This window comes from Arachis ipaensis, chromosome B7, assembly GCF_059453495.1.
Source record: "Arachis ipaensis isolate K30076 ecotype BB chromosome B7, ASM5945349v1, whole genome shotgun sequence".
In the NCBI taxonomy this organism is placed as follows: Eukaryota; Viridiplantae; Streptophyta; class Magnoliopsida; order Fabales; family Fabaceae; genus Arachis; species Arachis ipaensis.
The window spans coordinates 10,580,273-10,697,818 of NC_142442.1; the positions used below are offsets into that span (position 1 = coordinate 10,580,273).

General features: G+C 34.9%; 6 protein-coding genes, 1 non-coding gene and 2 pseudogenes across 14 annotated transcripts; 6 read left to right on the forward strand and 3 right to left on the reverse strand.

Moving 5' to 3' along the window:
• Positions 1–26,443: 26,443 nt before the first annotated feature.
• On the forward strand, positions 26,444–27,102 carry LOC148550327 (uncharacterized). Its single transcript, XM_088494432.1, has 2 exons — positions 26,444–26,464; positions 26,539–27,102. The coding sequence occupies exons 1-2, from the start codon at positions 26,444–26,446 to the stop codon at positions 27,100–27,102; spliced, it is 585 nt and encodes a 194-aa protein (XP_088350558.1).
• A 9-nt stretch (positions 27,103–27,111) lies between these two features.
• LOC148550328 (protein FAR-RED IMPAIRED RESPONSE 1 pseudogene) lies at positions 27,112–27,704 on the forward strand (annotated as a pseudogene).
• Positions 27,705–52,635: 24,931 nt separating this feature from the next.
• On the forward strand, positions 52,636–58,858 carry LOC110262492 (uncharacterized). 6 transcript variants are annotated; one of them, XR_015892395.1, is made up of 9 exons: positions 52,636–53,048; positions 53,118–53,293; positions 53,866–54,011; positions 54,126–54,248; positions 55,392–55,495; positions 56,024–56,116; positions 56,627–56,946; positions 57,062–57,137; positions 58,607–58,858. XR_015892395.1 is itself a non-coding variant. In XM_088494308.1 (8 exons), exons 3-7 carry the CDS (start codon positions 54,229–54,231, stop codon positions 57,134–57,136), a joined length of 612 nt encoding a protein of 203 aa, XP_088350434.1. In that variant the 5' UTR covers positions 53,685–53,772; positions 53,866–54,011; positions 54,126–54,228; the 3' UTR covers position 57,137; positions 58,607–58,858. The 6 variants fall into 6 exon arrangements, 5 of the variants coding, with proteins under 5 accessions (XP_088350434.1, XP_088350436.1, XP_088350435.1 ...); XM_088494308.1 differs by lacking the exons at positions 52,636–53,048; positions 53,118–53,293 and adding an exon at positions 53,685–53,772; XM_088494310.1 differs by lacking the exons at positions 52,636–53,048; positions 53,118–53,293; positions 53,866–54,011 and adding an exon at positions 55,189–55,325 and having other exon boundaries at positions 55,395–55,495.
• A 7,268-nt stretch (positions 58,859–66,126) lies between these two features.
• On the forward strand, positions 66,127–67,945 carry LOC107606637 (uncharacterized). Its single transcript, XM_088493056.1, has 4 exons — positions 66,127–67,156; positions 67,247–67,451; positions 67,534–67,700; positions 67,794–67,945. The coding sequence occupies exons 1-4, from the start codon at positions 66,127–66,129 to the stop codon at positions 67,943–67,945; spliced, it is 1,554 nt and encodes a 517-aa protein (XP_088349182.1).
• An 8,139-nt stretch (positions 67,946–76,084) lies between these two features.
• Positions 76,085–76,188, forward strand: LOC148550329 (small nucleolar RNA R71). The gene has a single exon (XR_015893713.1). It is a non-coding gene; the product is annotated as a small nucleolar RNA R71 (small nucleolar RNA).
• A 13,277-nt stretch (positions 76,189–89,465) lies between these two features.
• Positions 89,466–90,051, forward strand: LOC107606635 (pleckstrin homology domain-containing protein 1 pseudogene; annotated as a pseudogene). The gene has a single exon (XR_015891992.1). The product of XR_015891992.1 is annotated as a pleckstrin homology domain-containing protein 1 pseudogene (transcript).
• Positions 90,052–90,118: 67 nt separating this feature from the next.
• Positions 90,119–96,408, reverse strand: LOC107606634 (uncharacterized). Of its 2 annotated transcripts, none has more exons than XM_021107290.2 (2): positions 93,681–96,408; positions 90,119–90,620 (listed from the first exon to the last, which is right to left on the reverse strand). In XM_021107290.2, exons 1-2 carry the CDS (start codon positions 96,370–96,372, stop codon positions 90,262–90,264), a joined length of 3,051 nt encoding a protein of 1,016 aa, XP_020962949.1. In that variant the 5' UTR covers positions 96,373–96,408; the 3' UTR covers positions 90,119–90,261. The 2 variants fall into 2 exon arrangements, with proteins under 2 accessions (XP_020962949.1, XP_088348665.1); XM_088492539.1 differs by lacking the exon at positions 90,119–90,620 and adding an exon at positions 92,829–93,371.
• A 2,001-nt stretch (positions 96,409–98,409) lies between these two features.
• Positions 98,410–99,825, reverse strand: LOC107606633 (protein FAR1-RELATED SEQUENCE 5-like). The gene has a single exon (XM_016308673.3). The coding sequence runs from the start codon at positions 99,823–99,825 to the stop codon at positions 98,410–98,412; it is 1,416 nt and encodes a 471-aa protein (XP_016164159.1).
• A 12,224-nt stretch (positions 99,826–112,049) lies between these two features.
• On the reverse strand, positions 112,050–115,548 carry LOC107606632 (uncharacterized). Its single transcript, XM_016308672.3, has 2 exons — positions 112,829–115,548; positions 112,050–112,494 (listed from the first exon to the last, which is right to left on the reverse strand). Exons 1-2 carry the CDS (start codon positions 115,533–115,535, stop codon positions 112,121–112,123), a joined length of 3,081 nt encoding a protein of 1,026 aa, XP_016164158.2. The 5' UTR covers positions 115,536–115,548; the 3' UTR covers positions 112,050–112,120.
• Positions 115,549–117,546: the final 1,998 nt, after the last annotated feature.

Consider the following 117,546-nt stretch of genomic DNA (forward strand, 5'->3'; position numbering starts at 1 on the left):
CAGTTTTATCATTAAGTACAGAAATTTAATTTTTATATAATAGAATAGATATTTACAGATTATTATATTAAACATAGACTAAAAAAATACACTAAACAAAATAAAAGCATAAATGGTAAAATATAACCTAAAAATTCACTTAAATTCAAAAAGAACCTGTGATGAATTATAATTAATCTTTATATGAGAAGTAAAAGTAAAATAAATAATTAAAAATAAAGTAAAAAAAGCAATTAAAAAAAATAAAAGAAGATAGAAAAGATAATATATGGAGTAGATAAAAAATGTATTACAATAGAAGATTAATATAATTAATTAATACAAAGGATGAAAGAGAAAAATTAAAATACGATCTTATTAAAAAAATTTCAAAAAAATTATTTTAAAGAAGAACATATTAATCAACTTTTATAAAAATATTACAAAAAAATTAAATTATCTTTAAATAAAATAATAATACCTTTAAGAATTATTAATCAAAATAAATAACAAAATAATTAATATAAAATAAAATCATAGAAAAATATTAACAAAATTAAGATAAAAAAATAAAAAAAAATTACAAATATTTTACCTGAAATACAAAAAAGGGAAGAAGAAAAGGGATATATAAAATAATAAGATAATAAATTGAATTAATTGAGTTTATTTATTTCATTGCTTTATATATTATTTATTAAATAATTTAATATTTATCTCGATCAAATTAAATAATAAATTAGTTATAATTAATTTGATTTAATGAATCAAACAAAATTTAAAATAATATGATATTTACTCTAATTAAATTAAATATTTGAAGTTATGATTAATGTAATTTAATGAATCAAATAAAATATTAAATTATGAAATATTTATCCTAATCAAATCAAATTACATAATTGATTAGTTATAATTAATACAATTTAGCAATGATGAAATATGTTTAATCTTTACTATTCTTTAAGTTTTCTTTTAATTTGTTTAACTATAATATAGACATATAGTATCAGATTCTATTTTATATTTGTTAAGTCACATGTATATCGCATATTTTAATTTTAAATATTCAATTCTAGATGTTTTAGAAAATATGATATATTTGCTAAATATAATTTTAATATTCTTTATTAAGCTAATTTTTAAAATTGAATTAGATCCGATTAATTTTAGTTCAACTACATATCAAGAAATATACAAATGAATAAGTTGATGGAATATATTATTCAGAACTCAAAGTTTTCCTCTTTCCTTTTTTTTTTAGGTTTGTTGACTGTGTTGACTGGGAGAGGTGTTAATACGGTCACAGTAAGGAAGCAAGCAATGAAACATGAAGAGCTGAATTGAATTTGAATAGCACAATAGTAATTAAATCTGACAATTCTTTATAGTTAGTGTTACGGCCTGGCTCAAACAGCTTGTGGACCAACCTGACCCATAGACCATCCGACCCGAACGGTTGGGTGCGAGACGCTCAGCCTCCGATCTGGATAGGTGTCCTTGACAGCTCTCCACTACAGCTGTATGAGGAAGCTTCGAGGAAGGTAGGTCTGCTCTTACGGGACCCACTTCTAACAAAGTATATATGGGAGGGTCCTACCCCTCCCCCAAGATACGACACACATCACTTTATCCCTTTTTCGCATGCACACTTAACTGACTAGAGCGTCGGAGTGTCTTTGCAGGTGACACCCCCTCCACACGAAGAGCTCGGGACGTCAGCTACTTCAGCTTCACCCCTTGCGACTCGGAACCAGGCCGCACCCCACCTATTAACCCGAGGATTCTTTCCGAACCGTCCGGTACCCGACTTACTGAACGATGGCGCCGTCTGTGGGGACTTGGCTAAATGGACATCGTACAGGGTCCAGGGGACCATGGCCGTGGAGCGGACCCTGGGGGGCAGCCTCTGTCGCTTCTCCCCGGGAGCGGACGAGGTCCCCACCGCGACGTACCGAGCCGGTTACATGATCCCAGGAGAGACGCCCCTTCGGGGGAACAGGCAACAATAGCGCCAGGATGATACAGGAATTGCGTCATAGAATGCAAAACCTGGAACGCCAGCTGGCAGATCAAGAACGCCGTCAACGAACTCCCGAGCCAAGTGATTCTCATTCTCCGATGACACGGGGAAGAACTCCTCAGAGAAGTCATTCCCGACGTACACGTAGCCCACGATCTGAATCTGAGAGTGTCTTGGAGGAAGAGGAGTGCCCAAGAAGACGTCGGGACCCCGTGATATACACCCGACCTGAAAGGAGCACTACAAAGCGAGACCGGGAAGACGGAAGAGAAAGGCCAAGGAGAACACGCCGTCCCGTGATAATAGGTGCAACCCCCTTTCATCGTTCCATCCTCGAGGTCCGACTACCAAAGCACTTTGATAAGCCGACGGACATGAGGTATGACGGAACCCAAGACCCACAGGAACACCTCACGGCCTTCGAGGCCAGGATAAACCTGAAGGGAGTTGGAGACGAGGTGAGGTGTCGCGCTTTCCCGGTCACCTTGGCGGGACCTACGATACGGTGGTTCAACAGCCTCCCGCAGGGCTCGGTGGCCAGGTTTTCGGACATCAGCCGTGCTTTCCTGGCCCAATTTACAACTAGAATTGCAAAGGCAAAACACCCGATCAATTTGCTCGGGGTGACTCAGAGGTCCGGCGAGCCGACCAGGAAATATCTAGACCGGTTTAACGATGAGTGCTTTGAGATCGACGGGCTAACTGACTCGGTAGTTAGACTGTGTTTGACGAACGGACTCCAGAATGAGGACTTCAGAAAGTACCTCACCATGAAGTCGGTGTGGACAATGCAGGAGATCCAAAGTGTAGCCAGGGAATCCATTAATGATGAAGAAGTCAGTCAAGTCGTGGCTACCAACAAGCGGCAGCCCTCCTACAATCAACCCCGGCAGCATAGTAGCAGAGAAAGGCAGAAGGAACACGCCAGAGATGGCGGTCCGAGCAAAACACCTAAGCCGTTTCCTTGAGTCAGGAAGTTCACCAATTACACTCCCCTCACCGTCCCCATCATAGAAGTTTATCAACAGATAGTCGAGAAGGAAATCTTGTCGAAGCCCCAACCTTTAAAGGACCGAACCGGGGGGAACAAGAGCCTCTATTGTGATTATCATAAGGGCTATGGACATAAGACACAGGACTGCTTTGACTTGAAGGACGAGCTGGAACAAGCAATCCAGGATGGAAAACTAGCCGAATTCTCCCACCTCATCAGGGAGCCGAGGAGACGAGATCGTGACCGTGAGGGAGAGGACAAGACCCGCTCAGTAAAGTGACTTCAAGAGCCAGAGGACAACGACTACGGTCTTACCATAGTGAACGTGGTAACAGCAAGGAACGCGGCTCCGAGGTCGAAGTCGGCACACAAGAAAGACGCCAAAGTCCTGGCAGTTTCCTCGTCTTCCGTGCAAAGCTCCAAAAGGCTTCCGTCCATTTCGTTCGGACCAGAAGACCAATGGTTCGATGAGGTTGCAGAAAACCCTCCCATGGTCATCACGGCCAGAGTGGGAACCGTCCTCATCAAGCGGATCCTTGTAGATACTGGGGCGGACTCGAATATTATGTTCCGCAACGTGTTCGATGCCTTGGGTCTACGGGATGCCGACTTAAAGACTCACCAGCACGGTGTTGTAGGACTAGGCGACCACTTCATCAAGCCAGACGGGATAATCTCCCTGCCGGTGTCCATAAGACCAGGGAGGAAAACCATTAATGATTAACGATCTCGGGGCAGTGATCAATACAAAGATATTGGTAATGAAGTTCATTGCTGATGACGGATCCATGGGATCCATAAAAGGAGACTTGGAAACGGCAGTCGATTGCGACAATGCCAGTCTCTCCTTAAGAAAGAAATCTAAAGAAGCATCAGGAGTGTTCCTCGCCGACCTAGACGCTAGAGTCAGCGACAAGCCCAGACCCGAATCGGAGGGGAACCTGGAAAAGTTCAAGGTCGGCGACACGGAGGAGAAGTTCACCTTCGTGAACAGAAACCTCCCACGTGAATTGAAAGAACCTCTAGTGGAAATGATCAGGGCTAATGGCGATTTGTTTGCTTGGACACCAGCCGACATGCCAGGGATAGACCCCCAACTCATGTCACATCATTTGGCCGTCAAGCCGGAGGCCAGACCGGTGGGTCAAAGGAGAAGGAAGATGTCACGAGAAAGAGCGGCGGAGGTGGCCAAGCAGACGGCTGGCCTCCTCGAAGCGGGGTTTATTCGAGAACTCGATTACTCGACCTGGCTGTCGAATGTAGTTCTAGTAAGAAAGCACAATGGAAAATGGAGGATGTGTGTGGACTACTTCGATCTCAACAAAGTATGCCCCAAGGACTGCTATCCCCTACCCAACATTGATGCGCTTGTCGACGTGGCGGCGGGATATCGGTATCTGAGCTTTATGGATGCTTCAGATACCGATGCACCGGCCAGACGAAGAGAAAACAATGTTCATAACGCCGGGAGGAATATATTGCTACAAGCTAATGTCGTTTGGCCTGAAGAACGCTGGGGCCACATACCAAAGGTTAATGAACAAGATATTCAGCGACCTCATAGGTAAGACGGTGGAAGTGTACGTGGATTATATCCTTGCGAAGACCACCCGGCCTGAGGACCTCCTAAGCGACCTAGGAAATGTGTTCGCTTCCCTCCGACAACACGGCATGAGGCTCAACCCACTCAAGTGTGCCTTTGCCATGGAGGCTGGAAAGTTCCTAGGATTTATGATAACCCAAAGAGGGGTGGAGGCCAACCCTAAAAAGTGTCAAGCGATACTCTAAATGAAGAGCCCAGGCTGTGTCAAAGACATTCAGAGGCTGGCAGGAAGGCTCACCGCACTATCCCGCTTCCTCAGGGCGTCGGCAGCGAAAGCTCTGCCTTTCTTCAACTTGATGAGAAAGGGGATAGCGTTTGAATGGACCCCAGCGTGCGAGGAAGCATTCAATCATTTCAAAGAGATCCTTGCAACACCACCTGTACTCGGGAAGCCCAAGGTCAGAGAACTGCTCTACCTGTACCTGGCCATAACAGAGGAAGCGTTGGCAGCGGTTTTGGTGCGGGAAGAAGGGAAGGTTCAACAACCAATTTACTTTGTGAGTAAAGCACTGCAAGGGGCAGAACTGAGATACAACAAATTAGAGAAGCTGGCACTGGAACTCCTAACCTCTTCCCACAGACTACGGCAATACTTCCAAGGTCACCAAGTGGTCGTGAGAACGGACCATTCGCCAGGTGCTCCAAAAACCCGACTTAGCGGGAAGAAAGATGACTTGGGCCATCGATCTATCTCAGTATGATTTGCGATATGAGCCCCGACATGCAATTAAGGCACAAGCAATGGCAGACTTCTTGGTAGAAGTAACGGGGGACCCAACCAAGAAAACGGGCATACGGTGGAGGCTCCATGTGGATGGGGCCTCCAACCAAACGTCCGGAGGGGCTGGGATCATCTTGGAAAGCCCTGCCGGGGTTATATACAAACAATCAATCAAGTTTGAGTTTCCCGTATCGAACAACCAAGCGGAGTACGAGGCCCTCTTGGGCGGCTTAATCCTAGCTCGAGAAGTCGAGCTACGAGGCTGGAAGTGTGCAGTGGCTCACAGGTCGTTACCTCGCAAGTGAATGGAAGCTACCAAACCAGAGACTCACTGTTGCAGAAGTACTTGGAGAAGGTCAAAGAGTTGAGCAAACAATTCGAGGAGGTCACGATCCAGCACGTTCCGAGGGAAAGGAACACACGGTCTCTCATTCAAGGCATGATAAAAGAACCAGCAGTTGCCCTTCACCTGACATAGATTGGCCCCTCCTGGATGGACCTCATCACTGATTTCCTAGAAAACGGAAAACTCCCTGACGACGAGAAGGCAGCTAAAGCGTTGAGAAGGGAGGCGACCAAATATACGGTCATACAAGATCAACTGTTTAAAAAGGGACTTAGCCAACCCTTATTGAAGTGCCTGCATCCCGACCAAACGGACTACGTACTCAGAGAGGTCCACGAGGGGTGCTGTGGTCACCACATCGGGGGCAGAGCCCTAGCAAGAAAGCTCATCCGAGCTGGATATTACTGGCCATCGATGACGATGGACTCCAAAAAATTCGTGAGGAAATGCGTCAAGTGCCAAGAGAACGCCAACTTCCACAAAGCGCCGGCAACTGAACTAAGCCTATTGATGTCCTCCCGGCCTTTCGCACAATGGGGAGTCGACGTCTTGGGACCTTTCCCGGTTGGTCCGGGGCAAGTCAAATATCTCATAGTTGCTATCGACTACTACACCAAATGGATAGAGGCTGAACCACTGGCCAGTATATACTCATCTAATTATCGAAAGTTTATGTGGAGGCAGGTGACAAACCTTAATTTGACGGTTTGTTTTGCATTGAATTCAGAGTATTTTGATAACCTTTTGTCACATTTAGCCCAGGAATTAGCATGATTTTGTTATCTCTCCCATATTCGTGCTTAAGTGTAAAAACATGCTTTCTAAGCCTTATTTTGATGAATTCTAGTTCTTCTTTGATTCCATAAGATGCCTTGAGGTGTTTGCTAGTGATTCCAGGATTGAAGTAGGCTAGGCATGGATCAAAGGAAGCAAGGAAGGAAGCATACAAGTGGAGAGAAGCATAAAAAGTCAAAGAAGCAAAGTCAGCCATGCACGCGCACGCGCACAAGGCGCTCACCCGCACATTGCAGAATCGACCAGGGACGCGCACGCGTACCATGCGCGCACGCGCCGATGATGGCACATGACCTCATTAATGCAACACGTGCCTGGCGATTTGAGAGGGTTTCTGAACCCATTTTTGGCGCCAAATTTCTAAGGGAAAGGAATAAAAGGATGAAGGATTAAGGGGAAGGCATAAGAACATCACAAGGGATGATCATCATCATTCCCAACCAACTAATCATTTTTTTAGTTTAGTTTAGTTTTGAGAGTTAGTTTCTAGAGAGAGAAGCTCTCACTTCTCTCTAGGATTAGGATTAGGGTTAGTTTAATAATCTTAGATCTAGACTTTAATTTATGCTTTCACCTCCTTCTACCTCTCAATTCTTTGTTGCTACATTCATTCTCCTTCTATTCCTTTGTTGTAATTTCCTTTATGTTGTTCTTATATTTTGTTGTAGATCTAGTATTGTTCCTTATACTTTCTTCCAATTCAATAAGAGATAATTCATAATAATTGTTCTTCTTTGCTTTTCTATTGTTGATCTCTTGTTTTTGTAGTTGTAGATTCCTTTAATTCTTGCATTTAATAATGTTTACTCCTCTTGCACTTTATGTGTTTGTTGAAATGTCTCTTTTAGTTTTAGTATAGATTTTGTTCCTCTTGGCCTAGGTAGAGTAATTAGTGACACTTGAGTTATCTAATTCCTTTGTTGATTGATAATTGGAGAGATTGCTAATTGGTTTGGAGTGCACTAAAGCTAGTCTTTCCTTGGGAGTTGGCTAGGATTTGTGGCTCAAGTCCATTCATCCACTTGACTTTCCTTTAATTAGTAAGGGTTAACTAAGTGGTAGCAATGAACAATTCTTATCACAATTGAGAAGGATAACTAGGATAGGACTTCTAGTTCTCACATCTTGCCAAGAGCCTTTTATAGTTTTTAGTTTATTTTCATTGCCATTTACTTTTCATGCTCCTTATCCAAAACCCCAAAATAACTCATAACCAATAACAAGATACTTTATTGTAATTCCTAGGGAGAACGACCCGAGGTCCAATACTTCGGTTTATAAATTTTAGGGGTTTGTACTAGTGACAAACAATCTTTTTGTATGAAAGGATTATTGTTTGGTTTAGGAACTATACTTGCAACGAGAATTCATTTTTGTATGATTTCAGGGGTTTTATCAATGATTCCACACACTTTCTATATGAAAACACAAGATTTTGCATTCCTCTCCTAGTTTCGCCTCATGAATGAAAACATGCTTATTTCGCACTAAAATGGATACATTTCTAATCTTCTCTTGATGCCATTCGATGCCGTGACTTGTGTGTTAAGTGGTTTCAGGATATAGAGTAGGAATGGACCGAAAGAGAGAAGGAAGACGGGTACAAAGGAAGAAAGCATGAGGATTAAGCCTTGGAAATCTACGCATGGGCGCGTGCGCGCACCTTGCGCGCCCGCGCGGATAGGGCAATGTAGAGCCAAAGCCAAGAGCCGGCTTGAGAAGCGGCTAAGCCAGGAGCTTCATGGGCGCGCACGCGTACATCACGCCTCCGCGCACATTACAAGACGTCTCAACGGCGCGTGCGCGCCGATTTGCGAACATGATTTTTAAGAAGCCACGTGACTTAGGCGTGGAGGCAGTTAAGGATCCCACTCTTGGAGAAACACCTTGGCGGGAAAAGCTTAAGAAGACTAAAGGAACAAGGGTTAAGGACACTTAGTTAGTTCATTTTTTTTAGATCTAGATATTTTGGAGAGAGAGGAGAGTTAGTTACACTTTTTGGGAGAAGAAGAGGGAGATTCCAAGCTTCACTAGGGTTCATCCTCATCTAATCTCTGAATTTTCAATGACTCTTGGGTGAGATCCATTACAATTCTCACTCCACTTTGTTCATGTCATAGATTTTCTTCTCCAATTTCAAGTAGTAGATACAATTGATCAATTCTCATAGATCTAGAATTCAACTTTGTAATTTTGGATTTCATCTCTATTTTGGATTTTCATTGCTACTCTTTGAGACTTGTTGTTAGATCTTTGTGTTGCAATACTTTCAATTTGACTTTTCTTCTCATTTTACTATGACTTTCCTTCTTGCTCATCACATGTTTGATAAAATGACAACACTAGTTATGGAGTAGAATTTTCACACTTGGCATAGGGTTTGGTCCTTGGAAGAAGTTGAGTAGTTGTATCAATAGTTGATTTGGAATTAGGGATTGCTAGTTGGCTTGGAGTGCACTAAAGCTAGATTCCCATAAGGTGAAGCTAGGACTTGTGACTCAAGTTGATTGCTTTCATTTGACTTCCCTCTATACCTAGGGGATAACTAAATGAAGCAAGGCCTAATTGTCGTCAACATTGAATAGACTATAAGGATAGAATTCCTAATGCCAACCCTAAGCCAAGTCCTTTGATAATTGATTGCTTGTCTCTCATTACTTGCTAAAACCTTCAAAGAATTCCAACAAGGCTTACTAAATCAATAAGATGCACACTTTGGCAATTCCAAGGGAGAACGACTCGGGAGACTAGTACTCTCGGATATAGATTGTAGATTTGTTTGATAAAGGATTTTGCGTCGGTTTAGACTATACTACGATTGATCATTTGATAATTTCTATACCGGCTAAAATTCATTTGTCAAAATGGCGCCGTTGCCGGGGAGTTTGCTTAGTGTGCCATGTTATTGTTTTGGATTAAGTGTGTATATATGTACATAGTTGCACTTCATTGTAAATTGCTCAATTGACTAACTCCTCATCGTTACAATGAATTCCATTTCTCCTTCATTGCATGACGCGTTCACAACCGAATCCGAGCTTAGCCCCTTTTGATCCGGAAATAGAACGAACTTTGTTTCATATTAGACAAGCTCGGAGGCGGCTAAGATTTGGAAAAGGTGAAGAGGTTTTCACCACCTCAACCACCTTACTACAAGTGAACATTGAACCGTCACTCAAAGAAGGCATTAATCATACTCCCATCAATCTCACTAACAATTCTTCTTTTGTCTTAGGTACTAATACCATGGACGCTCCAAGGAGAGTTACCATCAAGGAAGCGGGTGCACCGGATTATGTCCTTCAACCCCTTCATGTAACTCACCCCAATTTGAATGCGAATTTTGAATTGAAGACCGCTTTGATCAATCTCCTACCCAAGTTTCACGGGCTTCCCGCACAAGACCCTATTCGACATCTCAAGGACTTCCATCGCATATGCTCAACTACTAGACGGGAAGGGTCCGATGAAGTTGCTATATAGTTGTTTGCTTTCCCTTTCTCTCTTGAGGACAAGGCCAAAGAATGGTTCTACACTCTCTCTAGTGAAGTCACCTCCGATTGGGACCTACTTAGAAGGGGGTTCTTGGATAAATTCTTAACCCCGGAAAAGATGGATAGGCTACGGAAAGAAATGTCTTGTATTATGCAAGGTGAGACGGAACCACTCTATGAGTATTGGGAACGGTTTCGCAAACTACTAGATGCGTGCCCTAATCACATGCTCGACACTCAAGTATTGCTTGGATACATATGTCAAGGGATGCGAGAGCAAGATAGAACCCTCTTGGACACTTCTAGCAATGGTTCTTTGTCCAAATATAAAACCGCGGAGGAGGCATGGCAACTTATTATTGACTTAGCCGAATCCAATCAACACATGAGGCGAAGAGTCAACCGTCCAAGGACCGTGAACGAGGTATCAACTAGTAGTGAAGCTACCGCTCTAACTCAATCCTTGAATGAGATGACATCCGTCTTGAGGCAACTCCAATTGAACCAACAACAACCACAACAACCTCAATCATATCAACAACACCCTCCACCATCTCAACAACACAACCAACAACAATTGGTCCCTCAAAGAGTATGTGGCATTTGCTCTTGCTACTCTCACTACACGGATGAGTGCCCAACCCTTCAAGAAGACAACACTTTGGCGGCCACCCATAATTTCTATGACCGCCCTAATCAAGGGTACTACCAAGGAGGTAATCCTAACCAAGGGCACCCTTATCAAGGAGGAGGCTACAACCAAGGAAGTGGACACAATAATCAAAATTGGAAAGACAATCATCAACAAGGGAATAGGGATAACAACAACAATGGAGGAGGTCAAAGATGGAATAACAACTCGCAAAATTTCTCACAAAACCGACCATACAACTTACAAAATCAACCATACAATCAACAAAACCCACAAAGAAACTACCAAACATATCAACCAGCACATCAAAGACCACCACCCAATCAATCACAAGCTCCTCAACTCACATATGCAACCACCCCCTCTAACCAAGATGAAACACTCCGGACCATCATCCAAGGCCAAAAGGAATTACAAAACACACTTGCTTCTGGCCTCACCGGCCTCACCTCTACATTACAAGCTCTTCTTGCACGCATGGACACACCATCGACCCCAACTCCTCAACCCCCAATCCAAAGTGTCATTCCCTCTCAACCTCAACCAAACCCAAAAGGGGGCATCAATGCCATCACCCTTAGATCCGGTACACAACTAAAAGAAAAGGAAGCAAAGGATCCAAGTCCTATCACAACCGCCCAAAGGGAAGAGAGAATAGATATAGAAGAGGTAGTGGAAGAGGAAACACCACAAGCCATAGTTGAGGAGGAAGCCCAACCAACAAGGGAGACAACCAAGGCCAAAAGAACCTTGGAAGAAGAAATTGCTCAACCACTTCCATTTCCAACACTTGCAAAGAAAGCAAAAAAGCGCATAGAACTCGACCCCAAAATGGTAGAAATGTTCAAGAAAGTTGAGGTAACCATCCCCCTCTTTGATGCCATCCATCAAGTTCCTAGATATGCCAAATTCCTCAAAGATTTATGCATAAACAAGGATAGAATTCTTGAATTGGAAACCATCCCATTGGGGAGTTCTATTTCCGCTTTGATGGGAACATTACCGGAGAAGTGTGATGACCCGGGCCCCTGTATGGTCACTTGCACCGTCAATGGAGTTCAATTTAGAGATTGTATGTGTGACCTCGGAGCATGTGTTAGCATCATGCCGCTCTCCGTTTACCGGGTATTGAAGTTGCCACCACTAAAAAGGTCGACGGCAAGATTTGTCCTAGCGGATAAAAGCATAATAACCGTAGCGGGTGTTGCGGAAGATGTATTGGTGGATATAAAGGGGTTGGTGTTTCCGATTGACTTCTATGTCCTTGAAATGCCGTCAAGCGAAACCGAGAGAGCATCATCTATCCTACTTGGAAGGCCCTTCTTGAGAACTTCTAGATTTAAGCTTGATGCTTACTCGGGGAACTACTCATTTGAAATAGATGGAAGAATTGTAAGCTTTAGCCTAGAGGAAGCAATGAAGCATCCACCGGAGAACCATTCTCTATTTCGGTGTGACCCAATCGATAACATAGTAGCCGAAGTGCATCTTGCAAGATTAGATGAGAAGTGCATGGTCAAAGAAGCAAATGAAGAGTCGAGCAAACTAAACACCACACACCATACAAACCATCCGGAAACTCAAACTTCAAAGAATGACAAGAAGATGGAATTGAAGCCACTACCACCTCACTTAAGGTATTCATACCTTGATGAAGCCCGAAAGCTACCCGTGATAATTGCTCAAGAGTTAACTCCTCAACAAGAAGAAAAATTGCTGAATGTATTGAGGAAAAACAAAAGGGCAATTGGGTGGAGTTTGACGGATCTAGTGGGAATAAGCCCCCAAGTATGCGAGCACCGCATATTCCTTGAAGAAGGAGCAAGATCGGTCTGACAACCTCAAAGGAGACTTAACCCAACCATTCTTGAGGTGGTGAAGAAAGAAGTCACTAAGCTACTTGAAGCGGACATCATCTATCCTATCTCGGATAGTGAATGGGTAAGCCCGGTCCAAGTAGTGCCAAAGAAGTCCAGAGTGACAACAATCAAAAACGAAAATGGTGAACTTATAGCAACAAGAGTGCAGAATTCTTGGAGAGTATGCATAGACTACCGAAGATTAAATGCGGCCACAAGAAAAGACCATTTTCCACTACCATTTATCGATCAAATGCTTGATCGGTTAGCCGGTAAATCATACTATTGTTTTCTTGATGGCTACTCCGGATACTTCCAAATTCATATTGCTCTAGAAGACCAAGAAAAAACCACATTTACTTGCCCCTTTGGAACGTATGCTTACAAGCGTATGCCATTTGGCCTATGCAATGCACCGGCAACGTTTCAAAGATGCATGATGAGCCTATTTGCGGACTTTCTAGAGCAATCGATGGAAGTTTTCATGGACGATTTTAGTGTGTATGGTGAGTCATTTGAGCATTTCTTAGGTAACCTTGAAAAAGTCTTAGAAAGATGCACCAAAACAAACCTTGTCTTAAATTTTGAAAAATGTCATTTCATGGTCAAACAAGGCATTGTTTTGGGACACATAGTATCAAAGGAAGGCATCTCCGTAGATCCGGCAAAAATAAATGTCATATCCAGTTTACCTTACCCCTCCTCCGAGAGGGAAGTCCGTTCTTTTCTTGGACATGCAGGATTCTACCGGAGATTCATCAAGGACTTTAGCAAGGTGGCCTTACCTCTCTCTCGATTACTACAAAAAGACACCGAATTTGAGATGAGCAAGGAATGTATGGAAGCATATGACAAACTCAAGGTAGCATTGACACAAGCCCCTATTGTACGAGGACCCAATTGGACTCAACCCTTTGAAATCATGTGTGACGCTTCGAATTATGCGATAGGAGCCGCGTTAGCACAACGCGAGGGTAAGATCCCCTATGTCATAGCTTATGCTTCCAAAACATTGGACGGAGCCCAATCCAACTACACTACTACCGAAAAGGAACTTCTAGCTATTGTTTTTGCTTTGGACAAGTTCCGAGCCTATCTTCTTGGTTCCAAGGTAGTAGTGTACTCGGATCACGCGGCACTAAAGTACTTGTTGGCAAAAAAGGAATCAAAACCGAGATTAATTCGTTGGGTGCTCTTATTACAAGAATTTGACTTGGAAATCAAAGATAGGAGCGGTTCCCAAAACCTAGTGGCGGACCATTTAAGTCGCCTCGAACACACAAAAGGCGACACCACTCCTATCAATGATTCCTTTCCTTTAGATGCTTTGCATGCAATCTCGGAAGTGGTTCCTTGGTATGCCCCAATAGCAAACTATTTGGTTTCACGCACTTTTCCTCCCAATCTCAACAAACACAAAAAGGATAAGCTGAAAAGCGAATCCAAATACTATATTTGGGATGATCCCTATTTGTGGAGGTGTGGAGCGGACCAAATAGTGCGACGGTGCATACCTCAAACCGAATTCCAAGCAATCTTGGACGCTTGCCATGCTTCCGAAGGAGGTGGTCACTACGGGCCCCAAAGAACGGCAAGAAAAATCCTTGATTGCGGATTTTGGTGGCCAACTCTTCTCAAAGATGCTTCCCTCTATTGCAAATCTTGTCCCCAATGTATTAGGTTTGGAGATATTTCCAAGAAGGACGAAATTCCCCAACAAAATATGCTTTTTTGCGAAATCTTTGACGTATGGGGAATCGACTTCATGGGACCATTTCCAAATTCCAATGGCTTTCTTTACATCTTGTTAGCCGTCAATTATGTGTCAAAATGGGTGGAGGCAATCCCCACCCGAACGGATGACGCTAATGTTGTGTATTCTTTTTTGAGGAACAATATCATTTGTCGCTTTGGCGCTCCAAGAGCAATCATAAGTGACCAAGAATCCCATTTTTGCAACAAAAGAATAGACGGCCTCATGAGAAAATATGGCATCATCCACAAAGTCGCCACGGCTTACCACCCTCAGACAAACGGCCAAGCCGAAGTCTCTAATCGGGAAATCAAGCATGTGTTAGAAAGGATTGTGAAGCCGAATAGGAAAGATTGGAGCATTAAACTCTCCGATGCACTTTGGGCCTATCGAACGGCTTACAAGACACCCATTGGCATGAGCCCCTTCCGGCTTGTATATGGTAAAGCATGTCACTTACCGGTGGAGATTGAACACAAAGCTTATTGGCCCGTAAAGGAGTGTAATATGAGCTTGGGTGGAGCCGGAGTAGAGAGAAAGCTTCAACTGGCGGAATTAGAATGTTTGAGATTGGAAGCTTACGACAACTCTAGACTCTATAAGGAAAAGTTGAAAGCCATCCATGACAAGAACATTAGGAGAAGAGAATTCCAACCCGGTGACCTAGTCCTTCTCTACAATTCAAGGTTGAGATTACTACCCGGAAAGCTTAGATCAAGGTGGGATGGGCCCTACCAAGTGGAGAAAGTAGAACCTTATGGAGTCTACCACTTGCGCCACCCATCAAGCCCGGACATCTTCAAGGTAAACGGGCACCGTCTCAAATTGTATCATGGTGAGCAAAGAAAGAACGCCAAGGAATTTGAAGTGTTCCTCTTGAGGGATGCAACTCTTGAATAAACACTCTAAGCTGCTGAAAGTCCAACTTAAGGACGTTAAACAAAAGTGCTAGGTGGGAGACACCCCACCATGGTAAGATCTTCCTTTGAGACTTGTACATAGACACTTGACTTCATGTTTGTTAGCTAGATTTTAATGATAACTCCCCTTCATTGTTGACTTCATTTGCTATAGTGCTTAAGTGGCTGTATGGAGGGGGGGTTTGAAATGTTGAAAATGGTGTAACCATTTGCAAATTTAGAAAAACCCACCCCTCGGCGCGTGCGCGCACATGGCGCGTCCGCGCACATGAGCGAAATCCGCCAATCGACGCGCAAGCGCATGGTGCGCGTCCGCGCCGATTGCCTTGTTTCCCCCTCTAGTACATTTTACAGAGAGTTAAGCCATTCTCAAGCCTACACTAAGCCACCAGCCCCGCACCTTTGCCGCGTGCGCGCACCTGGCGCGCACGCGTCCATACAAAGCGAGCACAGAATGCGCGCGCGCGCCACAGCCGCGCACGCGCCCTTTCATTCTGCACTCCTCTCTGGGCCATTTCACAGAGAGTTGAGCCCCCTCCAGGCCCCTTTCATGCCTGGGGCACAACCACGTGGACGCGTACGCGCACTGTGCGCGCGCGCGCCAACACACGCTAACGCAATCTCTGGTACTTCGTCCAGAGAGTTATGCCACCCCTGTGCCTCTCCTGTGCCCCCAGCCCAAGCGCATGGACGCGCACGCGACATGTGCGCGCGCGCGCCCCTAGTCACCTTACTCCCTGCGCGAGCGCGCACCGCGCGCGCACGCGCCGGTACTCGACGCCACCTTTAAGAAGGGCACACTTACCCCTTCATTCTCATTCCACTTCTCTTCTTCTTCCACATCCTTCTCCATCTCACAAGGTATTATACTAGGCCCCCTCTTAGTCCAATAATCTCTTGTGGTTCTTATTCATTTAGTTGCACCATCTTTTTGGTTCTTCTTCTCTCTTGTGGTCTTTGCTCTCCCCTCTCTTTCAATCCCATTCTTCATGGGCATCTAGGCCCCAAACTCACTTACATGAGTAGATGAATGGTGTTGCTTACTTTTCTTGCACTCAATATGCATTATAATCATTAATAATGGACTGTGGAAAGTTACATTGCTCTCATTTTCACATAATCACATACTACTTGAGGGATGCACACCAAGTGTTCGATGAAAGGCACACTTGAATTTTGGACTTATTGTGACTACCTTGCCTCTCAACCAATCACTTTTGAGTGCATCCCCACTTTCCACAAACCATTCATCCCCATTTATGGTCCCCAAGGGTGTGTGCTTCTCATGCTTCTTCCTTGCATGCTTAAACTACCCTTGCACCACATGAAAATTATTTGCCTTGCTCTTCACACATTATCCTAGTTACATGTTGCAGCTGTCATGTAACAAAGATACCCATATTTGATGGCATAACTTTCATTACATAGAGCTCATGTACCTCCACTTCTTTGGGTTTGATATTTTCCTTTCTTGCTTCCACAGGATGGTCATCAAAAAGGACAACGGGAAAGGCCCCAAGAAGTCAGCTTCCAATAAAGCACGCCAAGAACTAACGGCCAGGCCCCTCCTGAAGAAGACCAAGGGCCCCGTTGACGTTCTAGAGAAGGACAACCCTCCAAAGGATTCAAACAAGTTTCCCAACCGCTACTGCGAACTTGTTTACTCCAGAATTATTGAAAGAAATTACCATCCGGAACCCCTCCTAGTCTTACCGACGCACCTCAATCCGATTGTGATGCCGCAAATTGACCGGAGGCAATGGAGGTTCCTCTTGAGGCAACCAACGGAGGCCAATCTTGACACATTCCGCATGACCAGTGTGCCCATCATCAGGCTGAGATAGCCATCCATACCATGACTTTTGATTATGAGGCGCTTCGGCGCGTGATTGGGGTACCGGATGCTTCATGGGTTATGGATGCGGGCAACACCAAGCCAAAGGGGATGTTATTCACTCATTTGACTAGGGAGGCCAAGACTTGGCAGATGATCTTCGCCCACTACGTCCTGCCTACCACCCACTTTTCTGAGGTCCCCATGGAGATGCTTCTGCTGATCGGGTGTGTTATGGAGGGGAAGGATGTCTCCTTCCCTAGACTTATCCGACAGTGCATGTGGCGGGCGCATATTCGTGGCCTACTTCCATTTCCTACATTGGTCACGAGTATGGCAGCCTTAGCTGATGTCCCGTGGTCAGATGATGATGTGCGACCACCACCAGCTGATGCAGATGACAGGAAGGTTACTATCCCCTGGGGTGTTTGGGTGCACGAGAAGCCACCTGCTAGACGCCGCTCTCGGGCGAGAGCTGTCACCGGGACACCTTCACCACCAGCCCCTGCAGCTGGCCCATCATCTTCTACACCCACAGCTCCTTCACCATCTACAGGCCCTCCAGCAGCACCTGAGCCTACCTATCTTTTGGTCCAGCGTCTCTTCCGGTTCTTAGAGCGAGAGCGACACCATGTCAGACGCCGTTTGGATCGGATGGACCAGGCACTTATCTCCCTTGGCGCTGAGCTACCTCCGCTTCCCGATTCTCCGGCCTCCGATGAGCCGGATCATTAGGAGGAGGACGCGGAGGCGCCGGTTCAGCAGGATGCCCCTGACACTACAGAGCCACCTCAGACACAGGAGACTCAGCCGGTCCCACAGCCACAGTCAGAGCCAGAGCCTATCGTTGTACCTCCCACTGATCCTCCGGTTTAGCATCGAGGACGATGCTTGGTTTTAAGTGTGGGGAGGGCACCGGTAGCATTATTTGGGAACCGGTGAACTTTTCAGCCTAGTTATCCTATTTTGCACATCTTTGTATATATTTTGATGCATTCCTAGTTTGCTTTGGATACTTTTATTGCTTATTTTGGGATTTTAGATATTTTGATGCTTTTGGATTTTTAGATGTTTTGGACGATAGATTCCATACTTTTTAGTTGGATTCTTCTTTATACATTTTGTTTATCTTGTTTTTAGTTTGTGGTTGTGATTAGAAATCATGTTTTAAGTGAAACTTAGCCACCCTTTTTGCATAAGAAATTGGTTCTAAGTGAAAAAGAAAAGGGTGAACTAAGAAAATTTCTGAACTTTTCAATCACAACAATGCTTAGTCAAACATTGAGGTTTTTCAAGGAGTTTAAATATAGGGCATTAACCCAATTGATTGAAAAAGAATTTTTGAAACTTGCTTGAATTTCATACCTTGTGAAGCATGTATTGAATTGAGAACACAAGCTTGTGAGACTTGAGCCTATCGATGTAGTTACATTTTATAACCACTTACTTTCCATTCTTGTGTGAAATTGTTCTCTTTCCATGATTGTGATCCTTGATTTGCTTGATTCTATATATCCATTTATCTCTTGTGTTTGTGCATTTATATGATTGAGGCCATTCTTTCATTAGCCACTTACCCAAATAGCCAACCTTTTACTCTCCATTGTTAGCCAATTTTGAGCCTATGCTTAACCAACTCATTCTTATTTTAGCTCATTACAAGCCCAAGGCGGAAAACCAATGAAAAGTCCTTGCTTGGATCTTTGATTAGCCTAGACTAGTGAGAGTGTGTATTATTCAAGTTGGTGAGGCTTGGGAACATTAGATGGGATAAAAAGGGGCAATACACTTTTATGTTTAGGAATTGGGCACATATTCATGTATTGATCAAATGTAGAGACCTTATGCATTGATATTCCTGTATTTAGTTTGAAAGAATAAAAAAAAGAAAAAAAAATTATATATAAAAAAAAATAAATATGATGAAAAGAAAAGAAAAAAAATGTATATAGAAAAAAAGAAAAAAAAAAAAGAGAAAAGCAATAAAGGGGACAAAATGCCCAAAGTGAAGCTCAATAAGAATCAATGCATAGGTGTTGTGAATCAAATAAAGAAAATGCATGAGTATGTAAGAAAAAGTGAAGAATGGGTAGTTAGAATAGCTTGCATTTGTATAGGTCATTAAATAGGTTAGGTGGGAAAGCCTATGCTAATCAAAGATTCAAATCCTAGTCCACTTGACCATAAATGATCCTACCTTGACCCTAACCCCATTACAACCTAAATGAAAGACCTCATGATGAATGTATGCATGCATTGAATGAATGTTGATTGTTAGAAGAAAATCAAATTTTAGAAAACATGATTAGAAAGGAATTGAGTGAATTGACCCTTAAACACTCGAGTGAATAGAGCGGATACACATCCGGTGAGGGTTCAAAAGTTCAATCACATGTGCTCACCCATATTATCCATAATTTTGCAAGTTTGAACTCTTTTGACAATTCAATACAATTGTGGTTTGGACTTAGTCCTTATTACCTAGCTCTTGTGCTTACACAGGCTCTCTTCGGAATTGATTTGTTTGAACTAAGCATTTCCAATTGCTTTAGATAGTTGCATTTAGATAGGACTCATATAGTTTAGTTGCATTCAATAAATGTCATAACCCTTAGTTCCTTCTTATTTTAGCATGAGGACATGCTAAGGCTTAAGTGTGGGGAGGTTGACAAACCCCAATTTGACGGTTTGTTTTGCATTGAATTCAGAGTATTTTGATAACCTTTTATCACATTTAGCCCAGGAATTAGCATGATTTTGTTATCTCTCCCATATTCGTGCTTAAGTGTAAAAACATGCTTTCTAAGCCTTATTTTGATGAATTCTAGTTCTTCTTTGATTCCATAAGATGCCTTGAGGTGTTTGCTAGTGATTCCAGGATTGAAGTAGGCTAGGCATGGATCAAAGGAAGCATACAAGTGGAGAGAAGCATAAAAAGTCAAAGAAGCAAAGTCAGCCATGCACGCGCACGCGCACAAGGCGCTCACGCGCACATTGCAGAATCGACCAGGGACGCGCACGCGTACCATGCGCGCACGCGCCGATGATGGCACATGACCTCATTAATGCAACACGTGCCTGGCGATTTGAGAGGGTTTCTGAACCCATTTTTGGCGCCAAATTGCTAAGGGAAAGGAATAAAAGGATGAAGGATTAAGGGGAAGGTATAAGAACATCACAAGGGATGATCATCATCATTCCCAACCAACTAATCATTTTTTTAGTTTAGTTTAGTTTTGAGAGTTAGTTTCTAGAGAGAGAAGCTCTCACTTCTCTCTAGGATTAGGATTAGGGTTAGTTTAATAATCTTAGATCTAGACTTTAATTCATGCTTTCACCTCCTTCTACCTCTCAATTCTTTGTTGCTACATTCATTCTCCTTCTATTCCTTTGTTGTAATTTCCTTTATGTTGTTCTTATATTTTGTTGTAGATCTAGTATTGTTCCTTATACTTTCTTCCAATTCAATAAGAGGTAATTCATAATAATTGTTCTTCTTTGCTTTTCTATTGTTGATCTCTTGTTTTTGTAGTTGTAGATTCCTTTAATTCTTGCATTTAATAATGTTTACTCCTCTTGCACTTTATGTGTTTGTTGAAATGTCTCTTTTAGTTTTAGTATAGATTTTGTTCCTCTTGGCCTAGGTAGAGTAATTAGTGACACTTGAGTTATCTAATTCCTTTGTTGATTGATAATTGGAGAGATTGCTAATTGGTTTGGAGTGCACTAAAGCTAGTCTTTCCTTGGGAGTTGGCTAGGATTTGTGGCTCAAGTCCATTCATCCACTTGACTTTCCTTTAATTAGTAAGGGTTAACTAAGTGGTAGCAATGAACAATTCTCATCACAATTGAGAAGGATAACTAGGATAGGACTTCTAGTTCTCACATCTTGCCAAGAGCCTTTTATAGTTTTTAGTTTATTTTCATTGCCATTTACTTTTCATGCTCCTTATCCAAAACCCCAAAATAACTCATAACCAATAACAAGACACTTTATTGTAATTCCTAGGGAGAACGACCCGAGGTCCAATACTTCGGTTTATAAATTTTAGGGGTTTGTACTAGTGACAAACAATCTTTTTGTATGAAAGGATTATTGTTTGGTTTAGGAACTATACTTGCAACGAGAATTCATTTGTGAAATTCTAAACCATCAAAAATCCGTTCATCAGCTGGTGATAACTCGATTCGGCATCCCAGAAGCCGTTGTCTCTGATAACGGGACGCAGTTCACTGATAAGAAGTTCGTGGAGTTCCTCACCGGTCTGGGCATAAAGCAGAAATTCTCCTCCGTAGAGCATCCCCAGACGAACGGCCAAGTTGAGGCCGCAAACAAGGTCGTATTGCTGGGCCTCAAGAAGCGGCTGGATAATAAAAAAGGTGCATGGGCCGACGAACTCACCTCAGTTCTCTAGTCTTACCGAACAACCGAGCAGTCACAGGAGAAACCCCTTTCTGCCTGACATACGGGGTGGACGCAATGATACCCGTAGAGATCGGCGAGTCGAGCCCACGATTACTTCTGAAGGGAGTAGAGGAAGCTGTAGAAAAGGACCTAGTAGACGAGGCTAGGGAGATGGCCCATTTGTCAGAAGTAGCACTAAAGCAAAGAATGGCCTTACGCTACAACACCAAAGTGCTCAGGAGAGAATTTGAACAAAATGACCTCGTCCTGCAACGCAACGACATCGGGCTGCCGACTCAAGGGGAAGCTAAACTGGCGGCAAACTGGGAAGGCTCTACAAGGTCAAAGAGGTGATTGGCAAGGGCGCCTACAAATTGGAGAAGCTCGATGGCAAGGAAGTGCCGAGAACTTGGAATGCAGGTAACTTGAGAAGATTTTATTCTTAGCTCAAACACGCTGATTAGACTATCTGATGAGCTCAGTGATTTACTTTTGTTAAGTACTTATCATGGCAATAGACTTGTTTAACTTTCGATTAATGTTTACTTGTCAAAATTACTTTCCCATTTACTTTTCCCCATTTATGCTTCCCACGACAACAAGTTCTTTATAATACATGTTAAACGGGACAACGATACGGTGCCTCGGGACTGATCACCCCGGGAGCCAACTAAGTTAATGCCATAACAAACAGCTACAGTAATAGTAAAGCCACGACTTGGCTTCGCCAAATTACTAACACAACGGTAAACAAATACGGGCGACAAGCCAATACCAATAAAACGGTAATAAAAAAGAACGAAAATGCTCTACCAGATAAGCAGAGAAAGATGATAATCACAAGCCGACCAAGCGACTACTAAAATATATCAAAAAGTTAGTTCCACAAGTTCTACAACAAAATCACAAACTCCATATAAAGGTACAAGAGATCATTTCTTGGGCATGTCGACAATCTTGCCATCCTTGATTGTTTTAAAGACCCCAATAGCCGATGTGTCGAAGTCAGGGGCCACGATCTTCACCTGGGCTTTAAGAGCCTCTTCAGTCATCATTATGGTGCTTTTTCCCTGCTTCACGGTCTCTTTGTACTTCTTCTTAAACTCCTCAACTTCGGCCTGAGCAGTCTTAGAAGACGAGGCGGCCGCATCGCGTTCTTTCTCCAAAGCAGCCACCCGACCCTGTGCCGCGTTGAGCTGACTCTCCAAGGTCATCTCCCGCTCGGTTAGTCGGGAAACAGTCGCATCAGAGGTCTTCAACTTTTCCTCGGCAGATTTGGCCTTCTTCTCGACAGCTTTAAGTTTTTTCTCTGCTTCGGACAACTGCTCCCGAAGTGTTTCCACTTCAACCTTGAATTTGTTATTGGCTTGAACAGAAGCCTCGAGTTTCCTCTGCACAGACTGCATCCCCGACAACTCAAACTCGGCCATCTGGGCTATGGCGGCGCCTCGAAGAAGAGTGCGATACATCCACCTCGCCTAACCAGGAAGGTCGGAACCATGGAAATATTCCTCCGTTCCGGGAAGCAACTGGGAGTCTATAAAGTTCCCGATATCGAAATTCCTCTCCATCACGGTGAGGGCTCCTTCAGGGCTAGAGGACGACTTAAGCCTTTTGGGGTTGTGAATAACCTTCATGTCATCCTCCTCGGCTTGTGGATTGGAGGTCGCACCCCCAGTATCGACCACCTCCTCGCGAACAGGAGAGACATGCGCCTCGTCCACGTTGCGGTCCGGCATCTCGACGTCATGGGGTGGAGACTCCACCTTGCTCTTGTCCTCAAGTGGGGCATCCGACTTCCCGGCCGTTTCTCCATCGCTCTCCTCCAAAAAAGTCTTGTACAAACTCTCAAGTCCTGTCACTTCGGCAGACATTCCCACTACAACAAAATAAGCAAACAGGTTAGTCGTGAAATCGGCGTAACAAATCAAAGCAACAGTAACGCAAGAAATACAAGTTAGGGCTACTCACAAATATAATTTTTGGCGACCTCCCGGTCATCCATAAGAAGGTGGGGATTTACATGGTTTCTCCCAAAAATGGCTAACAACACGTCGGCAATCTTTTTGTCCACAGCGGACATTCCCTTGTAAGTCACCTTAATAAAGGTGTTGGACCCCGCCCCGAAACTCCAATACGTCGGGATGAGGCGTTCCCCTTCTAACGACAGCCAGAAGGGATGGTGGCCTTTGACTGGACGCACCTTAAAATACTTGTCTTTATACCCATGGTAAGAGTCCTCGAACAAGCCAAAAATCCTCCGACCCTGGACAGATCGGAAGGACATGAACCCTTTCCTCGCTTTCCCTTCTTTGGAAGGATTCGTGAGGTTGAAGAAATAAAGGAAAACGTCGACAGACACCGGCAACTCTAAGTATTCACACACCATCTCGAAACAGCGGATGGAAGCCCAACTGTTCGGATGCAGCTGCGATGGCGCCACGGAGATCCGGTTAAGGAGCTCCATTTGAAAAGAAGAAAAAGGAATACGAACCCCCACTTGGGTGAACATTGACTTGTAAAACCAAATCTAATCGGCAACTCGGGGAGAGTTGAAGTTGAGTTCGTATAGCCGTTCGTTGGGGGCGGGAACGAAAACTTCGTAGTTGGCCTCCTCGTCAGACCCGCCGCACAAGTACTCGGCTTGGCTGAACTCGGTAAGCTCCTCCTCGCCCATCTGGTTCGGGGAGTCTTTTACGTCGGAGGTCACCCAAGCGTACGGGTCGTAACCCGTGTTGGAGGTGGAAGCTCGTGAGACGATGCGAGGCATACCTACAGTGGGGGCACCACTCGGTTAGTCTACGAGGTCGGGAGTTTGGAAAAGGCTCAGAAACTACATTTATCCTATTCAATAACTAAAATTAAGCATGGCCGAAGCAGATTCCAAGTAAAGGCCTAAAAAGCTAATGCCTTGGAATGGTAACCCCCCTAACGCACCTACTTAACGCTAAGGTCATCCAGCACACAAATTAAACCAGAAAAGCAACATGCATACAGAAGAATTGATAATGAAGATAAAATGAACATGAAACAGACGGCAGGGATGAATGCTTACCAGAATTGATGGTGATGATTCGAAAAGGAGTGAAAAGGGGCAAATGCACAAGGACGCAGGAATGACAGCAGGAAATTTGGAGAGGAGAAGACACAGATGGGAAGAACAAGAGAATGAAATGGAAGCAAAGTGGAAAACTAATTAGGGATTAAGAAACTGACTCAAAAGGCGCGAAAGGCGAAGGGCAAAATAGACTTTGCACGTAGGGTATTGAAATAACCCATTATGAGCATTTAATGCCTAGCGCGAAGAACAAGGCGACGAACGGTTATCCCCAGCAACAAACAGACACGCGCACAAGAGGCATGTCCCCTCCACGAGTGGCCGACCTAACAACAACGCTCAAAGAATGACATAACACGCCAAGCAACAACCCTCACGGCCATTGCTGGCGCGTTGGGGTACTGTTACGGCCTGGCCAGAACAGCTTGTGGACCGACCCGACCCATAGACCACCTGACCCAAATGGTCGGGTGCGAGACGCTCAGCCTCCGACCCGGACAGGTGTCCTTGACAACTCTCCACTACAGCTGTATGAGAAAGGTTCGAGGAAGGTAGGTCTGCTCTTGCGGGACCCACTTCTGACAAAGTATATATGGGGAGGGTCCTACCCCTCCCCCAAGGTACGACACACATCACTTTATCCCTTTTTTGCCTGCACACTCAACTGACTAGAGCGTCGGAGTGTCTTTGCAGGTGACACCCCCTCCACACGAAGAGCTCGGGACGTCGGCTACTTCAGCTTCACCCCTTATGACTCGGAACCAGGCCGCACCCCACCTATCAACCCGAGGATTCTTTCCGAACTGTCCAGTATCCGACTTACCGAACAGTTAGTAATTTCAAGTTGATGATTTTTACTTTTCTGTTATAAGATCAATGTGAAATCTGTTGAGAACTGACTAGTAATATGGGTTGGATCTTTTAACACTTATTAGTGTCGAGAGGAAAATCTTTAACCAAAGTATAGATTTACTTTGTTTTTCATTTATGCTCTATGGCAATTTAATATTAATTTTAATGAGCAATAATGTTTAGAATATATAAAAATCAGTTAAAATAGTCTAAATTTACTTTATTTAATATTTATTAATTGTAAATGTTAAGTAAAATAAATTTAAACCTTTTTTTCTAATTTGGACTGTAATTTAACGTAATTTTATTAAATATGAATACTTAATCATTTAAAACTTAGATTTGATTTTTACTTGGATTTCTCTTTTACTATGTTTTGGGGTTTGCACTTTGCAGATCTAACTTTTCTATCATGGTATTCTATCTTTAATTTTTATTTTTAACTTTCATTTTAGAAATATTAAAAGAACTTTAAGAAAGGCAAAGATATTAGCTTATTAGGGAAAGCCAACACATAAATTTACTCTTGTCGCATTCTTCATTGCTTACAATTTATATCAATGTATAATCCAACTTAGAAAACTATTGGAAAAGCTTTACATCCATGTAAAAAATACATGAATGTTATTCAAGTAACTTCTTTCATTCGCGCGTTCCCTTACCCCACAGTCGTTTGTTATACACGCACCTCGTATAACGTATATAACATAAACCTTTCCTTCGTAATAAACTTTTTTGAACGTAAACCTTTCTCAACGTAAACCTTGTTCTCTTCTCGCGTTTTCCTTCTTCTTCTTCTTCTTCTTCTTCTTCTTCAACCTATCTCTGCGTTATGGATCTGGATTGACTTTGACGTAATTAGCTTCGTCGTTCTTCTTCTTCTTCTTTGTTTTTTTCTTCGATCTGGAATTTTGAATTGAAATAATGAATGAATCAACTTCAAATCAGTTGAATGAGTGCGATTTGGATTATTCTTTGGAAACGCATCAATTTGATGAGGTTTGGATTATTGAATTTTGAATCGAATTCAATGGAATGCAATTGCTAGTTTTATTTGAATTGAATTGAATAGACGGAGGTGATCTAAATCTGAATTGAATTGAATTGATACTATGTAAATTGTAGACAGAGTTGTTTCGAATTTGGTTTTGTATGATGGATTATCTTTCGTTTACTGTTAGTAACCTTTCGGTTCGGTGAGTATCAAAGAATTGTTTCACTGTTAATGACTTTTTTGGTTTACCGTGCAGACCAGCTGTGTTGTGGATGAAAGATTTGTCCCAAAGGTGGAGATGATTTTTGAGACACTAGAAGAAGCTGCAAAGTTTTATAAACATTATTCCAAACTTGCCAGTTTTTCTACCAAAATAAGGAACACGACTCGGGATGGCGACAAAATTAAGAATCAACTAATTGTATGCACCAGAGAGGGGAGGTGGAAATCCAAGATATCTCCAACTTTGAAGACAAACCCCTCAGCTGTGTTAAACTGTCCAGCCAGGATTTATGTACACATAATGAAGGACGTCGGTGTTTGGACAATTTTAAAAGTTGTTCTAAATGACTCACGTCCTTGCTGTTCAGAATGGGCAGAGATGCTCAAACAACACAGAGAGCTTAGCATGTTTATGCACCGCACCATTGAAACCCATGAGGAAGCCGAAATCAGACTGAGCAAAACTTACCAATCATTTGTGGTAGCAGCTGGCAGCCACCGTGAACTAGGTTTTATAGAAAAAGACGTGAGAAATTACATCACAAGGGAAGTACGGAATATTTTCAAAGAAGACGATGCCAAAGAATTTGGGAAGTAACTAGTAAGAATGAAAGAGAAGAACCAAAATTTCTTCTCCGAGCTCAACCTTAAAGGCGATCAGTGCATTAAACATGCATTCTGGGCTGATGCAAGAAGCAAGGCTGCATTTGAGTATTTCGGAGACGTGGTTTCATTTGACACCACCTATAATACAAACATGTATTTCGCTCAGTGATATATATTTTCATATTCTGTGAATGTATATATTTTGGTTCACCACGGTTTAAGTGTGCTTATTTATGCAGGTACAATTTGGTTTTAGGTTCTTTTATTGGCGTGAATCACCATGGCCAGTCTACACTTCTTGGATGTGCGCTGATAAAAAATGAGGACATTCAATCATTCAAATGGCTATTTGAGTGTTGGTTACATTGCATGGGAGGGAAGGCACCAAAAGGCATTCTTACTGATCAATGCGCATCGATTCATAGGGCAATTGAGCTATGCATGCCAACAACAATTCATCGCTGGTGTATCTGGCACATCATGAAGAAGATCCCAAGCAAACTAAACGGCTACAAGGGACACATTGATATTGAACAAAAGATGAGCCATGTTGTTTGGAACTCGTACACAAAAGATGCATTTGACAGAAACTAGAACGATTTCCTCACAAAATATGGCCTTGGAGGCAACAAATGGCTTTCGGGTAATTGAGGTTTCAATTCGAATTATTTTCATGCACAAATCTTTTTTTTCTCAAAGCATGCATTGTTTTCGGTTCACCACACCTTATGGGTTCGGTTTGTTTTGCAGAGCTGTACAAGGATCGGCATATCTAGATTCCAGTTTACTTGGATCACCACTTCTAGGCCAGGATGAGAAACACACAAAGGAGCGAGAGCATGCATTCATTTTTCAACAAGTTCATCACACGGAATAGCTCCTTGAGATAATTTATGAAGCAATACGATAATTGCCTAGCAAGCAGAGAGAGAATTCGATGCTGCAGATTTTCACACCGTGATACCGTGCGCAACAAAATCAGCAATAGAGGCACAGTTTCAGCATGTATATACCCATGAGATATTCAGGGAAGTTCAAGCTCAATTCAGAGGTAAAGTGAACTGTATCACAAGATCAATGCATTCCACCCTAGGTTTCACAACATATGAAGTCATAGAGTAGGTTTCCAACTCCACATTCAACAAGTTTATTATCACCTACGATTTAGTATCACGAGATTTAAAGTGCCATTGCTTTCTGTTTGAGTCTAGGGGCATATTGTGCCGCCATTCCCTAAGCATCCTAAGCTTTGAGCGGGTGGATAACATGGCACCGAAATACATATTGGAACGCTGGAGCAAGAACATAAAGAGGAGGCATACACACATCAAGAGCAGCCAAGATGAACCTCTACTGGAGCTGAGAAGTAAGAGATTTGATGAATTGGTATTTCGGTCGCACAATATATGTGAATTTGTATCCGAGTCTGAAGAGTTGACCAGAATTCTGCACTGAGCATTTGACAAGGTCATGGCGGAGATGGAAGAATATCAAGAGAGAAGCAAAGGAAAAAATTTGTTAACCTACGAAAAAGTGACATTAAGCAATGTGAATGACCTTCAAAGCCCACCACGTGTCAAAACAAGAGGTTGGCCCAAGAACATACTTGGATCAAACCTAGAAAAAAGACAGCTCCAAGCGAGGTAAACTTGACTTGCTTTTGATTAGTTAAAAATTCAATTGTTCATTTTGCTAATATAGAATTAATTATGTCTTTTGTAGTTGAACCTTTTAGACTCCGCATCATCTATTCAGTCAAGCTCCACTCTTTACAATGCACCAGATATGAATTATCCAAGAGAGGATTGTACAAGTTTTTATTAATGTAAATTTTTGTTCACCCATGAGCAAATTTCGGTTCACCATGGTTATAGCAGGGTTAATTTCTGACTGTTGTTAGTGTTTAATGAATAGTCACTTTTTTTGTGAAATTCTATATCGATATATGCAATTTTTCGATTCGTTTAGTGTATTAATTTCTAATTTGAATAATTAGAATTTGTCTTAAGAAACGGGAATCAAGTGTAGCGCTAGTTACATTTTTCGTGTGATTAATTAAACAAAAATTATTAAAAACATCTAAAAGAGTAACATAAATATTTTTAACTTAGGGTTCAGGCTTAGGATTCAGGGTTCAGGGTTTAGGGTTTAGAGTTTAAGGTTTAGGGTTTTAGGGGTTTAAGATTCAGGGTTCAGGGTTTGATGATTAGGGTTTAGGGATTAGGGTTTAGGGTTTAAGGTTTAGGGTTCAAGCTTCAGGGTTCAGGGTTTAGGGTTTAGGTTTTGGGTTTAGGGTTTAGGGTTTAAGATTTAGGGTTTTAGGGGTTAGGGTTCAGGGTTTAGGGGTTTAGAGTTTAGGGTTCAGGTGTTTAGGAAACTGAATTCTGATAGAAACATTTTTTAGTAATTAGCTCTCAGAATTTCTGTACAGTGTGTTTGCATCTTTCGGTTCAGCTACTGTATAAGTTTCGGTTCACTATATTTTTTGGTGTTACTAATGTATTGGTAAATACACTGATTGCAATCATTGAGAACCTGGAATAAAACAGCAGCCAGACAATTCTAAGAGATTTATAAATTAACATCTCAGATGAGTACATTGAATACATTGAAAAAAGTATTGAGATATACATCAATATTCACATTACTACATTAATATTCACATATAAATATTGTCAAATACAACCAGTGAATTACACTATATCCTATTTACTATCTAAATCCCTAGTTGTGAATTCACAATAAGGGCTAGAGAGGGCAGCAGATGGCTTTGGCAGTCTTATTGCTTCAGATTCCCAAATCACTTGCTCTCTGAGTTTATTCATTTCATGCAACAGAAGATTTGGACCATATTGGTATTTGAAGTCATCAATCTCTTTCTACATTTCAATTGAAAGGAGATTAGTTACATAAGAAATGAACCCAACTGAAATAAAAAAAGAAAGAAGTTTATTAATTTTAGAAAGTACTTACTTGTGTCCAAGCTCTATATTTATATCTCTTCCCACTTTTGATCTTTTGTGGATCAATTGTTTCGAGCCATTTCATGACATATATTCCACAATCATAGCTATGCAAGAATTGAGTATAATATGATTAATATTATACAAAATAAAATACATTAAATATAGCACTATAGAAGAGAAAGATTCTTACTTTGTACGTTGACCATTCAGTTGGATATACTCTGCTTCTTTTCTCAGTCCATCTTCTATTAAGGGTTCGCCCTAGCATAAACCCTCATCTGAGAAATTATTAATCCCTGAAAGGGACACAAAAATTAAAAAAAAAAGCATCAATAGTGAATTGAACTCATTTCATGTACTAAATTATTTGAATAATTTACAAGAAAAATAACTTACAACAAATTTATTTAGCATCACTCTTGATTCAGGTATATATTTTTTCGGCTTATTGATAGGGTTAAGCACGTAGAATTTCTTTTTCTTGACATCAACAATCCACAACCACCAATGAGCTCCGTTGCAAATTGGTACAAATAGCTGAATTGTGGGTAAATGATAGAATATTTCAGTAGAAACAAATAACAAAATGAGAGAATTATTGAAGACTTTTTAGAAATTACAACTTACAAATGGATGTGAAGCAAGTTTTCTTTTGTCAAGAAACTGGCGGTAGTGGACATAATGCTCAATATCAAACCGGTATGTCTTGTTTGTCGTTTTATCAATGTACTCCATGCCATGTGTTCTCAACATAAAATTCTGCAAAATGAAGATTAGTTAAATTAAATTCCCACCGAATCGAACACAATTCATATGCTGACTATGACGTGAAAAATATTCAATCATGAAGAAAAAGGTTTTCTTCATGCAAAAGAACTCAATAGACCACATAAGAATCAGGTGAATCAATATTAACATTTTGATTGAACTGAACAGGAATCAGTAGTGAATAAGAAATTTATCTTACCACAATATCTAGCGGCACAATGTATATTTGTTCCTGATACCGCCGAACTTTGATTTGGTTGAGAATCATGCTATGTATATTGACAACCTACACGAAAAAAAGTTATGAGATATACTGTATAAGAGTGTTTAGAAAAATTATTATTGTTAAATCAATTGGGAAAGAATTTACCGAGGCATGCACTTATTCTCCGGACATTAGAGACATGAAATATTCTCTTAACCCCTCATAAAGCGCCTCATGTTTCAAGACAAATATTGCATCATATTTGTTGCTACTATCTTCTGTCTTTTTTACATGTGTCATCCAATGATAACACTTTTCGATCAACTCCTCTGAGATTTTTATTTTTTTCTGGAGTTTTTAAAACTGTAGCAGCTGGCAAGGGTGTCTCAGAAGTTGTTGCCGTCACTCCAGCATCTACCACCGCCTCTGCTAGGACTTCAAGCTGTGAAACAGGCGGCTCAGAGGGATCAGTTGATTGAGATGCTGGTGGACTTATCCCAAGGTTAAAGGAAGGCATATCATCTTTCCTTTGGCGAGGTTGCTGTTCTTCTTCGATAGAACTACTGCATTAAACAGATAACACTTCAAAAATAACTCATTTAAATTAATAAAAAGAACTTTTTTTTTTCAACTTACTCATCATCAGAAATTTCATAGAAATGGTCATCTTTCAATAATTCTTTAATAACAGAACTCGTAAGAGAGAACGCAGGTTTTGGCTCTGTTTTCTTCGATGAAGATATCTTGACAGCCTGCTTTTTAGGTTCCGAAGGACAGCTATAAGAAACAGAAGAGATAAAACTTACAATTAAAACATGTAATGAAGCGAAATTATTGGGATTTGTATAAGCAGTGAAACTTACACATTAACATCTACTTCTTCTTCCGATTGTTGCACTGTTGCTTTTTTGCTGGGCTGGTGTTGTGGTTCCAAAGGGCTACTGCATTAATAGATGTTGAAGTGATTTAAAATACCCCTAAATCCTAAACACACTATCTATCAAGTGATTTAAAATAACTAAATCCACTGAACCTAAAATAAGCAATGTGGTGAATAATGGTAAAGTTTACAATTCAGGTTGTTGTTGTTGTTGATGTTGTTGTTGTAGGGATGCTGTATTAAACGGCAAATATTTCAGTAATGATTTAAAATTAGCAAGCCACAGAACCGAACAAGATTCATGTGGTGAATAAATATTTATAAACTTACTCTTTATCAGAGGTTTGTTGTGTTTGACTTTCGGGAGGGATATAGATAAATTCATCATTGATCTACTCTTCCTGAAGTGAAGTTGGAAGAGACAATGTAAGAGGATTTCTAATGAATGTAAACAAAGAAGAAGTTAATGTTGAATAATTATAATTTGTTCTAAGAAATGGGAATGCACACATTGAAAAGCTCACATGTTCAAAGGTTCAAAATGAGTTTCTTGTTGAACCAGAATAATTTGTAGCTCAGAATTGGGTGTAGCACTAGTGACATTTAAACACATTTTCTGTGAGATTAATTAAACAAAATTTAATTACCTAAATCTGATAGAGTAACATAAATACTTTTAACTTACACTAGTGGACTTTTTAAAGTCTTTCTTGGATGAATTTTTTTTTTCTAAAATATTTTACCGTGGATTATGGGGTATTTTTCCTAAAAAAAAGATACAAATTAAAATTAGAAACTAAGATTAAAAGCAGAGGTCTAGAAACACATCAAATTCATTTTTGAAAACCACTAAACCGAAAGTAAAGAGTGCAACGAATCTGGTATTGTCTTGGGCATTTACAGACGGTGCGCAGCTTCCCTGAGTCTGCAAGACTGGTTCACTTTCCAGATTTATAGTTGGTAGTCTAACCAAGATAAATAAGTATTATTAATTGAATCTAGAGGAATTACAAAAGGTTCTAGCAAAAGTAAGCAAAGAAACGAAAAAAACTTGGCATAAGAAATTGAATCTTACGTCTGAGAGGATTCATTTCGTTCCTCTGTTGAGGCAAACTGATCCGGAGTAATGTGTGTTGACTGAGCTCCATCATTTCTTTTTTTTTATCTTTTTTCTCTTATCGTCTCCAAGGCTTGCCTTCTTCTTTCTGCAGCATTATCTTTTTTTTGTTCAGTTCTGAAAGTTCATAAAATAAGTATCAACACACCTAAAATGAAAGTATCAATAAAAGAAAATCTGATTCGAGAAACTTACTCCCTGTTAGATTGGGTTTGTTTTTCTGCCAACCTTTGTGGTTGTTTTCTTTTTATTATGGGTGTTTTCTCAAGTTTTTTTTCTCTGTAAGACAAACAAATGCATCAAATTTATAACCGAGAAAAATATAAGCAAGAACAAGAAAATAACAATCAATTCAACCAAACTGACAAACACCACCGAACCGAAAATAGTTAAAAGGCAGAATCGAAAATTCGAAGAACACCTAATCGAAAGAAATTCATTTGCTGAACAATACTTACTGGCTTTCAGATTTGCTTGTGCTCTATGAATTTGTCGGCACATGCTTCTTCTTTTTTAACCACCTTCGATGGTTGTTTTCTTTTCTTTGTTCTGGTTTTTTCGATTTCTTCTTCTCTACAATACATAAGAACAAGTGTATAAGAATGAATTTAAGCAAATACAAGTTAAATGAAATCAATATGAACATTAAACTTACTGGTTTTCGAATTCACTTTTGCTTGTTGAATCCGTGGAAATGCTTTCAGTTTCAGTTGTTGATTGTGAATCATTCTCATCAACCACATTCATTTGTCTTGCTCTCTTTGCCAGTGGTGTTTTGTCGGATTCAGATTGAGATTCAGATTCAGAAAATCTTTCTTCTTGCGAGGAAGAATCGAGATTGACAATTTTCTTTTTAATTTTCTTTCCCTTTTCTTTTTTATCCAACTTTTTTGTTTCTGTTTTTTCATTCTTTTTTTCTTTTTTTTTGTACAGAAGTCCCTAAAATAGAAATAAGGAGTCAATTATTTAATGAGAAATATAGTAACAACCATTTAATCAACATGAGCAAACAACTTTATCGAATGATACTAATGTGCTGAATAAAAAACCATAGAACATGATGATTATTTAATGATCAAAGAAACATTTTTACATGCACAAGGACTCAATTGAACACAGTAAGAATCAGGTGAAGCAAAGGGAGCGAGCCCACCGAACCGAATAAGGTTTATATGGTGAACAATTGCCAGTAGGACAAATAAATTAATTATAACCTAAAACAGAAGTTTTTTTAGTTAGTAGAGATTTTAAAAGCATTTGAAACCAAATTTTAGGGGAAATTTTAGTAGAGTATTTACTAATGGTTCTGTTGCTTCTCTAGAAATCCGTTCAACCATCATTTGCTTTGTCCAATGTGCCACTCAAGGTGTTGGGGGAGCCTCAGGTGCAAATGGGCGAGAGAACTTGGTTTCGTAAAAGTATATCAGCATCAACACGAAAACACAGCCATCAACAGACTGTTTCTTCCCCTTTCTTTTGTTTTCAACTTTTTTCATCAAGAAGTTGAGCACATGTTTTACCCAATGCCATTTTCAAATGTTGTCCACATGAAAGATTGATGGCTTGTGGATTGGAGAGGCCACACTTACTGTTGTGAGCAGCAAGAAGCACTTTTGTATGAAGACAACAAAAGTCTTCTTGAACTTTTTCTGGTTCTCCTCCCCTTCTATGCTCATATCCAGTACATTCCTTGTCAAAGTGGCCAAGAAAATATTTTTGACGCTGTCAAATATTTTCTTATCTTCTGGATTCAGGTTGTTGTAATCAACCTTATAATCAAAACGATTACCTACAATATTTTAGTAGCACAAATCAGTCAAAAAGGCTCAGTTTAATTTTCTGTAAACCAATGAATTGAAAATAAGCAGTAAGTGGAAAGTGTATTACCTCCATTGGTTATGCCTAGAGCAGCGGCTACTTTTCGAAGAGTTATGTATATTCTGCCCTGGAGAGTTTTCAAGCATGCTTTTTCTTCATCAAAGTGATCAATCAATTCTCTCAATAGCGCATGAGAGAAATTCATTTCTGGGACATGTGCCAGGCCACCAAATCCCATTTCTTCCACTATATCTTTCTTTTCTTGAGTCATATCCCTGTACATTGTTGCCATTACCTTTGTTTGGCATCTACAATAATGAGTTTTCTGCAAGTTTTAAAACAGAATGTGAGGATATATTTATAATACAAAATAGATATTATTCGAATGAAAGAGGATAAATATATTTAATTTGCTTACGTTATAATGTGCCTTCTCCTTCATTTTTGCCATTGTCTTGTTCTGTTTTGCTGTAATGAAAAGGTTTGGTCAATACTTCACTCAATACACCAATAAGCACAAGCATGTATATCTTAATCAAGTCAATTAAAATGCCACAAGCTACCGAACCAAAACTCATTCATGCACAGAACCAAAATCACAAAGGTCACCATACCAAAAAACGTTCATGTAGTTAATAAATGATGATCAACTTTCAATCAACAAGAATAGTATTCCTCTATGCAAAAGAAGTACTGAAGATAGTAACAATCATTTTCAAAACTCTAGTTAAACTATCCACACAAATAAGAACAAGCACATATATCTTAATCAAATCAACATCTTCCAGAAGAAAAGTTTTTCAAATTTCATCAATTAGGTGTTCTTTCAAAATGACATTTGTAGATTGGTTTCTTTAAAAACTCTTACTGAAACTTGATATCTTTCTTTAAGTATCAAGGTCAACTACCATTCATGCTGAAATCTATCTAATATAATGAGACAATTTTACAGTAGTATGCCTTATTAAAATGAAAGAGTTGTCTCTAATGTCAATTGTCCTAAACAAAACTTATTGAATACATCAACAAGCACAAGCATGTATATCTTAATCAAGCTAATTAAAATGCCAGAACCTACCAAACCGAAACTCATTCATGCACAGAATCAAAATAAAAAAGGCCACCGAACTGAAAAACTTTTATGTGGTTAATAAATAATGATCAACTTTCAATCAACAAGAATAGTATTCTTCCATTCATAAGAAGTACTGAAGATAGTAACAAAGCTCTAGTTAAATATCCACACCAATAAGAACAAGCATGTATATCTTAAAGCCCTAGTTACACTAAATTGAAAGAAAATAACAACAAATTTCATTCCAAGGCCTAGTTATACCGTAAAAATCATTCACAATAATTTAATCTACTAAACGAAGCAAATCAAACCAGTAAAACGAAAATGAAGTATTTCTTCATGCAAAAGAAGTACTGAACTGAATGAAAAAAATAATAAATTTCATTCCAAAACCTAGTTATACTGTAGAAATGCATGCACAATAGTTTGATCTACTAAATGAAGAAAATAAATTCAGTAAACCTAAAATGCAACTAGGAGAAATGCGACATTGCAAGATTTCATATGAACAGTAGTTTTTTTCATACCTTTTGTAGTCTGTGATGCTGTTTTCGTTCTTTTTTTGTTCTTCCTTGCCAAATTTTCTCTCGATTCTGCTGGAGTAGTGGTTTTCGTAAAAAACTTGACTGAAATTTGAGTGATTTTTAGAGATATTTGAAGAGACAAAACGGTTTCGTGTGTGTTGTAGAAGAAGGAATGTTTCTTCATAACGAAGAGCGAATGAAGAGTCGTTTCGTTTGTATGGGACGCATAGAAATCACGTTTATTTAATGAGATTAGAAGCACATTATTTATTTTTAGTTTTGACCAACTTGGTTACATGGTTATATAGAAAAAAAAACTAAAAAAAAAGAAAAGAAAGTAGACTTCAATACATAATAGTTTGAATGGTTGACAATAACGAAATCCAATAATAATATCAGATTACAAAAGATTTTGGGATTAATGCATGTTGATAATATTTACTCTCTGTTCATTATACAAGTCATATTTATAGTATCAACCCCGCTACGTTATTAACAGTATTTCTGCCAATTTCTGTCAACTCTTATTTATAACTGTGTTTAATGGAAATATTTTTGTGGATATGTTTAATAAAAATGTCTTTTTTATGACTGTGTTTAATGGAAGTGTCTTTATAAAAAAAAATTTAGATGTGCCTCTTTATATATGTGTTTAAAATATAATAATTAATTATTGTTGACAATAAATTAGCAGATAATATGTTGGTACCTATATTTTTTCTTATAGTATATACCTTCCATGATTCTATCATGCTTTTGATTATATTTTGTATTTCTCCTTTCTTAAATTAAGCATGCCTCAATATCTAAGTTCATTAAAATAGATAAATTTTTAATAAGATTAAGCGTTGACAGATGATATTTTAGGAATGATTTTATTATTCTAATTGTCTCTATAATTTTATTAAATTTTCAATTTAATATATATATATTAATTAAATTTTTATACTATTTTTAATTTTATAATTAAATTATTTTTAATATTAAAAATATTAAAATTAACAAAATATTTATCTGCAAATTAAAGATATTCACAATTAAAAATATATAACTAGATCTATAAACATATAAAAATATTCTACTAATTTAAGAAAAATATAACTAGATCTTTAAATTTTAAATTAGATCTTTAAACATATATTCACAACCAGCTTCCTTAGCTTGCCCGGGTTAAGTTCATCTAGTGGCGTAACTAGGAGGCCCCTCATCATCAATGACTTCTCCTACTGGGCGCCCTACATTGACCACAGCTTCAAAACCCAGATCTTCAACACCTACTTCTCGGGCTACCTTATCTTCAGCTAGGACGGCGGTTGCTACAAACAAGACCACATCTTCTACAACCAAGCCTGTGGTTTCTCTTACAAAGAGTATGATTTCTGCCTCCAAGACTACGGTCGCTGCAACTAAACCCACAGTTCCAGCTAGATCCTCTACACCTTTGTCAAGATCTACTGTAAGATCTTCAACACCAACTAGCAGGCCTACCGTACCTTCATCCAGGTCCATATCAAGGGCATCTACTCCAACTAGGCGACCAACCACACCATCAAGTGCACCCAGCATATCTGCTCCTTCAGCTAAGGCTTCTTCAATCTCCAAGCCAGCTCCGGTGGTGTCACGGCAACCAGCATCTTCACGTGGCACTTCACCAACTGTAAGATCAAGACCATGGAATCCATCTGAGATGCCTGGCTTTTCACTTGATGCTCCACCCAATTTGAGGACATCACTACCAGAAAGGCCACTGTCAGCAACTAGGGGGAGGCCTGGAGCACCCAGTTCTCGGTCTTCATCTGTTGAGCCAGCTCCTAGCGGCAGACCAAGGCGGCAATCATGTTCTCCTTCTAGAGGACGGTCCTCTGGCGGTTCTCATCCTACAGGAAGCTCTATGCCTGCTGTCAGTCGTGGGTACTCAAAAGCAAATGACAATGTCAATCCTATTGTAATTGGCACCAAGATGGTTGAGAGGGTAATAAATATGCGGAAATTAGCGCCACCAAGTCTGGATGACAAGAATGTTAGGAAATTATTTGTGGACAATACATATATTAATTATAATCACAAATTATGTTATTTCAAATTAAATGACTTATATAATGGTGATCTCATTTATTATTATAAATATTAAATTGAATAAGTTATTATTACTTTTGATTTGGAATTAAATAAGAATAAAACCGGATATTATCTTTTGTTCCTTAGATAATTATTTTTTTTGGATTTTAGATATATTATCTTTTGGGCTTTAGATACTATTTTGTTTGGGTTTAAGGGTTTAATGGGTGTCATATTCAAATATAAATAGACCTTCAGGGTTTCGGTCCCTACCAAAGCCGCCTTTGTTACTCTTTCCCCATCAAAAGAGTTGCAGTTCAGCCTCCTAGAAATACAGAAGGCTTTGGTTGAGGAAGATCGAAAGAACCACAAGATCCAAACTCTTCCAATCGTATGATTCATGTTTATGAATTCAGGTACGCTTCCGCATTATGATATATATATTTTTGGTGATTCAATATGGATATTCTGGGGTCATTAAAATTAATTTATTCCAACAAGTGGTATCAGAGCCATCCATAATTTAATCATCAAAATATTTAGTTTATTATTCCTTTTGAATTAATATATATGTGTATATACGTACATCGTATACATTTGGAATTGTTGCACAGTAAAACTATATACATATATATACGATTCGATTTATTGTCACTGTACACCTGTGTATTTTTGTTATGTGCGTGCATCATATTTCATGTATGTATGCCATCGTGGTTCCTTATATGTATGCATACACACGTCCTGTTATGCTTAGAAAATTCGTAAAAACCATCGTATTACTTTGGCTATACACATAGTTGTACTGTTTGCACTTATGATGGAAATATAGTGTTTCAGTTATTTCTTTTTTTTGAGATGATGCTCATACAATTATTTTTAATAAATAAATAAATAAATAAATAATGATGACTTTTTTTTTAAAACATTGATAGAATATTATTGAATTATCTCAGATTTAATTACGTTTGCCATTAATTTGGTATAAAGTTAATTAAATAATTTCTTTTGGGATATAAGGATTATTATGTATATGTCACTTATGTAAATATTGATCTACCTAAAGGAAGATTTATATTTGGCCAAGTTATATATATATATTAATAATATTTGAATAATAAAAAATATTATTTAATTGTTACATAAGGACACTAGTAATAATTTGGATTATTATACCCACCTATTTTATAAAGATTTGGTTTTGAAATAAATTGATTGAACATTATGCTGCCAAAGTAGTCTATTTTGTGAAAATTAATTTATTCAAAACATTAGGAATATGATGATATGTAATTCATGCGAATATTTGTCAGCCCAAAGGAAGGTCTATATTTGGCCGAATTACATACACATATTAATGGTAAATAAATATTTGGGTAACTAAGAATAAAGTAATACTTATTATTTATGTGTCGGCCCAAAGGAAGTTTATTGTTTGGCCAAATAATAAGCATTGCACACTTTTGTTTATTTCTTATTAATTATGCGATCAATAATCGGCCCAAAGGAAGGTTATTGTTTGGCCAATTAATAGAAAATATATGCGGTAATAAATAGGTTGCGAAGTTTAAGTCTCCATGTGCGCATTAAGTCGGTTCAAAGAAAGGCTTAATGTGTGACAGGAATTTTGACAATATTTGATTACTGCAATGAGAGTATCACTTACAGTTAATTTTTCTATCCAAAGATTGAAAATTAATGTTGTGCTGGATATCTCAATATGGATTTTTTTACCCATTAATTAACTAATATTTACTGCATGTTCTTTTTGTTCTAATCCAGAAACTATGGCTTTAGCTACCAATGTTTATGCGCAAATTAGCAGTATTCCTATGCTGAATGGTTCAAACTTTAAAGTTTGGAAGGATACCGTGGAGATTGTCCTCGATTGTATGGATCTAGATATAGCTCTTCGAGAGGAGAAACTCACTTCCACTCCAGAAAACCTCAATGAGGTTAAAATAGAGAAGTGGGAGAGATCCAATCGAATGAGCATTATGATCATGAAACGCTCAATTCTTGAGGCGTTTCGGGGCTCAATTACTGAGGATAAAGATGCCAAACAGTTCCTGAAAGATGTTGAAAAATTCTTTACTAAGAATGAAAAGGCGGAGGCAAGTAGCCTTTTGAGCAAATTTGTCTCCATGAGGTATAAAGGTAAAGGGAACATAAGGGAGTACATTATGGAAATGTCTCATCTTGCTTCAAAATTGAAAGCACTAAAGTTAGAGTTGTCTGAAGATTTACTTGTGCACTTCATTTTGATTTCCCTTCTTGCACACTTTGGGCAATTCAAAGTGAGTTATAACACTCTGAAGGACACTTGGTCCTTAAATGAGCTTATATCTCACTGTGTGCAAGAAGAAGAGAGGCTGCAGCAAGATAAGACTGAAAGTGCTCACATGGCTTCATCTTCTCAGTATAAAAAAAAAGCGTGATACTACTGCGGATGTGCCTTCTCAGCAGAAAAAGGCTAAGAAACAAGATCAAGTTTCAACTTGTTTCTTCTGTAAGAAGGTGTGACACATGAAGAAGGATTGTACCAAATATGCCAATTGGCATGTAAAGAAGGGTATAATTCTTACTTTCGTTTGTTCTGAGGCTAGTTTAAGTTATGCACCTGTTGATACTTGGTGGGTAGATTCTGCTGCTACTACTCATGTAAGTGTCACTATGCAAGGTTGCCTGTGGAGCCGACCGCCAAGTGATGCTGAAAGATACATCTACGTGACAAATGGCAATATAGTTGCAGTCGAAACTATAGGAACTTTTAGATTATGTTCCACGAGTGGATTTTACTTGGATTTATTAGAGACATTTCATGTACCGTCATTTAGACGAAATTTGGTTTCTGTTTCTCGTTTGGACAAATCAGGTTATTTTTGTTCATTCGGAGACAATAAAGTCAGTCTTTTTTACAATTCGAATAATATTTGCTCTTGTCATTTGGTGGATAATCTATATAGGCTTAACTTAAATTCCTATAATAATGAAATACTGCAAACGGGTACAAAACAAAAACTGAATGAGAATTCGGCATCATTATGGCACAAATGCCTAGGCCACATCTCTAAACAGAGAATTCAGAGGCTCGTGTCGAATGGAATTCTCGGACCCCTAAATTTGGCGGACTTTGAAGTCTGCATTGAGTGCATAAAGGAGAAAAGGACAAACGAAAGAAAAATAGGTGCCGAGAGAGCTAAAGATGTCTTAGAACTAATACATACCGATATATGTGGCCCATTCCCTACTGTCTCTTGGAATGGACAACGGTACTTTATTACGTTCATAGATGATTACTCTCGTTACGGGTATCTATATTTAATTCATGAAAAGTCCAAAGCCTTGGATGTTTTCAAGTCTTTCAAAGCTGAAGTTGAACTTCAACTTGGAAAGAAAATTAAAGCTGTCAAATCTGATCGTGGTGGTGAATACTACGGAAGATATGACGGTTCAGGTGAGCAACGTCCTGGGCCTTTTGCTCTTTTCCTAGAGGAGTGTGGTATTGTTCCGCAATACACTATGCCAGGCAAACCTAACATGAATGGTGTTGCAGAGCGAAGGAACCGAACTCTTAAGGACATGGTGAGAAGTATGATTAGTCATTCTTCCTTACCTGAATCACTCTGGAGAGAAGCCTTAAAGACCGCAGTGTACATCCTTAATAGGGTGCCAAGCAAAGCAGTTAACAAAACCCCATATGAAATTTGGACTGGGAAAAGGCCTAGTATAAAGCATTTGCATATTTGGGGATGTCCAGCTGAGGCGCGACCTTATAGGCCGTATGAAAGAAAATTGGACTCAAGGACAATTAGTTGCTACTTTGTTGGTTACGCTGAGCGTTCACGGGGGTACAAGTTTTACAATCCTGCATCAAGGTCTATTTTTGAGACGGAAAATGCGAGATTTCTTGAGGATGTTGAGTTTGGGGGAAGGAAATATTAGGAATGTTGCTTTTGATGAGGATTCTATAACTGACAATGATCAGGACCTTGTGCCTATTATTGTTCAAGATACAGTTATAGTACAAAAGTACAATGAGAATCCTGTTGTAAATCCAGCTACAGTACAAGAGAACAATGAGAATATTGTTGTTGCTCAAGATACTGCTACAGTACAGAAAAATAATGAGAATCCTCCTCAAACCCAACCCATACAGCAAGCTTAACAACCTCAAGAAGTGTCATTAAGGAGATCCAATAGAAAAAGAAGAAAATCCATCTATGGTCTCAAACAAGTTTCCCGTCAATGGTATCACAAGTTTAATTAAGTCATTACCTCATGGTTTTGAGGTAAATATTATAGATGAGTGTGTATACCGCAAGTTCAGTGGGAGTAAATACATCCTTTTGGTCTTACATGTTGATGACATTCTACTTGCCAATAGTGATATAGGCTTGTTGCATGAAACTAAGAAATTTCTATCGAACAAATTCGAAATGAAAGATCTTGGTGATGCCTCTTTGGTATTAGGAATCAAGATACTAAGAGATTGCTCTCAAGGTATTCTTGGATTATCACAAAAGAACTATATCAAAAAGATTTTAAATAGATATGTCATAGAAAGTTGTAGACCAATGGACACACCCGTAGCTAAAGGAGACAAGATTAGTCTCAAGCAATACCCCAAAATGATTTTGAGAAGATAGCAATACATGATAAACCTTATGCATCAGCACTAGGGAATTTAATGTATGCCCAAGTCTGCACACATCCCGATATATCATTTATAGTGGGAGTGTTGGATAAATACTTGAGCAATCCAGGCATGGATCATTGGATAGCTGTTAAACGCGTAATGCGTTATTTAAAGCGAACAAAGGATTACATGCTTATTTATCGGAGATCAGAAAATTTGGAGATCATTAGGAACTCTGATTCCGATTTCGATTTCATGGCATATGGTTGCGAAACTTTGTCACTGAGCTTCATATAGTAGATGACATTGAAAGGTCATTAAGGATATTTTGTGACAATAAGTCAGCAGTACTATACTCCAATAACAGTAAGAGCTTGACAAAATCGAAGCATACAGATATCAAGTTCTTAGTTGTTAAGGAGAAAGTTTAAGAAAAAAAAACAGATTTCCATAGGACATATAGGAATAGAGTATATGCTAGCAGACTCATTAACCAAGGAATTGATCCCTAAAGTCTTTCAAGAGCACACTGCTCGGATGAGTGTCAATATTTGTGATGCTTTGGTTTAGTGGGAGTTTATTTTATGATATATGTCCTATGACAGATAATTGAGTTATTTTTCTGCAGAATTAAGTTGATGGTTTATTTCATGTTATGTGAAATGTTCATTTTGCAATATTTGTATTGTGTTTGATCTCAATAAAGTTGGACCAGTTGGAAATAGACATGCATGAGATCACTTGGCATGTAATTTCCATATTACTCATCCAAATTTGATCTATGTCGTTAAGTATATTAGGATGGTGATTGGCGTGGTTTAGTCACGGCATTTAATGTGATAAAAGCTGCGGTAGTTCCATATCTAATGTATGAGACGGACCAGATTGTTAAAGTAATGAGAGAAATAGCATTCAGATACGCGCATAAAGTTTATAAAGATGTGATTATGTCAAGAAATAATATATGTATAGCCCAAGTGCGAGATTGTTAGAAAATTATTTGATTTCCTAACTTATTTGTGGGCAATACATATATTAATTATAATAACAAATTATGCTATTTCAAAATAAATGACTTATATAATGGTGATCTCATTTATTGTTATAAATGCTAAATTGAATAAGTCATTATTACTTTTGATTTGGAATTAAATGAGAATAAAACCGGATATTATCTTTTGTTCCTTAGATAATTATCTTTTGTTCCTTAGATAATTATCTTTTTTGGATTTTAGATATATTATCTTTTGGGCTTTAGATACTATTTTATTTGGGTTTAAGGGTTTAATGGGTGTCATATTCAAATATAAATAGACCTTCAGGGTTTTGGTCCTCGATATACCAAAGCCGCATTTGTTACTCTTTCCCCATCAAAAGAGTTGCAGTTCAGCCTCCTAGGAATACAGAAGGCTTTGGTTGAGGAAGATCGAAAGAACCACAAGATCCAAACTCTTCCAATCGTATGATTCATGTTTATGAATTCAGGTACGCTTCCGCATTATGATATATATATTTTTGGTGATTCAATATGGATGATGTTGGTCATTAAAATTAATTTATTCCAACAAAAAACATTACGGTGATATTGATTGTGCTTGTGCCTAGGAATTTCGAATCTTCCATTTGTGTAGAGAGCTGCAATAGAAAAATATTTGTTGAAATTTAGTACTAAAAATTTAACGCTATAGCATGTGTTGAAATATTTTAATTAAGGTTCATTATGCAAGTATTTGGTTCAAGGGAGACGACAAATGTAGGATTTTTTCAGAAATAAAATAAAAAAAAAATTCATATTTTTCTAAACACCATTTTTAAACTAATTTTTTAAATATAATCTTTTTTGTTTAGAGCAAGTACGACTGCACTTTCGGCAAACTCTATAAAAATTATAGAGTTTGCCTTATCTGCAGCGAACTCCATTTAAGTTTTTGAAATTCGCGTTTTTAATCCATTATCATCGTCTCCAAATAGTATATAGATCTACAAACAGTATATAGGAGTACACAAAAATATACATATAACAAGTATGGTTTCTTCAAGAATTTTTTTAATTATAAATTAAAAAAATAAGCCATATTTAACAATGGCAACCATTATCATCGTCTCCAGAAATATATAGGTACACTGGAATAAGCCATATTTAACAAGAATTTTTTTTAATTATAAATCGTATTTTATTTTTAAAAAAATTAAAAAATATAAATAAATTTTTTCAAAATAAAATACGACTTATAATTAAAAAAATCCTTGTTAAATATGACTTAATCACTATAAGAAAGTTTTAAAATAGCGACCGATTTTAGCGACCAACAAAATCGCTCACTATTAGCAACTGATTTTACGACCAACCAAAATTTTTTAGGATTTAAAAAAAATTTGGTTGCTAAATCAGTCGCTAAATTTCAATTAGCGACCGATTTAGTGACCACCCACTCTTGGTTGCTAAATTGGTCGCTAAAATAAAAATTTATGACCGATTTAGCTACCGATGACAAAGCCAATCTAGTCGGTCGCTAAAATCAGTCACTATTTTTTTAACTTGGCAACCGAATTAGCGACCAAAACAAAAAACAAGCTTTTAGGGTATGTTGGTGACTAAATCAGTCGCTATTTTTAAGTTAGCGACCGATTTTGCGACCAATATAAAAATAAGTTTAATGGTGGTTGATCGCTAAATCGGTCGCTAAGAAGTTAGTCGCTAAATCGGTTGTTAAGTGTTAAGATAGCGATCGATTTAGCAATCAACTATAAAATGCTGGTTTTAAAACATTTGGTCGCTAAATTGGTTGTTATTTAATAATTTAGTGATCGAATTAGCAACCGATTTAAAAATATGTTTATAAAATAATTTGTGGCTAATTCGGTCGTTAAAGTAGCGGTCGCTAAATCGGTTGCTAACAGTTAATATAGCGATCGATTTTAGCGACCAACTATAAAATCTTAGCATTAGAACAGTTGGTCACTAAATCGGTATCTATTAACAACCGAATTTGTGACCAACTAAAAAATGAAAATTACAAATTAATTAATTGTTGTTGTGATAAACATAAAGGATATGGATGCCCATTAATATCATGTGGGTGACTCGGTTTTCATGTTACTAAGAAAGAATTTACATTAATGAAGGTTGAAAATATGAACCCCATACATGTATAAATAGGGGGTATGATACGAGACAATACACACATCAATATTAACAACAAATATTCTCTCTCTTTTCTTATACAATAAAGCACTTATTTACTTTTTCTCTTCATACAATACTAATATAATATTAATATATTATCTTTACAGTAGTATAATAGTATTGGTAAATATTGATAGTAGTATTTTTCTATTTATATTTTATTTTATTACCTCTTCCTTATTTATTTTACAACACGTTATCAGCACAAGACTCTGATCAAATTTTTAGGAAGACTAAGGTAACAAATTTTCATTATGTCGAAACTCTCTCATCTTGAATTCAATGCTCTTGATATATCTGGAAACAATTATTTATCATGGATACTAGATGCTGAAATCCATCTTGATTCAATGGATCTTGGAGATACCATTAAGGCTGAAAATAATGCATCCCAGAAGGATAAAGCCAAAGCCATGATTTTTCTTCGTCGTCTTGACGAAAGATTGAAAAATGAATATCTCACATTAAAAAATTCTACAGATCTTTGGAAAGACCTTGAAAAAAGGTATAATCATCAAAAAACGGTGATACTTCCTCAAGCCCGATATGAGTGGACGCACTTGCGTCTGCAGGATTTTAAATCCATAAATGAATATAATTCTGCAATGTTTCAAATCACCTCACGAATGAAATTATGTGGGAAAAAGATAACTGATCATGATATGTTGGAGAAAACTTTCTCAACCTTCCATGCCTCGAATGTGCTCCTGCAGCAATATCGAGAAAAAGGATTTAAAAAATATTGAGTTAATTTCTTGCCTTCTTGTTGCTGAACGCAACAATGAGTTGCTTTTAAAGAATCATGAAGCGCGCCCAGCTGGCGCCGCCCCATTTCCTGAAGTAAATGCGGCAAATTACCCTAGAAGAGGTAAATGGCAAGGTTTTAATAACAAGAAAATTTATGGAAGGAAAAATAATTATATTCAAAAGAGAGGATCTCACCAGAAGTGGGATAAAGAAAGAAGCTCTGGGCAAAATAAATCAACAGAGGATAAGTGTTTTCGTGGTGGTGGAAAGGGTCATTGGTCACGTACCTGTCGTACCCCAAGGCACCTAGTTGATCTTTACCAAGCATCTTTGAAAAAGAATGACAAAGGAAAGGAAACGAATTTTATTTCAAATGATGCTGAGAATTCCACCACTCATTATGATGTATCTGATTTCTTTGAGGATCCTGAAAGAAATATTGGTCATTTGATCAATGATGGAATAGTTTAATATGAGGGATTGATAAGTATTTATGTAAATAAATAATGTAAAGAACTTATTGTTAAGTTTTATTTCCTATGTATTTAAGTTTCAAATATGATGTATATAAATAATGAAATATTAATGTTTATGAATTTTGAAATCAATAAATATGTCATGTTTTTAAAATAAAATTTTAGTATATGACATTATTTTTATGTGCACTATTTCTTAGAAAAATAATTCCGATCAAGTATTCAATTTAACTGTGCATTTTATTATTATTTGTCTTTGAAGAGAATGGCAAGGATATGTAATGAAGATGTATGCCTTGCGGATAGTGCAAGTTCGCACACTATTCTCAAAAGTGATATATATTTTACCCATCTTCTGCCAAAAGAAGAATGTGTTAATACTATTATTGACTCAGGCAATGTGATTGAAGGTTCTGGAAGAGTTATAATTTTGTTTCCCGGAGGAACAAAATTCATAATAAATAATGCACTATTGTCTACCAAATCTCGAAGAAACTTGTTGAGTTTTAAAGATATTTGCCGAAATGAATATCATATTGAGACTATGAATGAGGGAAGTCATGAGTACTTATGTATCACAACTCATGATTCAAATAAAAAGGTTATATTAGAAAAGTTGCCCTCACTTTCATCTGGGTTATATTATACCAAGATTAGTGCAATTGAATCGCATGCCACTGTAAACCAGAAGTTTACTAGCCTAACTGAATTCATAACTTGGTACGACTGAGTGGATCATCTGGGAACAACCATGATGAGGAGAATTATTGAAAACTCCCATGGACATTCACTAAAGAATCAGAAGATTCTTAAAACTAGTGAATTTTATTGTGCTTCATGTTCTCAAGGGAAGTTAACTTTAAGGCCATCACCAGTAAAGATTGGATTTGAGTCCCCTGAATTCCTAGAAAGGATTAAAGATGATATATGTGGACCTATTCATCCACCATGTGGATTTAGATATTTTATGGTCCTAATAGACGCATCTTCGAGATGGTCACATGTGTGCTTATTATCTTCTCGCAACCTGGCGTTTGCGAGATTATTGGCTCAAATTATTCGATTAAAAGTACAATTTTCAGAAAATCCAATCAAAGCAATTCGTCTTGATAATGCTGGTGAATTTACTTCTCAAACTTTTGATGTTTATTGTATGGCTAATGGAATAAGTGTTGAACATCTAGTAGCTTATATTCACACACAAAATGGGTTAGCAGAATCGCTTATTAAACGCCTCCAATTAATTGCTAGACCCTTGTTTATGAGAACAAATCTCCCAACTTCGGTTTGGGGGCATGCTATTTTACATGCCGCAGCACTTATTCGTTTGAGGCCAACAAGTTACCATCAGTTCTCTCCCATGCAATTAGCTTTTGGCTAGCAGCCAAATGTTTCCCATTTAAGAATATTCGGGTGTGCGATATATGTTCCTATTGCACCACCTAATCGCACCAAAATGGGATCCCAATTGGATATGATTCTCCCTCTATAGTGAGGTATCTTGAGATACAAACTGGAGATGTATTTAAAGCCCGGTTTGCGGATTGTCATTTTGATAAATCGAAATTTCCAACATTAGGGGGAGAGAATAAGTTTCCTGAAAAGGAACTTAATTGGAATGAATCATTCTTGATGCATTTAGATCCTCGATCAGGGCAATGTGAATTAGAAGATCAAAAGATTATACATTTGCAAAGAATAGCAAATGAATTGCCTGATGCATTTTCTGATACAAAGAGGATAACCAAGTCGTATATACCAGCGGAAAATGTCCCAATTCGAATTGATGTCCCAGTTGGACAAATTGCCACCGAAGCAAATACACGCCAGAAGCGTGGCAGACCTGTCGGTTCCAAAGATAAAAATCCTCGAAAGAGAAAAGAGGTAAATACTATTCCTGTTGAGAAAGACATAGTAGAGACACCTGCAGTTGTCCAAAATTCCGATATAGTTTTAACGCCAGAAGACGTTCAGGTACCTGAAAATTGTGAAAATGACGAGATCTCGATAAATTATGTCTTTACAGGAAAGAAATGGGACCTAAATAAGACAATTGTCAATGAAATATTTGCATATAATGTGGCATTAAATATCATACATGAAAGTAAGGATCTTGAGCCAAGATCAATCGAAGAGTGTCGATAAAGAAATGATTGGCCAAAATGGAAAGAAGTCATGAAGGCTGAGTTAGACTCACTTGCAAAACGTGAAGTCTTTGGACCTGTAATCCGTACACCAAAAGATGTAAAACCTGTTGGATACCGATGGGTATTTGTGAGAAAACGAAATGAGAAAAATGAAGTTTTACGCTACAAAGCTCGACTTGTAGCACAAGGTTTTTCATAGAGGCCCGGTATAGATTATGAAGAAACGTATTCCCCTGTAGTGGACGAAATGAGAAAACGAAATGAGAAAAATGAAGTTTTACGCTACAAAGCTCGACTTGTAGCACAAGGTTTTTCATAGAGGCCCGGTATAGATTATGAAGAAACGTATTCCCCTGTAGTGGATGCGATAACATTACGTTATTTGGTCAGTTTATCCACATATCATAAACTACATATGCATTTAATGGATGTGGTAACAGCCTATTTATACGGCTCATTAGATCGGGATATTTATTGAAAGTCCCTGAAGGACTAAAGATATCTAAACCATCCAATGAATATTCGCAAGGGTTATACTCAGTTAAATTGCAAAGATCTTTATATGGTCTGAAACAATCTGGACGAATGTGGTATAATCGTCTTACTGAGTATCTGGCCAAAAACGGATTCAAGAATGATGATATCTGCCCGTGTGTTTTCATAAAGAAATTTGCATCTAGATTCATTATAATTGCTGTGTACGTTGATGACTTAAATATCATTGGGACTCCTGAAGAGATTCCAACAATTATAAAAACTCTAAAAGAAGAGTTTGAGATGAAAGATCTTGGAAAGACTAAATTTTGTCTCGACCTGCAGATCGAGCATACAAAAAATGGGATCTTTATTCATCAAACGACATACACAGAAAAGATTTTGAAAATATTTTATATGGATAAGTCACATCCCTTGAGTACCCCCATGATAGTAAGATCTTTGGATGTGGAAAAGAATCAATTCCGTCCTAAAGAAGAAAATGAAGATATCCTTGGTCCTGAAGTACCATATCTTAGTGACAGTGGAGCGCTAATGTATCTTGCTAATAATACAAGACCCGATATATCATTTGTTGTGAATTTACTAACAAGATATAATTCCTCTCCAACCAGAAGAGATTGGAGTGGAATCAAACAAATCTTTCGATATCTTCATGGAATGGTTGATATGAGATTGTTCTATCCCTATGGATCCAAGTCACAACTAGTTGGCTATGCAGATGCTGGATACTTGTTTGATCCTCACAAAGGGAGATCTCAAACAGGATACCTGTTCACATATGGTGGTACAGCTATATCATGGAGGTCCACGAAACAAACGATAGCAGCAACCTCCTCTAATCATGCTGAAATACTAGCGATACATGAAGCAAGTCGCGAGTGTTTTTGGCTCAGGAGTTTGATCCAATATATCCTGTCATCATGTGGACTGATTGATCATAAGATAACTCCAACTGTCCTGTTTGAAGATAATACAACATGCATTGCTCAACTTAAAGGCGGATACATCAAAGGTGATAGAACAAAACATATTTCTCCCAAATTCTTCTTCACTCATGATCTTCAAAATCAAGGGACAATTGATGTCCAACAGATCCGTTCAAGTGACAATCTGGCAGATTTATTCACAAAGTCACTTCCAAAATCCTCCTTTGAAAGATTGGTACATGAGATTGGGATGCACCGATTTCGAAACATTAAATGATGTTGACAAGAGGGGGAGACTGTACTCTTTTTTCCTTGGTCAGGTTTTTTTCCCATTGAGTTTTTCTTGACAAGGTTTTTAATGAGACAGTCCCCGTCACAAAGGATATTGTACTCTTTTTCCTTCACTAAGGTTTTTTTCCCACTGGATTTTTTTAGTAAAGTTTTAACGAGACAATAATCCTAAATGGTCATCCAAGGAAGAGTGTTGTGATAAACACAAAGGATATGGATGCCCATTAATATCATGTGGGTGACTCAGTTCTCATGTTACCAAAAAAGAATTTACATTAATAAAGGTTGAAAATATGAACCCTATACATATATAAATAGGAGGTATGGTACGAGACAATACACACAACAATATTAACAACAAATATTCTCTCTCTTTTACAAATATTCTCTCTCTTTTCTTATACAATAAACACTTATTTATTTTTTTTCTTCATACAATACTAATATGATATTAATATATTATTTTTACAGTAGTATAATAATATTAATAAATATTAATAGTAGTATTTTTTTATTTATACTTTATTTTATTACCTCTTCCTTATTTATTTTACGAAAATTGTTAAATCAGTCATTGTTTTAAATAATAAGAATAAACTAAATTTCAAAATAAATTAAAAAAACCCATCACTTTTCAACCCTAACCCTAAGAGTGTGTTTGGATGTAGGATGGAAAATGAGAGGAAAGAAAATGAAAGGAAAGAAAATAAAAGGAAAAGTAGATTTTTTTATATGTTGTTTGGATGAAGAGAAAATGAATAGAAAGAAAATAAAGAGAAATTTTTCATTTGTTTGGATGAAAAGAAAATTAAGAGAAAAGAAAATGAAAGTATAGTGTTAATACCCTTTTTATATTATATATAAATTATACATTATTAATATATTTAAGTTTTTTTTAAAAAAAAATGAGTTACTAAATTTAATATTCAAGATTTTAATATATTATTTTTATAAATATTTTTTTATTGTCTTCCTTGTTCAATAATTTTTAAATGCTATAATAAAAAAAAACTAACTCTATTTTTTTTTGCCAAAAACTATATAATAAAATGATACACAAATTATAAACAACTCAAGGGTATATAAGTCATTTTGCTACTAATTCTCCTTCCTTCTCCAGTTTTCTTCGCAGGTCATGGGTGAAAAAAAATTAAATGGGCCCCATGCAACTTTTTTCTTTTCCACCCTCTTTTCTATTCCATCCAAACGACGTAAAACAAGTTTTCCATTCATTTTCCCTTCAAAGGTTTTCTTTCCTTTCATTTTTCACAGATCCAAACAATGTGTAAGCTATCTCCTCGCATAGCGTCCTCTCGCCGCCGCACTCTCCGGCAGAGTGCAGAGAGAGGGAATTTGGATCGATGGGAAGGGGAAGAGTGCAGTTGAAGAGGATCGAGAATAAGATTAATAGGCAAGTCACGTTCTCAAAGAGAATTATTTTTCTTTTCTGTTTTTTTTTTCTTTCTTTTTTTTTTTTCTAGCAGCAGAGAAAGAAGAAGAACAACTCGAGCATGGCACAAACGCTAGCGATGCCCGTAGCTCCCTCTCTCGCCCTAATCTCAAACCCTAGACCTCTTTCCAGAGCCGTCTATTTCCCTGTTCTCAACCCTCCCAAGGTAACATAAAACAAACTCTACCTTACATTTCTGAAATTTCTTTGTTTACTTTCGAATTTGTGTGCTCAGGTGAGAGGGTTAAGCATAGAGTGCGCTCGAGTTGGCGGAGTGAAGATTACGAACAACAAGAGAATCGAGTTCTCGCTACAGTACATCCATGGAATCTCAGTGCTATGCGATGCCGAAGTCGCACTCATCGTCTTCTCTACCACAGGCAAGCTCTTCGAATATTCCAGCGATCCCTGGTTCGTACCTCTTCATTTTCCCTCTCTCTAATCCAATATCACCTTTACTTAATTTCACTGCTCATAAATATACATAATATGGATCTTGATTAATTAGTGAAATTTTAATTTCTGTGTGGAAATTACTTAATTAAGAACGCCACCGATTATGTGTTTTCATCTGTTTCACATTAAGAGTACTGTCCACATGCAGTAGGAGGAGTATATATGCTTTTACATTTCCTATTTCCTCTTATATATATGCTTTCTGTGTGTAACAAACTCTGTTTTATACTTAATTAAATTTGATTAGCTTTCATATTCCTAATTAAGATAGTATTTTGTTGAACCAGATTGGGGTTGGGTGCTTATTAGAGAAGCTAATGTGGCTAATAATTTGAATTTCCTCATATAGAGCTGAAGCTTGTTGGACTTCTTGATGAATAGGGATGGATTATATCATTGAGTATTTATTGAGAAAGAACAACAAGAATATGAAGGTAGAAGAGAAAATTGAACTATGAATGATTTCAAATTGTAAAGGTAGAGGAAAAACAGAAAAGTTTTTGCTTAATAATGTGATGATTTTGTAGGTTGGAAGTGTTCAAGTAGCTGCTTCTCAAAGAGTATTTTTATAGAATACGGATTGAATCAAAATGAAGAAGCAAGAACAGAGTTGAGAGCAGTAGATGCGTGGATACTGACTGACAAGCCTTACTCTAATCAATCCATTCATTCGGTAAGCTTCAATCTCTAAAACCGATCTGGAGTCCCCTTGGTTCAGAAGGGAGTCCCTTGGAAGGTAGAAGGTGATTCTGTGGGAGTGTCCTCTAAACTCAAATTACTTGAACAGGAATTATTGAATTTGGAGAAGATCAGTAAGAGTGATCTATCCAAAGTGTCGTCCTTAATAAAGAAGCAGACCAAGAGATTTCAAGTGCTTTCAGAAAAGATTGATGATTTATGCAGGAGAATAGTAAGTAACTCTAGCCTCAAGCTTCAAGTTCACCCCCTAATCTTGCAACTAGTAATTAATCCATAAATTGGGATTTGAATTTTCCCTTTTATGTACAAACCTCTGGCCAGGTCAGAACAGGGTACATTATTATTATTATTATTATTATTATTATTATTATTATTATTATTATTATTATTATACTTAATGTTCGTCTAATTAATAATATTTACTTTTGACTTTGATCAATGATTCATCCACACCAACAGTTGCCTTTCTTTCTTTCTTTCTTTTTTTTTTTTTTTGTAATGGAATAGTATAAGATTTTACAAATAATTCCTATGAGTTTATAAATTAATTTACTAAGAAGTAGCGTAGACCATGGCATGCATTCTCAATTAGAAGTGTATAGTGATGAATAGAGAATGCATATCCACTCATTTATGTGATGGAACTTAAACTATATAGATTCACATTACAATTACAACTAATTAACTTAATAATATATATTCCAAACTAAGCCTTGAGCATTAATCTGGAGAATCTTGACATATCTAGCTAGTCCATTATATCGTCCCATAACAAGAATAAAAAATTAAAAATAGATAGAATGATTGAGTACTTTATTGTATGCACGGTTAGCTTAAAAGCATCATTCCAATATTAGTGACTGAAAAAACAATACACAAAATTGTCTAGTTGCTCCAACTCGTGCAAACAGAACTGTATATAATTAATGGTGAAACTCTGATAACCAATTCCTAATGTCAATCAGCTTATATAATTAATGGTTGCTGTATTAGTACATACCATATTTTATTGATGTGCTACAATTAAGTGTATTGGATAAACAGATAAAGCAAAGGTCTGTCTGGTGGTTGGGGAAAGCTCATTGTCAATGTCTATTCAAAATTAGTGTTTGTTAAGTTCTATTCTTTTTGTGAACCGTGATTGATCCCAGAAATAGGAAATCATAGGCTACATTGTTATAATGTGTGCATATAATTAAGGCAGACATCAAAATCTGAGTTCAATTCTTGCAAGCATGATGCAACATGAAGAAAGTTGAATTTGAAGTTGGCTGCAACTACTTTGCATGTATGTTTCTGCAAAACAACAGGCTTGTGTCAAGCTTGTTCATTGCTGACATCACCTTTTTTCCAGCAGGGTAGTGATCCCTCCGAACCTCCCCTCAGTTCAGAATTTCGAGCACAAACCCAAACGGAGTTTTTACTTGAAGCATTATCATCATCTCCAGAAATACATAGGTACACCGGAATAAACCATGTTTGTTGTCTATGTATTTTTGTGTATTCCTATTTACTGTTTATAGATCTATATACTATTTGGAGATGATGATAATGGATTAAAATATATTAAAAATGCGGATTTCAAAAAACTTTAAGGGAGTTCGCTGGGGTAAGGCGAACTCTATAATTTTTATAGAGTAAAAAAAAAAATCGTATTTGAGGAATTAAAGTTTAAAAATGATGTTTAGAAAAATATGAATTTTTATTTATTACGTAAAAAATCTTTTTTAAAAAAAAATATAAATTATAACTTTAAAAAAAGATGTTTTTTTTATATAGTTATATCTAAATATAACTAATAAATAAAAAAATTATATAAAATATTCAAACATAAAATTATTTTTATTCTTTTGTAAAATCTTTTGAAAAAAGATAACTTAAAAAGATATTTTTTTAAAAATTCACCCAAATAATCTTTTTTATTTGATAAGATAGTAACAAATTAGAAAATTTTTTATGCCTATATATATGATTGCAACAACACAGCATCAACACTTCAACAGTTGATAGCAAAGAACTGGTGTGTGCGACTCTTGGATATACATAGCAACTTTGTTGAATTGAAGGAGTTTTTTCAAGGTAAGTAAAGCTCTTTTAAGTATTTATATGTAAATTATAAATATATATACGTGAAAAGATCTATTGATGGTGACTCGAAAAATAAATGTATTTCTAATCTTCACCCATTATTTTACTGAAACTATTTACCACTCTTAGTCAATAATTCTCCCTACTCTTTTAAGGTTATGAGAGATTCGAACCAGTCAATAAACCGATAAAATTATTGGTTCAATAGTTTATTGGTTAAATTGAAGTTTAATCAATTTAATTAAACAACAGCGAAAATAATTCTAAATAGCAAAAAATAATTTCAAACAACAGCTAAAATAATTATCCAGTAATCCATCAAAAAATCTTTTGTTTTTTCTCTTCATCATGGCATGTACCTATTAGATGTCTTAAATATTTAAATAATATTTATGCTATAACTTTTGAACAATTATTGTTTACATATTGATGTAAGTTTTTTTTGTCCTTTACTAACTATTGTATCTGCCTTGTTATGAATGGAATACCGCTATAATGAAGAGAAACAGATGGAGAATTACAAGCATCAACAATTGATAAAGAAGATAATAGAGGAGCAAGAGCAAGAAACTAAGAACAAGAAGAACCAAGAACAACAAGGTGGTTACTCTGTGGAAGAAAGAACAACCGTTGGTGGTGGTCGTGCAACTGCGACGGCAAAGGCAGTGGACATTGCTCCTCGTCTGACATCTTTTCTTGAGAAAGATGAATCTTTTCTTACTCCTTGGAGTTGGGATTCCAATTCTTCTTCAAGTTCTTTAAACCAACAAGGAAGAAAAAGCCACCATCAATTTCAACCTGGGTCGTTTTTCGTTAGAGAGGTAAAACTCTTAATTCAATTCAATTCAAATCAATTCTCTTTTTTTTTTTCTTTTATAATTCTTGATTATTAGTGCAATCATTAACCTTTTTTATTTTATTAATGATTATTATCAGTATCCAGAGTATTTTGGGAGTCATAATTATTATCCGGGACCTAATCAATCTGATTCGAAAAAGCCTAATCCATAAGGTATGTGAAAAGACTGATTTTTTTGTTTTTTGTTTTATATATATATATATATATATTTGATGAATGAACAATGTTAGCTTTATTTATTGGTTTGACAATCCAATTTTACAAACTAGCTTCACAAATCACAGTTATTGTTTATACATTCAAATTAATGTTACAATCAAATATATATCACCCTATCTTTAGATTAAAGGTGTATGTTAGTTTCTTACGAGTTGTTTATGAGTTTTTAGAGTATGTGTGTATCTTTATAATAGTTATACCCGTTGATGTGCATTGATATGCAAATTATGTTCAATCTTTACTATTCTTTAAGCTATCTTTTAAATTGTTCAATTATAATGTGTGTTTGGATTTAGGTTGGACAAACTGGAGTTTGAATAGAACTGATTTTGTAGAATTGATTTTGACTAGAAGTGAGTTTGTGCCAATATGATTTATGTTTGGCAATTTTTACTAAAATTGATTTTGATAGAATAAATATTATTTGGATAATATTAGTTAAAATCACTTCTAGATAAATAATTAATTAATTATTAAAAAAATATAATATTAAATTATAATATTATTTTTTTAAGTATATTTATTTTTTTATATTTTTTTATATTTTTTATATAGTATTTTTTTATAGTACTCTATTTTAGTATATTATAATTTTTTTATTATTATAATAAAATTAATATTTATTTATGAAATTAAAAATAACATATAAAAATTAATAACTTTTTAAATATTTTTTTATAGTAAAAATTAATATTTATTTATTAAATTAAAAAAATTATATAAAATAACATATTTTAGTATTCTTTTTAAGTATTCTTAATAATCTTATTTTTATTATTATTTTAGGTTCTAATTTTTTAAAAGTTATATTTTTATTATTATTTATAATTAATTTTTTATTTAATTTATCATTTTTAATAGGAACAATAATACATATTATAAAAAATTAAAATAGTGCATAATTGTTTTAATATTCTCAGTATTTATTTTAAAAAAATTATAGAAAAACCAATAATAACTAGCAACAAACCTAAACGTAAGTTGAGTAAACGCAGAAGATATAATTTCTTGCTTTTAGTAAACCAGATCACGTTGGCGTTCAGAGAAGAAAAATTGACAAACATTAAAGAACAGCGTTCAAAGCATTAAAACGCACTTTTATCCTCTCCAACGTGTTTTACAAACACACCCAATATGGTATCATATATTCTATTTTATATTTGTTGGGTCACATGTATATTGCATATTTCAATTTTAAATATTCAGTTATAGATGTTTTAGCAAATATGATATATTTGTTAAATATAATTTCGATATTTTTTATTAAGCTAATTTTTAAAATTGAATTAGATTCGATTAATTTTAGTTCAACTACATGTTAAGAAATATACAAATGAATAAGTTGATGGAATATATTATTCAGAATTCAAAATTGAAAATTCTCCTCTTTTCTTTTTTGTAAGGTTTGTTGACTGCATTGACGTGACAGTGAGAGAGCAAGGAATGAAACATGAAGAAAGTAATTAATTCTGATAATTCTTTATAGTTAGTATTGGAGGTAGTTTAGTTTAATTTATTCTTGTTAGTTGGAACTTGGAATTAAATATGGGTCTAGATTCTGATTTTTCTGCAACATTTGAAATATTTATATTTATAGTAAAATATTTAGATACATTGACATAAAACTATAAAAGTACATTCTCTTATTCCGCAAATTTTCTAATTTTTCTTATTTATCTTACTCTTTTCATTTGAGGATAAGAAAAGCTATTATCAGAATATCTTTACATGATACAGTTTCTGTTTGATGAGAAAAAAATTATCAAGACTGTATGGTTTGCTTAGCAAGAAGTTGGTGTTTGAAAGCTTAAATCAATCAATTCTCAACCATTGCTTTATTTATTTTAAAGCTAATTATTTTTACAGATTAATGTGTATTTCAAGTTGTTTATTTTCACTTTTCTGTTATAAGATTAATGTGAAATTTGTTGAGAACTGAATAATATGGGTTGGATCTTAGATATTTTAAAATTTAGTGTTAAAAGAAAAATCTTTAACCAAAATATAGATTTATTTTGTTTCTCATTTATGTTAATTGAAAATTTAATATTAATTTTAACAAACAATAATTAATGTTTGAGACACACAAAAAAAAATAACAAAAACAATCTAAATTTATTTTATTTAGTATTTATTAATTGTAAATATTAAAAAAAAAAAGCAAATTTGAACACTTTTTTGTTCTAATTTGGCCTGTAATTTAACGTGATTTTGTTAAATATGAATACTTAATTAATAATTTGAAACTTAGATTTGATTTTTACTTGGATTTCTATTTAACTATGTTTTGGGGTTTGCACTTTGCAGATCTAATTTTTCTATCATGGTATTCTATCTTTAATTTTTATTTTTAACTTCCATTTAGAAATATTAAAAGAACTTTAAGAAAGGCAAAGATATTAGCTTATTAGGAAAGCCAACGCATAAATTTATTTTTGTCGCATTCTTCATTACTTATAATTCATATCAATGTACAATCCAACCTAGAAAACCATTGCCAGACAAAAAAATATAAACTAAAACAAAAGAAAGAAAAGTAGATTTCAATACATAATAGTTTAAATGCTTGAAACAAAATTTTGGAGAGACAAAAAATTTAACATAAAAGTTTAATAACAATATTTGTATTAAAATAAAATTTATAAATATAATTAATTTTTAAGTTTTTTTTTTTACCAAAGATAGGAGATTCGAACCGGCAACTTCTTAATTGAGTATGGAGAGATTATGCCATTTAAGTTACAACTCATTGACAATTAATTTTTAAGTTTGTTACTAATAAAATAATAAATAAATAAGTTTATAAATAAAAAATATAAAATAGTTTATAATAGTATAATAATATCAATATATATTAAATATTTTAATATTTTTTATCATATAAAAATTTAAATTAAATAAATAATAAAATATAAAATAATATTAAATTAAATAAATAAAAATAAAAAATATTTAATTTTTTATATTTGAACTCAAAGATTCAAAGAGTGTTGCTTGTCCTAATTTATTTGAATAGATAATTTTTTTTTATTTGATTTGATTATTAGATGATTTTTTTTATTCTTATCTTTTTTTTTATGTGAAAGCCAACAAAAATCCACACAGTTCAGTCAAAATCCAACATGTTTTTAATATTAAAAATAAAAACTGTTGTGCAATAAAAGTAAGAGATGAAAATTAAATTTGGATATTTTAAGTCATAGTAAAATATTTAAGCCAACTAAACTATTTTTTACTTTTTGAAAAGGTACTATTAATTTTTTTATAAAAAATTTAGGAGGGCCATTGTCCCATTGCCTCAACTAAGTTTCTATATATATATATATATTGGGGTGTTTATGGTTTGATTAATACAAAAACTAAACCAATTTTTTAGTTAACAAAAAATATAGTCTTAGTTAGTTAACCAAATTGGTTGTACATGATAAAATCGATTATTAATCGGTTAGTAAAATATGAAACCGATTATTAAAATAAAACCGGTTTTTACACAAAAAAATCGGTTTTTACACCAAAAAACCAGTTTTTTGCACCAAAAACTGATTTTTATACCAAAAAATTTGTTTTTACACCTAAAAATCGATTTTTACACATTAACTTTTTTTATATACAAAAATTCAAAATTTTAACCTTTTTTTTAAATTGAATTTTTTAATCTAAAAATTATTTTTTCTTTTTAAATAATACGAGTAACATTTGTAAATAATGAAATCCCTTCCATTGCTTCGTTTTTTTTCTTTCTTATCTCTTTTCAGCATTTTCTATAAATAATTTTTTCTAATGTAAATAATTTTCTTTCTAAATGATACGAGTAACTTTTTTTATCTTCTTTTCTCCATCTCTCTCCTTTTCTCTCCCCCGCCTCTCCTCTTCTCTCTTCATTCTCTCTCTCTCTCTCTCTCTCTCCCCCCTTCCCCTCTCTTTGTCTTCCTTTCTCTCTCTCTCTCTCCTCCTCTTTTCCTTCTCTCTCTCTCTCCCTCTCTCCCCTCCTCTCCCTCTCTTCTTATCTCTCTCCTTCCCTTCTTCTCTCTTCTCATATTTCTTCTTTTCCTCTCTCTCTTCTCTCTCCTCTCCCTCTCTCTTGTTTTGGAGAGAAGATGAAAAAAGAGAGAGGAGAGGGATAGAGAGTGAGAAAAAGCTGATAGAGAAAGAGAAAAGAGAGAGTACGGGAAGAAAGAGGAGAATGAGAGAGAAGGAAGAAGAGGAGAGAGAGAGAAAGAAGGAAAGAAAAGAGAGAGGAGCGAGAGATAAAAAGGAAAAGAGAGAGAGGGAGAGAGAGAAGAGAAAAAGGGGAGAGGGAGAGAGGAGAGAGAGGGGGGACAGAGAGAGGGAAGAGAGAGAGAGAGGAGGAGGAGGAAGAGATAGAGGAGAGGATAGAGGGGAAGGGGAAAGATGAGTAGAGAGAGGAATGGGAGGAGAGAGAGGAAGAGAGAGAAGGGAGGAGAGAGAGGAAGAGCGCAAGAAGAAAGAGACAAAGAGAGAGAGAGAAGGAGAGAAAGAGAGAGAGGGGGGAGAGAAGGAGATAAAGACAGAGAGAGAAAGAGAAAAAGAGAGAGAGGGGGAGAAAAGAAGAGAGAGACAGAGAAAGAGAAGGAGAGACAGAGAGAGGGGGAGAGCAAAGGAGAGAGATGGAGAGAAGGAGAGAAAGACAAGAGAGAGAAAGAAAGGGAAGGTTGAGAAAGAGGGAAAGAGGAGAGAGAAAGAGAGAGAGAGAAAAAGGGAGGGGAGAGAGCGTGAGAAAGAGAGGGAGAAGGGGAAAGAGAGACATTTGAGAGAAAGGAGGAGAGAAAGAGGGAAAGAGAAGAGAGAAAGAGGGGAAAGAAGAGAGAGAAAGGGAGAGAGAGAAAGGAGAGAGAAATAGGGAGAGAGGAGGGAGAGAAAGAGAGAAAGGAGAGAGAGAGATAGAGAGAAGAGGGGAAGAGAGAGAAGGAGAGAGACAAAGAGGAGGAGGAGAAAGAGAAAAATGAGAGAGAGAGGAAGGAGAGAGAGAAGGAAAAGAGAGAGATAGAAAGAGAGAGAGAAGGGAGAGAGAGAGAGAGAGAGAGAGAGAAGAAGAGAAAGAAGAAGAAGAAGAGAAAGAAGGGAGGGAAAGAGAAAGAGAGAGGAAGGGAAAGAGAGAGAGTATGTAAAAACTAATTTTGGTGTTTGAATAAAACCAGTTTTAATTAAGTTTTGATTTTAATTTGGTTTTGGTTTTGGTTAACTGGTTAAAAATCGTTTTTTTAATTTGCTTTTAGTTAACCAATTCTAAAAAATATGGATATAATTTTTAAAATTATTTTATTAAAATTGGTTAACCAAAATGTAGTTATAATTTTTTAACCGGTTAACTACATTTTAGTTTTTTTTATGAACACCCCTATATATATATATATATATATATATATATATATATATATATATATATGATTGCAACAACACAGCATCAAACATTGATAACAAAGAACTGTGTGTGTGACTCTGATATGAGGATATACATAGGAACCTTGTTGAATTGAAGGAGATTGCAACAACACAGCATCAAACATTGATAACAAAGAACTGTGTGTGTGACTCTGATATGAGGATATACATAGGAACCTTGTTGAATTGAAGGAGTTTTTTTAAGGTAACTAAAACTCTCTCAAGTATTTATATGTAAATTATAAATATATATACGTGGAAAAATTTATTGATGGTGACTCCAAGAATAAATGTATTCCTAATCTTCACCCATCATTCTACCAAATCATATACATAGCAACCTTGTTGAATTGCAGTTTTTTTAAGGTAACTAAAACTCTCAAGTATTTATATGTAAATTATAAATATATATACGTGGAAAAATTTATTGACGGTGACTCCAAGAATAAATGTATTCCTAATCTTCACCCATCATTCTACTGAATCTAGTTGCTATTGATCACTCTTGGAGTCAATAATCCTTCTGTAACACTCTACCACACAGAATCTTATGCTTAAGTCATAAAGTTGAGGTGACAAGGTATTACGACCTCTAAAAGTAAAAATATATATAATAATAGTTGAAAGAAATTTTAACTAGAAGCCTGTGAAGAAAAGTTAAGCAAAGCATTAAACAGAAAATCTCATCACTCGCGTAAGAGATAAATATGAGAGAAGAATTCCAAAGATACATATATCAAGGCGTCTGACTCGGATGAAGCGAAGAACTCTTGGGACTCAAGAACATATTTTGTTTATATTTATATATGTATATAGATTCTCCACCTTGTATTTTATGTATAATGTAACACCCTACCACACAGAGCTTTACGCTTAAACCGTAAAATAGAGGTGATGAGGTATTACGACCTCTAAAATAAAATATATACATACAGTTGTAGAAAGAATATAATACCTAGGAGCCTTGAAAAACGAGATTATTTGTATGCTAAGAAATGTAAGGTTTACAAGTATAACTAAATAGAAAGTGAGATTAGAGAGTCAAGGATATAGAATAACTAGCTCCTAACTCAGCCTGCAAAGCCAACGCTGGCCGGAGAATATTTACATACATATATACATCTCCCATCAACCCAAAATACAAGGATAAATAACCTTAACTCTCCTTAAACCTCTAAGAGGAACAAAATAAACAAGTTATTTGGAGAGAAAGCTAAGTACATACATACATAAACAAACAACAAAAGAACTCAGGAACCACTCCGCTTCAGAAGTCTAGACGCCTAGCGAGGTGTCTCTCGACTTGCATTTGAAAAACATCAACACAGTATGGGGTGAGAACCGGAGGTTCTCAGCATGGTAAAGGTGCCACATACATAATATATAAGGTCCTGGGAATGCCAGAGGCAATCCTAGAACACCGACACTCAGATTATAAAGCTTAAGTTACTAATCAGAAACCATAAAAGGGGTAGGTGTCTAGGAAATTCTAAACTTACTTAAACCTAACTTTAACATAAAACTTGTCTGCCTTTCCTCCGTTCCTCTATCACCAATGATTTAGCAAAGACAGACAAACAGACAATTTCAATCACAAGTAGAAGGCAAGTAGTGCAAGTAGCAATTACTACAGTTAACATAATATATTCAGTTAGGCATTCCCAGATAAGGCATAGCAAACAAACAAACAGAATGCACATGATGTATGCCTGTCCTATGGCTGATGAGGCTCATCTGTCGCAGTGTTGTCAGAACCGGACCGACCCAGCCGGTCGGACCAGAAAACTGGTGAACCGGTGCCATAACCGGTCCGGGTGAAGCATCTAACCGAACAAAGAATCAAACCGAAATGACCCGGATTGAACCGTCCGGGTTTGATCAGAACCGGTGAACCGGCGGATTTCATTTAACCCAGACCGGTTCGAACTTTTTTTTTATTTTTTTTCTGCGCTGGAAACGACGTCGTTTCTTAATAAAAAAAAAACAAAAACTGCTGTTGAAAGTGGAACCCTAGCCTCCATCCGTCTCATTCCCTCCATCCCCTGTTTCCCACTTTCCCTTCCCAAACGGTTTGGCCATAAGAGACCACCATGGCACCATGACTCCATGAGAGCTGACAGCTGAGAGATAGAGAGTCTGCTACTCACCACACCTCACCACCGCAACCAGAGTAGTGCGCCACTCACCACCGCCAAGAAGCACGTCCACGGTCTATCAAAGATTCAACATTCAAGTTGCCTTCTCATCGCCTACTACCTCCTGGTCCATTGGTCGTCAGTCGTCAGTCGCCAGTCGCCACCTCCGGTCTCCCTCTTCTCTGCTCGTCCCTCCATCCCTCCAGAGTCCAGGTATGTATTTTTAATTTTTTAAAGTTAATTTTCAATAATTTAGTACTGATAGTTAGAATTAATTGATTATTGTAGATTGATTATGTATGTTGGTTTCTGTTTGATTTCTGTTAGAATTTAGATTGTTGGTTGTTCACATATGTTTGATAGTTGATACTTTGATTTCTGTTTGATTTTTGTATGTTGGCAGATGAGAACATGAATACTTCCACATGTTTTTCTGTTTGATCTCTCTTGTTTCTTGATTTATTTTTTATTTCTATTCAGTTTGTTGATTATCCATTGTTGGTTGCTGTTATATATTATTCTTAGTAGTTAGTGAATTGTTGTTGTGCATTATTCTTAGAGATTAGTCATTTAGTCCTGGTTGATTAGGAATTTAGGATGGCTTAATCAAATACACCATCAGAAACACCAACTTCTTAGGAACAAGGATCAACTCCTGATCCAACAATTGGAACCCAAAAAATAGTAACAGAGGAAAAACTGATCCTGCATGGGGCCATTGTAAACAAGTTTTGGATAAAGGAAAAACTGCTCTGTTATGTATTTATTGCGAGAAGCTTATTAGGGGTGGAGGAATTAACCGGGTTAAGCATCATTTGGCTGGAAAAGGCGGATATATTGAGGCATGTCGAAAGGTGCCAGCTGTGGTGAGACACCAATTCAATCAAAACATTGAAGATCTTCGAACCAAGAAAAGAAAAACTCAAGAAGAATATGCAGAAAGTTATGGTGCTTGTGATGATGTTGAAAGGGAATTTGATGAGATTGAACGTAATGAGATGCGACAACAACAAGCATCAAGAATTCCAGCACCTAGCTCTAGAAAGGGAGTTGGAAAACAACTCAAGGGATTACAATCCTTTTTTCCACTTGCAGCAACACCTGGAACTCAACCAAGTATTAAAAGTGTTCTCTAGAGCAAAGAAATTGTGGAGAAGTGTGATATTGCTATTGAAAGATGGATGATGGATGCCTTTGTGCCATTCAATGCGATTAATTCAGCTTATTATCAGCCGATGATCGATGCTATTGCAAACATGGGTGCAGGGTATAAAGTGCCAAATTACCAAAGAGTTCGTGGATATTTGTTGAGTAAATTGGTTGAAGATGTAAAGAAGATGATTGAAGGTTATCGTGTGATTTGGAAACAAACTGGATGTACTATCATGGCTGATGGATGGACTGATCGTTGTAGGCGTACTTTAATTAATTTCTTGGTTTATTGCCCTAAAGGAAATGTTTTCCTAAAGTCAGTTGATGCTTCTCATATCTCGAAAACTGCTGAGGCTTTGTTTAAGTTGCTTAGGGATGTTGTGTTATTTGTTGGTCCTGAGAATGTTGTACATGTAGTGATGGATAATGCTACAAGTTACGTTGCTGCTGGAAGGTTGTTGGAATTGGAGTTTCCTAGATTGTATTGGTCTCTTTGTGCGGCACATTGTATTAATATGATGTTGCAGGATATTGGAAAGTTCGTGGAAGTGACTGAAACTGTGTCACAAGCTTCAATGATTACGAAGTATATCTATAATCACTGCCATCTGTTGTACTTGATGAGACAGTTCACAGGCGGCCGAGAAATACTTCATCCAGCTCCAACTCGATTCGCCACTAATTTCATTGCTTTGCAAAGTATTTTGGCTCAAAAGGATGCATTGAGAGCTAAGGTGACATCTAGAGAATGGACAAGTTCAACTTACTCTAAAGAAGCCAAAGCTAAAAAGTTTGTGGATCAAATCTTAGATTCTAAATTTTGGAATCAATGCACTGATATTGTTAAGCTTACGGAGCCACTTGTTCATGTATTGCGTATTGTAGATAGTGAAGATAGAGCTGCAATGGGTTTCCTTTATCAAGCTATGTATAAGGCTAGGGAAGACATGGTGAAGAGGTTTCAAAAAAGAAAGAGGGTTGTTGAACCTTATTTGAAGATTTTAGATTCACGTTGGGATTCACAACTTAAAAGAAACCTTCATGCTGCTGGTTATTGGTTAAATCCAGCTTTTCGATTTAATTCTGCAGAATTTGACAAGCACAAAGAAACAATTTCTGGCCTACTAGATGTGATTGAGAGATATGCTTACGGTGATGCTGATTTGAATACTAAATTGACAAGTGAGAAGAGAATCTTTAAGAATGATGAAGGAGATTTTAGAAGACAGTCTGCAATACGTGAGCGAAACACAGTGATGCCTGGTAAATTTTTTATAAAAATTAGTCTTTTATGATTGTGATATGTTTAAGATTTGATTTTTATGATTGTGATTATTTTCTATTTCTGTTAAGATCAATGGTGGGAATCTTATGGATGTGGAGCACCAAACCTGCAAAAGTTAGCGATTCGTGTTTTGAGTCAAACTTGTAGTTCTTCAGGTTGTGAGCGTAACTGGAGCATTTTCGAACACATTCACTCAAAGAAAAGGAATTGGTTAGAGCATCAAAAGATTAATGATCTTGTTTATGTTCATTACAACTTAAGGCTACAACAAAGGTACTTTTTATTATTCTTTCTTGAAGGCATTATTTTAAATTTTTAGTCATAATAAGAATAATCAAGTTAATTGATAATATAGGAACCGAATGAGAAAGCAAAGTTATGATCCAATTTGTCTTGATGCATTTGAGGATCATTCGGAATGGATAATGGAAGATTCACCACCATTTTTAACTCCTGAAGAAGTTGATGCTTTACGGAATGATCTTGCAAATATGTCTCTTCAATCAGCTTTAGATGATTTGGGTATATTTTTGTTAGGGATGATTTTGTAATGCTTTAACCAAATATTTTGCCTTATTATTGATTATGATTTGTGAAACATTATTGAAATGCTAGATGAATTGAATCGGGAAGATGATCGAGATGATGGTGAAGCTAATAATACTTCTGCAGAAAGTGCAAATCAGAATGAAACCAATCAGGATGTAGCTCCAGATTTGTCAGATGAAGAAAGATATCCAGACTTTGAAGTTACTCCTTGGATATAATCCATGAATTTTTATTTTCATTGTGTTAAATTGAGTTGTTCATGTAATAGACTAATAGTACTAACAAATTTTATGTTTATTTTCGTATTACTACTTATTTTTAGGATTTGAGACTTAATGTTTATTAAAATGTTATTGGAGATATATTTTTTAGCTGTTAATTTTTAAGTTTTTAGCTATTTTATACGTTTTACTTATGTGGGACCGAGTTAACCAGTTCAACCAGTGATCCACCGGTTGAACCAGTGACCCAGTGACCCAGTAGCCTGATCGGTTCGATCACCGGTTCGGTTCTGACAACTATGATCTGTCGGTTATCAAGCCAACCCGGCAAGTCCGAAACCCTTGGACTGTCCCTCGTCACGCATCCCCATGAGTCTATGCATAGCTTTTCTCATTTCATTCATAAATCATACATTCATATATAATTTTACTCAATGGGGGATAACAATTCCCGAGAATTTATACGTGCCCGGTCACCCTTACCACGTAGGGTCAACAGAGTATCGAGTCTCAACCTGGTACACGTGGTGGCAAGCCACGGTATTCTGTCCAGAAAAACTCGTATCTCAAATAACATTAAATACATAAGCCACATAAGTATTTATCACATTCATATCCATTCCATAATCATTCATCATAGCCATGTCATCATGAATTCTTCCAGCCTTCACATCATACTCCTATCATTTACCATGTTTACCCTTTTCTTCATCCCCAAGTTATCTCATTTTCCTAGCTTCAGCAAATTACTAGGCTTACTATTATATTTTATGACTAGAAGATGATAATAGAGGTTTGGAAGTTTGAAATTTGGTTCAACCGGTTCGGCCCGATCGGCCAAATCTTGGGCCGAATTCTTCGAAATTAGTGTCAAAATTATCGTTTTAATGAGCTCTATCCTATTTTAATATAATATTTACATTTTAAATTTTTCTTATTAAAATTTAATTTATTGACTAATTATTTACTAATCTAGCGGGGTTTACATCCTACCCACTTAATTAAGAATTTTGTCCTCAAAATTCAGATTCAGTTACCTGAAAAGAGGTGTGGGTAGTCCTTTCGCATATCTGACTCGAGCTCCCAAGTATGCTCTTCAATACCAGCCCGACTCCAAGCTACTTGCACTAAAGAGACCTCCTTTCCACGTAAACGCTTGATGCTGATGTCATCAATCCTAACTGGAGTTACTGGAAGAGTCAGATATTCTCTTACTTGAACCGATTCCGGCTCTGGAAAATGATTCGCGTCAGGAGTATATTTTCGAAGCTGCGACACATAAAATACGTCGTGCATGTTCGAAAGATGCAACGGTAAAGTGATCCTATAAGCCACTGGTCCAATTATCTTCAGGATCTCAAACGGGAATTCAGTTTCTTAGTCTTAATGGCCCTTCCCACTCTGGTGGTTGGAGCAACTTTTAGAAAGACATATGCTCCTTCCTCAAACTCTAAAGGTTTCCGCCTTTGATCAGCATATCCTCCAAAACACAAGCTCTCAGCATATCCTCCAAAGTTTGGATGGTTCTTTCTGATTGACCATCTGTGAAAGGTACATTGCCGGTCTGATATTTGGACCGCACAAGGTTCAGACCGGAGAGAACCGGTCAAACTCGATAAGGTTCGTGGTATGCGAAATTACGATCATCAACAATGGCGCCAAAGACTTGGTGCTCTCAAATGTGAATCACACTTTGTCACAACTTCGCACACTAACCAGCAAGTGCACTGGGTCGTCCAAGTAATAAACCTTACGTGAGTAAGGGTCGATCCCACGGAGATTGTCGGCTTGAAGCAAGCTATGGTCACCTTGTAAATCTCAGTCAGGCGGATTCAAATGGTTATGGAGATTTACTAATAGAAAGATAAATAAAACATAAAATAAAGATAGAGGTACTTATGTAATTCATTGGTGAGAATTTCAGATAAGCGTATAGAGATGCTTTCGTTCCTCTGAACCTCTGCTTTCCTGCTGTCTTCATCCAATTATTCCTACTCCTTTCCATGGCAAGCTTTGTGTAGGGCATCACCGTTGTCAATGGCTACATCCCATCCTCTCTGTGAAAATGGTCCAATGCACTGTCACTGCATGGCTAATCATCTGTCGTTTCTCGATCATACTGGAATAGGATTTACTATCCTTTTGCGTCTGTCACTACGCCTAGCACTCGCAAGTTTGAAGCTCGTCACAGCCATCCCTTCCCAGATCCTACTCGGAATACCACAGACAAGGTTTAGACTTTCCGGATCTCAGGAATGGCCGTCCATGGGTTCTAACTTATACCACGAAGATTCTAATATCTCGGACTCGATCCTCTGTATTAGATATCTAAGAGATATTTATTCTAGCTTGTTTGCATGTAGAACGGAAGTGTTTGTCAGGCCCGCGTTCATAAGTGAGAATGATGATGAGCGTCACATAATCATCACATTCATCATGTTCTTGGGTGCGAGTGAATATCTTAGAATAGGAATAAGCTTGAATTGAATAGAAAAACAATAGTACTTTGCATTAATTCATGAAGAACAGCAGAGCTCCACACCTTAATCTATGGGGTGTAGAAACTCCACCGTTGAAAATACATAAGTAATGAAGGTCCAGGCATGGCCGAATGGCCAGCCCCCATAAAGGTCTAAGATAGCCTAAAATTGATCAAAGATCTTATCTGAAGATGTAAAGACAATAGTAAAAAGTTCTATTTATACTAAACTAGTTACTAGGGTTTACAGAAATGAGTAAATGATGCAGAAATCTACTTCTGGGGCCCACTTGGTGTGTGCTTGGGCTGAGCATTGAGCTTTACACGTGTAGAGGCTTCTCTTGGAGTTGAACGCCAGTTTGTAACCTGTTTCTGGCGTTTAACTCCACTTTGCAACCTGTTTTTGGCGTTTAACTCCAGAATGCAGCATGGAACTCGCGTTGAATGCCAGTTTGCGTTGTCTAAACTCAGACAAAGTATGGACTATTATATATTGCTGGAAAGCCCTGGATGTCTACTTTCCAACGCAATTGAGAGCGCGCCATTTGGAGTTTTGTAGCTCGAGAAAATCTACTTTGAGTGCAAGGAGGTCAGAATCCAACAGCATCTGCAGTCCTTCTTCAACCTCTGAATCTGATTTTTGCTCAAGTCCCTCAATTTCAGCCAGAAAATACCTAAAATCACAGAAAAATACACAAACTCATAGTAAAGTTTAGAAATGTGATTTTTATTTAAAAACTAATAAAAATATATTAAAAACTAACTAAATCATACTAAAAACTATGTAAAAACAATGCCAAAAAGCGTATAAATTATCCGCTCATCACAACACCAAACTTAAATTGTTGCTTGTCCCCAAGCAACTGAAAATCAAATAGGATAAAAAGAATAGAATATACTATAAATTCCAAAACATCAATGAAACTTAGCTTCAATCAGATGAGCGGGACTTGTAGCTTTTTGCCTCTTGAATAGTTTTGGCATCTCACTTTATCCATTGAAGTTCAGAATGATTGGCATCTATAGGAACTCAGAGTTCAGATAGTGTTATTGATTCTCCTAGTTCAGTATGTTGATTCTTGAACACAGCTACTTTATGAGTCTTGGCCGTGGCCCTAAGCACTTTGTTTTCTAGTATTACCACTGGATACATAAATGCCACAGACACATAACTGGGTGAACCTTTTCAGATTGTGACTCAGCTTTGCTAAAGTCTTCAATTAGAGGTGTCCAGAGTTCTTAAGCACACTCTTTTTTTTGCTTTGGACCTTGACTTTAACCGCTCAGTCTCAAGTTTTCACTTGACACCTTCACGCCACAAGCACATGGTTAGGGACAGCTTGGTTTAGCCACTTAGGCCAGGATTTTATTCCTTTAGACCCTCCTATCCACTGATGCTTAAAGCCTTGGATTCTTTTTATTACCATTGCCTTTTAGTTTTAAGGGCTATTGGCTTTTTGCTCTTGCCTTTTGGTTTTAAGAGCTTTTGGCTTTTTCTGCTTGCTTTTTCTTTTTCTATTTTCTTTTTTTTTTTCTCTATTTTTTTTCTATTTTTTTCTGCAAGCTTTTTTATTCACTGCTTTTTCTTGCTTCAAGAATCATTTTTATGATTTTTCAGATTATCAGATAACATTTCTCCTTTTCATCATTCTTTCAAGAGCCAACATATTTAACATTCATAAACATCAACTTCAAAAGACATATGCACTGTTCAAGCATTCATTCAGAAAACAAAAAGTATTATCACCACATCAAAATAATTAAACTAGTTTCAAGGATGAATTCGAAACCCTGTACTTCTTGTTCTTTTGTTTGTAAAACATTTTTCATTTAAGAGAGGTAATAGAGTCATAGGACATTCATGGCTTTAAGACATAGACACTTAAACACTAATGATCATATAGTAAAGACACAAACATAATTAAAACATAAGGCTCAATAATCGAAAAATAGTAAAATAAATAGACAAGGAGATTAAGGAATGAGTCCACCTTAGTGAGGGTGGCATCTTCCTCTTCTTGAAGAACCAATGGTGCTTTTGAGCTCCTCTATGTCTCTTCATTGCCTTTGTTGCTCCTCCCTCATGGCTCTTTGATCTTCTCTAATCTCATGGAGGATGATGGAGTGCTTTTGGTGCTCCACCCTTAGTTGTCCCATGTTGGAACTTAATTCTCCTAGGGAGGTGTTGATTTGCTCCCAATAGTTTTGTGGAGGAAGGTGCATCCCTTGAGGCATCTCAGGGATTTCATGGTGGAGAATTTCCTCATGCTCATGTTGAGGTCCATGATCTCTTATTTGCTCCATCCTTTTCTTAGTGATGGGTTTGTCCTCTTCAATGAGGATGTCTCCCTCTATGTCAATTCCAGCCGAATTGCAGAGGTGGCATATGAGGTGAGAAAAGGCTAACCTTGCCTAAGTGCAGGACTTGTCAGCCACCTTGTAAAGTTCTTGAGGTATAATCTCATGAACTTCCACCTCCTCTCCAATCATGATACTATGGATCATGATGGCCCGGTCTATAGTAACTTTAGACCGGTTACTAGTAGGAATGATTGAGCGTTGAATAAACTCTAACCATCCCCTAGCCACTGGTTTGAGGTCATGGCTTCTTAGTTGAACCGGCTTGCCTCTTGAGTCAATTTTCCATTGAGCTCCTTCCTCACATATATCTATGAGGACTTGGTCCAACCTTTGATCAAAGTTAACCCTTCTTGTGTAGGGGCGTGCGTTCTCTTCCATCATTGGTAAGTTGAACGCTAGCCTTACATTTTCCGGACTGAAATCTAAGTATTTCCCCCGAACCATGGTGAGCCAATGCTTTGGATTCAGGTTCACACTTTGATCATGGTTCCTAGTGATCCATGCGTTTGCATAGAACTCTTGAACCATTAGGATCCCAACTTGTTGAATGGGGTTGGTGAGAACTTCCCAACCTCTTCTTTGGATCTCAAGTCGGATCTCAGGATACTCATTCTTTTTGAGCTTGAAAGGAACCTCAGGGATCACTTTCTTCTTGGCCACAACTTCATAGAAGTGGTCTTGATGGACCTTTGAGATGAATCTCTCCATCTCCCATGACTCAGAGGTGGAAGCAATTGCCTTCCCTTTCCTCTTTCTTGAGGTTTCTCTGGCCTTAGGTGCCATAAATGGTTATAGAAAAACAAAAAGCTATGCTTTTACCACACCAAACTTAAAATGTTTGCTCGTCCTCGAGCAAAAGAGGAGAGAAAGAAGGAGAATAAGAAGAAGAGATGGAGGAGAGGGAGAGATGTGTGTGTTTCGGCCAAGGGGAGAAGAGAGGGTTGTGTTATGTGAAAATGAAGAAGGAGTGAGGGGTTTATATAGGAGTGAGGGGGTGTGTAGGGTTCGACCATTAGGGTTGGGTTTGGGAGGGAAATTAGTTTGAATTTTGAAGGTAGGTAGGGTTTATGGGGAAGAGAGGGTGGATGTGAGTGGTAAAGAGGTGATGGAAAAGAGTGATTGAGGTGATTGGTGAGGGATATTTGGGGAAGAGTGTTATGAAAAGGTGTGAAGAGGAGAAAAGAAAATGTGGGGGTCCTGTGGGGTCCACAGATCAAGTGGGGTCAAGGACTTAACATCCCTGCTCCAATTAGGCATGTAAAACGCCCTTGCTGTGCAATCCTGGCGTTTAACGCCAGACTGCTGCCTGTTTCTGGCGTTAAACGCCCAAATGTAGCTTGTTTCTGGCGTTTAACACCAGGTAGATGCCTGTTTCTGGCATTAAACGCCAGCTTGGTGCCTGTTTGGCGTTAAACGCCAGACAGATGCTTGTTTCTGGCGTTTAAACGCCAGACTGCTCTCCTCCAGGGTGTGCTGTTTTTAATGCCATTTTTCATTTTGTTTTTGATTTTTCAGTAGTTTTTGTGACTTCACATGATCATCAACCTAATAAAACACGAAATAACAAAAATAAAATAAAGTAGATATGCTTAAATAACATTGGGTTGCCTCCCAACAAGCGCTTCTTTAATGTCAATAGCTTGACAGTGAGCTCTCATGGAGCCTCACAGATAATCAAAGCAAGGTTGGAACCTCCCAACACCAAACTTAGAGTTTGACTGTGGGGGCTTTGGTTGACTCTGCAGTAAGAGAAGCTTTTCATGCTTCTTCTCCATGGTTACAGAAGGAGATCCTTGAGTTTCAAACACAAGGGTGTCCTCATTCAGTTGGAGGACCAACTCTCCTCTGTCCACATCAATCACAGCTCTTGCTGTGGCTAGGAAGGGTCTTCCAAGGATGATGGATTCATCCTCTTCCTTCCCAGTGTCTAGGATTATGAAATCAGCATGGATGTAAAGACCTTCAACCTTTACTAACACGTCCTCTCTACTTGTCCATAAGTCTGTTTTCTTGAGTTGTCTGCCATCTCTAATGAGATTCTAGCAGCTTGCACCTCAAAGATCCCAAGTTTCTCCATTACAGAGAGTGGCATTAAGTTTATTCCTGACCCCAGGTCACACAGAGCCTTCTCAAAGGTCATAGTACCTATGTCACAGGGTATTAAGAATTTGCCAGTATCTTGCCTCTTTTGAGGTAATTTCTGCCTATCCAATGCATTCAGTTCATTGGTGAGCAAGGGAGGTTTATCTTCCCAAGTCTCATTACCAAATAATTTGGCATTCAGCTTCATGATTGCACCAAGGTACTTGGCAACTTGTTCTTCAGTAACATCTTCATTCTCTTCAGAAGAAGCATACTCATCAGAGCTCATGAAGGGCAGAAGGAGGTTCATTGGAATCTCTATGGTCTCTAGATGAGCCTCAGATTTCTTTGGTTCCTCTAAGGAAAACTCCTTATTGTTCACTGAACGTCCCAGGAGGTCTTCCTCACTAGGATTCATGTCCTCCTCCTCCTCTTTGGGTTCGGCCATTTTAGTTAAATCAATGGCCTTGCACTCTCTCTTTGGATTCTCTTCTGTCTTGCTTGGGAGAGTACTAGGAGGAGTTTCAGTGACCCTTTTACTCAGCTGGCCTACTTGTGCCTCCAAATTTCTAATGGAGGACCTCGTTTCATTCATGAAACTCAAAGTGGCCTTAGATAGATCAGAGACTATATTTGCTAAGCTAGATGGGTTCTGCTCAGAATTCTCTGTCTGTTGTTGAGTAGATGATGGAAAAGGTTTGCTATTGCTAAACCTGTTTCTTCCACCATTGTTAAAGCCTTGTTGAGGCTTTTGTTGATCCTTCCATGAGAAATTTGGATGATTTCTCCATGAGGGATTATAGGTGTTTCCATAGGGTTCCCCCATGTAATTCACCTCTGCTATTGCAGGGTTCTCAGGATCATAAGCTTCTTCTTCAGAAGATGCCTCTTTAGTAATGTTGGATGCAGCTTGCATTCCATTCAGACTCTGAGAAATCATATTGACTTGCTGAGTCAATATTTTGTTCTAAGCCAATATGGCATTCAGAGCATCAATTTCAAGAACTCCCTTCCTTTGAGGCATCCCATTGCTTATAGGATTCCTCTCAGAAGTGTACATGAACTGGTTATTAGCAACCATATCAATGAGTTCTTGAGCTTCTACACGCGTTTTCTTTAGGTGAATAGATTTGCCTGCAGAATGGTCTAGTGACATCTTTGATAGCTCAGACAGACCTTCATAGAATATATCCAGGATGGTCCATTCTGAAAGCATGTCAGATGGACACTTTTTGGTCAGTTGCTTATATCTCTCCCAAGCTTCATAGAGGGATTCACCTTCTTTCTGTCTGAAGGTTTGAACATCCACTCTAAGCTTACTAAGCTTTTGAGGAGGAAAGAACTTGGCTAAGAAAGCCATGACCAGCTTATCCCAAGAGTTCAGGCTATCTTTAGGTTGAGAGTCCAACCATACTCTAGCTCTGTCTCTTACAGCAAACGGGAAAAGTATAAGCCTGTAGACCTCGGGATCAACCCCATTGGTCTTAACAATGTCACAGATCTGCAAGAATTCAGTTAAGAACTGAAAAGGATCTTCAGATGGAAGTCCATGAAACTTGCAGTTTTGTTGCATCAGAGAAACTAGTTGAGGTTTAAGCTCAAAATTGTTTGCTCCAATGGTAGGGATGGAGATGCTTCTTCCATATAAATTGGAATTTGGTGCAGTAAAGTCACCAAGCATCTTCCTTGCATTGTTATTATTTTCGGCCATGTCTCCTTCCTTTTTGAAAATTTCTGTCAGATTTTCTCTAGAGAGTTGAGCTTTAGCTTCCCTTAGCTTCCTCTTCAGAGTCCTTTCAGGTTCAGGATCAGCTTCAACAAGAATGTTCTTATCCTTGTTCCTGCTCATATGAAAAAGAAGAGAACACAAAAGAAAATATAGAATCCTCTATGTCATAGTATAGAGATTCCTTATGCAAGTATAATAAGAGAAGAATATAAGAAGGAGAAGAGGAAAATTCGAACACAGAGAGGGGGATGGGGTTCGAATTTTGGGTGGAAGAGAAGTGTTAGTAGATGAATAAATAAATAGAAGGAGATGAGAAAGAGAAGAATTCGAAAATTAAACAAAATAAAATAAAAATATTTTAAAATTAAAGTTAAAATTCGAAAATTAAAATTGGAATCAAATTAAATTAAAATTAAAACAATTAGTTACTTAAAAAGGAAATTTGAAAAAGAGGGAAGGGATTTTCGAAAATTAGAGAGAGAGTTAGTTAGGTAGTTTTGAAAAAGATAAGAATCAAACAAAAGGTAAAGTGGTTAATTGAAAAAGATTTGAAAATCGAATTTGAAAAGATAAGAAATTAGAAAAGATTTTGAAATTAAATTTTGAAAAAGATATCATTGAAATTTATTTTGAAAAAGATTTGAAAAAGAATTTTAAAAAGATTTGATTTTGAAAATTAAAGTTGATTACTTGACTAACAAGAAATAAAAAGATTTGATTTTAAAATTTAAAGATTGAACCTTTCTTATTAGACAAGTAACAAACTTAATATTTTTGAATCAATCACATTAATTATTAGCATTGAATTCGAAAATATGGACTAAAAATAAGAAAAAGATTTTGAAAATTAATTTGAAATTTTCGAAAATATGAAAGAAAAATGAAAAAGGTTTGATTTTTGAAAAAGATTTGAAAAAGATAAGATTTTTAAATTGAAAATTTGATTAGACTCATAAGGAACAACTAGATTTTAAAAATTTTTGAAAAAGTCAAGTCAAATATTCGAAAATTTATGAGTGAATAAGGGAAAGATATTTTTTTGATTTTTGAATTTTTAATGAAGAAAGAGAAAAATATCAAAAAGACTCAATGCATGAAAATTTTGGATCAAAACAAATGATGCATGCAAGAACACTATGAATGTCAAGATGAACACCAAGAACACTTTGAAGATCAAGATGAACATCAAGACTTATTTTTGAAAATTTTTAAGAAAAGAAAAATATGCAAGACACCAAACTTAGAAATTTTCAAACTTTAGACACTAACAAATTGAAAATGCATATGAAAAACAAGAAAAGACACAAAACAAGAAAATATGAAGATCAAACAAGAAGACTTGTCAAGAACAACTTGAAGATCATGAAGAACAAATGCATGAGTTTTCGAAAATTTTAAGAAAAATTAAAAAGATGCAATTGACACCAAACTTAAAATTTGACACAAGATTCAAACAAGAAACACAATATTTTTGGTTTTTATGATTTTATTAATTTTTTCTTGGATTTTTTTTTCGAAAATTATTTTGGGAAGAACAAAAAAAGAAGAAAATTTTTTGTATTTTTCGAAAATAAGAAATAAAAAGCTTAAAAATAAAATAAAATTACCTAATCTGAGCAACAAGATGAACCGTCAGTTGTCCAAACTCGAACAATTCCCGGCAACGGCGCCAAAAACTTGGTATGCGAAATTGCGATCATCAACAATGGCACCAAAGACTTGGTGCTCTCAAACGTGAATCACACTTTGTCACAACTTCGCACAACTAACCAGCAAGTGCACTGGGTCGTCCAAGTAATAAACCTTACATGAGTAAGGGTTGATCCCACGGAGATTGTCGGCTTGAAGCAAGCTATGGTCACCTTGTAAATCTCAGTCAGACGGATTCAAATGGTTACAGAGATTTACTAATAGAAAGATAAATAAAACGTAAAATAAAGATAGAGGTACTTATGTAATTCATTGGTGAGAATTTCAGATAAGCGTATAGAGATGCTTTCGTTCCTCTGAACATCTGCTTTCCTGCTGTCTTCATCCAATCATTCCTACTCCTTTCCATGGCAAGCTTTGTGTAGGGCATCACCGTTGTCAATGGCTACATCCTATCCTCTCTGTGAAAATGGTCCAATGCGCTGTCACTGCATGGCTAATCATCTGTCGGTTCTCGATTATACTGGAATAGGATTTACTATCCTTTTGCGTCTGTCACTACGCCCAGCACTCGCGAGTTTGAAGCTCGTCACAGCCATCCCTTCCCAGATCCTACTCGGAATACCACAAACAAGGTTTAGACTTTCCGGATCTCAGGAATGGCCGTCCATGGGTTCTAACTTATACCACGAAGATTCTAATATCTCGGACTCGGTCCTCTGTATTAGATATCTAAGAGATATTCATTCTAGCTTGTTTGCATGTAGAACGGAAGTGTTTGTCAGGCACGCGTTCATAAGTAAGAATGATGATGAGCGTCACATAATCATCACATTCATCATGTTCTTGGATGCGAGTGAATATCTTAGAATAGGAATAAGTTTGAATTGAATAGAAAAACAATAGTACTTTACATTAATTCATGAAGAACAGCAGAGCTCCACACCTTAATCTATGGTGTGTAGAAACTCCACCGTTGAAAATACATAAGTAATGAAGGTCCAGGCATGACCGAATGGCCAGCTCCCATAAAGGTCTAAGATAGCCTAAAACTGATCAAAGATTTGATCCGAAGATGTAAAGACAATAGTAAAAAGTTCTATTTATACTAAACTAGTTACTAGGGTTTACAGAAATGAGTAAATGATGCAGAAATCCACTTCTGGAGCCCACTTGGTGTGTGCTTGGGCTGAGCATTGAGCTTTACACGTGTAGAGGCTTCTCTTGGAGTTGAACGCCAGTTTGTAACCTGTTTCTGGCGTTTAACTCTACTTTGCAACCTGTTTCTGGCGTTTAACTCCAAAATGTAGCATGGAACTCGCGTTGAACGCCAGTTTGCGTCGTCTAAACTCGGGCAAAGTATGGACTATTATATATTGCTGGAAAGCCCTGGATGTCTACTTTCCAACGCAATTGAGAGCGTGCCATTTGGAGTTCTGTAGCTCCAGAAAATCCACTTTGAGTGCAGGGAGGTCAGAATCCAACAGCATCTGCAGCCCTTCTTCAACCTCTGAATCTGATTTTTGCTCAAGTCCCTCAATTTCAGCCAGAAAATACCTGAAGTCACAGAAAAACACACAAACTCATAGTAAAGTCCAGAAATGTGATTTTTATTTAAAAACTAATAAAAATATATTAAAAATTAACTAAATCATACTAAAAACTATGTAAAAATAATGCCAAAAAGCATATAAATTATCCGCTCATCAGTTCATGAATTGGGGTTCGACTAGTTTCTAGGGTTTACAGAAATGAGTAAATGATGCAGAAATCCACTTCTGGGGCCCACTTGGTGTGTGCTTGGGCTGAGCATTGAGCTTTACACGTGTAGAGGCTTCTCTTGGAGTTGAACGCCAGTTTGTAACCTGTTTCTGGCGTTTAACTCTACTTTGCAACTTGTTTCTGGCGTTTAACTCCAAAATGCAGCATGGAACTCGCGTTGAACGCCAGTTTGCGTCGTCTAAACTCGGGCAAAGTATGGACTATTATATATTGCTGGAAAGCCCTGGATGTCTACTTTCCAACGCAATTGAGAGCGTGCCATTTGGAGTTCTATAACTCCAGAAAATCCACTTTGAGTGCAGGGAGGTCAGAATCCAACAGCATCTGCAGCCCAACCTCTGAATCTGATTTTTGCTCAAGTCCCTCAATTTCAGCCAGAAAATACCTGAAGTCACAGAAAAACACATAAACTCATAGTAAACTTTTAGCCAGAAAATACCTGAAGTCACAGAAAAACACACAAACTCATAGTAAAGTCCAGAAATGTGATTTTTATTTAAAAACTAATAAAAATATATTAAAAACTAACTAAATCATACTAAAAACTATGTAAAAACAATGCCAAAAAGCATATAAATTATCCGCTCATCAATTTGTGAATTGGGGTTCGAACCCTTGTTATTCAAGGTAAAATTATCCTTGTTTGCCACTGAGCTGATTCATTTTTTATTTTAATATTTGCAAATTATAAATCATATAGATATATTTCATCAAATAGTTTACTTCTACTTAATTTATTTTAATTTTAGTTATAAACTCATTCATTTTTAAATTAATTATATTTCTATTTTTTCATAATTATATAATATCTATTAATATTATTTTTTAATAAATACTTATAGTATATAATAGTATAATAGATATAAACTAATTAATAAATTATTAAAATAAAAAAATAATAGTTATTTTAATATAAAAACAAAATAAAAATATTTATGATAGAATAAAATTAACAAAATACTTATTATTCCTATTTCATATTATTTTAGAATAGCTAGATGTTCTTAAAATATTAATGAAAATATGTATTTAAAATTTTAATTTTAAATTTTTGACTAATTTTTATTTTTTATTTAGATAGGACTGGGTCAATCAGTTTAACCAGTGATCCATCGGTTGAACCAATAACCCAGTGATCCAATAACTTGACCAATTCGATCACCAGTTCAGTTCTGACAACTATAATATAGTGAAACTATTTTTAGATACCATATTTTAAAGTTATCTTAATTAAATCAATAAATAATGGAATTATTAGATTATATATATTATTAAAATTAATATAGAAAAAGCAAGTAAAACATACACTGCTTTTCCATGTGAAAAAGTTAATTAACGACTATGTATGCCAAAATAAAATTAATACTACTTTTAAATTAAATTTTTAAAAAATAAAAATCAAAACTGCATCATTGATCAATAAAATTTGAAGTTAATATAAAATTCTCTGTATATACAATTAAGTAATTAAAATCAATGGGTTAAGCACGATTTTTAGTCCCTAAAGTAGGGATTGAAAATTTTTTTGTCTTTATCCTTTTTTTCGCTACAAAATGGTTCTAAAGGTTTCAATTTGTTTTAAAATTGTCATTCAGACAAAAATGTCCTTCTCCCTTCTTCCCCAAAATGCAGAAACAGAAGCAGATAAATGCAGAATGCAGAAGCAGCAGAAGAATGCAGTAGCAAAAAGCAGTGAAACAACAAGAACAATGAAATAACAATAAGTAAATAACTAGAAGAACAACACTAACAACAACAATGGATAATGAAATCAGAACAACAACAAAAATAAAACCAGAAGCAGAAGCAAAAACAGAAGTTGAAGCAGAAGCAAAAGCAACAATGGCGAGGAACATCGACGACCGAGCGAGGAGGAGGAGCAGAAATGGTGAGCGCGGCGCTGAACGCGGTCTCCCGCTTCCTTCCGATCTCTTTCTTCTCCCTTGCTCTCTGTCTCCCTCCCCCCTCTTCATCTGTGTGTGTGGCTGTTTTCCCTTCCGTTCTCTCCATCATAGGTGGCGGCACAGCAGCGTGGCAGTGCTACCTTCCCTTCCCCCTTCTTCCTTCTTCCCTCTCCCCCGCCCCCTCCCATTCTCTTTCTTTCCCCCCACCCCCATTCTCTTTCTTCCCCCTTCGTCGTTCCTTTCTTTCTTATTTTTTTAATTTTATTTTATAATTTTTTAGTTAGGGGTAATTTGGTAATAAAAATAAAAAATTTGGTAAAAAGGACGATTTTAAAACAAACTAAAACCTTTGGGACCATTTTATAGCGAAAAAAGGCCGAAAACAAAAAACATTTTCAGCCCCTACCTTATGGATCAAAATCGTACTTAACCTAAAATCAATATATTTACGGTACAAGAAAATTGGGGAAGATATCATATTTGAAAAAAATATGTGATCACAATTCATAAATGTAAAGAGGGAGTCACTCAGATAAAGACGTCTAAAATGTTTTTTTAAAGATGTTTTTTAATAATTAAAATTTAATACATATAATTAATTAAACCGTGTTATTTTTGTCAAAATTAGGTCAGACAAATTAATTTGACCGAAAAATAGTGAATCAAATCTTGAATTGATCTAAATTACTATTATTTTTTTTTATAAAAAATGACTACAACATCCTTATTATAGAAAATGATTAAAATATTCTTATTATATAATATTAATTTTGAGAATCCTAAATCATTTACTTCTCCGCCGTTATAGGGTTAGGATTTAAAGTTTTTAATATATATATATATATATATATATATATATATATATATATAATAGGAGTATTTTATTCATTTTTTATAATAAGGATATTGTAGTTATTTTTTATAAAAAATAATATTAATTTAGTTCGATTCAAGATTTAATTCACCATTTTTTGGTCAAATTAATTTGTTTGGCCTAATTTTAACAAAAATAACACAATTTAATTAATTATATGTGTTAAATTTTAATTAATAAAAAATATCTTTAAAAAAAGACGTTTTAAACGTCTTTATTTAAGTGACTCCCATATAAAAAACCTCTCCCATTTGAACCAAAAAAAAGGAGAGATTGTGCGATAAAATAAATATTTTTCCCATTAAATCAAACAGAGAAGTAATAATTAAATGAAATTTATTTATAAACCAAAGAAAATCCTTATAAAAAAATGATGTTTACTTCGATATAATGATAAATTTATACGTACCGATATAATAAAATTATAGAAAAATAACAAAATGACACGTGGATTATATTATCCACGTCAGTATTTAATTTTTTCTTAAAAAAATATATACAATATCAATACTTTTACTAAGACACTATTATAATTTAGTAAAAATAAAAAAAATATTTTTATTTAATTTTATAAAAAGACATAAATATCTTTTTTTTATATTAGACCAAACTATCTATTTAAATTAATCAAAATTTAAAATTTAATTAACTTTAATCTTATAATTTTAAATTTTAAATAATTTGAAAAATAAAACAAAAACACATTTAATTATTCATACACACTAGAAACAATTGCTTCAATCTTATTAATGCTCCCACAAACTCTAATCTCTCATAGTCATTTATACAAAATAAAAATCTAAAAAACTAAAAAAAATTAAAGAACTTCTTCATCTTGTGAATTTTCTCACCAATCTTTCACCCTCTTAAGGAATGTCTTTCATTCTTAATTCTCAGACTCAAACTCTCTCTTCTCACTCACTGCAACTAGCCCACTAGATTTTCACTCGACTCTCGACTCTCGACTCTCGTCTCATTCACACTTTCCGGCGTCTCGTTGTTCATCTTTTCGCCGGCGTTTCAACGCTCTCTCAGCCTTTCCAAGGCTCCTCGTTGCCAACCACAAAAGCAACTCGATTGTGAGGTTAACCACTGTTTTAACATTGATAGTAATGAGAAGGTGGATCTTGGATGCGAAATATTCATAATTGAAGCTATTGTTACCTTTTGCTAAAGACTGCCTGAATCATTAGGTTTTCATTAAGATATCATCGAGTCTTGATATAGATGTTTTTCTTCTCATGTCTAATTTTATGATTATACTAAACTATTTTGCCAAAAGATTGCGTATCCCCAAATATTATATTTCAAGTGAATATTAGTTTTTAAGTGGAGTCCTATACATTAGTGATGATCCATTGCTCTTTTTGCCAGATAAACTAGTAATAGTTTTTGCAAATTTTTCTTTCATTTTTTTATTTATCTTTGACAGCCATGCATAAACCAGCTAGCTAGCTTCTGGCATGAATTTGTTGAGGAATATAGCTCACAACTACTTATACTTTTGTCTGTCTGATATGAAGAAAGGGTTTGTTCTCATTACACAAAGTGTTGTATTACTTATAAATTTAAGATATACAACATAATATCAACTTATATTTTATTTATGGATTAATAAGTGTATTTAGAACACCCTTTTTATATTGAAAATCAAAATTTTCAGAATATTTATTAACAAAATCCTTCTTTAGAGTTCATGCATTCTAAGCTATTAATGTTTAGGATGAAAATGTACAGATAGTCAGGCCTGACTCTTTGGGAAATTGGGACCATTCTACTAGTTGAAGATTGATTTTCAATGAAGAGTGAAAAAATAAGGTTCATCATGAACTAAAATGTTTAGAGAAAGGGAAAGAAACAAAAGCTAAAAGTTATGTGGTCAGCTGTTACAAGAACAACCTGGCTATCAGCTTAGAAATCATAAATTATATGCATAGGATATGAGTAATGTAGAAAGAAAGCGTAAGAGATCTGGAAATAAGAGCATATTAAAAACTCATTGAACCTGGGAAAGCAAATCAGCAGCAACATGAGAAGGAATTGCATGCTTATCTGCAATGACTAAAACTTCAGATGGACCAACTAACATGTCAATTGAAACCATGGCCTCACTATTCTGTAGAAGATTTTGAAATTAAACGAGAGAAGAAAAAAGCTCTATGATTGAAAGTATGAAACACAATAGCATATGCAGATTCAGAGATTTAATAATGGTTTCTTTAATGCTTACTTGAAGTATCATTTTTGCAACTGTGAAATATTTCAGGGCCATAGATCTTTTCAACCTACAAGAGTATTACCGCAAGTACAAAGTCAAAGATTGATGGAAAAATTTATCAACTCCAAAGTACTTAGACTCCTTTTTTTTTCAACTCCAAACTACAAAGTACAAGAGTATTACTCGACGAGTTGCTTTTGTTGTTGGCGACGAGGATCCCTAGAAAGGTCGGGAGACGTTGAAACGCCAGCAACAAGACGAGACAAACGACGAGACGCGGGCAAATGTGAAGGAGACCAGAGTCGAGTGAGACTCCAGTGGATTAGTGGCAGTGAGAAAGAAGAGAGAGTTTGAGTGTAAGAATTGATATTGAAAGACATTTTTGAGAGGGTGAACGATTGGTGAGAATATCCAAAAGATGAAAAAATTCTTTAATTTTTTTTAATTTTTTAGATTTTTATTTTGTATAAATGATTATGAGAAATTAGGGTTTACGAAAAACATTAATAAGATTGAAGCAATTGTTTTTAGTGTGTATGAATAATTAAATGTGTTTTTATTTTATTTTTTAAATTGTTTAAAATTTAAAATTAAAGTTGGTTTAATTTTAAATTTTAATTAATTTAAATGGATAGTTTAGTCTAATATATTTTTTTTATAAAATTAAATAAAAATATATTTTTTTATTTTTATTAAAATATAAAAATATTTTAATAAAAATATTAATATTGTATATTTTTTTTAAGAAAAAATTAAATATCCACGTGAATCCACATGTCATTTTGTTATTTGTCTACAATTTTTTTTTTATTATATGGGTACGTATAAATACCTAAAAAAAATAGACAATAGTATCAACATTCATTTTCTTTCTTTTTTACTCATTTCCCTCCTTACATTCTGAAACTCTTAATGTTCCTTTGACATTTTAAGCTTCCAAACGAACAAAATCATCATATAATATATCTACTTATTAGACAGCATTATTGATATTATTATCTAATCGGTATTAATGGGTTCTAGAAGTAGGTATGATCCATGGAGACCGGTGTCGGAAGAAGAGAATCAGCAGCCTCCACCATCGCTGGAGACAATAATCAAGGAGCAAGAGGAAGAAGCTAAGAACAAGAAGAAGCAAGAACTAGAGCAAGAAGCAAAGAACAAGAAGAAGCAAGAACAAGAGCAAGAAGCTAAGAACAAGAAGAACCAAGAACAACAAAGTGGTTCTCCTGTGGAAGAAAGAACAACCGTTGGTGGTGATGGTGGTGCCGCAACGACGTCACCTGTGGAAGAAAGCACAACCGTTGGTGGTGATGATGGTGCCGCAACGGCGTCTCCTGTGGAAGAAAGCACAACCGTTGGTGGTGATGGTAGTGCCGCAACGGCGTCTCCTGTGGAAGAAAGCACAACCGTTGGTGGTGATGGTGATGCCGCAACGGCGAAGGCAGTGGAGATTGATCCTCGTCTGACATCTTTTCTTCAGAACGATGAATCTTTTCTTACTCCTTGGAGTTGGGGTTCAAATTCTAATTCAGGTTCTTCAAACCAGCAAGAAAGAAGAAGCTACTATCAATCTCAACCTGGGCGGTCGTTGTTTGCTACACAGGTGAAACTCTCAATTCAATTCAAACCAAACCAGTTCTCTTTTTTTCTTTATTTTATAATTCTTGATTATTGGTGTAATCGTTAACCCTTTTTTTTTATATTATTATCAGTATGAAGAGTATTTTGGGACACGTGGTTATTATCGGGGACCTAATCATCAATCTGATTCAAGTAAACCTAGTTGATAAGGTATGTGAAAAGACTGAAAATTTTTTTCCATATAACAATGCTGATGAATGAACAATGTTAGCTTCACAAATCACAGTTATTGTTTATACATTTCAATGCTACAATCAAATACATATCACCCTATCTTTAAATTAAAGGTATATGTTAGTTTCTCTTACTAGTTGTTTATGGGTTTAATTCTTAGAGTATGTATATCTTTGTATGGCTTTTAACACAAGAAACCTTGTTTCAAGGTGTTGGTTGTATACTCTGCATGGAACTATGTGTCTCTGTGTATGAATTGTAACACAAGATATTGCATTGTTTTAAATTGATAGTGACACAATAAGTTACAATAGTTATATACCCGTTGATGTGTATTCCTGCAAATTATGTTCAATCTTCACTATTCTTTAAGTTTTCTTTTAAATTGTTTAATTATAATATAGTATTAGATTCTATTTTATATTTGTTAGGTCACATGTATATTGTATATTCAATTTTAAATATTCAGTTTTAGATGTTTTAGAAAATATGATATATTTGTTAAATATAATTTTAACATTCTTTATTAAGCTAACTTTTAAAATTGAATTAGATCCAATTAATTTTAGTTCAACTACATGTCAAGAAATATACACATGAATAAGTTAATGGAATATATTATTCAGAACTCAAAGGTTTCCTCTTTCTTTTTTTTAGGTTTGTTGACTGTGTTGACTGGGAGAGGTGTTAATACGGTGACAGTAAGGGAGCAAGCAATGAAACATGAAGAGCTGAATTGAATTTGAATAGCACAATAGTAATTAATTCTGACAATTCTTTATAGTTAGTAATTTCAAGTTGATGATTTTTACTTTTCTGTTATAGATGAATGTGAAATCTGTTGAGAACCGACTAGTATTATGGGTTGGATCTCTTAATACTTATTAGTGTTAAGAGGAAAATCTTTTAACCAAAATATAGATTTACTTTGTTTTTCATTTATGCTCTATGGCAATTTACTAGGGAAAGATATTAGCTTATTAGGGAAAGCCAACACATAAATTTACATTCTTCATTACTTATAATTTATATCAATGCACAATCCAACTTAGAAAACTATTGCCAGATAAAAAAAAAAAAAAGGAAAGTAGACTTCAATAGTTCAATACATATAGTAGTTTGAATGTTTGACAATAACGAAATCCAATAATAATATCAAATTAGAAAAGATTTTGGGATTAATGCAGGTTGATAATATTTACTTTCTGCTTCATTATTATACAAGTCATATTTATAGTATATACCTTCCATGATTCTATCATGCTTTTGATTATATTTGTATTTCTCCTTTCTTAAATTAAGCATGTCTCAATATCTAGGTTCATTAAAATAGATAAATTTTTAATAAGATTAAGCTTTGACGGAAGATGTTTTAGGAATGGTTTAATTACTCTAATTGTCTTTATAATTTTATTAAAATTTTAATTAAATTTTTATATTTTTTTAATTAAATTCTTACATTATTTTTAATTTTATAATTAGGTTATTTCTATTTTCTAGTATCAAAAGTACTAAAATTAACTAAATATTTATCTGTAAATTAAAGATATTCACAATTAAAAATTTAACTAGATCTTTAAACATATATTTTTTTAAAAAAATATTTTACTAATTTTAATATTTTTAACATAAAAAAATTTAATTATAAAATTAAAAATAATGTAGAGATCTAATTAAAAAAAAAGTATAAAAATATAACTTGATTAAAAAGTAGTTGATGAAACTATAAAGAATAATAAAATAATTAAACCTTTAGAAATTTGAAGTTATAATATATATCTTTAAAAATTCTTAAGGAAGATTAAAAATTTTAGGTAGAAATAAGATTGTACAGAAAAAAATAAAAAGAAAAATTCGACTAAATTCTCTTTAATTCTATTAATATAACATTTAAAAGACCTTCATAAATTTCAGGGTGACACATCTAACGTATTTATTTTAAAATTTCAATACTCATTGTGTTCTTGTTTATTGATCACTTTAAAATTTTGATATGATTTATAATTAAATATATTTGTAAAGTTACCGATAAAAAATAGAATAAAAGAAAAAAAAAATACATGTTAACAACAGAACCCATGATACACACTTTGAGTTTAACACAATGGGTAGTCTATGTAAAGAATTAAAAAAAAAAAAAATACATACTTACCTTTCACAACTTTTCCTCCAAATCAAAATTTTCAACACAATTTTTCATAAATAATTTTAATAAAATATTATATGTATAAAAAAAGTAGTCACTATACATTTGTGAAAACATTCTTAAATATTCTTAATAATTTATTTTATAACAAAGTAAAGTATACAACATAAATTAATTAGAGATAATAAATTTTTTATTTTATTTTGAGAGTATTTAAAAATAACTTACATTTTTATATAAATATATTTATTATTTAATTTATTTTTAATATATATTTTATATTCTAAATGATAATAATAGTAGTATATTTTCAAAATATACAAAATATGGTTGTAAACTTGTATTTATTAAGTTAACAAGTTGATATAAGGAAAGGAAAAAAAAAAAAAAAACGGCAAGAATAACCTGGCGTACCGCTAAGCCCAGCGAGACACTGTAACTAACTGTAACTGAATCTTTCATCTCCTTGTTTTCTAAATGTCTCTTACTTCCTATTCTCCCTCCATTTCCTTTTCCACCAATGGCCAACCTGTGGCGCGCCGCGGTTGGCCTCGCAACCAATCCGGCAACCGCGGACCACGACGCCATCGAGTTCTGGTCGAACCCTGAGCGAACCGGCTGGCTAACAAAGCAGGGAGAGTACATCAAAACGTGGCGCCGTCGCTGGTTCGTCCTCAAGCAAGGGGAGCTTTTCTGGTTCAAAGACTCAACCGTCACGCGCGCGTCAAAGCCACGCGGCGTCATTCCCGTCGCGTCTTACCTTACCGTTAAGGGCGCAGAGGACGCGATCAACAAGCCTTGCGCGTTCGAGCTATCCTCGCGCTACGAGACGATGTACTTCATCGCCGATTCGGAGAAGGAGAAGGAGGATTGGATCAACTCTATTGGTCGCTCCATTGTTCAGCATTCTAGATCCGTCACTGACAATGAGATCGTCGATTACGACAAGCGATGATTCCTCACGCGCCTGCAATCTGTTTCGGTAAATCGACAAATCAAACCTCTCTTTTGCCCTTTTCTATTTGTGTATATTAATGAATCGTGTTGAATTGTTATCTCACATTACTGTAATTGAAGAGAACGAACATATAATGATATAGTTTCTTATATAAACCAAGATTGATGGTAATAAATTTGTGAGCAAGTATTATTCCTTAATCCTTGTAAATGGTAGAGAAGAGAACACAGACAACACGCAATAATTCACAAAAAAGAAGAAGGATAATCCAACTCAAAGCAGCTAAATGTTTCTCATAATCATGACACCTATTTATGGAAGCAGTTTGCGTTTAATTGCATGCAGCTCCATTACGACATCTTTAATGTTCATCCGTCGAGTGGGAAACTCTTGAGAACATGCAACTCCAATCCTGGCAAAGGACACTATACACTCCTTGATACTTTGCTTTTGCGTGATCTTTCTTTCTCCTTCACCAAACGGAATTAACAATCTTGAATCAACAATCTCAGTGATTCTTTCTGGAATTGCCTTTTTACAAAACTTGTGTAGGCTTAGATCTTCACCAAACATGTCATCTGTTGGTTTCTTTCCGGTTAGTATTTCCAAAAGAAGAATTCCATATCTATAGATGTCTCCTTGTGGTGATACTGGTCCACCTGCTCCATACTCTAAATGATTCCAACAAATGATAAGGGAAGAAGAATAGACATAACGCAACAACATAATGATTATAGACAAGTTATTTTCAGTTTAATAAATATTTCAAGAAGTTGATTGCCATAATAAGGTAGATATCATAAGTAAATTAATGCAATTATGCATGATAGTATCATGAATCTAACAAATAATAATACATGAATTAATTTGAAGAAATAGTAGACAAATATTACCAAAAGTTATCAAGAGCACTTTTACCTGGTGGAACATATCTGATGGTTCCCTTAATTGTAGAGGAACTTCCATGATTACTGGTAGAATAGCTTCTGTCCCCTTGAACAAGTCTTGCTAGACCAAAGTCTTCTAAGTGGGCAACAATATCATCATCAAGAAGCACATTGCTAGGCTTAATATCACAATGAATTATGGCTTCCCCTGAATCATTGTGAAGATAATCCAATGCAAAAGCTAAATCAAGAGCAATATTTACCCTTTGCATAAGGTTCAGACTCGGATTTGTGGAGTCGCTATCTTCAATAGTGTTGTGCAACAAAGTTTCTAGGCTCCCATTAGACATGAACTCAAACACTGTGGCCTTGAAATCATTCCCTTTGTAATCAACACAAGACACTCTCCAATGGTGCCTTCCATATTTTGCTGACTTGTGACCCTTCTTCTCTCTTTTTCACCAATTGGAATGAGCAATCTTGAATCAACAATCTCAATGATTCGTTCTAGAGTTGCCATGTTACAGAAATTGTGTAGGCTTAAATCTTCACCAAACATGCTATTAGTTGGCTTCTTTCCAGTGAGCATCTCTAAAAGAAGAATTCCATAGCTATATATGTCTCCTTCTGCTGACACTGAGCCACCTGCTCCATACTCTGATTTAAACAAAATTTCAGGAAAGGAGAAGAGAAATAATGCAATAATATCATCATTATAAATTAATTATTTTCAGTTCAATAAAGTAAATATATTAAGGGGTTGATTGCCATAAATACTTGATACTAAAATTACTTAGATATGATTATAAAGGAAGAAATATGAGAAAAACATTTCAGAAGGATATTGTAAGATATATCAAGAGAAACTGACACTGAACTGGGGGAATATATCCAATGGTTCCCTTAATTGCAGAAGAGCTTGCTTGATTACTGCTAGAACAGCTTGCGGCACCATGAACAAGCCTAGCTAATCCAAAGTCTCCCAAGTGAGCAACAACTTCATCATCAACTACAACATTGCTTGGCTTTATATCACAATGAACTACGGCTTCTTATGAAATTCATAAAATTAAAGTATACTAATAAATTTTATACTAGACAATAAAAACTTTGCTATCTAATATAACTTGAAGCAAAAGCAAGCTTGAATGTGTTGTACGAAAAGTATTCACATTTTGTAAATTATGAATTTATGAAAATTGTGAAAAATAATATATTTTTTTAAAGGTTTTTACGTCTTTTTAGCGAATGTGAGTAATTGAGTGATAGCTTTGTATATTTTCATATAACTTCTTCGTTTTTTCTTCCTAAATAAAAGAATCGTGTTTTTCTTTTTATTCAAAGAACAAAATTATATTTTCACTTGCCATAAAATTTTTGCAATATTTTCTTTACATTTTATCCAAACAACACTTTAAAAGAATTATTTGGATTGTGTTTATGCAATTGAACATAGCTTTGTATGTGTTTATGTTTACCAAAAAGGTTTTCTTCAAAAAGTCTACTTGAAGTTTCTTTGTGGAATTGATTATAAATGTGTATGATTTTGTGTAATTTCTTAAATTCTTTTTCAAATAAAAGAGTAATTATAATTCTTATCAAAGAATAAAATAAATTTTTACTTGTTATCAATTTTTTTTTTCTAATTTTTTCAATTATTTGGATTATATTTGTGTAATTGTCTTTGATAAAGAAATATTTAATCAAATGTATAATTATTAATTGTGAATGATCTTTTTAATTAGATTTAAGTGTTATTAGTTTCTATTTCTTAAATAAACTGGTTACAACATACACAATAATTAACAAGTAGTGAGTGACCATGAGTGAATGAGAGATTGCCAATAATAAGATTACGATGATATGATAATGGTGTGGACTATGGAGCATTATGTGTCAAGGTTTTAATATAATACTATGTTGGTTTTTTCTTTTATATATTATAAATTATAAATAGATAATAAATGGATAGAAATAAATAGATATTAATTGAAGATATATAAAGCCTTGAACTGATGCAAATGACACACTAATACAGAGGACAGAGCGCATAAACTTAAAATGTTACATACCACATTAAAAGCACACTAATAGAGAACATAAAAGCACAGAAATTGAAATGTATAGTGCAGCGAGTTGTCATCATGATTGACAACGGCAGTTATTAGCATGATAGCTTTTGCTTGATTGCAAGCAATTCAGTTATGACATCTTTTATGCTCATTCGCTGATTAGGAAACTCTTGAGAACATGCAACTCCAATACTAGCAAAGGACACAAGACATTCTTGAATGGTGTCTTCCATATTTTGCTGTTGTGTAACCCTTCCTTCTTGATGATCAATTGGAATGAGCAATCTTGAATCAACAATCTCAGTGATTCCATCTAGAGTTGCCATGTTACAGAAATTGTGTAGGCTTAGACCTTCACCAAACATGCTATCAGTTGGCTTCTTTCCGGTGATCATCTCCAAAAGAAGAATTCCATAACTATACATGTCTCCTTCTACTGACACTGGAGATCCTGCTCCATACTCTGTTTGATTCAAACAAAAAGTTGAAAAAAGGGACAACAGAAATAATGCAATAATATCGTCATTATAAACTAATTATTTTCAGTTCAATAAATTAAATATATTAAAGGGATGATTGCCATAAATACTTGATAATTAAATTGCTTGGGACAAAGGGATCGGCAAAAGCATATAGTAAAAATATCATGTCAAAAGCAAAACAGTTATTTAATTTGACAAATTGTCTTGTTGCTACAATATGCAAAAGGAGAAATCTAAGCAAAACATTTTCCAAAAGATATATATTATTAGATATATCAAAAGAAACTTACCTGGCGGAATATATCCAATGGTTCCCTTAATTGCAGAGGAGCTAGCGTGATTACTGCTAGAACGGCATGCGTCACCATGAATGAGTCTAGCTAATCCAAAGTCTCCCAAGTGGGCAACAACTTCATTATCAAGTAGAACATTGCTTGGCTTAACATCGCAGTGAACCACAGCTTCCCCAGAACCATTGTGAAGATAATCCAATGCAAAAGCTATGTCAAGAGCAATATTTACTCTCTGCATAAGGTTGAGACTCATATTTGTGGATTCGCTATCTTCAATAGCGTTGTGCAACAAGGTTTCTAGACTCCCATTAGGCATGAACTCAAACACTATGGCCTTGAAATCATTCCCTTTGTAATCAACACTTGAACAACAAGTCAGTATGCTGACAAGGTTTCTGTGCTTGATTTTTCCTAAAGCTTTGCATTCGGCCATGAAACTCTTTGATGCCCCCCGTGTTTGAAGATTCAACACCTTCACAGCAACAGGCCTCTCAAAATGGACAAGGATTCCTCTATACACAGAGCCAAAGCTTCCTGTGCCAACTAAATTGGATGAAGAAAATCCATTTGTTGCTTGATGTAGCTCTCTATAAGAAACCTTCACATAGCCATATTGCAAAGCTAGAGAAGTAGTATATAAATTTTTTGCCTTTTTCTTGAAGAGATATATACTAATAAAAGCTACAAAAGAGATTAGAACCCCTCCAAATGCAATGAAGAGGATGACTCTCTTTTTGAGAGATCTCTTCTGTGAGGGCAACATAGGGCATGCAGGAAGATTCAATTGAGGTATCCCACCGCAAAGATCTTTGTTTCCAACGAGTGATATTGCTGTGACATTATTAAATACTCCTCCTACCGGGACTTCACCATAGAGATGGTTGAAAGATACGTTCAACATACTCAGAAACGTGAGATTCACAAGTTCATGAGGGATTGTGCTTGAGAAGTTGTTATTAGAAAGGTCTAAGATTTCAAGGGATAGTAGAGATCCCAAGAATGAAGGTATACTTCCATGGAATGAGTTTCTTTCTAGTACGAGCTCTGTTAAAGCAGTGCAAGCACTAAGTCTCGTGGGAATCTCACCAATGAGCTTGTTATCTTGTAAATCCAAGATGGAAAGATGGTTCAAGTTTCCAAGATCAGAAGGAATGGGGCCGGTAAAAGAGTTGGAGTATAGTAACAACTGTATTAAGCCTTGCTGGTTGCCAAATGTTTGATTGGGTATGTTACCACTTAAGTTGTTTTCAGATGCAGAAAATTTTTGCATGTTGGTGCAGTATCCAAGTGTAAAAGGAATGAGTCCTTCAAATTCATTTGAGCTCAGATCAACGTCAGACAACATAGTAAGGTTACCAATGACAAGAGGGATGTTGCCATAGAACTTATTTTCACTCAACCACAACTCTCCCAGATTTTTTAGCTTTCCCATTGAATCTGGAATTGTTCCCCCAAGGAAATTTTCCTCCATATCAAGTGTTGCTAGGTTGACTAGTTTTCCAATTCCTTCTGGTATCCTTCCAGATATTTGATTCAACGCCATATCAAGCAAAACAAGATTGGTTGATAAGTTGCCTATGATATCTGGCAATACTCCCCCTAAATAATTTTCATAAAAGTCTAGGTTCTGCAATTGAGTACAATTAGTCAATGAGAAAAGAAAATCCAAATCGTGATCTCTTCCATTTCCGAATCTATTATGACCAACGTTAAATATCTGGAGTTTGTGTAAACTCCCTAGGGTAGGAGAAATTGGTCCATGAAAATTATTTACTGAGATATCAAATAGTTGCAACTCAGAAAGGTTGGATATTGAAGATGGAAAAGTACCGATGAATCGGTTCCCTCCACACGTAAACATCTTAAGATTGGGAAAGGCCAGAGGTATATTTGAGAGAAGAGTACCCATTAAGTGGTTGCGAGCGAAATCAAGAACTTGAATATTTGAAAGGTTATAAAGTGAAGGAGTAACTTGGCCAGAAAAATTATTTGAACTTAAACTCAAAAATTTCAAATTTGACAACCTACCCAAAGCTGGAGTTATTCTTCCTTCCAAATGATTAACTCCAAGTGACAACGCCTCAAGGGATGAAAGATTTCCCAAAGAAGGCGGGATACTACCAACAAAATTGTTGACTGCAAGCCCCAGATGAGTGAGTTGCATCATAGAACCCAACCATGAAGGAACTTTCCCAGTTAGATTATTTTGCCACATTATAATTACCTCAAGGCTTGAACAATTTATCATCTCTATAGGAATCTCTCCATGAAGATTATTGTTGCTCAAGCCAAGAAACTGCAGTCTCTTCAAATGACCAACTTCTCTTGGAATCTCACCATGCAAGTTGATGTTAGTAAGATTGATCACCCTTAGGAACGTCAGATTTCCCAAAGATGGCGCAATAGTACCTCCCCAATATTGATTTTGAAGTTGCAAGGCTGAGACTCTCATGTGACGGCGACTGCATGTAATGCCCTCCCATGCACAGAAATGGAGAGACTCATTCCATGATGACAGAGCATGAGGATCGCCATTGGTAAGCTTGTCCTTCAAAACAAGCAAAGCAATCTTATCAGTCTCGGTACTCAAGGCCACATTCACAGCCAAGGTTTGTGAAGCCATAGATAGGAGAAACATGATGAGAGACACCATTATTTTGTTGTAGTGTGACGGTGACAATATGAGCATTGTGTAAGTATATAGAAGAGGACGATGGTGATTGGTGAAGAAAAATGTAGTACTAGTGTTGTTACTTCAATAGCTCTAACTGTTATACAGAAGAGGGCAATGGTGAAGAAAGTATACCATAGTAGTTGCTTGAAACTCTCTTATATAGATTTCTAATTTGCTTCATTATAGGATTAATAAAAATCAATCTAAAAACATTTACTGTACACACTACAACAATACTTGAATAATGAAACGGATATTAATAAATATATAAACAATTTTGGAAATTTGTGTGCATGTGAATGGAAAGGGAGTGCACAGGGCGGATATGTTATCGTCGGAAGACCAAGACTTGCAAGTTGACTTGGGAGGACTCCACGATCTTTCTTCTCTGTACTTTAATTTTAATACTTATAGCAAATTAAAAATCGCCACCTTGTGTTTGTTCTTCATTCGCATCGGCAACAAGCTAAGATGAACAGCAACAACATCAAAAATTAAAGGCGACTACTCACATGATGATGGGTGTTTTGTCTTCATGTAAATATTCTGAGTTGGCAACGATAGGATGATCACACGTGTTTCGTAGTTAGTGTATCATTAATTAAGATAAACATGTGGTCCCATCGGTTTTTTTTTATTAATATACTGGTTGGTCTGGTTCGAAGAATAAAAAATCGGTTGAACGTAGACTTGGTTCGCTGGTTTGAAAAATGAGAAAAGAATTAAATAATGAAGTGGGCTTTTTAATAGTGATGCTTGTCCAAAAAATAAAAAACAGCAGTCTAATGTTCTAATACACAAATTACAATGGTCTTAAAAAAAAAAAACCAGATTGCAATGGCCCATAAAAATACCTCGTTACTTAATTAATTATTTATTCTATTAATTTATTATGCCTGAATCAATAAATTTATATTAATACACTAAATTAGTTTGTAAAAATGTTTTAGACAGAAAATTATTATTAATAAATTTTAATTATTAAATTATTATTATATTAGATAAATTAAATTTTACATTAAATTCTGGTAAAAAATTAGATGATGACATGATAGGTTAATGTTACGTGTTATAAGATAATTGGTTGATGTGTCATGTCAGGAATACATGACATAGCACGTGTACTACTTGTTATTTGACACGTTATAAATTTATTTAGAGTCAAAATAGTTGTTTTGGTGTATAGTCAAAATAGTTGTTGAAATAACAGAATAAGTTATTTTCATACCTAAAATTTAAAAAATTAATCAAATTAGTTCCATATAAATCTCTCTTATTTTTGTCTTCATAATATTAATTCTTAATAATTTTAATACTAATTTTAGGCTTAATTACTTTGTTGGTCCTTATAGTTTTACCAAATTTTTAATTAGGTCTATGTACCTTTTTTCTTTTTAATTAAGTTTCTAAACTACCTTTAATTTTGTAATTAGGTTATTTTTCATATAAAAAATGTTAAAATTAACAGAATATTTCTTCCATAATACATGTGGCAAAGACCTAGTTGGGTTTTTAATTATGAATACTTTCAGATTACGAAGAAATATTCAGATAATTCAAACATTTTTTACACTAAAAATGAGCTAATTATAAAATTAAAAGCACTATAAGAACCCAATTGAAAGAAAAAAATTATAGAGACTTAATTAAAAAAATTTAATAAAACATAGGGATCAACAGAGTAATTGAACCTTAATTTTAATATCAATTTTTAGATCTTAATAAATAAAACTCCCTTTACATAAAAGAGGTAAATATCAAATCGGTATCCGGAAGATTCCGACGTTGACAAAATGGTACCTGACTTTTGTTATTGTCAAAATGGCCCCTAAAAATTTTTAAAATTTGACAAGCGTGTCTTCGAGCTCGACGGAGCAAATTTCCGACAAGCACAATGCTGACATAGTCACTACGTTTTGATGACATGGCAAAAATCCCCTCCAATCCTAATCCTTCTCCTGCAACGCACTTCCCCTTCCCCCTCCCCAACGCACTCCCCCCGTCCCCTTCCTGAATGCACTCTCCCCCCTCTCCAACCCTAATCCCCCTTCCCTAATCCCAAATCCTCCCTTCAAGATTAGTCACCAAGTCCAACAGACAATGACAAGAGTTAATGAAAGTTTTCACATAATTGTTGATGCCCTCACATCGTGAGGTAGTCCTAAACTCAGCACAAAATTTGTCCATCAAGTAAGAGCTAGCCCAGTTTTTCTTCCTAGCATATTGAATGTTAACCCATTCATTATTTTGCAGACCAAAAGTATCTACCATCTTAGCCCAACGGAGCTCGAACTCATCGGGATGCCACTTGCCATACATGCACTTTTTAAATTCTGCACAAAATGTTGGATCTTTGATGTTAGACGTTGCATTTTTTTGAAGGTGCCAACCGCATAATCTATGGGTTGCATTAGGGAATGCATTTGCAATACCCTCTTTCATGCCTTCATCTCCATCCGTTACCACAACAGTAGGAGATTTACCCAGCATAACATCCAGAAAGTTCTTCAACAACCATGTGTAAGTCGGTCCTGATTCATCCTCTAACACAGCGAAACCAAAAATGCAAGTTTGCCTATGGTGATTACTACCAGAAAATATCACCAGTGGCTTTTTATACTTGTTCTTTCGGTACGTGGTATCAAATGCTAGGACGTCGCCAAACAACTGGTAATCAGCCTTGGACATTCCATCTGCCCAAAATAAGTTGCCCAATCTATCTTCAGGGGTAGAACTATAGCGTGCCATCGCCATCGGGTCTAGATCAGCCTTGCCACTCAAGTATCCTATGGTAGCATTTGAATCGCCACCAATAATCCTTGCCCGTCTACTTCTTTCTATATAATTATCCAAATCTTTCTTTGAAAAGCCAACTCTATGATACCCACCTGCTTGTCCAACTAGATATCCCATAATTTGAGAAGTAGGGAGTCCATGCATGATCATTGTGTCAGTCTGAGCTTTGTTTGCATCGGTCAAACGACGATGATTTGGAATTAGGTGGACAAGGCATTGTGGTATTAACTCATGATTATGCTCCTCGACTAGTTTCCTAACCCTCCAAACTGAAGAACTTTCATCAAGGTAAATGGACAGCTTTGCCTCACAACCAGTTCGAGTCTCTGCCTTGTGCTCCCTCTTCCTATTCGAATTGTTGTAGTATTTCTCCTCTCTGTATCCTGCCTTGTTGCAAAAGAACCGTCGCCTTGTATAATTCCCATCTTTGCCACGAGCAGCATCTCCCTTACGGACTCCAAACCCAACACTTTTAGCATAACTAACATAGCACTCATATGCTGCATCAGCTGTCATCCATGAGTGGTTCCTTATGTCCTCTATTGTTAGAACACCACAATATCTACTGCTTCCACAACATGCACATGTGCAACTCACATTCTCCAGTGTCTCATTCATGTTTTGGCCTCCCTCGTCACTTTCAAAGTAAGTTGCTTCTCCTTCGATATCCATCTCCTAATGCAAACCAAACTGTTAAATGTAAAATCAAATCATAACCAAAAACATAATCATAATCCTATTTCAAATTTAACTTATTGCTGTGATAAAATTAGCATTAAAAAATTATTGTCAAATTCTACACTACAATGACACACACAAGGATCCAATAAATATATTTTTATAGTAATTCAGTTTTCAAACATGAAAATAGAAATTTTTAAACAACCACATAGGGAGGGACTCTTAAAACTAAACTAAAACTCTTGGTTTCTCTTATATCATCAACATAAAATTTAAGTTTCATCTATTACTCATTAAGACAACTACCTCAAAAATTTCGTCGTTTAAGAAATATTATTTTCACAAATAATTCTTTAAATATGATTATTTTGGATATATTTTTTAACAAAATTATTACTGATTATTTAAAGGACTAGCTTTTAGAAAATTATTAACAAAGGCACACACATAATCGGATAGGGGTTAAATAATAAAATTTATTAAAAAATACCCTACCACAAATTTCGAAAATAAATATTTGGTTTAATGTATAAATAAAACAATGCATTTAGTATTTTCCACTACCAATGTATATCCTATATCTATTCTTATTTTGAGCTTGAAATAAATTAGAGTTATGGGCAAAAACTTACCAAGAGCTGCTGAAACGATATCACTCTTCGATCTCCAGATACCTACAATTGCTCACAACTCTTTAGGAAACTTGAACTTTTTTTACTATATCAACCTTGTATATAATAACCACAATGTACTTTGTCTTCGTCATCTTCGGACAAGTACTTGGAACTGCCACACCAGCAAGGTGGTATGAATGGTCACTCCCTATGTAGACACAAGAAACTATTTTCTCTAGCTTACACTGGAAGATTGAGTTTTATCGATGGGTAATAAGGTTTTATTTTTTATTTTACTTTTATTTAAAATTTTAATTTAAATAAAAGATATCAAAATACAAACTCGATTTACTCAGTTCGGAATGAACCATTGGGTTCATCTACTTGGTTTATTAGAACTAAGTTAATTATCATGTTATTCTAAGTACATTCATTATTTTTAATGGGTCCCACAATATTGATGTGATCCTTACACACGGCAGTATTACATAGATTTAAAGTACTATCTTTGCCTGAAGACAAAACACCCATCATCATGTGAGTAGCCGCCAAAATTAAATCTATAGATGCATGAAATTGAAGTTGTTAGGGAGAAACGAAGGTGAAGAATATTTAGTTGAAGTAAACAACTAATAAATCTTCTTTTTCAATAATCTCTTATTTTCGCTTCAACCAAATGACAAATTCAGCTTATAAATCACACAAATCAATCTAAAAATGTTGAGTCTAAAAGGCACAAAATTTTATTTATGCATTCAATATCGTTAACATTTTACTGTTACTCTTCACTTTTTTTAGATCATTAAATTACCCTAGTCTTTACTCTTTAAGATACTTCTCAACAAAATTCATATATTTTTAAGAATTAGTTAACAAATGTCCTAAAAAACCATTTTTAAATTTTAAAATAATTACTATATTATTTAGTAAAATTTAAAATATTAAATTTTTAGATATATAATGAACAATAATTTAATAAACTCATTTAAATAAAAAAATTTACTATAAAAAAAATTTACAATTTAAAAATGTAAAACTTTAAAATATAAATGACAAAATAATTTTATAATAATTTAATTATTTTTATTATTTTATGTAAAGAGAATTTTTTTTATTAAGATCTAAAAATAATATTAAAATTAGTACTATAAAAAAATATTTTAAATTTAATATTATGAAAAAATAAAAAAAATTATATAAGGACTAATTTGATTAATTTTTAAGATTTTAAGTATGAAAATGACTTACGTTTGGACTTTCAGGGACTATTTTTATTATAAATATCTTTTTTACATATCAAGTGACACGTGACGTGCTAACTAAGTGTCACTGACCTGATACGTCAACCAATCATCTGGTGACACGTGACACTTAACGTGACACGTCATTATCTAACTAACGAAAGGACTAATTTAGCTTACGTTTTATTTTTCAATGACTAATATAACTAAAAAAATTATTTGAAAACTAATTTAAAAAATTAGTAATCTTTTGTAGACGAATTTGGCTATTAACCTTATAACCTAAAGAGAGAGGGTATTGTCACATCTTTTGTGACTTACACCATACCTTTTGTAAGCTTTTTTTTTTTTATTTTAAAATTATTAAAATATCCTTACAATATGAAATAAATAAAAGTTGTCTACTGCCACACCCACCTTAAAAAAACTGTACTAATTAATGCTAATTATTACATTTTTCCTATTGTTACAACTAATTCTAATTTAATTAATTTAAGTTGAAATTAGTATATAAAACCAATACTTTTACCCGTAATAATATTACGATAATATAAATTTTTTAAAATTACAATTCACTTTATTCTGACAGCATAGATTATACATGTTACAAAAAATTTATAAAATTAAATTACTTTTACAACAAAAATCGTAAGTTGACAAAAGTCTCTGTCTAAAAAGATCAAAGTATCTGTAGATAAAAAATTAAATAATAAGATTTTTAGTTAATATTTTTATATGAAAAAGTCTAATTTTTTATTAATAATTAATTTTAATATTTATTATCTAAAATTTAAAATAATTTAACGTGTATAATTTTATATTTATTTAGGTGTTAAATTTGTTGCACAAATAGAAATAATTAATTTTTATATTTGTTATTTAAAAATAATATTTTTCTCTCTATGTATATACAAATATAATTAGATATTAGTATAAAAAAATTATACTGATAGTTATAAAATTAACTCAAAATTAATTTTTTTAAAACAATTGAATCTTGATTATAATATTTAATTATAACATTAGTATTCCCTCCAAATTATATGTAATAAATATTTGAAAGAAGAAAAATAAAAATATAGATTAAAAAGATAAGCGGTGAAAATTTAAAATTAAATAAAAAATTAAAAAACTATAATAATAATAATAATAATAATAATAATAATAATAATAATAATAATAATATTATTATTATTATTATTATTATTATTATTATTATTATTTATTTGAATTATATTATTTGTTAATTTTGTTTTCTGTAGAACAGAAAGATAGAAAAAATAGAGAATGAGAAAAAAGAAAGAGAAAGATAAAGAAAAAAAAATGAGAGTGAGAGTGAGAATTTATTAATTTTGGAAGAAAAAATTTTATTTTAATTGTACAACAATATCGGATGACATATTTTGATTTGTCAAATTACTAATATAAAATATAAATTATATATAGAGTAAAAATAGTAGAGAAAAATAGAAAAATAGAGAGAGACAGGTAGGTGAGAGAATTTAGGAATGGAGTTTATTAATTTAAAAAAAATATTTTCTTTCAATTTTAATAAGAGAATATCATGTGACACATTTGATTATTAAATTAGATAGTAATATATGATACATAATATATATATATTTCAATTTTAATTTTAATTTTAATTTTAATGCAATTAAAGAATGTCATGTTGCACATTTTGATTATCAAATTAGTAATTAGTCATTGATATTGATAATGATGTATAAAATAGATAGAGTGGTTCAAGGAATGAGAGAAATAGAGAAAAGAAGAGGGAGGAGGGGAGAACTCTTTAATTTTGGAGAAAATGTTTGATTTCAATTGCAATGAGGGAGTGAGATGTGTCATATTTTGGTTGTAAAATTAGTAAGGAGGAGAGAAGAATTATTTAATTTTAGGGGAAAAGATTTAATTTCAATTATAATGAGAGAATAACATGTAATACATTTTGTTTGTAAAATTAGTAAAGAGAAGAGAAAAATTCTTTAATTTTAGAAAAAAAAAATTTGATTCTAATTATAATGAAAAAGTGACATGTAACATATTTTAATTGTAAAATTAGAGATATATAATAGATAATAAATTATCTTTTTATTTTTAACATTAAAAAATTTTAATATTTTATCCAATTTATTTTCTCATTACAAAAGTCATACGCGCGCGCATATATATATATATATATATATATTATTGATATTAGCTTATCGAAAAATTTATATTCTAATATAACTCACATAAATTTAAATAAGAAGCATGTACATGTTAATTTATTATAAATAATAAAAATATTGCCTTCGAATAAAATTAATTTCTCAACTTCGTATGAATTTCCATAAAAGTGATAAAAAGTGATAAACTTGGAGTAAACATTACGTTTGGACCAGATTTAACTAGTTATTTATCTCATTTTTTTTTAATTGATTTAGTCTTTTACATTTAACACCATATGCATAAAGGTGAAATACTAACAAGTAATCGGTGCTATGATAGTGTTTTTTTTGGTTTAATTACTCTATTAGTCTCTATAATTTTGCAAAATTTTTAATTAGGTCCTATACTATTTTTTTTTTAATTGAGTCTCTATACGTTAATTTTTTTTCAATTAAGTCCCTGCCGTGAGGATAACGTTTAAGATAACAGAATATTCTGTTTAAAAAACGAATATTCTTCTATTTGAGTTAGATATTCTAATCGTACATATCTCTATCTTTTCAAAATACCCAAAAACTCCTTGACATTTTGTCACAAAGGAAAACAAAACTCTAGCCAGCCCCTAATTTTCTCTCTGAAAATCGTGTATAGTGTGCTTCTCCTTCGGGGTCTGTCGTCTTCATCCATAGGCTTTGGCATCTTTATCCATAGCCGTCGGTCTGTCATCTTCATCCAAAGCCTCTGTCGGTCTCTGAAGATCTGCACTGACTGATCCGTCGAAGCCCTGTCCGCAACTCGGCGGGCCTCACCTCATGTTGCCGCGCCTCGCCTCGCTTTGCTGCCTGTACACTTGATCTGCCAGAACAGGTGAGTTAGTTTCTGGTTGTACCATATATTAAGGTTGTACGCTTTATGCCTTCAATCATGAACCATATATTCTTTACCACAAACACACACACAGCAACAATTTTGTTTTACTATTAGAGAGAAATGAATTACAAACTGTGATATTCAATGGATAATTTTGGAGTTTGCCATAGGTAAGCTTTATTACTATTCTCAAATGCAGATCAATACACAAAAAATTGATTACAGTTGTCCAATTCTAAAAATTAGCAACTCCTTTAGTTTATTCTAAAATTGGCAACTCCTTTAATTTATTTGTTCACTACAGTTGTCCAATTCTAAAAATATATGAATATATGTGATGAATTGACATATGAATTAGTTTTATTAATTATGAATTTTGTTTATTGTTGATTGTTGTTAGTGTGATGATGCTGGTTTGTTAGGATTCTGTTTTTTTTTTTTTTTATGTAGTTGTCGTTCTTGTTGAAGCTTTTGAGGTTGATGTTTCCAACTGGTCTCCCTTTTGAGGTTGTCGTTCTTTACTTATGTTGGATTTGATGTAGTTGCCAATTCTGCCAAAGAATCTAAGAGACCGCAGGTATTTCATCTTGTGACTTGAAAATTTCTTCAGTGAGTTGTGAATTTGCTAGATATCATATATTTTACTGAATGTAGAGGCATTAGATAGAATGTATTTGATTTTGTTTTAAGTAGTTACTGCCACTGTTGCTTTAATACTTTATTACTACTATGACTAATACGAATAATTATTGATATCATCATTGCCAATAAGAACAAGTCATTTTGTAAATGTGCTTGTACTGCTGTATATCTGTGTAACAAAGCTACTATCATAGAATAATATATGGATTTGCTGTAACTAATTGAAAGTCTTGTATTCGATTCAAAGTTTTTCTCCTCTTTTATTCTCATAAATCAATTCACCAAACTTAGCTAGAGATGGTCTTGGAGCTGCATTCTCTGTCTTTTATATTGAGCTAAAGAAGTATGAGAAAGTGCTAAGGAAGTGCTTTTTTAAGGAGAAAGGACCTATAACCAATATAGACCCGATTGGCAATTTACCTGTTATTGTTGTCAAGGTATCTTTCAATTTGTTTCCGTCCAAAACTAAGTGTTTTCTAGGTTGTGTTTGATAAATGTATAGAAATAGACTATAGAAATAAGACATACAGAAATGTGTTGAGATAAGAGAAAAAAGTTGTGTTAAATACAATTTTTTATTTTCTTTTTAAGTTTTGGTAAAAAGACACATATTCTTGGATGAAAGTAATAGTACTTATGGATAGTCTCTTGATTTTGGGTCACCCTTTAACTATATATGTAACGTATTTCAGGAATCCCTGAAGAAGATTGCTCCCACTTGAATGAATGTTTCCCTGGCAATGAAGAAGGATCGTGAAATAGATAAAGCTTTTGGATGGATGCTTGAAATGTAATAATTGTCCTTCTCTAGATTCAGGAGAAACTTTTTTTTTTAATGAATTTTTTCTGTCATGAATTCACACAAATGTAAAATATTACATGATTATAATGAATACTTGAATGATAGAAATTGAATTTTATATATACTTATTTCTGTTTTATTTTATCCATTTTTTTAATGTTCTTAAGGTATTTTAAAATTAAAAAAAAAAAGAGAATGTATTTTTGGTATAATTTGTATATAAATAAGTAAAAGAATAATAGTGACAAAATAAAAGAGATTATAGGAATATCTTTCATTGAATATTTATAATTTCATCAAATTTTCAATTAGTTCCTTATATTTTTTTTCTTTTCAATTGGGTCCCTAAGGGTATACAAATAATTTTACAATTCACTAACAGTTTTTTGACGTTTAACGTTAACAGGGACTAAATTGAAAAAAAAATAATTTATAAGGACCCAATTGAAAGGAAAAAAAGTATAGAGACCTAATTGAAAATTTTGCGAAACTATAGGGACCAACAGAATAATTAAACCTTTTTTTTCTATATATAGAAAATCGGCGCTATAGGAAAATTTTTTTTTCTAAGGTCTGGAATGATATTTAAATCTACAATTTTTAGATGAGTATAAAAAAATTATACTATTTAAATTATAATTTATTGAGACAATACTATGATAATTTATAGTTGGACTTATGGAAATTATGAATTTTTATTTTTGACTGTGGATAGCTCAAAAGTCACGTTGAGTCGTTGATTGACCAAAAGAAAGAGAAAATACATTGACTGATTTTAATTGTTTTAGTATATGAATAATATGAGAGTTTGAGTTAAAGGATAAAACCAAAAAAAATTATAAAAAGGTGAAATCGTAAAATAAGAAAAAAAAATGGTAATAATAAAAAAAAATGAGTTTTGAATTTTGTAAAATTTATCAAAAAATAGTACTAAATTTTTTAATTATGGTATAAGAAATTTTTTAATTTTAACACTAAAATTTTAATCACGACATTATTAAAAGGGTGAAATAAGAATTATGAGAACAACAATGCTACATACCAGTAAATATTATCATTTTGAATTAGTATTTGACTAGCAATAATATATATGGAAAAGTCTAGGGGGTCAGTAATTTTATTGAATTTTGGCCAGCATATAACCATCAGAAAAAGGTAAGTCATTGGATGAAATTTCACACCAATCTCACACCATTAAATCATCATTGATGGCTATTTGATAGCTACCAATCACAAAAGTTGCTAACCCCCTAGCATTGCTCAATTTATATTCATATTTATATGTGTTTTGTACACACAAAATATGTAATTTGTACCTATATTTATCAAAAGTTTGCACGTATAAGTTAATATAATTTGTACTTATATTTTTTAGAATTTGCATCCATAAATTAATAAAATTTATTTATTAAAGACAATTTAATATTTGTGATGGCTAAATGATGGCCAAAATTATTAAAATTGTTAGTCCTTAGAATTTTTATTATGAGAATGTAAAATAAGAAAAAGAAGAGGAGGAGAAATGATAATTATGAATTGTGTAAAATTTATTAAAAAAATATCATCGAAATTTTTTAATTTTGACAATAAAATTTTTTAACTGTGACAGAAGTTTTTTAATTGTCATTTCTAACTAAATGATGTATTTTTTTTATCATTAAACTAGTTGGATAGTATTGAATTCATATGTAAAAAAGTTTAGTCATTTTTATACTATTTATAACATTGATGTATTTTTTTGTTCTAAAATATATTTAAATGACGATGGTGATGGAAAATAAGAAGAGTAAGAGTTTAAGTTATGCGAATTTATCAGAAAATAATACTAAAATTTTTTAATCGTGACACAAATTTTTTAATTTTAATACAAAATTTTTTTAATTGAGACATTTTTAGTTTGTTAAGAAGAAGAATAAAGCTGAGACACAAATTTTTGTTAAGAAGAAGGTGGTGGTGGTGGCGGTAATAGTAGTGGTGAAAGAAAAAGAGGAAAAAGAAGAAATCAAATGAAAAAAGAAGAAAGAGGAAGAGAAGGGGTTAATAGTAGTGTCGAACGACGAAAATGATAACGAAAGAGAAAGATGAGTAGTAAGAGTGTAAGTTGAAGGAATTAGAGAAAAAGAAGAGGATAAATAAAAAGTGCGTACACAGTAGATAGGGTGTGAACGTGAAACTCAATATAACAATTTGATTAAATTTAGTTCAAGTATTTTGTCTGGTTAAAGAATTCTTTTTGTTTTTAATAATACTAACAAGAAGTAACATGTATTAAACTTATACATTAACCATTAGTTCAAGACAAGAAATTAATAAGTTGGGAGTATTATACATTATCTGCATTTGCCAGCGTAGGTAGGGCAGCAACGAATTATGGAAAGGGTACAATTATTGTCCCCTAAACCCACACACACGCCATTGTTGGAAGAAAAATCTAACAAAGATTGTTGCCATGCAAATTCATATGGAAATCAATCAATTAAACAGAAATTGGGGAAAAAAAATGGGACACGAGACAAAAAGTAGCTTGATGAAGAGAATTATGGAAACCCAATAATTGAATTTGGCGTAGAGCACTTCTTCAATATTCTTCGTATCCCTTCACTTGCTTGACCTGCCAAATTTCCTGCCAAATTCATCAACGTCAACGTCAACGTGATTCCCCACCACTATGAAGTTGTTAATGAATGACACCAAAACAATAATTGAAAAAAGAAAATTGATTTAATACTGCAATTGGTATTTAGTTATACTTATGCTTTAATTCGGTTTTAAAAGTTTAATTTATTCAATTCCAATAATGCTAGGGAACTAAATAGTTTTAGCAAAAAACCAGCTAAATACTTTTGGATAAATTCAAAATCTTTATGTGAATGGTGCTTATGCTAGACATTGAGATGCTTTTTTTTTTTTGTAAATTAGATAGTTTTAAATTTATTTTCTGATTTATCATGTTTTAGATATTTGGAGAGAGAATGAGGGTGAAAAGACGGAAACTAATTGAATCAATTTTCATTATTCACGTTGCAATGATACTGAATGTATCTCCTCCTAATTTAAATGTGGTGAAATATTTAATAACTAATATTTTAAATCATAAATAAATAAAACTAATTACTATATTTATAATTAATTAAGTTGTTCAATTCTTGACTGATTTAAAAATGATTCCATATACTTTTTCTATTCAATTTGATATTTATGATTCATGTTAGTATTTTATTATGTTTTATCATGTTTTATTACATAATCATTACGATTATCTAATGCAATAATTGAAAAATTTTAACTCAATTTCTAGGAAGCATCTAAAACGTTTGAGTGAAATTAAGATTAGGCTTTAAATGCTTCATAAGAAAAAGATTAAACTAAAAAAGTTTCAATTGCTGCATCAAATAATTACGGTTAAAAACTAACTTAGGTTGGTTGAATGATCAACTCATTCGTTCGCTTAAGTAGGTGTTAGGAGTTCGAATTCTATCTTGTGCATGTAGCAATTCATTGACTAGTAGCAGACTCTTAAATGGAGCTCTCAGAGCCGTAATAAATTAGTCTTTGACATGACGAATTAGAAAATACCATAGAAAACCCAAAAAACAATTACTGTTAAAAAATTTAGTGTGATAGTTGTTAATCCATATCAGCACGTTTAGAAGTGTTTAAGAATCGAATCTAATTTGCATATTCGCGGTATTTATTCGAATTTGATTAAAAAATTACGGATATAAATCCGATCCGATTCATACACTAATAAAATCAAATTACGAATTTTATGTAAGTATCTACATATCTGATCCAGAGAAATAAAAAAATAAATAAATATTTTTTTATATTTTATTTTAACTAATAATTATAACATATATTTATTATTTTAATTTATTATTTAAGATAAGTGTGAGAATTTGATGCAGTGAAAAAGCTAATCTGAGGATGATAACGTTTATGGAGTCAAAGGAAAAAACAAGAGAAGCAGTGGAGATTGGAGAAGTGTCTGGACCCTCAGCTATGGCATGCCTGTGTAGGTGGCATGTTGCAGATCCCACAGCCCAGAGGAGAACACAAAAGTCTATTTTACTTCCCTCAGGGCCATGCTGAGCATGCATGTGGTCTTGTGAACTTTAGGACCTGCGCCAAAGTGGTTCTACCTATGATTTTTTTATTATTATTTATGTATTAATTGTATTTTAATATTTATTATTTATATATTTTAAAATTATATTTGAAAATTATTTATTTAATTTTATAATAAATAATATTTTTAAATTTAAAAAATTTATTAGTTAGTTTTTATTTATTATACTATATATTTAATAATTTATTAAAAAAATATTAATATAATAAATAAAAAATAATTTAAAAAATATATTATTTAAAAATAAGGATAAATAAATTTTTAATCAATTTGAATTTAGAGATAATTAGGTTCATGTTTATTTCTAAATCTGACACGTCAGTATTTTTCGTTTAAAGTTGACGGAGAAAGGGTGTGTTTGTTTACAGAGACAGGACACTGAGATAGGGACAAATCGTGTTTGGTAGAGGAGATATGGACAGAGACAAGAGACACTGAATTAGTGTATTTTGTATCCATCCTGACAGGAAGGACACGGAGACACTAACAAGGGACACAACTTATTTTTTATTTTTTCTTTCATTATTCTTATTAATTTTTTATAATTATATTTTTTATTGTTATATTTTTCATCTCAAATTTTTTGAATGAAAAAAATGAAAATAAATTGAATTTTTATAATTTGTTCTAGTTTATCACCAAACAGAATATAAGAACACAAAATTTTGTGTCTCTGTCCATCAATGTCTTATCCTATCATGTTCTTAATGTCTTGTCCTGTCCTGTTCTTAGAAACAAACGCAGCCCTAAAGATCACGTTGTGTCATGGAAGTAGAAGACATTGACCAAAGTGGATCGTTTTTATTTTGAAGGGTCGCGTTGTCATTCTGAGAAATGGATAGAAAGCGAGTTGATAATTCACTCTAATATTTCTCTAATTTTTTATATTTGTTTGTTGCTCATATTTTGTAGAGTAATCATGTTAAAAAACTAACACTATAATAATCAATTTCAGCCGACTCATTAAAAATAAAATGCGTAAATAACTTTTGAATATTCTTTTCAGTATAGTTATACATGTTTTAAAATTAGTTATTTTAGATATATTTTTTTGAGATGTAAATTAGAAGATAAAAACCATGCCTCATATGTTACTTCAGCAAATGCCTCAACTAATATCAGTTATGAATCTTGCTACAATGTTGACTCCTAAAATTTTTTTGTATTTATATAATAATGAAAGTTCAATATTTTAAAATGTGCTATTTCGTTTAGAAATTAATTTTAAATTGATGTTTCAGTGAGTATGTAATTTTTGTTATTTTATTTATCAATTCATTATTTGATTATAATAATTATTATTTTGCAAAGAGTATTTTATTATATTAATAACTATAATTTAACGAAACCAATGTAAAATACAACAGATAGAGGTATAATTGAATTAACAATGTAATAGAGGTATAACAATTGAATTAACAATGTTAAAAAGGTGCAATAATTAACAAGTAGTGAGTGACCATGAGTGAACGAGAGATTGCCAATAATAAGGTTACGATGATATGATAATGGTATGGACTATGGAGCATTATGCATGTGTCAAGGTTTTAATATAATACTATGTTGGTTTTTTCTTTTATATATTATAAATTATAAATAGATAATAAATGGATAGAAATAAATAGATATTAATTGAAGATATATAAAGCCTTGAACTGATGCAAACGACACACTAATACAGAGGACAGTGCGCATAAACTTAAATTTTACATAACACATATACTAGCAGGAACAATTAAAGCACATTAAAAATCACACTAATAGAGAACATAAAATCACAGAAATTGAAATGTATAGTGCAGCGAGTTGTCATCATAATTGACAACGGCAGTTATTAGCATGATAGCTTTTGTTTGATTGCATGCAATTCAGTTATGACATCTTTTATGCTCATTCGCTGATTTGGAAACTCTTGAGAACATGCAACTCCAATACTAGCAAAGGACACAAGACACTCTTGAATGATGTCTTCCATATTTTGCTGCTGTGTAACCCTTCTTCTTTCTTGTTGATCAATTGGAATGAGCAATCTTGAATCAACAATCTCAGCGATTCCATCTAGAGTTACCATGTTACAGAAATTGGGTAGGCTTAGACCTTCACCAAACATGCTATCAGTTGGCTTCTTTCCAGTGATCATCTCCAAAAGAAGAATTCCATAACTATACATATCTCCTTCTGGTGATACTGGAGATCCTGCTCCATACTCTGTTTGATTCAAACAAAAAATTGAAAAAAAAAAAAAAGACAACAAAAATAAAGCAATGATATCATGATCATAAACTAATTATTTTCAGTTCAATAAATTAAATATATAAAAGGGTTGTTTGCCATAAATACTTGATAATTAAATTGCTTAGGACGTAGGGAACTCTAAGCTATAACTAATTTGGGGTAATTATATAGATGAAAATACTAGGACAAAAGCAAAACATGAGTTTAACATGACAAATTGTCTTGATGCTACAATATGCAAATGAAGAAAAATAACCAAAATGTACATTTTTAAAAGATATTGTAAGATATATCAAAAGAAACTTACCTGGTGGAATATATCCAATGGTTCCCTTAATTGCAGAGGAAGTAGCTTGATTATCACTGCTAGAACGGCCTGCAACACCATGAACGAGCCTAGCTAATCCAAAGTCTGCCAAGTGAGCAACAACTTCATCATCAAGAACAACATTGCTTGGCTTAATATCACAATGAACTACAGCTTCTTCTAAATCATTGTGAAGATAATCCAATGCAAAAGCTACATCAAGAGCAATATTTACTCTTTGCATCAGGTTGAGACTCAGATTTGTGGACTCACTATCTTCAATGGTGTTGTGCAACAAGCTTTCTAAACTCCCATTAGACATGAACTCAAACACTATGGCCTTGAAATCATCCCCTTTGTAATCAACACTTGAACAACAAGTCAATATGTTGACAAGGTTTCTGTGCTTGATTTTTCCTAAAGCTTTGCATTCGGCCATGAAACTCTTCGATGCCCCATGTGTTTGGAGCTTCAACACTTTTACAGCAACAGGTCTCTCAAAATGGACGAGGATTCCTCTATACACAGTCCCAAATCTTCCTGTGCCAACTAAATTGGATGAAGAAAATCCATTGGTTGCTTGATGTAACTCTCCATAGGAAACCTTCACATAACCATATTGCAAAGCTAGAGAAGTAGTGGCTAACTTTTTTGCCTTTTTCTTGACAAGATATATACTTATAAAAGCCACACAAGAGATTAGAATTCCTCCAAATGCAATGAAGAGGATGACTCTCTTTTTAAGTGATCTCTTGTGTTTCTTCTGTGAGGGCAACATAGGGCATGCAGAAAGATTCAATTGAGGTATCCCACCGCAAAGATTTTTATTTCCAACGAGTGATATTGCTGTGACATTATAAAATACTCCTCCTACCGGGACTTCACCATAGAGATGGTTGAAAGATAAGTTCAAAGTCTTCAGCAACGTGAGATTCACAAGTTCATGCGGGATTGTGCTTGAAAAATTGTTACTAGAAAGGTCCAAGACTTCAAGGGATAGTAGAGATCCCAAGAATGAAGGTACACTTCCATGGAACGAGTTTCTTTCTAGTACGAGCACTGTTAAAGCAGAGCAAGCACTAAGTTCCATGGGAATCTCACCAATCAACATGTTTTCTTGCAAATACAAGAGGGAAAGATGGATCAAGTTACCAAGCTCAGAAGGAATGTGGCCAGTAAACGAGTTGGAGTATAGGGACAGCTCTACTAAACCTTGTTGATAGCCGAATGTTTGATTGGGTATATCACCTCTTAAGTTATTTTCATGAGCGTAAAATTTCTCCATCTTGGTGCAGTTTCCAAGTGTAAAAGGAATGAATCCTTCAAATTTATTTGAGTCGAGATAAACTTGAGACAACATAGTAAGGTTACCAATGACAAGAGGGATGTTGCCATAGAACTTATTTCCACGCAACCACAACGCTCCCAGATTTTTTAGCTTTCCCATTGAATCTGGAATTGTTCCCTCAAAGGAATTTTCATCCATACCAAGTGTTCTTAGGTTGATTAGTTTTCCAATTTCTTCTGATATCCTTCCTGATATTTGATTCAACCCCATATCAAGCAAAACGAGATTGGTTGATAAGTTACCTATGATATCTGGCAATACTCCACCTAAATTATTGTCATAAAAGGCTAGTCTCTGCAATTGAGTACAATTAGCCAATGAGAAAAGGAAATCCAAATCATGAGCTCTTCCATTCCCGAATCTATTCTGTCCAACATTAAATATCTGGAGTTTGCGTAAACTTCCTATGGTAGGAGAAATCGGTCCATGAAAATCATTTTCTGAGATATCAAATTGTTGCAGTTCAGAAAGGTTGGATATTGAAGATGGAAAAGTACCGGTGAATCGGTTCCCTCCACAAATAAGTAGCTCAAGATTGGGAAAAGCCATAGGTAAATTTGAGAGAAGAGTACCCACTAACTGGTTGTCCACAAATTCAAGAAGTTGAATATTTGAAAGGTTGTAAAGTGAAGGAGGGACTTGACCAGAAAAATTATTTACACCCAAACCCAAAAATTTCAAAGTTGACAACCTACCCAAAGTTGGAGTTATGCTTCCTTCCAATTGATTGTATGAAAGTGACAACTTCTCAAGAGATGAGAGATTTCCCAATGAAGGTGGTATACTACCAACAAAATTGTTGACTGCAAGCGCCAGCTGAGTGAGTTGCATCATAGAACCAAACCATGAAGGAATTTTGCCAGTTAGATTATTGAACCGCAATAGAAATACTTGAAGGCTTGAACAATTTATCATCTGCATAGGAATATGACCATGAAGATTATTGTGCCCCAAGTCAAGAATCTGCAGCCTCTTTAAATAACCAACTTCTCTTGGAATCTCACCATGCAAGTTGATGTTGGTAAGATTGATCAGCCTTAGGAACGTCAGATTTCCCAAGGATGGCGCAAGAGTACCACCCCAGTCTTGATTTTGAAGTTGTAAGGCTGAGACTCTCATGTGGCGACGACTGCATGTAATACCCTCCCATGCGCAGAAATGGAGAGACTCATTCCATGATGGCAAAGCATGCGGATCGCCATTGGTAAGCTTGTCCTTCAAAGCAAGCAAAGCAATTTTATCGGTCTCTGAACTCAAGGCCGCATTCACAGTCAAGGTTTGTGAAGCGACAGATAGGAGAAACATGATGAGAGACACCATCATTATTTCGTTGTAGTGTGACGGTGACAATATGAGCATTTGTGTTAGTATATTCAAGAGGACCGTGGTGGAGGAAAATGTAGTACTAGGGTCGTTTCTTTCTAACTGTTATATTTCTTTCACTTAAAACTTGTTACGTTCTTATGATCATATGTAAGATTACATTTTTTTATTAAACCGGGAAAAAAATGAACTTAGATTCAAGAAGAAGATATATGTATTTTTTATGAGATTAAAGGTGAGGATATCCTTAAATCATTCTTGGAATATTTAAAATATAAATAAAACAAAAAACGTTAACAATAATATTAATACTTTGAAGACGAGTTGATCCTTTGAATATGTTCCCCAAATTTAGTAGTAAGAACTAAGAAGAGTGTATATATATGAAAAGTATTATTTGTACATAAAAATTAGTTATAATATATTTATATATAAATATATATAATTTGATTTATATTTTATATTTTAATATGTATTTTATATTAATAATTAATTTTAATATTTAATTTTAATACACATACCTAACATAATTAATATATAGGTTATTATATATTATATAATTTTATTTTATATTTGGGAAATAGAACAAATAATTATCTTATACTAATAATTAGATTATTAAACATACTTAATATCCAATTTAGTATAAATAGAAGTCTAGCTCAAATATTATCTATTTCTAATAACCAAAAGGCTAAGTGACATATTAAAAAAAAATAGAAAAAAAATTATGCAATAACTTTTCAATTAGATAAAATTCTCCAACAATATCCAAAACGTGTGAACCTCAAACATTATGAATTTAATGTTTCTAATAATGTTAAATTGAATAATTTATGCATAATCTCTAAGTTATACAAAGGATTAATGAAGACATAAAAATTTTTAACATATTTTTTACGATATATCAACTGTTATAAATGAGAAATTTTTTTTAATTATGAATATTATAAAGCAAAAACTCACAAATAAAATAGAATATAAATTTCTTATTAAATATCTTTTAACATTGAAAAAAATTATTAAAAGATTATAAATTTTATGATATAAAAAATTATTATTAACCACCTCATCATACAAAAATTTATTAATAAATTATTCACATAACTTTAGTATTTTAAAATATAGAGAAAATGACAAATAGATTTTTGGCCTTTTGATCTGCAAATATTTAAGTTTTTTATTTTTTTAAAATCTTAACATATCGATCCTTAGTTAGATTTATCAGACCTAACGAAAAAATCAAACGTGACTCTTGTTGTACTGGCCTGATTGAACAATATTTTTTTAAATATGACAAATAAAATTTAGATATTGATGTGTCTAAATTTTAAACAGGTTAAAAACTTAAATATATTTTTAAGTCTTCAAGAACTTAAATATCTATGAACTAAAAAATCAAAGATCAATTTATCTTTTTCTCTAAAATATATTATGTATCAATATATTGATATAAAACATTTTAGATTATATAATTTATTTATTTTATGCCATGTATAATATTGGCCCTCCCTAAATTATTCTAGATCCGTCTCCTCGTATATAGAAAGGACATTGATATGATACGCATTTAATTTGTTGAAAACAAAGAGCATTACAAAAATTGATTAACACTTTAACAGTCTTACTATTGACAATAGCAGTTCTCCATATAAACAACTTTCTATTTCACTTTCACCCATTCCAAGTTAGCCCGTAATTGGTGCTTAGAAATAATTGTGAGAAATACTAATTAATATACCCTATATCATTGATTATGGCCGACATTGACAGTATTCCATCGTTTTAGATTGGCCAATATCAAATGTGATGTGGAAACTAACTATAAAGGAGGGAAAAAATGATGGCACATCAGAGGGAATGATGAGCTGAATGGTGCAATTTTTGAAATGTTTGTGCTTGTGAATGGAAAGAGTGTACTTTAATTTAAGGTGAAAAAACTCGGGTGTAATTAAATTTTTGTAAAGTTTTAATAAATGATAATTTAATTAAACTTGTCATATTATTTAATGATTCTCAATAAGGGTGTTTATGGATCGGATCTGAT

Excerpts from the sequence above, each read along its gene's own strand:
- LOC148550327 (XM_088494432.1), top strand. The coding sequence starts at position 26,444 with ATGGATTATCTTTCGTTTACT. Across the intron at positions 26,465-26,538 it reads TGGATTATCTTTCGTTTACT|ACCAGCTGTGTTGTGGATGA; the intron begins GTTAGTAACCTT and ends TTTACCGTGCAG.
- LOC110262492 (XM_088494308.1), top strand. The coding sequence starts at position 54,229 with ATGATTTATGCAGGAGAATA. Across the intron at positions 56,117-56,626 it reads ATTGAAGGAGTTTTTTCAAG|AGAAACAGATGGAGAATTAC; the intron begins GTAAGTAAAGCT and ends GCTATAATGAAG. Across the intron at positions 56,947-57,061 it reads GGTCGTTTTTCGTTAGAGAG|TATCCAGAGTATTTTGGGAG; the intron begins GTAAAACTCTTA and ends GATTATTATCAG.
- LOC107606637 (XM_088493056.1), top strand. The coding sequence starts at position 66,127 with ATGGCTGATGGATGGACTGATCGTTGTAGGCGTACTTTAATTAATTTC. Across the intron at positions 67,157-67,246 it reads GCGAAACACAGTGATGCCTG|ATCAATGGTGGGAATCTTAT; the intron begins GTAAATTTTTTA and ends ATTTCTGTTAAG. Across the intron at positions 67,452-67,533 it reads AACTTAAGGCTACAACAAAG|GAACCGAATGAGAAAGCAAA; the intron begins GTACTTTTTATT and ends TTGATAATATAG.
- LOC107606634 (XM_088492539.1), bottom strand. The coding sequence starts at position 96,372 with ATGCTCATATTGTCACCGTCACACTACAACAAAATAATGGTGTCTCTC. Across the intron at positions 93,372-93,680 it reads CATTGGATATATTCCGCCAG|AGTATGGAGCAGGATCTCCA; the intron begins GTAAGTTTCTTT and ends TGAATCAAACAG.
- LOC107606633 (XM_016308673.3), bottom strand. The coding sequence starts at position 99,825 with ATGGATATCGAAGGAGAAGCAACTTACTTTGAAAGTGACGAGGGAGGC.
- LOC107606632 (XM_016308672.3), bottom strand. The coding sequence starts at position 115,535 with ATGCTCATATTGTCACCGTCACACTACAACGAAATAATGATGGTGTCT. Across the intron at positions 112,495-112,828 it reads CATTGGATATATTCCACCAG|AGTATGGAGCAGGATCTCCA; the intron begins GTAAGTTTCTTT and ends TGAATCAAACAG.